General features: G+C 47.7%; 1 protein-coding gene and 2 long non-coding RNA genes across 5 annotated transcripts in view; 1 reads left to right on the top strand and 2 right to left on the bottom strand.

The window, feature by feature from the left end:
- Positions 1-2,708, bottom strand: part of LOC121075210 — a 4,228-nt gene extending 1,520 nt beyond the window's left edge. Inside the window, exon 1 of the long non-coding RNA XR_005822811.1 lies at positions 2,593-2,708. This is a non-coding gene — a long non-coding RNA (uncharacterized LOC121075210). The remainder of the gene's footprint in view (positions 1-2,592) is intronic.
- A 50,188-nt stretch (positions 2,709-52,896) lies between these two features.
- Positions 52,897-140,711, top strand: LRIG1 (leucine rich repeats and immunoglobulin like domains 1). The gene is given in 20 exon segments (XM_040568239.1): positions 52,897-52,971; positions 52,973-53,433; positions 85,890-85,961; positions 90,559-90,633; positions 108,847-108,984; positions 110,059-110,202; positions 112,500-112,643; positions 113,604-113,747; positions 118,638-118,781; positions 121,989-122,069; positions 126,772-126,843; positions 128,095-128,166; positions 129,975-130,138; positions 131,855-132,175; positions 132,790-133,071; positions 133,600-134,019; positions 135,312-135,434; positions 136,039-136,185; positions 137,327-137,635; positions 137,851-140,711. Coding segments are annotated over 20 exon segments (3,621 nt in total). The 3' UTR covers positions 138,084-140,711.
- Positions 94,408-106,432, bottom strand: LOC121075237. 3 transcript variants are annotated; one of them, XR_005822837.1, is made up of 4 exons: positions 104,733-106,432; positions 101,825-102,481; positions 101,327-101,502; positions 99,991-100,768 (listed from the first exon to the last, which is right to left on the bottom strand). It is a non-coding gene; the product is annotated as an uncharacterized LOC121075237 (long non-coding RNA). The 3 variants fall into 3 exon arrangements; XR_005822836.1 differs by having other exon boundaries at positions 102,288-102,481; XR_005822835.1 differs by having other exon boundaries at positions 94,408-102,481.
- Positions 140,712-142,668: the final 1,957 nt, after the last annotated feature.

The raw sequence follows: 142,668 nt of genomic DNA, 5'->3' as shown, positions 1-142,668 counted from the left end.
TCTTTCTTCCTGTCCTCCTACCTTCACATGAGCTGGAGAGTACAATTACCTAATATGAAAAATCTAACAGCAAATTTACAATCTGAAAATAAATGGGAACTGCTTCCTCTACTTGCTTTTCTTATTTTTTTTTTCTTTCTTTTTTTCACTCTTCCCTGAGAGAAGATGAAGGTTCAAGGATCTCACAGCAACGCGCTCTTGTTGCACTGGACATTTCTTATCAGCCTCGGACTGCGGGAGCCGCGATGGGAAATGTGCCATTCATTCAAGGGGCTGCTGCTGGGGATCTTAGGCATATCTTGCGCGTGTTATCACACGCTTTGTATTGTCTACTCTGTCTTGAGAAAGAAACCCTCTTATCAGGGCTGACATTTTCTCCTTCTGGAAATCACCAGTTTGTTTCTCTGCCTTTTGCCTCGCATTGATTAAACACCTTCCTGTTGAAACAGTTAGCTAGACAACCACAACAGCAGAACAAAAACTTGGTATCAGCTTCCCAGATTCCTGCTCCCTTTCATGTGAGAACAGAGTTGGCATGGGCAGGGAACACATGAGGCAGGACTGTGAGATGAAATTTTGCCACTTGATTTATTAACGACCACTTTTTAGCGTTGCCCTGCGTGTCAGTATGAGTGGCCTCGAGTCCTTTGGGTCTGGACAACCCTCCCAGGCACAGCCTCGGGGAGAGGGTCTCCTACGCCGGAGATCTGCTGCCACTGAGCTCAGGGAGCCTTCTTCTGTGAGCAAAGCCGTTCATGTTGGAAGGAATATGGCCAAAAAATTTAAATCTGATTTTAATAAGATTTAATTAAAAAATTTTAATCTGATACCGCTCATGAATTGTAGGGAATTTACAGACCACTCATTGAAATCAAGATGTGCATCTGATTTTTTTTCCAATTGAACCCTTTTTCCATTTTTCTACGAGAGTTTTTCCCTCTCACCAGCCACACTCACCAGTTTGATTTGCTTATTATGATAAACTCCAACTTTCCAAATACTTCTAACTCTGTTTCCCCAGAATGGGATATTTTTTTACTGCATGATAGCTAAAATGCAAAAGGATGTTTTCTAAAGGGGACAGAGAAAATCGTTAAAAATGTACACATGCAACCCACTAAGGCGGCATACATGTAAAAGTAGCATTTATCTAATCATACTGATATCAGCTTTAGTGTGACATTGCGTCCCAGAAAGGGAGAAAAATTACACTAATGTTAATATTGCAATAAGATAAGGAGGTTTTGTAAATGTAATTGTATCCATTCAATTAACTTCTAACACTTGTACTTCTAGGCTGCCCTACTTTATAATTGTCCTCTCCTTAAAGGCATTTTTTTTTGACTTTTTACCTTGTTAAAATCCAGTGGAAGAAAATCAAAGTTGTTTTTATCTAAAAAAAAAAAAAAAGCCTAGATCTCAAGCTGCTTCTGTGAATATCCACAAAGAATGCTATTCTTAGCATCCTATCTCTATGGAAAGTTAAATGTTCTATGGATACCTAAATATTCCCTGTATTATAATGCTTATCAGTAGAAAGAAAAGAAATAATGCAGTCTAGAAGCTATTACAATTTCAGAAAACTCGTAGAAAACCTCTAACTGCACAAGGAGAATGCTTAAACCTCTTTTGCTCATGTATAAATTAATAACCCAGTTGAGCACTTCTCCATCCTGGGAAAATACTTGCACTAAGTTTAAGGAAAAATTTAAGGAAAAATTAAATGGATCCCCTCTTTGATTAGCATTCCTGTTTCTTAAACCCTTATTTTTGCTGGTTTACGGTTTTCACTGTGGCCACAATAACACTCACCCTGGTATTTTTTAAATGACAATTTAGGATGAAGACATTTTTCTTGGGCATCGCCAAATATGAAGTATATTAAAATGTAGAGTCAAAATGGCCCATTACTGCACTCACTGCTTCAGACAGTGCTGGAAAATAACTAATATCAAAGCAAAAATTCATGATTAAAGACTTATTAGCAGAAGGTTTAAATCCTTAGAAAATTCACCTCAAACAATACATTGCCTGAAACTATTTATCAAATTCCACTCAAATTTGCTGGAAATAGTTTACTAAGCTTTGCCTAGCAGGGCGAACAGCTGGATGTCAAGCAGGAAGACACGGCTGGTTGATACATGCATACACACATATGGACATCCAGGGAAGATTTAAGACCCATCCTGTGCTGCAGCTGTTTTCATAACTTAGACCCAATGTTCTTACCCGTTGCACGTAGCCATATCAGCCAGACAGACTTCAAGGCATGAGGAGGACCCAAAGATTGGTTCAAACCTAAGCCCTCTTCATCCATCTTATTCATTTTACAGGCTTATAGCAAGAGGTTGTCCTTAGAAGCATACATATGAGCATTTCCTCGGTCTAACCAGAGCTTTAACATATAGCAATTCAGCCACTTGGACAAGACGACGATGTGATGACAGCAAGCCTCTACCATCAGTCTTTCTGAAAGCACCATGAAGATAACTTCTGTGATGTTTGATGAAATTCAAAACTTTTAAAGAGCACATTTGAGTAGCACTAAAAAAGGGGATGAAAGTTTAGGTCGGTAAGAGTGACACAACTCACCAAACTTGTGACCTTATTATCTGCTTAGCACCTACCGTAATCTCCTTGTCTCCAGGCCTCCAGTAGTAAGGTGTTGCATAGGGTATTTTGTCTGTAGAGTGACAGAGAACCTGCTGTCAAAAAACAAACAAGTAATGGCATACTCTGCCTTTGCCTTATGTAGAAATGTTATGTACATGTGTGTAGAAATAGAAATATTGACAGTATTTCTAAAATTCCCACCAAAGCCCGTGGGATATTCAAGAAAGTTCTGTTCAGAGAAAAATATATATATATATTTTAAAAAGGGAAAAACATAGCTATATGTTTTTACAATATCTAAGCTATGACAATATCTAAGCAGATTTTGCACGAACCCTTACATTCTTAACCAAAATAGACACAGGGTTTGTAGTGAATCACGGAATTATCAGGTGTTTCTGAATTTTGCCCCCTTCACAGGTGATGAGTTCTCTTTCAGAGCAGGGGCTGTGGGGTGGGGGAGTAACTGCTATGGCAATGCATAAGTACACCAGTATTAAATATTACGGTAAAATTATCTCTTTGATCCAATGTTCAGGATGAATCCCTAATAACACTGATAAGCTTAAATGTAATTTTGAGAAGTACAAAGCAATAAATACCACAACAAGAGATGGAGAAGAAGAAAGCCTTAAGAATAAAAGTTGAAGTATGAAGCAGGAGAAGCTGGTGTATTAGGCTGGACCCCATTTCTTTCTTAGCTCACATATAACAAAAGGTTGCATTATTGCTGTGTATTCTGATTACTTCTGCTGTTGTTGGAGGCACTATTGGGCCATAAGTCAATGTGCCCAAGATATCCACAGGATATATCGATTCACTGCAGCATCTCCTTCCTTTTGCAGAAGGAAATATTGCTTAAATGCCAAAGTTACACGGCTGGGTTTCCAAAACCACTTCACCATGTGGATAACTTTGCTCCTACTGATATGCTGCTGATCTCTTGGAACACCAACCTGCAGGTCTAGCAGACTGGAGAGGGGTGATTTCTTAAGAAAGACCTTGTTTTTATTGTCCCAAAACTCAGATCCTGGAAAATGCAGGAGAAGGCCCGTGCTTGGACTCTGAAGGCAGCTCCTGCCATCCCCTCTGCTGATCCAGCCCTGCTCCCTTTTTCACTGACTGCAAAGGGAGTGGAGGGGATGAAATCCCTAATTTAACATGCTAGCCCTAGCTGACCGTGTCTTCGGAGGGAGTGTGGCATGCCATGGTCTTGCAAGATGTGTACACCGTGCTGCCAAGAAAAATCCTCATCAAGGACGGTATCACATCCTGCTGTTTGTACAGCTGTCAATTTTTTTCTTCCTAAAATGGAAGCAAACCTTTGCAAATTCATCCCTGGTGTAACTACACTGAAGCCAAGTTCAGTATCAATAAATCAGTGCCTTCATCAGGAAAGCAATTGCATGGTTGTTTTTATCTGCTATTATCTGTAAGTTTAATTGGAGTACAAAAAGTAAGTAAATTTTTAATGACAGCTGCATTCCCCATCCCAGCCTATTGTATGACCTTCAGATATTGAAAACAAATGAATAATTGAAAACAAAGCTTCGATCATGCAACTTTTAGGTGTTTTTGAAGCTCGCATAAGAGACCTCAAAAGGCTCCTCACTCCTACCAGAAAGCAAATAGTTCAATCAATTCTGATTTTAACCATTTCTCCTTTAAAAATAATTAAAATATATTACTGTACTTCTCTGGTATGACAAAAAAAAAAAAAAGGTACAGGAAAAGGTACAGGAGCTAAATTTTGCTGATTTTCATGTGGGTTGTTCAAACTAATTACTGAAGATTTACATTGCACAAAGAATGTGTTGCCTTTGTATATGGGAACTTCAACTTTGATACTGCTAAAGTCAATCCCTATTTCATATAGAAATACTGAATTTTGTTCCAGAAAGAGGAGGATTTTTTTTTTTTTTTTCCATAAAGAACTTAAAAGAGCACTGTCAGACATTCTGAACCACCCTGGGCTGGCTTAGCTGGTACCCCCTGCCTTTCCCCAGTGCCATTCATGCTGCACCTGCAGCACCAGGATGGGACCGACTGTCCTGCGGGGCCACCCGGAGGGAAATCCAGGTGTGGTGGCAGCCAGCAAACCACTAACTGCACATGAAAACCAAACTCACTGACGCCTTGCCTTGGTTCAAGGCTGATGGCATGGCCAGGCTGCTGCCCAAAGCCCTTTTCCCTTGGCTCTGCAGCTCAGCCCGGGGCAGATGGTGGCGGGCACTGACCCCGCACGGCACCCAGCTGCTCCCCAGCTGCTGCCAGCACGGCACGGCGCGGTACATCTGGTGGTGCGAAGCGCTACAGAAGAAGCCCCTGAGATTTCCTTAGTTGGAAGGAAAAACATTCTCTGAATTCCCTTTTGCTTCATCCTAGAGGAAAATAGCAGGGGGGAGGGAGTGAGCCTGTCCATGCTGCTGCGCCCCGGAGGACGTTCTCCTGGCCGTGCAAATATCTACCCATGCACGGAGCAAGGAGCAGCCTTCAGCAAAATCTGTAACTGCTCGTGGTGAGAGATGACAAGCTTCAGAGTGGCCACAGGCAGGCAGCACGTACGGGTGCTTGGCTACAAGTGTGTTGCTTGTGGCAGATAACGCAGAGCTGTTGGCAGAGGTCTGCGTGCTGAGCAGCACCTGCAGGTCTCCCTGCGGCTCCTCTGGGCATCACCGTCCATCTAAGGTGTTACTGCCTTGGGACTGCTCTGGAGTTTAAAACCTCCGAGAATGACTCTAAAACATTGCACCCTGCGGGTAAAGGCTTTTGCTGCTGCACAACTGGAAGGTGGGCAAAGGGCAACTGCAGAGGCACTTCTGGAAACCTAGTGTTTTCACTTTCTATCTTTTAATTGTAGGCTTTAGAAGTATACAGTGCACACAAATAATGCAAAATGTTTAATTTATGTATATTCCATTTTATGTTTGCTATCAGATTTCCATGTTCAAAAGGAAATCATTTTTCTGCATGAAACAATCGATAAGTATTCATTTCCCAGCGTGCCACAAGACAGCTTAACCCAGTATTTGCAGCAGATTGGTGCACTTTCACTTGTGATAATCTTATGTATTTGTTTGCCCTTGCTTTTTGTGAGCAAAAGCAAATTCACTGTTGAGTTCATCATTATCCTTGGCAAAGCAGTATGGGAAAAATATGAAACCTAGTTTTTTTTTCTTTAAAGTTTAACATTTTAAAATGAATATTAAGTGAAGTAAACTACTGACATTCCAGTTATTAGGATGCAATAAATTCTCCTCTTTATCTATCTGCAGCTCTTTATGAAAGAAAATGACCTTTGCACAGTTGGCAACCTCAGGCAGCATTTATTCCCAAAGGAAAATTCCACGTGTGGTATGTGAGTGGTCAACAGCCCCTAAAATGAACGGAACTGCGTACTACATCCCTAAAACATCTTTGAAAAACCTCAGACTAAAACCATATTCAGATGCCTTGACCCCAGCCTGAGCGAAGCATCCAGCACAGATTTCTCCCCTTAACCTGGTTTTCATTTTGAATGTGCAGTCTAGTTTCAAGAAATTAATCTTTTATATAGGAATTGGTTTTCTTAGATGCCTGGCTATCGTAAAAGGCTCCAGACACTGCCAGGAATGAGATTACAATTAATATTGATATTTGTCATGATTTGTCTGCCTCTTGCCGTTTTATTTTATGCTTTAAACTTGAATAATCTGGGCCATGCATAATAAGCACCTGTGGCTCACACACACACGGGCACACCAGGAGAAAAAAGAGCACGCGTTAGTTCAGAAGTGCCCTGTTACACACGTGCACACCTCCCACAGCTATAGGAGCATTTGTTTCCATCTGCTCAGCGGGAAATGACTCGCTCCTTTGTCAGATTTTGAGGAAATTTGGAATTCCTGATTTTGAGCACAGCCAAAGCACATCCTTCCCATTTCCAGATTACAGCCTGGTTTGGATAAAGCATTGCAAAATCACAGGTTGCAAGTACAGCTCGGGCAATGGGCAGCAGTGCAGAAAATGGGGGGCTCCCGCTGCACCCTGGTGGGGCACAGCTCGCACAACCCTTCCTTCTCACCTGCTGTGCCCGCTGCTTTCAATAAAAAAGCAGAACAGGGCAAGTCACAGCAAGCTGGCTTTAGCCTGCGGTAAGGGTTTCTCAGGCCTCCATTACAAAAATAACATTTGTTTTTTTGGAAGGCACGTGTGTAAAACCTTAGCAAATGTGTCTGCTCCCAGCGTGCCTGGTGGACCTCGTGTGAGTTTGGGAGGTCTTGTTTGTACACATTGGTCTGCTACGCATTCGCTGTGATTTCTCTTGATTGAATAAAGCATTAATGAGATAATCAAAACAAATGCCACTCTTTGGTTGTCCCCTAAGCATGTCTGGAGCTATGTAAATGGTTTGATACAACTGCTGGAAAATGGGGATGGTGTAAAACAGCAAACAGGGTGCCATATGGCTTACATGCAGTTTCACGATCAATCAGCATCAAATTAAAAGCAGGAATTACTATTCAAGTTGAAACGAAGTACAGATAACAAATGTGAGTACTTACAACTTCTAGGTCACGCTTGAGCAAGCAAATGATGCTCAGAGCTATAATTGGTTCTCTTTCAAAGGATTCTTTAATAAGAGCTCAAAATATTTTTAGAAGGAAATAATCCTAGAGCTTACCCCCAAAGAGTAACAGAAGGCACAGAGCTCAGAATGTGGACACTGAGGTCTGTCCTTCCCCAACAAGACATTTTTTTTCTGGTGCTGCCTCAGTTCCTAAAACCTATGAAATGGGCTAGCACTCCCAGCAGCACTGATCAAAGCAAGGACTCAGCAGAAAGTAAAACATGACTATCTTTTGAGAACTAAAGCAGTCCTACAGCACCCTGAGCCTAACCCTGGCCCCACACCTCCTTTCAGACCAGCTGGGCCTGGTGGGGCCGAGGCAGGACAGCACAGCTGCCCCCACCCTAATTATCTTCGGGAAGGGCGTTGTTGTTCCCAGCCACCCCCGCCTTGCATTGTATTGGTGCCTTGATTGCATTAGAGATTTTCTGGGAAAGCTCCTTTCCAGCTGATTAGCAGGTCCCTGTCCCACCCTACCCCAGCGAGGAGGAGTTTTGGAGTGGGAGGGCTGCAGGATGAGGGCTGGTGCTAATTTCATCTCCCTCAATACAACGAGGGCTGTGGCATCCCAGTACTCCCACTATCACTTATTTGATTAAAATTTGACATTTTCTTCTTCTCAAATTAAAATATCTACCAATGTCTTGGGGCAACCACCTTGGAAAACCAGGCCTCTTCTGAAATGGAAGTGAAGCAGAGATGTCAAAGATGGGGGGCTCAGTGTGGATGGTTTGCAAACACTGAGAGCTTGGGTTTTTTTTTCAGGTATTTAAGTTGGGCTAAATGAATCAGGACAAAATGAGGATCAATAATGAGTGGGGGAAAAAAAAAAAAGACCTTTTTCATACAACACTTTTAAAGGGAGAGTTTTGCCCACAGTGTGCTCAAGTGCTTTTGTCACCACAAATCACAGGGAAAAAAGAACAAACGAGGCTGCAGAACTAATGATGGTTGGGAAGACCTGGACTTCCTGCTGCTCTCAACAGGCTATTTGTTTGATTATGAAAATATTATCATTAATAAATGAACTGCTACCTTAGATGTCCTTGTATCCCCATCCTCGTGTCACACGGACACATTCTCAAACCTGTCAGAGGCTCCCCTGCAGCCCCCCAACCTTTTCTCATCCCCAGCAGAGTTGTTCCTTTCAGGATTACAAACCTTCTCATTTTCTGCCTGTTTGCGTTCATTTGTTCTGGTGCCAAAACTTGTACAGGATTTTTTTTTTTACACTATTATTTTCTAAAGAAACACGAAGTTAACTCCAAGCGCCACGTCCCTTTGCTTGAGCCATGCTTTGACAGGAACGCCGCAGACCCCTCGCATTTCAAGAAAATGCTTGTCTGACTTTTAAAGACCTTTTTCAACAAGACCATCAATTGCTCCATCAAACGGGGAAAAAAAATAAATAAATAAGTAAAGCAAACAACGTGCACTTTTGCCCCGTCTTTAAAAGAAAAACACACCCCATGTGCCCGGCACCACTCTTGGCAAAAGGCCACCTTGGGGACGTGGGTGAATTAGCACCTTCCAAGCAGAGCTGACAGAACTGTCCCTCCTGGCTTCGTATGGGATGCTGGCCTCAGGCAGGCTCCCCTGGGATTTCAGGTGCGAATGTGGTTTGAACTTGAAGGCAGGAAAAACACTCCTGCGTGCACAGGTTCCCAGGCTGATGGAACCTGTTGTTTCCTTTCGTTTGCACAAGGATGGCAAATAGCTCCGGGGTGAGAGCTGCATCCCTGCATGGGGATGTAGTGCCCCATCAGCATTCAGAGGTGGCTTGGGGACAGGAGGGAGGATGGTTTATAAGTAATAAATGAATAAATAAGGAGTAAAACTAACATTGCCAAGGGCTATAAGGTAAAGACAAAAAAATAGCAATGCCGGAGCGTTATGAAATCCAGGCAGAATATGGGAGCGCTTCCTTCGCTGTGTTTGCATTACAAACAGCACCCAAAAAAAGTTCACACCTGTGCTGGGAACCCTGCCTAGAAAAAGCCCAGCCAAGTATTTGAAACAAACACATTTTCAGACTTTTCTAACCCCCAGGCATTTTCACAGGGACTGCCAAGGCTCTGAGTCGAAGCAGGGAGAGGAGAACAAACAAGGCAGCCCTCGGCCAAGCCTCCTGCCTGCTGTACCCAGCCGGCGGGCAGCCCGTGGCCCGGCACCATGTCCCCAAAGGCCAGGAGGAGCCCGGCCAGCTCAGCACCCCCAGGAGGAAGGGGAGAGCACATCAACTTCAACCCTCTCTGTCACAAAATAGGACTAGATACCAATGCTGCACGGCGGTGTCACAAAATATAACAACGTGCTCGAAGCAGAGAGCCACGAGTTAAGGGAGCAAGCTGCTCCTGGGGAGAGGATCTGCTCCCTTTCTCGGCGGGCTTTGACAGCAGCTTAGTAACTCAGTGTCACCAAAATATTGATAGGGTTTCCAACCTCGCCGAGCCCGCGCACTGCGTGGAGACCGTTTGTATCAACAAACAAAGCAACCCCTCCGTGCTGCTCGCTGTTTAGTTAAGCACATCTTCCTGAAAGACACCGAAAGGTAATTCCTTGGCTATTTATAGAGTGACTTAAGGCATGAGTCGCTGCACACAGCCTGCCCAGGCCGTGGCCTGCGGGTGCTCGGGCTGAGTTTTGGCAGCCCACCTTGCACGGCACAGGGCTCAGCATGTGCGGGTGGCTGCTGCCAAGCGGGAGCCAGCCGCCCCAGCAGACGCAGACAATTAGCAGCCTCCCTGGTCGGCCGGCTGGACTTTCTGTGTGGTCCCGCTCTTCTAAGCATGCAGGCTCAACCCCGGGCCCACGCGGTGCATAGGAAGGCCTCCGAGGGGGCTTGCTGAGGAGACAAACCTCCATGGAGATGGGCTGCACTGAAAGCTGCCCCGTGTGCTTTCTGCCTCGCTTGGGGACGGCACGGAGAAGGCGAGCTGGCCTCCCCGCCTGCCACATGTGGGGTCTGGCCTCCAAGTCGAGCCCTTCCCACTACAAAGGTTCGCGGGGAGGACCAGGGAGGGCCCTGTTCTGTGCAAGCTGGAGGGCCCAGCAGACAAATCCGAGGTTGAGAGCTGTCCCCAATGCCGAGTTACAAGGGATGGCTGGGCCATGAGGGATGGGTGGCTGCCCCATGGCTGGCTTTAGGTTGGGATTTGTCCTGCTGAGAGGTGGGGAGGTACCAAGAGGATCGTGCTCCTCTCAGGAGGCCTCACCAGGAGGTCCTCCCAGGAGGCCTCACCACATCGGTGCTGCCAACCAGTGTTCCCAGTAGGGATAAACTGGGGACAGCCAAATCAGCCCCATTCCCCCTGTGGGCAATGCTAAGGTGAGAAGGAATTACTGTCATCCCCTAAATCGGGCTGCATTTTAGCACAACACCGGGCTCCCTGGATTAAATTCAAGCTTAAGTTGCAACCTTTAGATTTAAGATCATAGAACTGGAAAAGACCTCTGAATCCAGTCTCCAACCACCACAAAAGAGCTAATAAAATCTCTTTCAAAAGCTCCTTTTCAAAAAAGTAAGGTTTTTAGCTGTTTTTTTTTTTTCACCCCTGGCTTGTAGTAGAGGAAGGTTTCTGAAGACAGGGCTCAGCCCACTAGCATCCCTCTTCCCTTTTCCCCCACAGCTCTGCTGACGGCAGGAAAATAAGGATGCAGATGGGGTCCTCTCAAACCCTATTGCTGGGAAAACTCTTTGGGGAAATCTGGGAGCTTCGCTGCAAAGTTTTAGGGATAATTACACATAAGGAAAAAAAAAAAAAAAAAGCAAATATTCCGAAAGCTCCAAAAGCAGGTGGGAAAGGCAGATCCTGAGCTGGGGTAAGATGACCAACAGCTCTTGCTCAGAGGACAGATTGTGTCAGACAAAAGCTGTGTCAGGAGCCGAGGGTGAATAGTGTGAAGTAAATGCCCTCCTCCCCAGGTATGTCAGGGAAGAGGCACTGATAAACCTCTTCACCTCCAGTTTCTAGTTACTCTGGCAGAGGATTCAAAGCCTTGCTTAAATTGGCCAAATTTGTCAGTATTCAGATCCCATCTTCTCCTTTGAACATCTGAAACCTGCATGCCTGAAAGGAAAGGCACTCGGCGCAGGGATTAAAGCACTGTGGCAGTGGCTGTTGTGTTTCCTGGTGGCACTTTCCACCTTGGCTCCCTTGCAGGGCAGGCTTGCTCACACACTAGCCTTGTGTTTTTCCAGGAGGGATGACTGCACTTTGTTGCTGAGCTTCATCCCTCTGGCCTGGCCTTTCCAGGTTGATGTTGTGGGTTGATGTCCTTGTCTTCTGCTGGTGGCATCTAAAGCAACCTGAGTTGTGGGCCACATGGTGCCAATATGGGTCCTTCTCACATCTGTACGAAAAACACCATCCCCAGCCCAAAGCAGCTTCCCTGCACCCAGCATCTGCTCTTTTTCTCTGTCTGCAAATGAAATGTGATTGCATGACTGTGACTGCTGCACCCTTGCTGGAATCTCAACAACTCTGCTAGTGTCTGGGCTCCCAAGGGAATAAACAGAGAGGGGAGAAAGAGCCAAAACACCGGGGGAAATAAGAGAGGAGACAGGGAGCTGCCAAGAAAGCCTCCCTCCTGCTTGTTCAGACAAAGGTTGTCTCCCAGCCAGAAGTGGCAGAAAAATGCTGCCCTATAAAAGCAGGCAGGGAGCAAGCAAAGCAAGAGATGCCACTCGCTGCTGGCTGGACATTGGTTTTGCGTGCCAGAGGAGCGGGCTGGCTCTGCCAGATGAGGCTCCCTTCAGCCGCTGTGCCAGGCACCAGGTATTTCTGAGTGTGCACCACTGGGAGGATGCCTCGAGGTGAATGCTAGAAGGAAGGAGCAGTGAGATACACATCCCTGCCTTCTGAAAATGCTCCTGCTAGCATTAAAGCTGAGAGGGAGCTTTAATAAACAGCTCTTTTTTAAAAGTGTCTCTGTCCATCTTTTCTGGATTAAACTGCACTCCCTGTCCCCAAACTAAATGTTGAGTCGAATCAGGCACAACGTGTCCGCAGAAGCCCCGAATGCAGCTTGAGGTTTGAAAACCCTCTGTTTGAAAATCCCATAAGGCTTGAAGCTCCTAAAGCAAAGCCCACCGGAGTTGCTGACATCCCTCTCCTTCCTGGAGGCTTTTGGCTCGCAGCTGAGCTGGGACACAGCCGAACGCCTGCCGATAGCCCAGGTCTGGGAGAAGACAGGGTGGCTGAGCTGAGGAGACACAGCTGCAAGTCAGGAGACCCAGACGGAGCTACCAGCTCCACAGCTCTGGATGTGTTGTGTCCTTTCTCCATTTATTGCTGACAGCACGATAAAGTCTTGTGCAACATCAATCATCTTAAAACAATAAAACCCATAAAACAGACCAAACATCTTGCTTCCAAACACATCAACATGAGTGACTTAGATCTGTATCGGCTATAAGTGCAGCTTTGCTGTGATAAAGTAGGCTCTGTCGGTCTGATACACTTAGCAACAGCGACTTTAATGGGCTGGAGGTTATTTTCCTGGACTGCCACACACAGCCACTGCTGAAGAAAATGGAGAGGACCTGGTGGGACACAGAAAGTACACAGATAATCCTCTGCAACTTTAAAACTGATTTAGTGCTAGCACATATGTAAGGCTCTTGGATGGTTTTAATTCAGAGAAGTTGCCCAGACGGTTGTGCTTAGGATGTCCAGAAGAAAGTTTTATGTGGGCAATTAAAACACAGAGACAACCCACCCCAACCAGTACAGCATCTCTGCTCTGGAAAGACTCAGTTAAATATTACTTCATCTTGGTGGCTATCAGCACCCCAACACCCGAACCCTTAACAAGGTCAACTCCAAGAGCCCAGTTTTCCTGCCAGATGTTATTTGACAAAGCCCTGAATATTTCCCATACCTTTTTTCTCTCTCTCTCTCTTTTTTTTTTTTTCTGCTCTTTTTTTTTTTATATAATTTTGCTTGGGAACATAAAGTTCAGCTTCTGCAAATACTCCTGCCAATGACAAAATGGCAATGACAATGGCCTCAAAGCTTGTGTGTTCCTGCCAGTGAAGCCTGATGTACTGAGTATCGGTGAAAAGTGGATACAAAGGGTGTGATCGTAGCCCAGGCAAACTCATGAAGAAATCTCAGTCAATACCTATGACACTTTTATGGCATTCAGCCATCACCAGCCTCTTGGACCTCTCCCACTGGTGTCACAGCCAGTTAGTTGTTGTGGGGACGGGGAGGATCTTCACTCTTCACACTGGAGTTATCAACACTTCACTGCTAAATTAGGATAACACAACTTTGCTCCAAGTGCTTTGCAGCTCCTAGCATAGCCTATAAACAGCCTAAAAGCGACCCTAAGCCCAAGATGCATTCTACAGTTGTCCTTGACTTGCTTTACCCCTGAAATATCAAAATACAGAGCAAACGCCAAACCCTCCCAATCATCAGATCCACAGACTCTTCTCTTACAGACCAAATGGCAAGTGGGGCATGTGCTGCTCCATCCAGAGGTGACAGAAGACTTTTTGGAAAGACTTTGCATTAGTGCTTAAGAAATTTAAGAAATGCGGAAATATTTTCGCAGCTCAGGCACTGAGCCACTACCTGCCTTTCTCACAGACTCTACCTTTCCAAAATCATCTTGGGTTTGGGGAGTGCCTGGCACAGGGCAAAGAACCTGAGCTCAGCCAGTTCCTCTGGGTGCTGCTAAAATACATGCCACTACTGACATTTGCTATCATCAGCACCAGTTTTAACTAAATCTTTGGATATTTCTACTTCATTGGTGGGAGCTTTGTTGACTCCGAAAGAGAAAACCTGTTGTGGGTGAAGAACAGCCACGTTTTCCTCTGCCAGCTTCAATCACCTGAAATACCATCTCCAAAGAAACTTCTCCATCAGGATAGATGGCATTTACTTTCTCTAGTGAATGGGACGATAAAGCCAGTCTAAGCACACCGTAAAAATGAAATGGTCCATCAGGTACATCATGGCTAGCACACTGCCAGGGCACTTGGTTTGTTGAATCCACAAAGCTTTAGCAGGAAAGGTTCTTAAAACCCAGTCATCTTGTGATACTGCAAGACATGAGGTTAAATCCCTAAAATGCGCTCCTCTGCCCTAGAATTTTAAACAGCCCTGACAGGGCACATGGCAGCAGTACCCAACGAAGGATGCTGGTAGGAGCATGGTCCTGAGCCCAAGCACCTGAAGGCAGCTGGGAGGCACTGCCACTTTTTGGCATCATAACCTGAGCATTTTCCATGTCATCCATTGCTGACATTTCTCTTAATCCCTCCCACCTCACCGAGTGCTCTTGCTGACCTTCGATTCAGTCCCAAACCCACCAGAGCCTTTCTGCAGTCTCCTCTGCAGGACGTGATTAACTTGTGCTAGCAAAACCAAACACAAATGGCTTCAGTCTGACCTGATGTAGCTCTTCAGGGATCAGTCTGACTTGGCCAAAGAAAAGACAAATATTCGCTCCGCACACAAAACAAGACAAAGCTGCAAAAAGTTGTTCGACAGCTTTTTGTCATACAGAGGCACTTTCAGAGTTGTCAGGACATGAAAGAAAGCACTATTAAATAATATTTGACTTGAGTATTATGTCACATGAAGTAAACATCATCTGTTGCCCTGATGGCTTGCTTCGGGTTGGAAAACAACCGTCTCTGCCAAGGCACCCAGGCAACTTTCTAAAACAGGCTCTTGCCCAAGCGGAGTTTTTGCAGCTCCGCGCTGCAGCCGAGCCGGTCGCAGAGCTCAGCACCAACCCCATGCCTGGGGGCATGTGAGCAGCCCCGTGTCCCTCCAGCCAGATGAGCAGAGCCGCATCCTGCTCTGGCCCCGTTTCCTGGCTTGCACCCTCCCTAGGAAGAGCTGCGGTCATCCTTCCTCCACCTTCCCTTTCCAGCCTAAGCCAGGCAAAACCTCCCACTGTCTGCACCGAGGGCTCATCACCAACATGGGCAAGGGGTCTTCTGTATTTCTTCATGGGTGAGGGGATGTGAGCCTGGTTTCCAGCAATGGGACAAGCCCAGATGGAGACCGCAGGCCTACGGCTGTGGGAAACCCAGCACCGAGTGGGCAGAGCCACAAGGAGAGATAGAGGGAGGTGTGCAGAGATTTTGGCTGGGGCAAGGGTTGGGTTTATTCAATGTTAGTGGATCCAAAAATCCATTCTGGAAACAACATCGCTTAACGAATAAAAAAGATGTAGGGGGAAGGGTCAAAACCAGCAGGTAGCATTTTGCTTGGGGGAGAAATTTAAACTGATGCATCAGGGAGGAATCAATGCCAGCCTGGAAAATAACCCCCAGGACAAATTGCTGCTGTAAAGAGCAGGCTGGGGCATGCAAGCACCAGAAGAGGTTTTTTTCTCCCCTGAGGACAGCTCCATCCAGGAGGCACCGGGAGGTGCAGAAGGTGGCCACCAGCCCCTGGGGGGCTCTTTCCCCTCTGCAGTGCTGGGAGGAGATGTGTCAGGATGCAGCGATGGTCCGCGTGGCTACATGGGCAAGCCCTGGAGCAGATCAGCTCCTAGCCGGTACGGTGAGCACCACAGGCACCCCAGGGAAAGACAAAACTTTGCAAATAATGACATCTCCTTCAGTTTAGGACGTATGAAGAATGACTGGAAAAATCAGTTTTCTTGGGAAAACTCCAGCCAAGTGCTGCTGAAGTGACTCCACCACGCAGAGGTTTTGCACGCAGACTCACCCCTGTGTGGAGAAGGGGCGGTGTTGGGACAAGCACAGCTCCCCCCTGGGATGATCCCCGCACCCCAGGAAATTCCCTCTGGCCAGGGAAGCTGTCAAAGAGTCTGAGCCGAGCCCAAGACAATGGGGTTGGCTGGGGAATTGCTGTGATTTTTACAGCGCTAAATTTGATAAATTACCAAGATTTATTCTGTTTGTTTTTTTAAGGAAAACACTTTATGAAACCCCAAAATATTTTGCTGACAAATATAAAAAAGCCACCTACGGAAGGCTTTGTTAGTCACCACACAGACAAATGTTACAAAGCACAGTGTTTAAACAGGGATTGGAGCCACGGCCATTAAACACCAAGAGGCAGCAAAACCTCCAGCATGGGAAGTCCGAGTGCCACTGATTGCCAGCAGTCAAAAAGCTGCCGAGGGTGGTATCAATGCCTTGTCCTTAGACATTTTCTCTTGGCATCTGTTCCATGGTCCCAAACATGAGGCAAGGCTAAACTTTGGTCTGACCCAGGGGAACGGCCCTAATGTACATGTAAGCACCTGCAAGGTGCAAACATCTCCTGGAGATACAGGGGCTTTTGCCTTTGGATGAAGTACAAGGGCCCGGTTGTGGTTTACAAATAAATGCTTAAAAGATAAATGCTTGAAGTTTTCATAGGGAAAGATATTCTTGCAGGAAGTGAAGGAAAAGCAAATGTGAGCTTATCAGGACCAAGGCAGAATAAACCGGAATTCACAGCCAAAAAAAACCTAAATTCATTGCCATAAAAGATAAAAACTGGATGAGTAATGAGAGCAGAGCTCTGCCACAGCAGGAGGAAAGCTGGATGAGGTCTTTTCACCCAGCAAATCTCTTCTACAGGAGGAAAAAGGAGAAAACATAAGAAATACAATTATCCTTCAACTGCTTAGCCAATTTTCTCTTGGTGTCCCGAGTAATAAGTGCAATTTAACACTTTGGGAATACAAAGGGAGAATTGTGTAGGGGACCTGACAAACACGTGACGGACACCAGTAATGGAAATCCAAGGCTTCCCGTCGAGGCAGACGTGCTGAGGGAAGGGGCCATGCTGCTAGGGATGGGGGGAGAGGGAAAACAGAAGGACAAGCAGAGGAAGTCATCAGTAAAGCGAGGGAATAAGAGCAAGAAAAAAGCATCCCTTAAATGGGGCCTTGCTGCTCTCCTTGGGGCGTTTGGGCTTCTCGCTGTCCTGCTGTGGGGGCAGCAGGGCAGCAGCCGAGGGTTTTTAGGAAATGCTGGTTCTAGGGGAGGTGAGGAGAAGCGAGTGGCTTCACCCCATTCATCTGTTTGCACAGCCCCCTCTGCAAGCTGAACGATTTCCCCGGGTTTATTTTACATAGCAGTTCTCAGTGGTCGCAGTTGTCAGCCACTTTCCATCACAGGACACTGGTTTTTCAGTTGCTGTTGCCAAAATTCAGCCAGCGGGGCTGAAATTTTCCAAGCGAGCATCTGCCTCTGTCTACATTTTGGGGGGAAATCATTTGAAATACATCGGGTGTTTCACAGGATGAGCTCATGGAAAACAGGGTTGTTTTGTCTACGCTAAAGAGAAAAAAGAAATGAATCCTTGCTGTTCTGCACAGAAACACCAGCATTTCCATACAATAGGCTGCAAGACGAAACTTTGCCAAAGGAAAGGGGTGTCTGCAAGTTCAGAGCCACGAGAAGAAAGGCATCACTGTTGGGGAAGCCAAGTGGGGGCCGGGAGGTTTCACACACGGCTGCAAACAGAGCTCTGCCACCGGCCAGACCCGCGCTGGGACAAGCCCAGCGCCCACCCGCCGTCACCAAAATCTTGCTGGATGGAGCAATCGCACGTGGCTGCCAGTGTGCCCACCACATGCACGGCTCCAGGGCTCTCCCTTCGATGCCTGGCCCGAGCACAGGCTTTTATTTTTCAGGGCAAGCACGACGTGGTCATGGCTGGAGAGCGCTGCAGAGGTATTCTGCGGCCGGCCCACTCGAGGCGCAGCTGTGATTACCTCACTCATTAATTGGTGGCACAGACGAGTATCCCATAACTCAAGACCGAGAGAGATTTCTAGTGCTTTGACACTAAAGATTAAACAGAAATAAACACACGAGTATCAGTAAAAGGGACTGCAAAGTACCAGAAGGGATAAGTGGTTAGGAGCAGATAAAAATCAGTTATGTTAGCTTATAACAAGGATTTAACTGGAAGGAGGAGGAGGGGATATAGAGAACATGACAAATTGACAACTTCTGCGCTGTTTATGAATAAAGGATGTGTCTGAATGAACAAAGAACACCTTTAGAAAGGGGAGGTGTGGGTAGGAGCCTACTCGTGTGTAGTCCATTAGACTGAGCGTGCTGCGTTTGAGACCTGCCTGTCCTGAGAAATGATTCAGAGGTGCCTCATAGCAGCACGCGGCGTTAAGCCCAGTTAGTTAATACCTCATTGCCCAAAGCACTCTGCAAGAGACGACGACGTCTCCGCTAGACGCAGTAGCTGCCTCTGAGGCACACATGTATCAGTAATGAAATCCTACTGCTTTCAAAATGTTTAAAAGTTAGAAGTACACAGAAAAGGCCCATAAACAAGGACAGTAGCATTAGATACATTCTTCTGAATCTTTATAGCCTGTCTGGGAATAGTTTTATACAGTCTGCCATGTGCTCCAAAAGGGATGAAATATTATGAAGAGCAATGCCAAAACCTAATTTTTTTCATTGGGACCCCAAAAGCCAAGGCACAGGGGACAAATCTCAGTCCCTGGGACCATTACAATGCTGCCCTGGTGCCTGTGGCCAGCAGGGTTTGCTAACCCTAGGTACCCCGCCAGCTCTGCCTTTTCATGATCAGGACTTTCAGATGTAAATTGAAGATGCCACACCATTGTTTCAGTAACAGAGCCAAGAAAATCATAGTATTTAAGTCAATGAGTAACTGAATAAAATAACTTAAACATACCTATTCACCTTGAAGCAAAAGGAAAGTTTCAGAAAAACACCCGCCTCTCCTCCCTCCCCTTTGAAAAACTTCATTTTAAGTCTTCAGCCCATAATGTGATTTTTCTTGATTTGAAACAAAATAGCCTACTTCACATTTGGGTTACTAAGACTTCTTTTTAAAAAACTTTCCTCTTTGGGGGATTCCCTTTTATTGCTGTCCCAAAATCACTCAAATTTGAAAGATGACAAAATGAAGCATGATGATTTTTAGAAATCTTTAGTAGAAAAATTAAAGATTTAACAATTCCAGTCTCATTTGACAGGAGCTCCAGAACTTATTTTGAAAATAAATGTGTCTTTTCCTTTAACAATTCACCTACCCCTTTGCAGTGCATTATATGTAATGTGACGATAGTTGAACTCAGAAAAGTGCTGAGGCATCAGTGTGGGCAGACTCCAGGTCTATCTCGTGTCTGCAGGACAACATCTCCCTGCTGAAGGACATTGCTGGCATGGGAGAAACCACAATGGTGCCTTGGATGACCACCAGCTTTGGCGTCCTGCAGCCTCTTGCCCTAGTCAAGAGAGAGGTTACTTATAAGAAGCACATGCTTACAAAACTCTCCAAGGTTATACAATAAAAGGTAAACATTCATAAACTTGAGGAATTTCACTGTACAAATCAGGAACATTCACATAGCTGAACTTCTGAAAATGAAAAAAACAAATGCCAAGAAGTATCTGTTTAATAGGAAAGAGCTCCATTACTTGCATTACCAATGGCTCCAAATCCTAAAGAGCTCAGAAAGGGGCTGGAGAGAGGACGGATGAAACCCTGAGCTATTTTTAAAGGCTATTTTAAAAATAAGGCCAGCCCATGGAAAAAAATTGGGAACAGCTTTCATAAAAAAGGTTTTGTTCTATCTGTTCAAGTGAAGATATTTATGGTGTCTGCTGTGTCATTCCAGATTTGTCACGGGCCATTGAATATCCACCTGGATATTGCATCATTTAACTACTGGAATGCGTAAGCATTTCTGCCGCTAGTGAAAGAGCAACTATTAGCTGTATGGGGCGTAAGTGCTCTGCTATACTTTAACAAATAAATCAGAAAGGGAAGCAGATAATACAACTGTGTTCAGTTGTGGTAGACTGACAGTTCTGTGTATTTATTTTTTTTAACCAATCATGACAAGAATGTGAGTAAGGGCTGTATATATTATTTCTGGCCTTCCCTTGAGTTTGTTAATCTTCGCCGGGTGTCAGCAGCATTTTGGAGAGCCATCTGAGGGGTCCCTTCTCGAGCCAGATGCTGTGCAAATAGCGTTAGAAGGCAGTCTCTGCCCTGGCAGCCTCACATGTGGGCAGATGCATGGTATGGACTAGAAAATATATATATATAATTTGCTTTGAAAACGTGCTCCAAGCTCTACGTGTCTGGAGGTGGAAAGTCATTGCTTTGCCAAGACAGCTCCGACCTGTTGAGATCTGGAACAGGATTCTGAAACTGGGTCTCAAGTTCTGCTTTTGTGCATGAAGAATCCACACAAAACCCAACCTTTCTGACAACCGCAGTGCCTCGGGGATGCAGAACACCTTCTGTGGTGCTTTTCAGACTCACCTCTTGCACTGGCAGATGAAAATCAAACTTTTGGTGACACAAAGCTGTGAAACATACATATCACCAAGAGAAGGCACTCAAAGTATCTCATGACTTTGGTCCCAACGATGGTCCTGGCTTATCCAAGATAAAAAATATTTCATTTCCTCATAGTGAACCAATGGGTTCAAGGTGATGCTGCAGCTGTAAAGCAGTTGGGTGTTGGCACGTGGTTTACAAATTAAATAGAAAGGGACAGTGCTGGAGGGGAGCATTTTCTGAATTGAGGGGTGTTAAAATAGTTATATTTCATTCCAGTCCTCAGTGAGGATGGTGGGAAGAAACCTAAATCCTCTCCAAAATTGAACTGCAGCTTTAGAGTATCATCAGGAAAATTAAGGGGTTCTGGGAGTGTGGGGATCGGCCAGGCTGGGGGGAGCCAGGCATGGGGCCCCAGCAGCACCACGGCCTTTGGCCACGAGCACGTCATCCCGCAGCATCCCCGGGGGCTGCAGATATTGGGAGTGTGTCAGAAAGGTCAGGAAATCTGGCAGGTCTCTGCACAAATGACATCAGCTTTGGAAGGGCTTCGTAGCAATCGCGATCCTGCTGGGGGGGAAGCAAACGTCTGCAGATCAGCAGTGGCGGGGGAAGGAGAAACTCTTTCTGCAGGAGGGCTTCTGGCTGCTCGACAAGTCACCCAGCTCTGCTGGCCACCCACGTAATCCCCCTGGTTGGGATGTAAGTTGCCAAGGTGCAAGGTGGTGCCAGGTAGGAGTTTTGTCCTTCCCGAGGCCTTTCTGTAAACCACACAAGTGTGAAAAACCTCTTACTGTACTGAACCACATGAATAGAAAGCCTCCATCCTGGGCAAATATATTTCAAATAAGCCCATCCTCAAGACGTGCTCCAGGTTTAGAAGAAAGCAGGACCTGTGAGGTCAGCTCTGCAGTGCTCATTTTTGGACAGAGGGAAATTCTTTTCCTTGGCATTTCCCACCCCGTTTTGCCTCAGCTACAGACACGAGGGAAGCAAAACACACAGGGCAGTGGTAGGGAGAGGGGAGGAGAGGAAAGGACAGGACAGGAGAGGCAGGGTTTGTTGGGGTTGGTGTTAGGATGCCACGATGCTCTGGAGAACCTCTCCAGTGGCACCAGTGCAAAACCTGCAGCTCCATTGGAGAAAGGAGCACCAATGTCCTCCAACAGGTATTGCAGCGCACAGGCAGGGAAAGCCTCAGTAAAATGAGTGATCAGTCTGACAACGCAAGGCAAAGAGCAGGCAAACAAATAATGTCACAGAAAAGAGAAAAGTGATGTTTCCAAAAATCCCATCTAAGCAACACTATCGTTTTGCTACCGCTTTGCCCTCATACAGTATTACCTCACCTTGTCCAGCTACCATTAAAGCCCAGGGGGTACTTAAAATTGGTTATTCTTTTAGTCTGAATACAACAAGACTCTGCAGAGCTAATCATTACAGAGGAAGAGGGAGGTGGAAGTGGGGACGTTGGCAATGGGACCCTTTGTCAAACAACCTGTCTCGATAGCTAAACTTCAGCACACAGCAACAGGTAAAAGCCAGGCTGATATTTGCATTCCTTCTTTCCCAGAGCAAGATCTGACTAGTAACAGCTGCCTACTTTACGGCTGTCTCTTTTTATTACTTTATCCCCCACCCACTCACCCCCCAAAATAGGGGAGAAAAAAGAATGGCTAAAATTTACGGCTAGAAGAAACCGATTACTGTTGGCAAGTCAACTGAAGGGATCAATTGTTCCATACGGCAAAAGCCAAAGAACTCAGGGCTCTATTCACAAGAAAAGACTGATGTGCTAAAGGGCATGGAAATGCCACTTTTATTGTGTGGCGGAGAATTTTCACATTTGAATCCAAATTCCATCAGAAAGCGTGGTATGCAAGAGACCCAGCTCTGAGGGCTGGCCAGACGGCATGTGCAAGCAGAGTGCACGGGGAAAGCATAATACCCTCAGCACAAAGGTTCTGTGTTCGTGTCCTCCCGGCACAATGTTGGGCTTTCACAGGCAGGGAATTATGTGCGAAATGTCTGGAAGTCAGCACCAAACGTGCTCTGAAACAGGCAAAGCCAGAACAATGTTCTCCCCTTCCCTGCCTGAGCACGGGGCACTGGTCCCATCGCTGGTGGTGGTGCGGGAAGGCTTGGTGAAACCATGAGGATCCTTGCTTTAAGGGTGGGAAAATGAAAACCTCGTGTTTCTGGAGGAACAATGAGGGGCAGGCAGAGCGTGCAGATGAGATAGGGGATGTGGGGCAGAGCGAGCGCCGTTATGGCAAGTCGGGAGAAGTCACCAGAGGTAGGACTCAAGGAAATATGAGACCCTTGGCTCGAGGACAGACGTGCAAAATGTTTATGTGTTTGTACAGTGGGGCATGTTGATAGAGCAGTTAAGCACAGCGGATCCGAAGAAGCCAATTCAAGCCTTATTTTTGGACATGCATCAAAGGCGTCTCCCGATGGGGAAGCGGAGGGCTGGAGGCAGCAGCACCAGCGCACCTCCGCCATCCCAACCCTAAAAATAGGGGTGCTGCTCTGAAATCTGGGAAAGATGACTCCTGCTCAACACTGGGGACAGCTGCTGATCACTGGAAGGTTCAGTGCTTTCAGATGGACAGCTGGGCTGCAGCACAGAGCCAGACAGGAATTTTGCTTCGCAGTTTTTCAAGCAGAATATGGGAATTGGGCCCAAATTTAATAAACTTCCAGTGACAGCTAGGTACCTCACTCCCCAAAAGGCCTTGGAAATCACAGCCCTTGCTCAGTTAAGCTTAAAAAAAAAAAAAAAATCAGAACAGCCAAGTACAAATTCTTCTAAAGCTGACTCCAGCGTTGAGGTTCCCTGGGTTTTGTTTTGGGATGCTCTATCTGCGGGCATCTGAAGCTCAGGACACACGAATATTTATGCACTTAGAGGCTTGTGGCAAAATCCAGGCAAAGCTTTACAAACCGAAGTGGTGCAAAAAATGGATTTGGGAGTGAGTTGGACCTGCACTAGTGCCGAACCAAGGGCAGAGCAGCTCCCATCTGGGCGTCGCGCTGCGGCAGGCGCGGGATTGACGCCACTGGCCGGCTGACAGCACAGATGTCCCACAGCTTAGCGTGTGACTAATTTTAACAAGCTGCTCGCACGGTTACAAAAGGCAGATCTGCTGGCATTTTTACTTTCAACCACCTGGCCTCGGCAAACATTCCCTGCAAATAGCACATATGTCATCAGGCTGGGCCGGGGAGGCATGCGAGGCGGGGAGGAGCTGAGGCAGGAGGACGGAGGCAGGGGCTGGAGGAGGTCATGGCCAGCCTGTCCCCCACCAAAGAGCACAGCAGCAGCAAATGGCCTGCAAGAAGTTGATGGCCATGGGAAGAGGTGAAACTTTTATAAGATAACTGATGCAGCCTTACAAGGGCTCCTCTCCCCATTGGGTCCCCTCTAGTTCATCCCTATTAAATGCCAAAACAAGACAGAGCTCAATAGAGAGAAACCCCACAAGGAGAGACAGGTTTGACCCTTTGAAAGAGAATACGTTGAACAGTTTTCATTAAAGGTTTTCATTCAAAATAGCTGCTTCTGTGTTAAAGCCAGCAGGGGAGTACACACCTAGCAAGGAGTGGGGTAATCCTAGACCCACTCTGACACTCAGTCTGGATACCAACAAAGTGCAGCTCAGTGCCCTAATTTCTCTTTTTCTATGAGATCCAGAGCTCAAGCGCTCTGAGGGACCTAAACCTGCAGCGATGACTTCCACAGCCCCCCTTTCCTCACCCCACAGTAACATCCACCCCCAGAATTTAGGGCGGAAGGACCTGCGTGAATTAGCGTTAGAAGTGAAGATAAGCCAATTCAAGCATCGTGATTAACTGCGAAGATAAGCAGGAGCTGAAGGAGCTGCTAACAGTCTCTGTCCCTTGACATCTTCACTTGTAGGCCATTTTGGAGCAAGAGTTACCGGGCTCATTGCCAGGGAGGCTGGGTAAATCCCATGATTCATGAAATGCAAAGTTCCAGTTGTTGATCTTGTGATACCCTCTGCCCTTTAGAGTAATCCAGTCATTCACACAAGTTTCTTCTGATTTCCTGGAGCCCGGCACAATGAAGGGAGCTCAAGTGCAAGAGGATACAAGAGAATAATGTCAGACCAGTGGGGCCATGCCAGGACTTGACTAATTCACAGCTCTCTTTTTGCAAACAGGGATGGTGAAGGACTGCTGAAAAGCTGGTCTTTGATCATGAATGGGAGGACACCAAATGGTGCAGAAACTATCACAATGAAATCATGTTTTCTGGCCTTTAGGGATGAAAATGGTTCTTCTCTCTGCATTTAGAAGGAACTTACTTCATGTTGGGCAAGGAGGGGTGGAGAAGTGGGACAGCCCTGGACGTCTGTAGACCCTTTTTCCTGCTAAAACCTACCCTGGCTCGCAAATTTGCATGTTTTCAGGAAATGCTAGAACAATTTTCAAACTTCATAATAAACCAAAAAGTAAAACAAATAAATAACAATCCAAGAGCTTATGTGTCAGATCAGCTGAAATGCTGGATAAATGCTGGATCTCTCCTCCCCAGAAAGTGGTTCATATTTTTACTGCGACATTACCAGAACGGGCCCCCACTGACCTGTTACATAAAGCTCATAGTCAAAACCAGACCGCTGCAAAATCCTGCACGCAGCCTCAGTCCCTAAAAGGGTCAATCAGGACTTCCAATAGTTTGTAAAATGCACACTTTCAGCTGCCTACACAACACACAAGCTCTTCACAGCTTGCTTTAAATTAGTCGTGGGACAGCAGAGAGGAATGAGAAGGATTTTAAAAGACGGAGGTTTAGGAACAAACGATAATTTATGTCTTCCAGAAAATGCAAGTCAAACCTTGCCTATTCTGGCCCTTCAGCACTGCTGATGGGAACAGGATATGTGTTTAGCATATCTCCAAGGTATTCTCATATGAACATGACAACCGGGTGCCTACTGCGAGGACAGCTATAACAAATCACCCGCATTCTTTTCAAGCCAACGCTGCAATTGTTCTTCTCGCTGGATCATCTGGCTTCAGTGTGGGCTCCCTTCAATTTCTAACACGGAAACTATTTCCAATAGTTGACAGATGTCTTTCCTCGCTTTACACTCCTTTCTTACCCACTTCAGTGTTAGCATTACAGGAAATACCGAGTTAATTGGAAAGATTAGGGAAGGTCTCCTACAGCTATCGGGAGAGAAAGTGGGAGCAGACAGAAGGCAGTAAAGGGAGAATAATTCCTTTAACATTTTATTTTACTATTAAACTTGAAATATGAATAGCCAGAGGAAGGAAGGACTCTAAAATTATCTTGGATGTTTGTAATCACTCAGCACAAGGTAAAGTGATCTCTCTCATACAGGGAAATTAATTTTAAACCAATGGTTTAATTCCTTGCCCAATTATAGAAGACATTTTCCAAGAAGCAAACATTTGTAAACAGTTACTAGAAATACGATTCGATCACGCTGTGCAACACTACAATGTACAGCTCATTGGTCCCACACAGCCCCCAGGTTTTTTGCCTATTAATTTATCTTTTATGGAAGATGCAATACTCATTCCTAACAGGGAAAAAAGGTCACAAAAAGCAATACACAAAAACTTTTGGAGTTTGCAGATAAAGAAAACCTCTATAGCAACTGTCTCTAATGTGCTCACTGGATCTGGAAAGAGACATAGTTGACATTAAACTTTCTAAAGAATAAGAGAGCCAGGAGCGGGATCCAGGTTTTCACCTCCATCTCCCCACCCCTCTTACCATTTCATAGGCAAAGTGAATATCTTCACACCAGTTGTAGTATGATCTGGAGTCTGATCTGCTGCAATCAAGTGTGAATTGTCAGTGGTTCCAAAGAGTTTTCTTCCCAAAAGAACACAAAAAACACCCTGTCCTAATTGTTTTCCTAAATGTACTGGGTTCCATCCAAGCTCTTCGAACAGCAGGAGAGTACAACCATAATGGAGATAAGCATCACTAAATTAAATATATTACCACTTTTGTAGTGCTGCTCTTGCGGTAACACAGGCACTGCTCTCCTCAAAAAAAGAGATTTGTAATTGGGGGGAAGAGAGGGAAAAATGGACACCTCTATGCTGCAGAGCCCAGCTGCAAAATCCCTGCATGAAGAAATCATACTAAAGAGAAAAGCTTTCTGTAAGAGATGCAGAACTCAGCTCCTTAGGTCCAGTGTGAGAGGATGATTAGTCTGGAGCATTGATGTATAAGCAGATTATAAATTAAAAGCATTTTTTTTTCTGTTTAAACCTAGATGGGGAAGCAGAGACAGTTAGCAAAGACACGGTAATTCGAGGAACAAGCTGGTGACAGTAACTGCAGGGCTCTACAGTGTCCTGGCAGGAAATTGCTTCATTAAGGTGCAGGTCTCGGAGCTGTTACCACCATTACGGCTGGTGGGGATAATTTGGCATAATTTTCTAGATCAGTATTATTTGTGTCATGCCAGTCAGCATTTATCCTGCAGGTCAAAACTCAGCACTCATTTAAAAGACATTTCAAAGCATTACCTGCTCAGGCATCTGGAAGTGCTTAGGCACGTGAATCTGTTTGCTATTTATGCTGCTTAACTGTTCCCATGTTGGAGTGTGGTGGAAAGTTGGGTGATAGCAAAGAGAAGAGGAAAGTGCAAGATCCAGCACCTTTTCCAAGGCAATAATATGTTAAAAATCCCCTGGCAGCTGTTTGCTCTTTGGTTTCTCCTTAAATCACATCTTGAACATCCTGAGGAGCAAGGGAAGGAAAATGAAGAGTAGCCATGATTTCAGGCAAGGAGGTAACATCAGGATGAAGGCTGGAGACCAGGATCATCCAGAAGGGAACCTGCAAGGAACAAAACCTTAACGAAGGATGCTTCAGGCAAGGACACTGAGTGCATGAGATCCAGAGAGGAAAGATCTTCAGGTAGGAGCTACGAAGTCTGAAGAAGACCCAAGAGAGTTGCCATGGGGGGCTGCAACAACGCATCTTTCATGCTACTGAACTCCTTCAAGGAGGGCAGCACAGGGATGAGCAGGGCTGTGCCACCCTGCTGGGGGACGCTCCATCCCTGGAGGACACAGGACCAGGAGGAGTTCAGAGGCACTGCTCAAATACTGAGGAAAGGAAAGCATTTCCTTCTGAAGGGCTGGTACAGGTTACCTTAAAAGAAGGCAAAAAGGAGGAGACAAAGGAATCCATTCTCTATTATCTAAGAATAAAGCTGATGAGAAGTTTCTCTTTTCCTTCTCCCATGACTCCAGAATGACCAGAGCAAGGCCATTCCTGTGAACAGCAAAAGGCACAGCCTCATGCAACCTTGTCTTCGAGATGTGGAGGCTACCACTGTAAGATGGCACTGAAAATGAAGCCCCCCGCTAGCCTCAGGAGGCAACTGAATGCATGTGAATACCCGGAACTAACTGTAGAGCCTTAGAGATGCTGTGCAGGGTTCTTCTTAAAGCAACGACTTGGTGCCTTTATCTAAGGCAGCTCTCTTTGGGGGAAAGTGCAATGTGCTGGAGAAAAAACATCAGATTTCCTTCCTGGCCCACGACCATCCCAGCAGCAGGCCGGGCAGCACCGTGCTTTATCCCTGCCCCAGTGACACGCAGCAGCCTGAGGACTGGCACCTGCCCGCTCCCACAGCCAGAAAATTCCTGATCCAGCAGCAGGAAAACAAACAAATACAACAACGACTTGCCCTGACAGCAGCTTGGGGCAGGAGTCCCGGCTTGTCTGAAGTATCAATAACTTGTTCTTTGAAAGAGCGTGAGGTTTATCTGCTCCGAGAAACGCCCACGCAAAGATTCAGGGAGCATGTTTCTCCTTGGCTTTGGAGCTTTTAAAGACTTTCCCCCAACACCATCCCTCGGCATGCAGCCCGTGGCAGTGGTCCCTGCCAGCCTGCACTGTCCTGCAGGCCACAGCATCCCCAGGTGCCCACCATCCCACCCCAAAAACATTTTCCAGCCTGCGAATGGATGCAAGGTGCAGCCACAGCTGAGGAAATCCTGCAGCAGCCTGAGCTCCACATCGTGACACCAGGACCCATAAATCTGCAGAGCACAGCCCCATCCCAGACCCTTCTCATCAGCATCACAATACCAGGACTCTCTTCCAAGAGAAGCAGAGCCACTGCAGATCCCACCAAGATGTGTTTTTGTTCTAATGAGTCTAAAAAAAAAAAAAAAAAAGATTTTCATCCATAACCACGCATTAACATAATTCAGATTTCTATTATGAAGGCCTCTTTTCCTGTTTTACTCCCCTCGAGCACTTCACAGGATAGTCACTCACTTCCCCAGACCTCCCTTGTCTTACGGTTGCAAAAATCAGATGTGTAAGAACCACAGACATTGCAGTAGCAAATTTTATCACACCCACCCTGCTACACCAGCAGGGCATGGCACAGCCCCCAGCACCCTGCAGGACGGGCATCACCCACCAGATGGGCCTGCCCCCACAAAACCATCAAATACTTCTGTGCCACTGCCTGGACCAGATCTCCACGATAAGCACCCTCCATCTCCTCCTTGCCCTGTCCTCCCACCCCTTCACACACAAACACCAAAATTTCAGGCTTTGCTTTGCCACTTTTTCACTATTTTTCTTCACCAGCTAAGTTCTTTTGCTGTTGGTCTGCCAAGGCAACATTGAAATCCCATTTTTCCTTTGAATCCCACCTCACAATTATCAGTTATCTAACTCTTCTGCAAGAGAAAAGAGTGCCCTTTGGTCTTTAAATCAGCTCAGGTTTGTGACCTGGCTTTAAATACATTCAGCTGAAAACCATTAGCAGTTATTCAATTGCCTCTGCTGTAAAATGGCTTAAATTACTCAACTTCAGCCCACTATTTGAAGAAAAATATCAATTAAACCTTCAGGTCGAGAGAACTTCCATTTATATGTTCGGGGCACTTAGCTGTATTTTGGTTCTTTGTGCTTGCCACTGGCATCAAGCAGAGGCCTTATTCCAGTCACAGCTTTCCTGGGACAGCCACGTCCTGTGGCCAGCATCGCGTGTAACCCCACACACAAATCTTCAGCTGAGGACCGTGCTGAGGGCCTTTTCTCAGGGCAGGCTTTCTCCTCTCCTCAGGCAGTAGTTGGGTGCCTGAAGGAGCAGGGTCAGGCACCCAAAACGGCCGGGCTGCGTGATGTACCAGCCACATGGCTAGTCCGTGCCAGCCCTTCCCCACCACAGGGATGGAAACGCGCCATCAGTCCTCGTCCTTCAGCCCTTATTTCCTCAGTCACAGCTTTCTGCATGCTTCCATCCTCTCTGCTGCCCTTCGGCAGGCTTGTTTTCCCTCCCTTCTGCTCTGAATTTGTCTCTTCTTCGGGGCCTGGGATGTCAAAATGCTCAGGTCCTGGCCATTAAATCGTCTGGCCGTACAGCACGGCCTTCTGGCACCAGTCGGGTGGCTGCAATCTTCACACAGTCTGATTTCAGGACCTGAGAATCCCTGCGCTGCGTTCCGCCTCTATATTCCATAGGAACAGATATCAAAATTTGCCAAAAGAGGGAGCATTCCCTAAGCACGTGGAGGCAGGCAGCACCGCTCCTGCCTGCTCCAGCCCAAAGCCTGTTCATTTCTGCCACGGGGGAGCTGACAAAAGCCCACGGCCAGACCCACCCTGGTGGCATTGCAGGCTGTTAATGCTGCAAGGCACCACGGCACAGCCCTGCTCACAAGCGAAAAAAAAAGGAGCTGTCTGCCAGCCCAGGGCATCCCAGGGCCCGCAGGACGGTGCTGGAGATGCCCAGGTGCGAGCTCACCTGCGGGGCCAGCTGGGGCTGGGCACCAAGGCTTGGGGCAGCCAGGAGGCAGCAGCGGCTGGGGATGGGGCAGGAGACAGCTCCTTACATGTGTTTTTTGGCCACAAGCACCTTCTTTCGAAAAGTTGCTCTGAAAGTGCACTGCTTTGAGAGTAACTTTCCTCTGGATCCTTCCTCAGTGCAGTCTGAAGGCAGAAACGGTCGGTACCCTGACACAGCCCTGCTGCTAAAGCTCCTCTGAAGCGGCACCAGCGCGATGCCAGCTGCTGATGCCACGGGTGATGCCACCGCAGAGGAACGCTTGGCTCACAGCTCCGAGCCAGCTTCAGATGTGGCTTCCAGGCGGCTCTGATGGAAAGACGTGAGACGTTCGGAAAGGGGGAATGGAAGCCTGCAAGGCGCGAGCCTCCCCCACCGCCTGCCAACTCCTTCCACACTATTTTCTTAACAGCGCTTTCTGGGCCTGAAAGTCCCTGCTGCAGAGGAGGCCAGCATGAGATCCCGGCACCACAGTGGTGGTTTGGCAGCTTTATGACGTTTTACATCACTTTTGCAAAGAACACCATAGCTATAAAATTTGTAGTTTTCCTAAACCCCCAGAATCCATTTAATCAAAACAGGCAGGCGGCCGCACCAGGGCATTATGCAAGTGCATGGCTGCTTCTCCTTTGGCTGCTGGAGGAGGAATTTGCTGACAAGTCAAGATTAAATTTTCAGTTCCTTCTGCTCTCCCCAGTCATTATGTGCTGTTAAGAAGAAATTTCAAGTTAATTAATTCAATCTCAGGAGATGAAAATGCATGCAGGACTTCTCTAACAGGGTACAGCTACAGAGGGAGATGCTGAATGTTTACTGCTAGGCAGAAAACAGTTCGTGCTCTTCAAAACTCCCCGCTCATCTTCCACTGTAAGACACGGGGTATTATATGGGATAGACTCGTTGGAAATCATTGCAGTTGAAATTAATTTTTCAGCCCCGAAAAGGAATTGCACCACCAAAACTCTTGATTTGTGTGCTACTTTTTGTAGTGCTTTTTGTTTTCTTCCTAGGAACTGCTAATGCTCACGGCCCATAGCTTGGCACCAGCACAAGGAGATGTGCCTCGCCTCCTTCCGAGACAGAGACTGGTAGGTAGGTGATGCAGCCCTATAAAACACAATTAACCTTTTCCTTAAACAACATCCCCCAAAGCAAAAACCAGGCTGCGTTTAAAGGAATGGGACTGCTTTATGTTAACCGCCCGTTTCAAACCTTAAAATAAAATATTTGTGCTTGCATAAATAGTTGGAAAGGTAAAAGTGTCATAACACTGGGTGTTTGTTATTAGAGCCGGAGCTTGCCTCCTGCCTGCAGCAGAATGTCATAACAAAGCCCGCACTGGGCTCGCTGCGTTTACTCCTTGCTGCAGTGTTTAAAAGTCACAGATGAGCCTGGGCCACAAACAGATTGCACGATAGCTTGCAAAGGCTCCTGTCAAAGCAGAGCTTATTTTAGCACATCGCGGACCCAGCATCATCTCAGGTGCTGTGAAGCTTGTGATTTTCCCCAAATCCTGCCCCAAAACACCACCATGGACAGAAAGCTGCCCTTGAGTCCTCCGCAGAGCAGCACGCTCCCAAATCCGCTTTTTGCAGAGAGCATCTTCTACAGCGCGAGCTGAGCCAGGCTTTCTAACCCGCCTGAGCCCAGGGGAGGCTGGAGGGAGGCTTTTATCACACTTGGCGGAGGCGAGCAGCTTCCCAGCTGCTCGCGGCGCTGGAGGAGCCAGGGCTGAGAGCGGGGCCCACCTGCTGCAGCGGGGCGGCTTGGCGGCGGTTCAGCGCCGAGCCGATCGATCCCGCTGCTGGGAGAGCTCTCGGCACTAACACAGCTCAGGTGCACGGCGGAGACGGGCGGGGGGGTCTTTGCAGAAGGTCAGATCATCCCTCAGGGACCTTGGAGCAAGGTACAGGAGGTCAGAAGGGTCCCTGGAGGACCTCGGAGCAAGGACCATACATCTCCAGCAGGTCTTTGACTCACCGTTAGCACACAACCCCCCGGCTCGCGGGCACTGTGCCGTGTGCTCGGTGGTGGTTCCTACAACTTGACCCACACCGGACATTCATAGCAAGGAGAGATGTAGCCCTGTCTCACTGAGACAGGAAAACGTGGCATGAGTTGTGGCACGGTGCAAGGGCAGGTAAAGGAAAAGACATCTGTACCTGAGAAGTGGGTTGGCATTCTTTTTCTTCAAAAATGCCTCAGGCAAACTACATCTGAAGACCTGCTTTGCTAGCACAGAGAGGTACTGGTCTCTGCATCCTGTAAGCTGAGAGCAAGCAGCCCTGGAAAGCCACTGCCCTTTTCAGTGAACCCCAAAGGCAAGGAAAGCCCATGTGGCCGTGCCTCATCATGCTGCAGAATCTGCTTTTAGGGCTGCGCCTGACCGATCCGCTTCTGCAGCTGTGAGCAGCCGAGGATTAACATTTAACATAAACCAGCATGATTCCCCCAGAACAGCTGTAGAAATACTTAGCCCAAATTAAATAAGCATTACCATAGCAGCTAGGTGCTTATTTACAAATGGAGACCCGGAGGCTGCAGCCGGAGCTGCTCGCTCCAGTCCCCGCAGACCCCCCAAAGCCAGGTCCAGAGAGCTTGCAGGTTTTGCACGGGCACAGGACTGGATGACGGATTGGAGGATCAGGGTCAGAGGCTGTGTGCCCTCACTGTAGCTCTCTGGGGTCCTTCCAGGGATGGGCGATGATCTCCAGGTCACCAAAGGTCAGGGATTCTGCCCTGAAGAGCTGAGCCCGTGGCAGATGCCGCCCTGATGTCTGATGGCCTGGTGCTGTGAACAGGGCTCATGTCCCCCTGCGAGCAGCCCCATGGAGAGGCTGATCTTCCCTCGGCTGAAGAATCTCTACAACCCACCAGAGACCCTCGCTCCTGGGTAAGGAGGTCCCCTTTTCCCTGCAGCTGTGACCGTTCCCTCTCCAGCTCCCCCTGACCCGGGGACCTAGCTCTGCCCTGGCACCTCCACATCTGCTCAACCAAGGTCACCAAGGACCGGAGGGACGCCCAGAGGCAGGGCAGAGCTGCTGGGTGCAGGATGCCCCCCTTCCCCACCTGGTGCCTGCAGGTTTGGCTGGTGCCAGGCTTCTGGCACGGCCCCGTGTGGGTGTCGGGGGGCCCCAGGGTGGGTGCAGGTGGGACTGGGGGTGCCAGCAGCGGCGGCTCTGGAGTGCGCCCGGTGGGCAGGGAGCCATCACCGCTCCAAGCATCAAGCTCCACGAAGCGCCGTGGTTCCAGATAGAAAAATGTGCTTGGCTGCCCTCCAGCCATCTCTGCTCCAGAGAGACACCGATAGCCGTGCCCCTGGCAGACCCCTCGGGATCGTCCTTGTTGCTCCCGGCTGGGGAAGGATGCCCCGGATCCTGTCCCCTCCCATCCCGGCCTGCCAGTGCCTCCCGTTTCTCCAAAGAAATTCCTACGCAGTCGGAAGATTTTACCACTTTGTTCTCAGAATATCATAATATTTTCTTTTTTAATTAAATCACATTCCCCATCTGCCTTGCATGCATGTTTCGGGTAGTTTACTTTTGCCAAACATAAGGTCAGCAGCCATGCTACAAACTTTCTATAAAAGCGCACCAGTGCTAGAACGCTGTTTTATCTAAAACCGATGTCTGCTCACAATTCTGACCACACCCAGACGAAGGCTATGTGACTTCACTGTCCCAGACACCCATCAGGAGCCTTTTAACATGAGGATGCTCATTTAGCAGCATACATTGTCCTGCTTTCTTCGTTAGCAGGCCAGGACCTCACAAGGATGATTTATAATATTCCCATAACAATGATGAACTTGCAGAAAGGGGTTGCTGAGCTCGATTTGGGCTGCAGGCACACGAGCAGTGTTTAAGTTCCAAAAGTGACTGAAATCAGGGGAATTCAAAGGCAAAAAGCTGAAGGGTGGGCATCAACAAGGCAAGCTGAATGGAAACAGCCAGGAAAAGCAAATCCCAACCTGCAGCATGCAGACCAAAAAAAAAAAAAAAAAGTCTGTACAGTTGGTCTGAAAGACAAATTTAAATATATAAAGACAAACTAGTTGGTCTGAAAGACAAACTGAATATAGATATAGCAGGCCTTCTGTGATAGATGTACCAAAATGAAAAAGCCTCACAGTACTTCTATAGGCTTCTTGTTCAGAGTTCCCAGCCTTTTCCAAGAGAGGCCCATCCTCCTACTCTCATTTTATAGAACTGAAGCACAAAGATGAATAATTCATAGTAGCTTCCATCTATATCCTGCAGTATGGAAAGGGCCCGAATCCATGCACTGGCCAGCGCATTACACAAGTCCAGAAGCTCTATTTGGTTCTCAGGGGAAGGATTTTGGACAAGAGCTCACCCATTCGCATGCCGTTGGGAGGCACAGTGCTTCCCCTCCCCATCCTGAAGCTGAAGAAAAGACTGTGCTCAGCAATAAATCTGGACTTAGATCTGCAAGGCCAAATCAAGATAAGCACAAAGCAGAATGTCTGCAAGTATAAACTCATCTTCTTCAAAGCCTTTCAGGCCCCAGCTGCAAATTGGTTTATTCCGAGAACAAATTGTTGCTCAACTACTTGGAAGCAGTCTTCGCAAAACTTCAGGCTAAGCATCTTTGACTGAAAAGAACAGAATATCAGCGATAAATAATATCATGTGAGAACACAGGAGGAGGTCTCAGCCTCCTCCAAAAGTGAGATAATTAGCCGTGAGGCATGTTCTATCACTTGCTGCTCCACACCAGCCACTAAGTTGCCCGAATTTTCCCCATAGTATCGTGCAGAGCGTCCTTCTTCCGCTGTGCAATTCAGAACAACCTTCCTCCACCGAGATAAACTCATGCTACAGAAGGACAAGTAATCGCTGTTAGCAGTGGGCTGGCTGGCTCAGGAATTTGGGGTGAGTTTCAAGGATGCCTCCCCAAAAATAGATTTTTGGTACTTTTCTCATTAATAGAAAAGTAGAAATGTTAAATACATGAAAGCCACATAAAGAGAGCACAGGGAAAATACATCCTGTCAGTAACAACTCTTATTGGGTTTTTGGTGCCCTGGCACAAAACTGCTTTTGTTAAGGCATGTAGGATGTGATGGACAGAACAGGTAGAGCTTCTCCATGGGAGTTAGCATGAAAAGACATGAATTTCTTCACAGAGGGCTCTCTAAAAAGCCACAAGCTCTTGCTCCAACACCCGGATGGAGAGTTTCTGATTTGCTTTAGATGAATGCTGTGGCAGGCACATCCAACAGCACGGCCTTTTGCCTACCTCGCATAGGTATCCAAGTGGGGCAGAGCTCCTGCGTGGGAATGGTCCAAAATGTGTGCGCTGAGACACCCAATAAATACACACGAGGGCATATCCTTAGGTCCCAGGCCATGGGAGCTCCATAGAGCAGCGAAGCGCCATCTCCCTGAAAACAGCTGGGTGCTTAGCAGGGAGACGGGAGGCGAGGGGCTGTGTGGTGCCTGGCCGTGCTCCCCTCGGTGTCCATGCGAGGCTGGGGGCCACATCTGGGGAGGAGCCCCCGCCTGCACCGGATTACTCCTTTGTGCATCGACCTCAATTTGGCTCTCCTGCTCTGCTTTTGAAGTTCCTTCACAGAGTCGAATTTAGCAAGGTCCATACCTGGGCTGAGAAATATACGTCCCGGGGGCACTTCCTCAGCAGTCCTGGCTTTCATTAACCAGCCTTCTCCACTGTCCTTTTTTCACACCCATTAAACAGCACCAAAGGGAGCTGGCAATACATTTTCCTTTGCCCTTCTCTTTTGTGCTCCCCCTTGATGAATGGCTAAAGCAGATGCACAGTTGTCTTTGAAGGCTCTGGCGGATGAGCATGTTGAATCAATGATGGATTGGACCGAATGAATCACAGTGTGGGAGAAAGCGCGAGGCAATGATTTCTAAGTGGCCTTCACATCTTTACACTTCAGAACTCGCTTTAAAAGCCTGTTTTCTTCTTTTTATCTGTTTCCAGTTTCTGCAGTGCCTTTGCATATGTTGAGGGAGGTAGGGGGGAAGGAGGGGAACCTTTACATATAAACAGAAGATTCCACTTCTCCATCAGACAATAATGAAGCATTGTCATTTAGGGAGTTCAAATAGCTGGGAAACCACTTCAAGGCCATGCAAAACAACTGGGTAGCATCAGAAAGAACAGCAGTTGGCAACCCGAGCAGCGGAGTCCCACACTCCAGTGTAGCAAACTAACAAAAAACCGCAGCTGGTTCAGCGGCCTACCTCCCCGCATGGCGACACGAGAGCTGTGTCAGAAAGCGGCTTTAGGGAAACAACATTTTAGGATGGGGTGAATTGCCAGAGATTACCGGGTGTACAGCTGCTGCTGCTCTGACCTGGGTGAAACCCGGCGTGCAGCCAAGCCCCGCGTGCCCGTCCGCAGTAGCGGGATGTCTCTGGTGCCAACCCGAGCATCAGCCGCTTCCAGCTCAGCTGCTCCGGGGCCCTCTGCGACTGATGACATGATTGTCCTCATCAAAGGGATGGGTTTTGCCCGCAGATATACCAGGGTGAGTAGAGGAAACCAAAGCCACTGACTTTTGCTCCAGAGGTGGCAGGTTTGGATGCAGAACGTCCTCCTTCTGGCTGCCCATCCAGCCCCTGCCCAGAGCCCTGCTCCCTGCAAACACCAACCGCCAGCCCCACGGGCAGGTACACATCTGGCTGCAGCTTTCTGCTAAATATCCCAAACCTTTGTGGCCTGGCAAACACGGACACAAAGGCATCTATTGCTCTCTACCCAGGCAGCAATATTTATGAACTGCTGTGAGGCTGAGAAGTATTGCTTTATTCGTGGACAATGAAAGTAGGGATGCGTTGAAACATGATTTGCTCAGACTTTTTTTCCAGCATTACGCCAGGTTTGCAATCAAAATAGGTTAAAAGGTGGCATGAGCCTGGCTGTGGACAGAAACTGGTACTGCAGACCACGATGCAGAGAGAATGTGAGAAATGGAGGTGCTTGGGACAAAGAGAAGTCTGTTGCAGTAAGAAAAGACTGAATAAACAAATTTGTTTCCACTTTCAACTTCATCCAGCCAGAGCTTAAAGATAAAGAACAAGGCACTGCTGATTTCCCAGTGGTGGAAAGACAGCTGGTGGCTTCGGGGAAGCGCTCATTCTCCACTGCACTGATCCTGCAGGGACTCAGTCCCCACGAAGCTCATGCAGCAAGTGCTCGAGGGGATGAATTCCTCCTTGTTTTGTGGACCCCTCCAACAGGGGAAGAGAAAGGAAAGGAAGAGAAGAGAAGAGAAGAGAAAGGACAGGAAGACAAGAGAAAGGAAATCTTCCCCAGCTGGCTGCTAGAGCCACATGCGAGGATACTTCCCCTGGTAGCCCTGCAGACACTGAGCCCATACAGTGTGCGTGGGGATGCTGCAAGGAGCAGCCCCGTAAAACCCAATATCCCCTTCTGAGGGAGCATTTACAGCTCTCCCATCGCATTTGTCACCGGGTGCCAGTGCCCCAACGCACACACTGTAACCCAGCCTCCACTCCGCAACACCCCGCGTGTCTGCTGGGCACTGCATGCTTTGAAGTTTCGTCCCTCCAGCAAGAGCTCCCGTCGGTATGGGAGCTCCCACCCATGCTAGGAGGTGACGGCGATTAATTACCCCCCACACACCGAGGGGGGGCTCCGCAGCACGGTCTCGCTGACAGTGATGGCTCAGGACCATATGGCACTTCACACTCATCAGCGCCGCGCCTGCTGCACCCCGGCCGCCCCGCGCCCAGTTTCATCTTTCACTGGGTTGGGGAACGTGAAATACCAAAGCTCTGGGAAAGCCTCAAGGTCAGGAAGCTCGGGAAAATATGTTCATTGAACACCAAACTTCTTTTCCACCACGAATGGCAGCAGCATCACACAGCAGTGGTATCAGGATCCACGCCACTGGCTGTGCACGCCGACAGCTCCCATCTCCAAAAAGACCTCGTGGGTGTGCGGTGCCGAGATGCCTTAATGGAGCCTCAGCTCTCCCCAGATTTAGGAACACCACGCCACTTCACCCACCTCTTTTTAGGGTCCAAACATTAAGGGGCACCCTGCTATCTGTCAAACAGGGAGGCCACAAACCAGGAGGTTCAGAGTTAAGAGCACAACTGGTGCCGAGGCTTTCAGGCTCTTTTTTTAGTATCTGTTAGCGGGCAGTGGGGCAGCACCTGTGGCTTGCAGGGATGGGCCCGCGGGATATTTTTGCTCCTCCTGGGACTGGCGGCAATTGGAAGCAACATGCCCCAACCCCACAGGCCCTGCAAGCCTCACGAGCAGGTGCAGGATGGTGAGGCACTGCCAAGGTGCCCGGTGCTGCAGGCTGCATTCACAGCTCGATCTGGATTGAAACAGCCTCGAGTTTTTCAGGTTGTTGCCTTGTTTGTTTTTGTTTTTTTTTTTTTAATCCATGCAATTCATCATTTCGGGTCTCCAAGCCCATCTGAGGGTGGTGCTGCGCTCAGACCTGCTCGGAGCAGTGCATCTGTCTGCTGCAGGGGATATTACCGAGAGCAAATTCCCAGCGAAAGCAATTCTCCCTCCCGCTGCTCCTTGCCCGCCAGCATTGCTGAGCATGCCGCGGGGGCTGCTCCTGGCTGCTCTGCAGCAGAGCAGGGCACCTGTGGCACCCGCAGGGCACGAAGATGGATGCTTGGTGGCCTGGGACGGTGCATGACAAAAGCCCAGCTCCCTGGGGAACTGGGCTGTGCTCCAGCAAGCACTGCAGCCCGGAGTGAGAAAACGCACATGGGCTTGCTGCTCCGTGCTGCGCGGCCCCCTTGGCAGGCAGCGTGGAAAATGCCAGTGCTCACAGATATGGTCTCCAAGGAGGACAGTTTCCAAAACTGAGCGGAGCAGGGGGGGCTGCCCCGAGGCCAGGGCCAGCATCCAGCACCCGCAGGGCACCAGGAGCCCCTCAGCTGGTGGCAGGGGGCTGTGGCTCCAGGGCCCGCACCCGGCAGGTGCTCACCCCACAAGAGTTTTACTCTCTTATCCCATCGCTGGTTGCTGTTTTATGGGGGAAAGGGTCCAGCCAGCTCAAAAGTAAATAAGCGCAAAGCCAAGCAGAGGGCAGCTTCCAAATGACATGGTTTCCCTCGGTTATGCAGTTCTCATCAGGGAAAGCAGTGTGTTTTTTTTTCCAGGGAGGGAGCAGTTGGTGACTTCTGACCCATCCCCAGTGCCCGTGCCCTGGAGCTGGGCACCGCAGTGGCCACCAGCAGCCACCAGCTCTGGGACCCAAAGTGGCTCAGAGCATCCCTGTGACCCCAGCGCAGTATGAGGGCACTGGGGACCAGGATCTGTCACACCAGCACCACCCCAGGGCCCAGGACTTGTTCCTGGGGCTCACCAGGAGAGCCCGTGGGTTCCTGCTGTGGTGGACGAGGAGATCGAGCCCTACTGCCCAGCACCCAGCCGTGGGCAGAGGCCCCTTGACCATGATGCTCCCAGTCCCTCCATGGGGGAACCCTCCCTCGGAGGCGTTCAGAGCCACGGCAGGGGGTCAGGAGAGAAGGAAGGTGCTGGCAGAGCAGATCCCTGGCGAGGTGCAGCCCACCCCCAGTACCTGCACGGCACGCACCTTCCCCAGCCCCGCACCCATGCCAGCAGCCCTCGCCGCTGCCTATCTAATGTATTCCATATGGAGTGCACACCTCCGAAACATTACTTAAAATGGGAATAAATCCTTCATGGGACCTCCACATGACAGATACCACTTGACTGAATTGCCAAGCGGGGAACTTTTATTTTAAGGAAAAATCTACAATTAACCTATTGTCACCCCGCGGCGGGGGGAAGCAATAAACTGTATATGTCTGCTCCCCAGCCAAGTCCACGAGGCTTATCCACGAGCCCTTCTTAGCAAGTCTCCTCCGCGAGTTCTTTTGATACCTTATGGATTTGTTAAACATTTATAACATGAAAGAGAATATTATATACACTGCCCCAGCATAAATCACGGGTCTGATCCTCTGTGTACACTGGCGGTGGAAAGGGGAGCGGGGAGGAGAAGCGGGGTTCTAGGCGGCAAGGTGAGCGACTGCAGAGGCTTCCCCATCCCTCCGTCCAGCACTACATGCACACAAAGGGATTGTGAGAAGCTGGTTCCCCCCCAGCCCCTCCAGTTTTTCAAGTTTTACACCTGGGGAAAGAAGAATGAACAATTACTGCTCGACATCAGCGAGGTGAGCGCACAGGACATTTAAGAAGTGGAAAAACATCTGTTTAGCCCAGATAGAAACCAGATGGAGGCGGAGGGGGGTGGAGGATAGAGAAACAAGCAAGAGGAAAAACAGAAACGCGGTCAGGAAGATGGCTGCAGGAGAGGAGGGCTGCTTCCAGGAGGCAAACCGTCACCCACGGGGACCTGCGCTTCCTTCCCAGGGCAAACATCAGGACAGGGCTCTTCCCGGTGGGACGAGGGGCTGGCGGTCACTCAAAGCGGATGTCTTTGGAAATTTGGGGGCTGCCTGGCCACCTGGGACACCACTTGGCCACCAACAGCAAACGTCTGGCTGGTGGGGATGACAACAGACATGGGGCTCATTCCCTGCCCCAGTGGTGCCAGGACCAAAGACACTTCTGGCAACAGACACACAAGATACTTTCTGCATCAAGTGTAGGATTTTAAACAGTAGTTTTGGCATTCTTCCCTAATCCTCTTTATCCTCACGTCCACAACAGCAATCAAGTGCTCCTCTTCTGCTATAATGCAACTTATTGTAGGGCTTTCAGAGACACCAACATGGAGCTTTTATGGGTGTAGTAGGGGCACTAAATGAAAACGATGCCTATCAGAAAGGGTGCAGCAAGCAAAACCTAAAAGGGAATGGCACAAGGCCATGGCAGGGGCATATAGTCATCCTGGGAGATGGTGGTAGCGCCTTCGGGCACAGAACAGCAAGTAACATCAACAAGAGGGCTGGAAATCCCCCAGAGCTGAACCTTCAGGATGCTGGGGAGAAACACCATTGCAACATCAGGGGTGCTGGGGAGAAACATTATGCAACACCAGGAACACGCTCTCTGTGGATGTATTTGCAAAGCAGACAGCCAGGTTTGAAAGATCACCAAAACACGATCACTAAAACACCCCCAATCTAATAAACACTGATTCCCACTTGTTTTGTGTCTGACTTCACTCTCAGGGTCCATTTCAGCAGGCAGAGTGAATGAAAATAATAATAATAAAAAAGCAATATGTTTTTTTAAGCTCAGAAAGACATCTCCAATATCATCAAATACTAGAGCTGATGAGCAATTTCCTCACTATACAGTATTTCCTACAGAAAAAAAAAAATGCCAAAGCAAACTTTTTGCAGGAAACATTTAGTTTTCAGGCTATTTTGATCCATTTTTTAAATCCAGGTGAGGTGTCCCATTTCAATTTTCTCAAAATTGAAGATCCTTTCTTCTGTTGCCATTCAAAATGCATCTGCTTCCAAAGCTGCAAGTAGAAAAAGGATCAAAATAACCCCCCTCGTGCCCAAATAAAATTGAGTGTTTGAACTTGGGTTTTGTGTTCCGCGACCCCCATGGCAAGGGATTGGAGCTAGATAATCTTTATGGTCCCTTCCAACCTGAATCATTCTATGATTCTAACTTGGCCACTGTGCTATCTAAGAATTACATTGTTCAAAGGTCTCTAAAATATTCACATTTTGAGAAAATTATTTCCCACTCTGTTTTAAAGAAATGCATTACAAATGGCCCAGAGCTACCTCTTCGCTTGACGAACTGCTTTGCAGAAGATGAGCAGACCGTGCTCACACAAAGCCTAACTCCAGTCCTCTGCTGTTGATCACTACACCCTGGTACAGCACTCACGGCCTCTTCTCTGTCCTGCCAGTTGCACGAAGCCTATGGAAATCTATCTGCCATGGAGACATCTAGGCCAATGTTGAATTTGGTTCAGTTTGGCTCCCCTGCAAAAGCTTGATTTCTACTGAAAGTGCAGTTAAGCTGAGCAGGGAGAGAATTTCTATCAGAATCAGAACGTGGGGTGACCAGGAGCAATGCCTTCACGGTGCCCACCTCTTCTCCCCAAAAGAGACACCACAAATAAGGGAGCGAGAAGCCCACAGGCCACAGTAGCCATGAGGCAAGCGAGCACTTCTCATGTTCGTGCAGGTCCCGGGGGAGCCTGGTGCACGCTCGGAGCTGCTCTCCCGCCAGCTTCCTCTCCGGCCGGCTCCCAATTTGTCTGCAAACCACAAGTTTAATTGGAGCTGGCAGGCGCTTCGACTTCCAAACGTATGTAACACCTGGAAGACAAGGCTCAGGTTTAAGGGGGGAGGAAACGGGATGATATCCAAAGCTATTGTCACGCTCTCTGCTGCCTGCGTGGAGCTGCCCGAGGAAGGAGGAATCAGTAGCCAGAGGGTCCAGCGCAGGCGGGCGATACACAGGCACGCACATGGCTCTCCTTCCTCCTCCTTCTCCCTGAAATAGGTTTTGAGGTCACTTTAAAAGGAGTTAAAAATCTCTTTTTCGAAAAAAGAAGAAGAAAAATAGACGCATGCTTTAATGTTGGTAGCGAATTATTTCCAAGAACCAGGAAGAGATGGTGATGAGCCACCCCCGGCCAAAACCAGAGCCCAGGAAGCAGACAGATGGCCCAGCAGCTAAGGGAGAGAAGAAACAGAGCCAGCACCCCTCGAGCTGTGTACCTGTGAGTGCACAGAGCTGGACACTCAGAGGTACCCGTTCCTCTCCCACAGCTCTGGGGTGACGAATATAAAGCCTTAGAAGCTATCCTAAAACAGGATAACAGTGCTGCGGCGCAGGAACATTCTGCAGCAACACTGTGTTTTACCACATTACACACACCTGAGAAGAACACAACTGCCTTTTTTCAGCTTCCCACACCAAGGTTCACCTTTTCTTTTCAGATATTGTGTTGTTGAAAGCCCCACTCGTTTCTTCAGAAAGTTGGTTTATCCTTATTTAATGAACACCTAGATGCAGAGCACAGAAAATTTGGAAGTCTGATACCACAGAGGTGAGTTGGCCATTTCTGCAAGTCTTTCATTCAAAACATTTAGCGAGCCTTTAATAATAGACAATAACATATGAGAAATGTTAATAGAGGACGAACGTTAAAAAATGAATGGCCTGCAAGGTGCTCCACCAACAGCCCAGTGATCAATGCGTATAACAGATTTCCTTCCCTTTGAGGGAACCAAGACCTTCTGCCTGCTTGCTTCAAATAGACACAGAGGGCTATCGATGTTTTTCTAGTGCAAAAGCAACACGCTGCAACTAGAAATCAAGTAGCTGTTTTATTTTTACCCCACTCCTACTCACATTGCATCCTTTTTTTTTTTTTTTTTCCCCTGCTGTGTACATACATGTTTTTAGCCGTTTAGTGTTACATTGAGTGACTTTTTTAAACCTGGGCAAATTCTTCTGAGCCAGGTTTTGGAAAAAATCCCATCTGGAAAGTTTGAGTGATACGTAAGATTGTGACACTGGCAGGATTGCCACGTGAAGGGGTAGACAGTTTAGTTCATTAAAAAAAAAAATCTCAAGAACTTATGCAAGCAAGAGCAAGTATAACAAAAGCATGCACTGAGCTGTCTCCTATTAACAGTTCAGATCAAATGAGCCAATGCAACTGCTTCTGCTTTGCCTAAATAAATGCCTGGATCAGTCATCAAAGTAGGATTGTTTTCCACAATACACTTCCTTGAGCAACCCAGATAGCCTTTGTGTTGGCCCCAGTAATGATGTAATGGGAAAAAGTTACAGGCATTCTGTCAAAGCCATGCAGATTGCTCAAAATACTATTTCCCAAGGCTCCAGCTTCGCAGGTGCGGACTCAGCAGCCATCAAGGCTTGCTATGATTAATGACTTTTTCCAACGTGTTGCCTTACATTAATATAGCAAGCTAACTTTTATTAAATTATGGATGATATATTAGTGGATTCTGGTCACCTGCAGGCTCACATATGTGAGGAAGCTGTCGAAACTGATGCAATCTGGGTATCTCAGAGACAAAGCAGTCTAAGCTTTGTATTACCTTTATGCACAGCAGTACATACAGACCTCCTCGTTATGTTGCCTTCTGCCCAGCTGCCAAAGGAAGATCTTTAGAAGAACCCCAACTCCAGTCTCGAAGCCATCAGCCAAACAGACACATAATCTGTTTGGTGGCTCAGCCAGGAAGCCACAGCAAACCAGCACCCCATAACCCCCATAAGTGCTGGGGAGAGGAGACCTTTCCCCTACTGTATGCAGGCAGCCCTGGTTCAAAGGGACGGGCTGCAGAGTGAAGGTGCTGTGTATCATCAGTTGGTGCTGATGGAGAGGAGAGGGTACTGCCCCAGGAGGAGGCGGTGTTGCAGGTTGCCCCAGCTGGGTGAGGAGGCAGAGACGGCTGGCTCTCTCTGATGTGCCTGGTTAGGGTGCTTCCAAGATGCAGCAGATGAGGCTGTTGCCCAAAGAAACCAGAACAAAGAGAGCCTGGCCACAGGGGACAGAAGGAGAGTGACAGAGATGTCTCAGAACAGTGTGGAAGCAAAAGAGCAAAAAGAAATCACGGCTGAGTTTAGGTCTTCCCTGGAGCAGCACAGCTGTGAGACTAAACTCTATGTATTTTTTTTAATCCAAGAGACAAATTATATCATGCCGAGGTGCTGGGTTTCGTTTTAAGTTTGGCAAGGTGGGGGAAATGAGCTGGAAGCACAAGGTGTCTTGTGCCTCCTCAAACAGCGCGGCCTCTGGAGCACCAGTTGGTAGCTGAGTTAACCTCATTACTTCTGCGTGAGCTCTTGCATTACAGCGTGCCTTGCTGCTAGGCTGATGGAAACCTCCTTTCACAGGCAGAAGAAATATAATCCTCCTGGGATATAACAGACACAGGCGTCGTGCATCCCTGCAACTTCCCATGGCTGCTCACATCTTGTGGGAGACGAAGGCATGTGAGAAGCGGGTGTCACCGAGACACAATGTGCTTACACCGGTCCCAAACACCCACCCCTGCGTCCAAGGACAAAGCTGTCCCACTACAGCAGTGCTGGCACGAGGGTGCTAAACTCACTCATGAGCCATGGCAAACTCTGAAAGAGGTTTGAGACAGTTCCCATCTACTTGTTCTCCCTGTTTCTAATTAGTTATGGCATTGGCATAAAATGGGATCCGTGTCTATTAAGTCTTCATCTGCTCCTCCTTATTCCCACATGAAGTCATAATCCTTCATGTCATCCCAACTGCGCACTATGGAAGTGATTTAGGATGTCTCCAAACAGAGGATAATGACCTCAGGTATTGAATAAATCGAAGGGCTGTGGAGGAAAACAGCCCTGGTGTCACACGCTGCTGGTAACAAGCACATGCGTTAGCAGAGGGAGAGACGGGGAGAGAAGCTGAGGCAAAGCTGATGTATCCATAGAAGAATCCGAAGAACAATCATGAGATTTTACACATGGCAGATGTCTAAGATATTTTGAGAGATTCTTCTTGGAGGCTCTAAGCCACAGCAGGGCCCTGCCACATTTTGTTCTTCATATAATGATGCTGTGCTGTTGGTATTGCAGTATTGATGCGCTCCTGGGTGGTACCAGCATGACAAGAAGTGTGGTTAGTAGTTGGCTTCAAGGGCCAAGCAGAAATATCAGCCTGCAGTTCAGTGCCTAGCCAAGAATGAGGCACTCAAGAGCAAGGAAACAGACTTCTTTTCTAAACAAGGGATCAAAGTGTGATGAAGCAGCAGACAAATACTAATGTCTTCCAGCCAGATGAAGCAACAAGAGGCATTTGGTAGCAATATCCCATGGTAATCACAGAGGCAGTAACTGAGTACCAATAAAAGTTGTCACAAGGTATCTTGCCACATTTCCAGTATGGATAAAGATCAAGTACAACAGTCGTGGGGAAAAAAAAAAAAAAAAATCTAGCTCTGACCTGCAAGACAGCGCTCATCTGCCAGATCCTTCCAAAGCCTGGCTGCTATGGTCATTCTGCAATCATCTTCCTTTAATTGTTCTATGGGAGCTGGACCTTCGAGACCAGGCGTAACTTGTGCAACTTCCAGCTAAACTTGCCTTGAAAATACTGCCAGGCATGGACCACCCTTGCTGATGGTGCCCTTCATCTGGAGCATTCAGTTTTGACAGTGAGCTACTACATAAATGCTCAGCTTGACAGCTTCTGAGGGGGCAGCCTGCACTTATTCTACCTGCCTTTTTTTTCCTCAATAAATATCAACCTTCTGAGCCTACAGAGATGTGCCAGGGTTTTTTGTTTGTTTGTTTTGCTTTGTTTTGTTTTGGAGTGGGGGGAAGTGTTGAGGTAGCTTTGTTTCCTGTGAAAGTCACTGGAAGTCGATGGCCATCAGTAAGGAAATACAAGCTTGCTCTGGAAGTGCTTAGGAGACTATTACTTTTATTAAGCAAGAGTGTGGCTAATTTTCCCACTTATGTTGAGGCAAGAGTTTGCAGTAAAAGGAAGCTATTTATTATTTTTCAGATGTACCTGGATTCTCTTGCAATTTTCTAGGGGAGGCTTGTCCAGAGTGAAAAAATAGTCTTGATTTAAAGCATCCCTTTCTGAAACAGGAATTAAACTCATCCTCTCTGATACTGCTCAATCTTTTTCTGTTATTCTCTGAGCGGGGGCAGGTGCCTCCTGCTGTAGCTGGATCCCGTCTTCTTTGCTCCACTTTGATGATTTCATCTAACACATTCCTCTGGGGCTGCAAGAACTTCACACTTCAATCTCAGCCTAGAGGTGAAAGCAATGAGAAGTTACACCATATAATTATAGTTATTATGCCAGTTAATAGAGCTCTTCATAGCACAAACACTATTAGCACTAGTCACTGTCGGGAATAGCTGCGTCTCCATCCCTGCTCTTGCCGTCAGAGGCTCGGCATGGATCTGAGTCCAAGCCCAGATTTGAAGAGCAAGCCCTGATACCTCGTGCACAGGGCCAGATCTTTCTGGGCTTGGGGAAACTTCTGGATGTGGATCCTGAGCATGATTTGGGGATAGTAATGTCATACTGAAACGTGAGATCCATGCAGCCAGCCAGCATTCAGGCTTCAGTCCTACCAGCTTTCTTCCTGCTCTTGGCATTAGTCCATGGCCTCATCTACAAAAACATGCTTTTAACTAATCCAGTGTAAGCTCCAGCTTTGAGTACCATGGATTTACCTCCAAAGTCTCTGTCTTGTGCAATTTGCCCATCCAAACGGCAGGCACTATTCTAGAGCTAACAGTCTGCTTTCCCTCTCCTCCTGTCTCAGCAGTAAATTGCTGCTGTGGTTTTTGAGTCTATAATTAAACAGACGAGGCACTTACATTTATGCAAAAGTTTTAAAACAAGACCTTCAGGAGAGGGAAAAAAGGATCAGAGGTGGCAATGTTGTGACAGAACATGGATTCAGTTAATTGGATCTAGCTATTTACACCATCTTTCGCTAACTGCCCGTGCCAGTCCCAGGCTGGGAAAGCAATTTAACTCATTGCCTGTGAAAAATGAAACGACAGCAGCTACTTGAGTGAACTTTCACATTAACGAAGCGTGATCTGGTCTTGATCAAAGACTTCATGTTCCTGGAGGACCGGAGTTCAAGCCCAAGTCTCCACTTTTAAGGGAAGAAAAGGTTTACGTGTCACCGCAAGGCAAGCTCTTAGGAGATTGAGCCAAAGGTAAACTTTCGTGTCAGCACTGCCACTGCCCCATACTGAAGCTTGACTTGATCATCTCGTCCTTTAATTCTCGCTGTCGTATACTGCCTCCTCCTGCTAAGCCAAGCTGGCTTCGCCCATTACAGCAGTGAGAAGTGATGTTATTGTTAGTCCTTGCTGGTAGGCACTCTTGGATCACGTCATGCACCTCGCACGTTGCTCCGACCGAACAAGCTCTGAGGAGCAGGACTGGGATCCAAGGCAGACAGAGACCAGCTCTGGGTGGCAAGCAGCCATAACATTGTCCTCGCAGATCTGGTGTAACCAGACCAACTAACACACCTCTGGAATGCTGCTGCCTTGGCTGAGCTAGTCATACCAGGGAAGGCATCTCTCACAGCCTGGCTGCCAGCAGTCAAACCGAGCAGCTTGCCATGAGCAGCTGATAGCGAAGACCACTGTCAGCTGTGTATAAATGGCATTGTTGAATGATCGCCGTGATCCTGTATGCTCTCCCCACAACACACCTCCTGCGACCTTTTCAAGCACTTGTCACCATGATAACATTGATGGACATATCAACGTAATGCAGGAACAACACAAGGGATTGCAGCCAGGGTGCTCAGATACTTTACAAATCTCAGCACCATCGGTGTTGGGTAGAGAGCTGTCACAAACATTGGCAGAAGATTCACATTGTTGCAGACAGATTTGAGACCATGCAGGTAAAAGCACTAAGCAAGAATTAGGGAAAACTGCCAAATGCAAGGATGGTCAACATGAGCTAAGGTTTGCTCTTTGCTATTTTCACTGCCTCTGAACTTCAGTCTGGCTCCAGGAGAAGCCAAGCTCGTCACTCAGGAAGCCTGACACCAGTGTGACAGTTGTCCCTCCACAGTGCCACATCCACGGGGGTGCTCTGCAGAGACCCTGGGCAGGGAGCTCCTGCTCAGCGCTTGCTCTGAAAGCCAAGACGTTCATAAAACGCGACTGCAGGGACTAGACTGTTAGAAATTATTTAGGAGGTATGGTTTTCAAATCCACCTAGACAGATGCATGTTTGCCAGGAAGCAGGAGAGAGAAAATAAGTTCACACTGAAGACGCAGGGTGCCCTGTGCGGGACTTGCGTGAGCTCCTGGCTGCACCCCAGCAGCACAGGGTCGCCCGAGGTGAGTCCTCCGTGGCTCCGTTCCCCCATCTGTAAAGCAGGGATGATGCTTCTGTTCTCACCTCAGTTTGTCTTCTCTGTTTAGATTTCAAGCTCCTCAGGGCTGTGTCTTGCTACGTGTATGTACAGTTCCTAGCTTAATAGAGTCATGATCCAAACTGAAGCCTCCAGGCACTCCTGTATATTATATCATTACTAATTTCATAAGAGGTTGCAATCATATTCCTTTATCGGGCAAAAAATATCCTAGAAAAGAATAAAGAAAGCTATTAAAAACTGAGGAACATTTTTGCTGAAGTGGAAATAATGGTACTTTGTCCCAAAATGTATAAAATATGTATTGCAATTAAAGTCTCTATTGGCAAATTGCTCTACAATTAAAAAACACAGCAGCTTGAGTGAGGCAATTAGAATAATAGTAGAGTGTTAATTATAGCTTGATGGATTCTGCATGCTGTCAGCAATTACCTTCCAAGTGTGCACTTTCTGAACCGAGTCCAAATCCGCAAAAAGACACCGACAGAATTAGAAATATCTTCCTTGTTGGCATGCCTTTGCCATTTTAAAATTTGTTTTCATAAATACTTTTGTAAGCTATTTAATTAGATTTAATGAGGCTCGAGGAAGAAGCATCCTCCATGCTGTACACAACTCCTCTCTAGCACAGGCAGTGATGAAGAGGCGAGGGAGCTGGTGCTGGGGACTGTCTTCCAGCGCATGGCGATGCTATGCGAAGGTGAGGGGATGCAGCACGGGTTTGGGGAGAGCTGCAGTGGCACAGTGTGATGCCAGAGCTCTGGATTGAGCACGTGAGATGAAATCAGTGGGGGCTCTGCTCAGGGTTGCAAGAATAATTAAAAATCCCGGGTATCAGGTTCGAAACCACTGTGAAAGACGGAAGTGTTTCTCATTTTCATAAGGCCTTCCCCACTGGGCAAGAGAAAGCCGCTCCATAAAAATGCCTTAAACCCTGGGTTCCCACACTGAAGAGCTAAAGGTTTATTTTCTAATTGCATGTATATTTTTATAAGACTGCACTACTTTCTGTGATACATCTACGCTTCCTGCTCCAGGTTCCCTCCCCTGGGACAGGAGCTGCTTGCTCGTAGTTTGCAAACAGCTTTCAAATAAATTAAAGGACTAAACCTAAGCCATTCTCCTATTTTCTCTAGTTCTCGAATGCTGAAATAAGACTCCGAGTCACTGTGAATCTTTTCTCTCTTTTTTTTTTTCCTCGCTCAGCATAACAAAAGCCTAACCCCCAGGTTCTACCTAGTGAAAGCCTCTGTCTATAAATAATGCCTACTGATTCTGCCCGGGAAGATTTAGGGCTGGCCCACACAATATACGCAGTGCCTGCTGAAAGGTGAGCTTGCCACAGGGGCCCTCCTGGCCCTGCTGTCAGCTGTGAGGGCACCGACACCGCTGAGCATCCCCTTGGGAAGGTGAGGCTCTGTGGGACGGGACGCCTGAAGGTCCTGGTCACCCCAGCGCTGGGTGGGGTGAAGCCTTTGCAGAAGTTCAGCTTTCGGTTTGTTGGTGATCTTTGCCATCTGACAGGTCCAACGTTGTCCCAAAGGTAAAACGGTTGTTGTGCAAGCAGACTGTTAAGAGTAAAAAGGAAAGAAAAGGGAAATGTTAGGCCGTAATAGCTAATGTTTCTTCTTGTTCTTTATGGTCAAGGTGGGGACCGGCTGCCTGACCTGGCTGTGCGCCATGCCAGCATGTACATGTTCCTTAGCTAACAACAATGAACCAAACCACCTGAATGTAACACCTGATGACAGTAAACTTGCTGTTTGTGTGAATTTGATACGTTCAGTGTATCAAGGTATGCCCATCAGGGATGTCTCTGACATGAGTTAGAAAGAAGAGAATCACTTTTAGTGCAGTAAAGGCTTCGTGTGTTGCCTGACTGCATGCTCTTACCCATCATTGCTGTAACTACCAACCTGTCCCCAGCAAGCAAGAAGATCCCTGGTGCATTGCGTCTGATGAAATTAATTACTGCATTGACGAATCTGTAAGAATTCTAGGAGAAGAGAATAGGCAGGAGATTAAAAGGTTCTCCATCAGGGCCACAGCTTCCAGAAACAAGCTGAGCTCCTCTCACACTTTCCCTCCCATCATCAAAGCAGGATTTGATCGCTGTGATCACTGACTCGCAAGGTCCTTGCCAAGTTTTGGGACTACAGGCAGGAATATTGAAGTCCAGCCTTGGGAAGTCCCAACTCTTCACTGCTCTGAACTGCTGCCCTGTGATCCCCACCCCTCTTCGGTCAGTAGATGACAATGTTTCCCATCTTGCATTCCTTGCCTGCAAGTCATTTGCAGAATTAATTAAGCGGGAATTCCAAAAAGAAAAAAAAAAAAAAAGGAATTAAGTAGGAACCAAGCTATTTTAGGGGCAAAGATGACAAAAACTTGCAGGAAAGGGCCAAGACGTTCAACCCAGTGGGGTCACACACGACCGGGAGCTTTGTGAGGTGCTGGCAGTGTGGGCTGCAGTGTGTGGGGCAGCCCCAAGCACCTCTGCGAGGCCTGGAGCACGGAGCTGGGTCGGGGTGAAGTGCAGGATGGCACGACATGGCATGGCACACACGACATGGCATGGCACGGCAAAGCATGGCACGGTGGGAGCCACGGTGGGGGGTTTCCTCTCGAGCCCCCGCGCTCGGCTCCCTTCGGGCACGTCTCTTCCCCACGCGCTGGGCTCGGGCAGGCTTCCAGGCACGGGTACGGAGCAGACATGACTTCATGCTCCACGCTAGGCTCGGGGCGCTGCCAAAACCCCGTCCCGCGCCGAGCACAGCCGCTTCCAGGCCTCGGCGCGGGGGCTCCGCGCTGTGAGCGGCAGCGGCTGGTGGGGAGCTCGCCAGCCAAACCCCCTCGGCTCTGAAGCCTTTGGCCGGGCTCATTGGCAAATTCAGCATCGTGCCTCTGTCCTGGTGTAGCTGTTCCATTTCTTCGGCCTTGAAGCCTTTGGCCTGCTGCCTCCCATGGGGCACAGCCCGGCGACCACAGGCACACATGGGTGAAGGCGCTGTGGGGCATGGGGCACGCCTGGGGCTTCCTCCCCTAAATGCTGCACGGGCCGCATCCACGCTTGGCCGAGGGCACTTGGGTGCTCTCTGCTAGGCTTGGGAGCAGCCTCTACGTGTGTGTTGATGCCTTAGTGTGGGTTTTGCCCAATGTGATCTTGCTGTGGCTACCTAACGAGCCATAACGTGGCTGGTTTGGGGCTGGGTGCTCTCACGGGAACCCACAGCCCCCTTGCACCCCTCTGTGCCCCATCCCCACCCCAGGCATTGCCTGCCCACGGGGCCAGGGTGGCTTCACAGATGTGGGCAGCACAACAGGATGGCAAAACACGGGGTCTTTCTAAAATAGAGGGGAATCTGGGGAGCTGCTTAGGTTTGGGGTGAAACATTGGCAAATAGGACAATTGGTGCAGGACACGTGTGTATGGTGAGCGCAGCCGTGCCACACACGTTCGAGTGACTCGGGGAAAGTGACAGCAGGGCTGGGGACAGCCTTTGGGTGAAAGAGCCCACGGAGGGACACCCAAAATCGCTGTTTTTTTGGGGGGGGGCGTGCAGAGGGCGCGGCCCCTTTAAGAGCGGCACGGAGGGGAGGGGGGCTCACACCTGGAGTGGCAAAGGGGGGCGGGCCTTAGCGGCTTTGATTGACAGAGACTGACCGGCGCGGGGGGGCGACCCGGCACCAATGGCGGAGCGCGCGGGTCCGGGCGGCATCCAATGGGCGGGCAGGCGGGGGGCGGCGCGGCTACATGTTGCGGTGCGGCCAACGTGGGGCCGCGGCGAGCGCAGGAGGGAGCGGCGGGGCCGGGAGGGCGCGGGTTCGAGTCCCGGCGGCGGCGCTTCGGAGTCCCGGCGGAATCGCACCGGCCGCGGGGGGAGCTCCAGCGGCGGCGCGGAGCGGGCGGCAGCGGGCCGAGGAAGCGTTTGCGGCGGGGCCGCGGATGCCGGTGCCGTGAGACTTTGGCGATGCTGCAGGCGGCGAGGCGGCGCTGAGCAGCTCCGCTCGCTCCGCTCCCGGGCTGCCCCCGCTCCGCTGCCGCTCCGGACGCTCGGCGGTGCCGGATACAAAATGGCGGGGCCGTTACCGGGCGGCGGAGGGTCGGCGGCGCTGGTGCTGCTGGTGGCGGTGCTGGGCTCGGCCGACCCCGCCGCCGAGTGCCCCGGGGGCTGCTCCTGCGGCGCGGAGCTGCTGGGCTGCGGCGGGCTGGCGCTGCCCGAGGTGCCCCGGGACCTGCCCCGCTGGCCGCGGCACGTGTGAGTACCTGGGGGGGGGGGGGCTGCGGATGTTGGGGGGGGAAAAAAAAACACTAAGAACTTGGGTTTTAGAAGCCGAGCCCTTTCTGCGTGCTCCGGCTGGGGCCGCTCCGCTGCCGCCCCCCGGTGGGTCCCGGGCCGGGTCCGGGCCGAGCGGCGGCTCCGAGGCCTTATTTGGGCATCGCCGCCCGGCCCCGCCGCCGCTTTCGGCCTTTTCTGCCCCAAAACCGGCCCCTGCGGGGCGCACGGTGCTGGGCAGGGGGCACACGGGGGGCTCCGAGCTGCGTGGGGCTGGCTGCCGCCCTGCCCGCCGCCCCTCGCTTCCCGTTCGTTTATCGGAGTCCTGGGGGGCTGCTCAGCGTGTGGTTAGGCTTCTGGTGGTTAGGCGTGTGCCACGACTCCTTTTTCCCCCTAAAACAGTGATTTGGAGAGTGTAGCCCCAAGCACAGGACAGCAGGACTCCTGTCCCTAAAAGCCATGGCTGTGCTGCCGCACCATCCTGCGGGCAGCCGAGGTGCCAAGGGTGACAAATTGGGCTCGGATAGCTCAGTCTGCCTGACAGCTGCCGTATATCTGAGCAGAGAGCCTGTGTGCGCTCCTAGATTTAGAAAAATAAGTGCCCCCGACCATTAGCCTAGCCTCTGGAAACGAGGATCCAAAAAGGAGGAGGAACAAGCGCCTCGGCTCTTGGGCTTGCTGCGCCTTTCGGCCGTTTGAGCAGATTTATAGATTATTGAATCTATAAAGCTCGCAGCTGTAATAGATACCCCGTAACTCTGCCAGGAGAAGGCGGTCACCGAAGTATTGCTGGAGATCATCCAACTTCTTATTAAGAAGAGTTATTAGGGGGCTGTCAGGTTCTCCTGGCGTTGCTCGCTGCTGGTCGCAGAAATGCCTTGTTTTACATGAAATTACCTGCTGTTGCACCAAGAGGAGCCTGTGGCTCATCCTATTAAAAGCCTGCCTCGCCACGTTCACCTGTTGCTGCGTGCTCCTGCACAGTACGGCTCCTTTGCTCAGCCTTCCTGCAAAGTCTTAATCTTTTCAGCATAATTCCAGAATCCCCCTGTTCCTTTTAAAATAGGACAGTACGTCTTTGTTCCTGCAGAGAAACGCATTAATAGCCCAGTTTGAACAAATTTATTATTGTGTTTTTCAGGAGTGCTAATGCCCAGGAGTGTCTTATTCATGTGGAACGGGTTTTTGAATGTTCAGAGTTCAGTTTAAATTTTATTGGTGAAATAATTGCACAAATAAATCCACAGCCTGTGGGCTGTTGGTCTTTTAGCCACTTAGACAAAATACGGTTTGTCATTTTGTAAATTCTAAACTAACCAAAGAATTAGCTAAAGAGGAAACTTGTGATGGCTTTCGTATCTGACAATTCAGAACTTGGAGCATTTTTCCTTTTCCCAAGCTGACATAAAAAGCAGCCATTTAAGCTATTATACATACTTCTGGTTTTTAGAGTAGTATTGTTTCTATTGCTTTTTGTGATTGCTAGGCTCATAACTGCTAACTTCTAATGCAGGGGGTCACTGATGCATTTAGCAGAGCAGTGGCAGGGGCTGATTGTTGGGGTCTGGGGTCCCCCAGCCCAGTCACCTGTTCCCCAGATGGGATCGCTCGTAGGAGGATGAGAAATCCCGTGTGCAGTGGCTTGTGCTGGCTGTGCTTTGGCTTCATTAGAGTGCTTTTGAAAATCCCTCCTTAGTAGTTATTTTTTTCCTAATTGGTGCCGCAGTGCTCGGGTCGGATCTCAGTGTGTTTGAGGTAAAGCTTTTGTTTGGGCTGCTGGAAATGTGGCTCTGCGTGCTGGGGAGCGTTCTGAACTGACTTAATCGCTGTGTATTTTGTCAACAGGGCTATCAGTGCTGAAGAAAAGCAGTGGGATCTTTTGAAACTATTGTTATTTCTTTGTTGGCAGCAGGGCTGGGAGTTGTAATTTTTCTCTTTCGGCTTTCAGAGGGCATAAGTGATGTGCAGCAAGGGTAGCGCGCTGCGGTCGCTCACGGTTAGCGCAGCGTGGCAGAGATGGGGGTTCTTAAAAGAAAAAGCAGGCGGTGGGTGACATGCCGTGCACTTCTGAGCACAGCCAGCTCTAGCAGTGTGCAGGACGTGTCACTATGCAGGACCCGCGCAGCACTCCTAAGAGCCGCAGCACAGAGCAAAAAAGCCCCTGGCTGCGGAGGAAGCTGCTGGTTGGACTGCACCCGGCAGCTGCTGCGTTTTCCTCCTGGAGTCTCGCTCTGGAGGTGCTTTGTGTCAAACTCGGCCTGAAGGCTTGATTTACAGTAGAGCGTTATCTGTGGTGCAAGTTTTAGGGCCGAGCTTAAGTACAAAACGCTTCATGCTCTGAAAAGCCTGCTGCAGGGCTCCAGCGCTGTTGGTGCCGTGGCACATCACCAGCATCCGCTGTTCCTGTCTTCCTGTGCTATCTTAATTTTTCAGGAGTGGTGAGAGGAGAGACTGTACTTACTGATAGAGCACTTGCTTTTTGGGTACGAATTCTAAGGGTGAGAAAGCTTGTGGCTGTGGAAGTGCAGCGTGATAGCGAACTTGTTGCTGGTGTGGTCTGAAGGAATGAAAGCTTGTTTATCTTCTAAGCAAGTTTGTGGTGGTGTGACCCAGACAACTAGATGAAGTGCTCGGGATACTGGAGACGTGTGTCCAGAGGATGTATGGGTTTCCCCCTGTTGTGCTAGATGCTGTGCCAGAGTTGGTGTTTCTCAGACACCTCCGGTTCTGCTCTTGGCCCCCTCTAGAGCAGCTCTCATGCATGTGAGCGCAGCTACTCTTGATTTAAAGTTACACAAGGGAAGAATTTATCCATGCTTTGAGCTAGAGCACAGCAGCCCAGAAGGACTATGAATGTTAGGTTTGCAAAACAATAGAAAGGATCAAGTCCTCTAGCATCTCCCAGTTGGTGGTGGAGATGGGGGGGAGCTCTGCATGGAGCTTCCTGCCCTTGGGTGGGTGCAGGTGCGGGGCATTGAGCACAGCAGGGTCTCTCCAGGTTCCCTGGGGGATTTGGGTGATGTGCTGCTCTGTTTTCCCAGGGAGATGGGTTTGGATATATGGATACGTTGCCCTGAGGCACTTGCTGCAAGGGTGTTTTCTGTTTTGCCTGGTGCTGCTGCTCTCTGGAGAGCTGGGTGCTCCTGGAAGTCCTGTGGATGCCTGGCCACAGACCCTGAAAGTGCATTTGATCTGGGAGCCTGGGACGGAGCCCTGCTGTACTCAAGTACATGCATGGAGAGATTTTTACAGGCAATAAGACCAGGATGTTTGTGCTCAAAATCACCTATGAACTTACATTTCTTGCTGAATGAGGGCTTTCGCGTGCCAGATGTTGTTGCTGCGCTCTCCTACGTTTTAGGTAGCTTCTTTGGATGTGGTGGCAATCTGTAGGAAACTCGCTCTGCTGCTGCCTGTGTGCATGGTGCTCTCTAGAGATTGCCACGGGTCACTTGTAGCCCCCTGAGTAACCCCTGCCCCCTGCAGGCGCAAGGAGAGCTAGCAGAGGAGGCTCTGGGGGGATAGATCCTGCGAGTGGCATGGTTCAGTCACTTCCCTGCATGTCCCGCTTCCAACCCTGCAGAAATAATGGAACAAAGATTAAGTAATCTTTCTTGCTGTGCCTGGCCCCATGCTGTTGGGGGCTGCTCTGGGGAGGTGGCTGGGGCTGGGGCGGCCGCTTGGCTGGGGTGATGGAGGAGCCTCTCCTTGCAGAGCAATGCCTCTGCAGGCACGAATAAATGCACACGCTTGCAAATAAATCCACCCTGCCTGTGAACATGTGTCTGTGGATTCACTGACCACCCTCGGCATGCCGTGATATTTATTGGCTCTTGCTGGAGAACAGCAGTCAGCAGCAGGCCCTTCGCGACCGCTGTCTGATCTTCTCATCTTAATCCCTGGCTGAGCCACGGCTAGGGCAGGAGTGATCCCGACCAGACTAGGATTAGATGCGCATGTGAGATTCATAAGATGCAAAATATCACCGCTGAGAAGCCTTTCTGGCTGTTACAGGAGTCCCTGGCCTCACGTGAAGGGCTCTAGGACCCCTGCAGCCTCCCCTGCCTAGTCCTCGTTTCTTTTAAGAAACTTCATGACATTTAATCACTTTGAGGCTTTTCCTCTCCACAGCGACTGCAATTTGAAACACAAGAGTCCCATACAAAAGGAGCAAGTGCTCAATGGGCTGTGTTAATATTCAGTGCTATTTACAATGGGTGCAGCCTGAAAATGAGAATGGATGGTCTGGGAGCTGGGGGAGGAGGAGCTGCGGAGGGAGAATTCCCAGGGCAGGGAAAGGAGCATCTCAGTAGGCATCTGAAAAAACAAACACACCAGCAATTGTTCTTTAGGAAAAACAACCATTATAATGTTATAGCTGCAGCTCAATATTTTGTCTTCGCCTGTGCAAACTGCCCAGTAGATGAGGGGCTTGGGGGTGTCTGGGCCTTGGAGGAGTTCCTGCCTGGAGGGTGAGGGATGAAGCAGGGAGCTGTGAGGCTGGCTGCTTCCCCCAGTGATTTTTGGCTTTCCCTTTGTGTTTCGGGCCTGTTGGCATGGCCTTCCTGTGGGTGGCAGCCGCTGTGGGTGCTCTGAGCCTCCTGTGGCGAAGTGCAGCTCCTGGTGGTCCTGCAGTGCCACCAGGCCCAGGCCGTGCCCACGTTTGGCTTCTGGCTGCCCCCATCCCTTGAGGAGGAGTCGGGGTTTTGCCTTGAAGGCCGAGTGGTGGCAGAGCTGCCTGGTGGCTCTCGTTTCTGTCACCAGCCGTGTTAAAACCCGGTGTTTGTCCCTGACTCTGTGTGTCAACCGCACCCAGAAACTCTCAGTTAGGCCCGCGGGGCTTTGCATTGATCTCGCTGGCTGCCTTGTGAGACACCTTGGATTGAGTTAGCTCGGCTCATCAGCCTTTAACGCAATCACTTTGTGCTGCTAACCTAATCACCGCGGCTCCGTTCATCCTGCCGATGTCGGGGCAGAGATAACCTCGCCTGGCGCTGCCGGGAAGGTACAGCCCGCGTGAGATCCGGGCTGTGGGCCCAGCAGCCAGCATGAACTTAGCACCTCGCTCAGAGCGTGGGTGACTTCGTATAAGGCTTCATATAAAGGCGGCTCAGAGCACACCAAGACCGGTGAGGAGCACCGGAGAGTGCTTCTGCAAGCTCAGTGTGGCACGTGAAGGAACCAAAGGAAGATGGGAAGGGCTGAGAAGCCCTTTTTCGCACTTCCTGGTGTGTTCAGCTATTAAATGATGTGCTACCGAGTGTTTTTTCTTCCTTACTGTGCACGGGGGCCCGAGGCAAGGGCCAGGGTGCTGTTGTGCTAGCGCAGAACGCGAAATGTGTTTTATTGTTGTAGCTGAGTCATCCATTAATGGTTAACCAAACGCTGCGCTGCAGTTCAAGTCCTTCAACCCCAGCCTCTTCCAGCTTCAGCACGGGACCACGACATGTGTAACGTGTTGCACTCCCTCATTAGCTCTTCAGCACACTGTCTACCCAGATGCAACTGTCTAATTTTGGGGGAGTCTAGAAGCAGGCCCCCCTTTTTTGGGGGGCACCTCTCAAGAGCCAATACTGCATCGTGCCAAAGTCCAGGAGTCTGCTCCGGTTCTGTTGGTTGCATTTTCAGTTTGAGGAGGACAGGAGGCCACCTGCCAGGTTTTTGTTCATGGCACCTGCCTTGGACACGCAGGCAGGGTGCGTGTCGCTTGCACTGGTGCTGTGGAAGCTTTGTACCTTGTTGTAGTGCTGCGTGAACTTCAGTGGGAGAGGTATTTCGGAGGTCCTTTACATATTGAACAGCTTTACACAGAGCTGTGGACTTAAAATACATATGCAAGACACTGGAATATGTGTCTATAAGTTGCATTTAAAAATGCATTAGCTGGCTAAAGCTCAGTTCTGGAGCGAAAGTTTTGTGTGTGAGAGGATGTGTCATGGTAGCTGCGATATTGATGTTTATAATGAGATCATGGTTTGTTTGCAGAGTTCATCATTGTCTTTTTTGGGGCCGTATTGGGCAATTGCATTAAATTTGGAAATCTGCAGAGGTATGGTCTGAAATGCATTTTTCTTAAACCCTACCCCCTCAGGCAGGCAGTGCACAGAGTGTTTCACTTTCAGTGAAGGTGCCTATTTTTAGATGAATCCTTTCAGATTAGGGAACGCATACCTTGAGTTCAGTGGAAATTTGGCTGTGAAACCTTGAAATACGATGCGGCTCCCTAGACCACCACCTCCAGCTGGCAGCTCCTTGCTCACTGCGGAGAGGCAGAACAAGCCCTCAGGTGCACGAAGGAAATGAGACATAAAACATGAAGTTAGGGCTGTGTTGCTTCTCCTGGCATACGGATACAGATCCAGCCATGCTCGCTGCCCTGGAGCTGGCCATCAATGCCATCTGCTAACCAGCCTCTCGCAAAATGCCACCCTGCAAGCTGGGGACGTGCTTTGTGCAGGCTGGGAGTTCTGTAACTGCACTTGGTCTGTTTTAGCCTGCCATGTGCCAATGTAAACACAGGTTTTCTACATTATATCTAGTGTAGAATACAGTCCTAAAAAGTGATGGCTGGCCAGTGGGCTGGTACTTGTGTAGTGGGTGGGAACACTCAGCTAATGCTGCTTGCTCCCCAGCATGGGCAAGCATCTGCGGCAGCACAGGGCTGAAGGAGTGTTGGGTTGAATGGGATGTGCCCAGGGCTAGGAGGAAGGTGTTCAGATGGAGAAAGCATTTAAAGCTGCTTCCTGGAGGTGCTGTGGGTGCCCCATCAGCAGAACTTGCTGCAGCAGCGATGGGTGATGTCCCCAGTGGTGTTGGGGCAGCTGACCCTGTGGATGAGAGAGCTGCTGGTCTGTGAAGTGTGTTGCGGGTAATAAAATGGCTATCAGAGGAAACTGCCTGGCTGGAGGCCCTGTGAAAAATCACCCCCTAAATATGTTCCAGTTGTCCAAACATTGCTGCCTCTCCTTCCTCCTCTTTGTGTGTGTGAGATGGGGGAAGATGGGGAAAGCTGGCTGTGCCTCCGCCAGTGCCTCAAGCAGCCCTGAGCAGCTCTGCTTTGTCTTCCACAGCTTATTTTAAGTGATGCTTGGCCAGGCTGTGGGTTCAAGAGCTGTGAAAGAGCACCAGCCGCCTTCCTTTAGCACAGGTTGTAAAGAATTAAAATCCTCTGGAGCGGTGACCCCTCATTTGCGCCTTACTCAGCACAAGGTGGCTGCTTTGGGCTTGGTCAGGAAGATGTGTGGGTGCTGGTGGGGACGCACATGCCCACGGCAGCACCGAGCACCCCATTGCTTGCAGAAGGAGATTTGGCCTCTCCTGAGGGTGTGGGTGGCACCTGGTGGCTCCCTGCTTACCTCCAAGCTCCTGCTTGGTGATGGTGTGGGCAGGGGCAGTGTGGGGACACGGTGCTGCTGGCTCAGGGGATCCGGCCTCCGCTCGCCTCCCTCTTGCCTCTGGTCTGGCCTTGCTGGAGAGCCAGGGCAGCATCGGTGTGCTCTGCTTATCTGTGCAACTCACAATAAACCTTTGTCTCCTCTCGAGCCAGGGGGCAGAGTCAGAGCAACACTTGTGCTTCGTTTTGGCAAAACGGGGAGACCTGTCCTATTTTAGGAGATTTAAACAAACCATATGATGTTTCACTTTGAAATGTGTCATAGTACTTTCCAGTCTTTCTTTGCTAAGCATGTTTTTGTGCTGTTCCTATCTATGTTGGTCTATAAACAACTCTGTTCCTCTTTTTCCTTCTTAAACCAAACAAGTCTATGTGAGAATTCTTGGCTTTCGAATGTCTTTGGATTATTTCTGGAGTATGGCACATAAGTGCTGCATTAAGCCAGTAAATAACGTGCATGTTTAGACCTCTCTGATTTGGTTTGTGAGTTCCGCGCTGTTTTTGTTTCACATGGTTATAAACCCTTTCTGTGTCCTGCTTCCCACTTTCCAGCCTTTGTGATCGAGCAGATTGCCACCCAAAAGCTGATCAGTGAACTTGGTATTTGGATGACTGTTCGCAAGAGCAGGTGAATGACCTCTTTATATTCCTTGTTATAGACAGCTAGAAAATAGCCTAATCAAGATAACAAAGCTGTGCCTAGGCGGATTCAACTCTCTGCATGAATGGGAGAGATGCCGGTCCTGTTTTGGGAGGAGAACTGCGGAGCTGAGGCTTCACCCTGGTTTTAGTGCTCTCATCTCAAGTGGTGTCGCTTGGTTTGTTGCCTCTCGAGCAAGAAGCTGCCTGGCTTTATCTCAGCTCTGCAGGGACATGTGCTTGCCCTGCTTCAGCTCTGGGACTCCTGGTGAATGTGTCTGTGTGAATTTATCTCCGTGGGGCTCAGTCCAGCTCCCCAGGGAAGTGGCTTGGCTTTGGATTTCTTGGTGAATTGATCCCCTTCCAGGAGCTCTGATTTCATTTTTTTCCGAACTTACTGGTGGAGACGTGTGCTGGTCGTTGAGTTAATCTCCTTGGACAGAAAGCTGTATGCATTTGACAGAACGCATTTGGCTTGTACTGTGTGCTTCAAACAACAGCTGGCTTTACTTCTCCCTGGTCTTCTGCTGGCTTTGAGGCAGGTACCGGTGGTGGCATCTCCTGCATCCTGGCCTCACCAGCGACCAGCGTGGCCACTTCTCCGCACACAGCAGCGCTGGGGGCCATGGTAGGAAGCGTTTCAGCCAAAGCAGCAAGCCCTTGTGGCGGCCACAGCTGGGAAGGGTTTTTGGCGACTCGCTGCTCCCATCTCGGAGCAGAGCTTCCAGGAAGGAGAGGCTTTTGTGCCTCCCGGCCCGATGGGTGTTGAGCAATCGGCTGCAGACGGAGGGGATGGCCCCGGGTGCCTGCGCGTCCACCTCGCCTGGCAGCATCGCTGCAGGCAGGGGTGGGTGCTGGGGGCTGTGTCCTGCTCTGGGGGCTCCCCATCATTTGTATGGAGAGGGCAGAGTCATGCGGCTGTGCAGCATCCCCAGGCGATGCCGGATAGCAGCCAGAGCTGTTTACTATAGTGTTGCTTGCTCCCAGTCTCCAGCACTTGTGTCTCAAGTGCTAGCACTTTGTGGTCTGCTCCACAAGAGCCTGACGAGCCGTCCTTTCAGCTGGCAGGGACGGCAGGATCCTGTGTTCATCTGCGTGTCCCCAGGGCTTGCTCTGGCTGCCAGGATATCTTTTCGTGTGGACTGTGCAGGCTTTTTCCCCAACGCCTCCCTTGCGTGTCCTGCTGCCGTCCCCAGGTGACGGTCCCCTTCTGCAGCCCCAGTGCTCCCAGTTAGCTGCTGCTCTGCTCCCAGCCTGGCTCCCTTGCTGCTCTTTGCTGCCCTTGCCTTGTCCTCCAGCTGCGAGCTCTCCGGCCAGCTCCCAGGCGAGGGTTTGGAGCTCCCCATCTGCAAGTCCGAACGCCAGCGTGAGGCTTGCTCATGAACAGGCTGTGCATGACAAAGCCATTCAGGCTTGTTACGACTTTTTTGAAAGTCAAAACAACAAAAATCCACCTTTCTGGGCAGGGAGGAAACAAGAGTTGAACACTTCTGGGGCTGCGTGCTGATTAAACCACAAAGCTCTAGCTTTGTTTGTGAGAGGCACGGCTAAAATAAGAGGAATTCATCACAGGCTACAGGCCTGCACATTTGGAGACAAAATGTGGAAGTTTCCCTGTCCAACAATTTCCAATTACTTCCTCTCTGGTTTCCTGAGTAATCCTGACCCCTGGCTATAAAACCGTCTGCCTCGCAGGGGCAGGATGCGTCCCTCCTAACATCTCCCTCCTGCCCATCGCGTCCCCAGCCTGCCCAGCACTCGGACTTGCTGCTGCAGGGTGACCTTGCTGCTTGTGGCCAGCAGGAGAAAAAAATTCTTAACCCCTGGAAGCTGTTTTCCTGATGCTGATCTGTGATGGACAATAAACAGCCCTTGTGGGACTGAGACTGGGTTGAAAATGTCTTTTTGTGAAGGTTTGAGTTTGTCACAGCTGAAATTCCTTCTGACAGCTTTCCTGCGCAGGGCACCTTTTGGCTTTGAAATGCAGAGTTCCTTCCCCTCCTGTTTGAAGGGCCATCGAGTGACCAGGCTGTGCTGGCCGTGGAGGTGTGAAGCTGTTCCTTTTTGTGGCCCTGCTTGGGTTGGAGGGGAGATCTGCAGGATTCCTGCACAGGTCTGGGAGCATGGACACAGCCTGAAAATGGCCCAAAATTAAAAAAAAAAAGAAAAACTAAAGAATTGAAAGATTTATCTCTCCTAGTATAAGCCCATAAATATTGGCCTTCAGGTGTAAGGCAGAGGTCCGGTTTTCTTGCTTTTTGTGGGATGCAATGGATATTTCTGGAGGACGTCTCAGCGAGGGAGGCAGCTGAATGACCTACTTGCAGTTGGTGTGACTTTGGGACGAGAATGGGAGCAATCAGATACTGCTGTTACCCTCACAACTACGTGTAAGTCCCCTCCTTGGTTATCGACCCGGGAGTGTTGTCTGTGCGAGCAGAAGACCAAGTGCACGCCTGCCCTTTGGTGTCTGTAGACGGCGAGGCGTTGGGAAGTGGGTGGATCCTGTCTGGGGAGAAGAAGCTCTGCCAAGAGCTTTTCACAGCGCAATCATCTGCTCTGTGAAGGCCAAGAAAACTTGATCTGGAAGTCTGTTTTATTTATTCATTTCTAGCTCCAGCCCTGCTTTGAGGGGAGCACATGGAGGCCACCAGCCTTGCTAGGCGCACAAGCTGCCCTGGCATGGCCACGCTCCCTTGGTGGAAGATCATGTTCTGGGCGATATTTGAAATGCAGCTGCCTTTGAGCAGAAAACCCACACTTCCTTCAAAGTTTTGACTCTTGCATTTTTCATCTTGGGCAGACTTTAAAGTTTTCTTCAGCGTTGAAGGGAACGGTTTGGTTTCCCTTTGCCCACATGTCAGCATTCCTGAACAAAACAGCCTCAAGATTTGTGGAGCAGATTCTTGAAATTCTGGGAATGTTTTGAGCCAGAAGATGCTTCCAGAAACTGCCTGACCTAACAAAAAGACTTGGTAGGACTTGGACGCGGCTTGGGGAAAATGAATAAGGCATTTTTATCCCTTTTCTTAAATGAACATCATTCCAATCAAAACCACCATCCTCGGGAGCTGTTCCGCTCTGCCACCTTTTTGCTGTTCAAACACACTGTGCTCATTTAAACTGAACAGATAAAGAAGATATGCATTTTAAAAGTGAGGTTTGCCCTGCCTTTGCACTGATTTCCCGTGTGGTCTTGCCGATGTCATTTAAGGTGAACTCTGAAAAGGGGTTTAGATCTCTTAAAGATGGACTTAGGTGAAAGGGAAGTAGCTATGTACCTGCACTCTGTGAGCCCTGCTTGGATCCCGTGGGGATGTTCTCCCAAGCACATTGAGAAGAGATTTGGGTTTGTGGCCACAAGCACCACGTAGCCTAAACCCTGCAACACCAGTGTTGCCGTTGTGTGGTCCAGGCCATCATGCATGCTCCAAACATACCTTCATGGTGAGCTGCTGCAGAAGAGCTCAGTAGGAAAAAGCTTTATTTTTGCCTAGAAATGCAAATGATGGAGCAGGGAGGGTTGCTCTTTTGCTTTTAAATGCTGTTCAAGGAGCATTTGAACATCTCTTGGCTCCTGACAAGGCTTTTGCATTTCTGTGATGAAGCAAAGTAAATCGCACCAAGCCATACTTTGTGTATTACTGTGGAAAACATTGTTTTCAGTAAAAGGCATTTTTAAAAATAGCAATTGGAATTTAATTGGAATTTGAATGGGAAACACAACGCTGTTTTGCTCTCTGCCTTCCTCTTTTGCTTATGTAACAGCTTTTGACAGTGCTGGGGTTTAAATATTAGATGTCTCTTCAGATGTCTCTTCCCATGAGTGTGTCATTACAGGTGTGAGGATGATGGTGAGATGGGTTTGGCACTGCGGGCAGCGCAGGTGTTGGGAGACAGGAGGCTGTGGTGTCCGGCACTGCTGCCCCACCTACTTCACAGCCTATTTCTGAAGGTTAAAGCAGCAACCCTGGTGCAGATCTATTGCTTTTTTTTTTGCCTGAATGTGTGGCTTTTGTTTTGTTTTGCTAGCTGGTATGCTCAGGGATTGTGGAATTAAGGCTTTCTCCTCAGCAAGGAGGCTTGACTGGAGCCGAAATTGCTGATTGATTCCCTTTTTGCCCTCCCCCATGTTCCTGTTGAAGCTGAGAACCACTTCAAAGGCTCAGATGTGTTGGTGCCAGACGCCACAAAGTTATTGTTAGAAGAATCTGAAATATAATTGAAAACAAGCCTTTGTTCGGCCAAGCGTATCTGGCCGTAGCCTTCATCTCAAGAGGGAGATGGGTACTGAGACTCTTCTGGGTTTGGTGTCTGCACACTTGTCATGGAGCGAGCAGTCCATGAATTCTCTTGCATGTGGTAAATGTTTGCAAAATCTGGAAAGTATATATCTTAGAGTTTTTCTTCCTACCTAGAAACACACACTTAAAAGTTACCTTGCTTAAAAGTTACCAGGGTATTTGTGGAATTCCTTGCAGTATTTATAAAATGCATCAAATTGGCCTTGGCAGGCTAATTTCAGTAGAGATGCCCCAGGTCCAGGTTCCTGTGCTTGGCAAGCAAAGAGTTGTCCCGCTTGCTTTAAGAACTTGTCTTTTTTGTGGGATGTGGGATATGGGATATTGTTTGACATTATCTAAAACATTTCTATAAGCATGGACAAGATAGATGTCTGCATCCGTTTCAGGTTTATTTGGTGTGAAGGCAGAAGTTGGGGCAGGAAGCTTGCTTAGCACTCTTGGCAAAGCCCATGAGGCTGGAGGCTTCCAAGGGGCCCAGCAGGTTCAGGTGCTTTGCTTGCAGCAGCTTCCACATGCATGCGGCCTTCTTGTGCTTGAGCTGCTTGCTAACAGTCACGTGGGCTCTGTGGCTGCCAGACACAACGTGTTTTGGGTTCCTGTTGCTTATAGTCCTCTCATTTATAATTGAGGAGAGTACACTAGGTCTGGCTTGGACCAGAACTTGAACTTCTTTTGTGCAGGTTAGCCCATGGTATAGCTTTGGGGGCCACCGTATGCTTTGTGTGACCACATGGACTTGTGTCCCTCTGTGCTGCAGGTACCTGGTTGTGACTCAGGTACCTGGTTGTGACTCTCCGTAGCACAGAGGAGACAGTCTGCTGAAGCCTGAGAGATGCTAAAACTGAGAGTAGGGAAGCAAGGCAGGGTTCAGCATGCGTCCTTGAGTGGGTGACTCCTGTAGTCTAACTTGGAGGAACAGGACCACAAACTTCTGCCAGTCCGTCTGAAATCCAACATTCAGCTGCGTGATGCTTGCTGAATTTCTTACTCTTCTTTGCTTCCCCTACCACAAGCAACAGCCTCCTTGCATATGGCTGCCCGTCTGTTGCTTATTATCTCTGTTACGCTGTGGTTAGTGCTCACACATGATATTTCTTTGGTTTCCGTACAGACCGAGCGGGTTGTCCGCCACTGGATCCAAAAATGTAAACTATTTATAAATGAAAAATACTCTCAGGTTTTAAAGAGACGTGTTGTCCTTTTTCTCTGTAGCATGTGCACATTTGGCTGATCTCGTGTAATCCCACTGATGAAAATCCAGATCCTCAACAATTTAAGGAACCAGGGGATATGGGTAGAGATTTTGATATGACCTTGTGCTGGTGGGGGGAGAGCATGAGGTGATAGCAATAAACAGGGATGGAAAAATGTTGTTTGGCTGTGCTGCATTCAGCGCAGATGCAGGCCCAGACTCAGATAAAACTTGCTTCAGAGTTCAAGGATTTTTGATATTTTTTTTGGTTTTCTAGTTGGGCTCATCTCCATCATAAGCAAATCTTTAAAAATAAATAAATAAAAGGACAAACTTACTAATGTGGCATGAAAGGGCCTGAAACAACTAGAGTGTTTTTGATACTCTTTACAGTTAAAGTGTTTGTAGTCTGTCTTTCAAGCATGTAGTTAGAATTTTATATTGAAGTAATGCCCTGTGTTTAGCCTCCCAGGGAATGCACAAGACAGGATTTGATGGCCAACTTGTTTTGGTGACTGTAGCAACCCCAGCCAGCAGGCGTTTGACCAAAAATGATGGCAGCTTTCTCATTCTTGGTGCACTTAGACAGCCTTTGCTGTGTAGCTGTGACTTGTGATGCTGTTAGATTGTGCAAAAATCATGGATTCACAGCATGGCTGAGGTTGGAAGGGGTCTCTGGAGGCCATCTGGCCAACCCTAGCTCCAGCAGGGTGCCAGGCCCATGTCCAAGTGGCTGTTGAAGGTCTCCAGGGAGGGGACTCCACAGCCTCTGGGCAACCTGTGCCAGCTCCATCACTCGCCCAGCACACAAGTGCTTCCTGGTGTTCAGACGGAGCCTCCTGTGTTCAGTTTGTGCCCTCTGCCTCTTATCCTGGCACTGGGCACCGCTGACGAGAGCCTGGCTCTGTCCTCTTTGTACCTTCCCCTCAGGTGTTCACAGAGAACGAGCTCCCCTGAGCCTCCTCCGGGCTGAGCAGTCCCAGCCTTTCCTCTCCTCACAGGAAAGATAAAAATATCGAGTATATTTGCATTGATAGTGATAATCCCTTACTCTGTAAAACCCACTGGTAGAAATATAAGACTTGTTTTCTTTTGATTTTAAGTATTCTGTAGGAGCACCTAAACACACTGGTGCTCCTGCAGGTACCTTTGCCTGTCCCCCCCGCAGGACAGCGCTTGCTGGAAGATGACTTGCAGCCAGCGAGGGCTGTGGAACAAGGCCTCTAACGTCCTGATCGTGTATTAATCAACAGGCAGGCGGGCCAGAGCCAAAAAGCAGCAAGTGAGAAAGCCAACAATATCAGCGCGAACTTTGCACTCTGGAAAGTGTGAAGTGATGTTGGTGAAAGGAGTTTATTGCACAAGTGGAACGCTGCGGCCGTCTTTGATGCCTCAATTTCTGCGCTGGCAAACCAATGACGGATGCAAACCAAGGATGAATAACCGGACATCAGTGGCCATCTGTTCCCCATAACGTGTTCTGCACCTCCTGGAAACGCTGCCCACCTTCACGTGGCTTTTTAGGGTGTTGCTTCCAACGTGTGGCGTGGTGGGAGCTTTTGGAGCACGTGCAGTTGCTTCCCACATCGCCTTCAGTGGGTTTTGTTACAGGCTGTAATGCTCTGTTGGGACCCTGCTCCTCACCCAGCTTTTTCCAGAAGCATCGGGCAAGTGAGATTCCAGCCTGAAATAATATCCCAAATGAGCCAGTGTGTGAATCAAGTAATGAAACAGCTACTGATAGCAGTGTGCCCTTCCTGATATTTAGCTGAAATTGGATTTCTTGACTCCTTGCCCCGTAGTCAGCGAAGATCTTTAATCCCGAGTGTTCTCCTGAGTCCCCCAGCCAAGATTTTCCAAGATCCCCGTGTTTTTGGAAGGGACAGCTGGTCCCTGTGGAGCTTTCCCGGGATGTTCAGGCTGCATTTAGGACACGTCCCGTGTGATGGGTGGCCTGGGCCGGCCGTGGGGCTCGGGGCTGGTGCCTGTCAATGGGCTCGATTATGCCTCTGCTCTGCAGCTCCCCCCAGGAATGCGCAGCATTTGGCGCGGGGGTTTGTATCTGCTCTGCAGCGAGGGATTTCTTTTTTTTTCAATCCAGAACATTTAAAGTATTTAAGATGATCTCGCAAATATATTTTTTTATAATTGGACCTGGGCCAGTTTTTGCTTGTGTCTGATGTATAAAGTGGGTTTGAAAAAATGTTGTTGTTTCTCCCTCTCCTCCCATTTAAACATTTCAGGAATGTCAAGTCTTGTCAGCCTTGGCTTTGCTGAAAAATCTCTTGAGGAGCTTGGGATGTGTTTTTTTTAATGTGATCTCAAAACCCTGAGGGAAGGTGCAGAGGGAGGGAGAGAGCAGGTAGTTAACAAAAGCTTCCTTTATCCCAAACTGTAACTAGGCATTGCCACTAAATAGCAGCAGCCACAAAAAATTCAAACAACCTGGCTCTTGGGTCTCCAGCGTTTGGCCCCTTGGTTCATCTTGTGCTCTGCTTCCCCTTGCAGTGTTTTCCAAGGCAGATAAAACCCAAATTTGTAATGTGAACCTGTTGCAAATAAGAGCAGATTAAGGCAAAGGCTTTTATTCACGAGACTTTGCTGCTGCAGCTGCGTGTAACAGCAAGTAATGTGCGTGGAAGGAGCGGGCGAAGTCTGCTTTCCTGAGGATTTCTGTCTTTAGGGCTGACTGCCTTTTTAATTGACTTCTGCGAAGTTTGCCTGTTATCTCTGCATCGTGTTTTTAGTATTGCCCTCCTTCCCCCCTGGCTGTCCTTGGTGTATTTTGGGAGTGCTCTGGGCTGCCTGTTTGCCGGAGGAATCGACCCAGGCGATCACGAGCTGCTGTGCAAATGGTGCCCAGCCCTATCGAGCCCCATTGCTCTCCTCTTTTTGGGGAGGATTTTTGGGGCTGGGGAGCCCCAGCTGCTGCTCACGCCTTGGCCCTGGGCAGTGCTGGACTTTGGATCCCAGCCTTGGAAAGGGAGCCGGGGGGGGGGGGGGGAACCACCCAAAGAAGGAAAAGGAGGAAATGTTTGTTTAATTCCTTACGTAGCGTAAGGTTCAGAGCGAGCAGATTGTGAAATAGCACGGAGCGGGGAATTGCTTTGCCCGCAGTTTGCAGATAACATGTGCAGAGCAGGCAGCGGCAGCCAGGGGGAGGGAAGTGGGGCTTATTTGTTTGTCTAGTTTGTTTTTAATTGCAATAGCCTCTATAATCCTCCTCCCTCCCAACTGTAAGCGATTCCATCTTTATAATGTCCTCTCCGTATTATTTGGTGTGAAATACAGGCAGTGCTTGCACTCTTACAATAGGGATTATTTTTTTTTAATGGGCAGGGGCTGGGGGGGAACCCTATGTGGTCTTCCTCTGCTGTTGTGGGGTTTGGGCATCACTCTGATGCCGGCGTGGCTCTGCCCCCCGAAATTCCCTGTTGCCACCCCACTGCTTGGGGCGGATCTCTCTGGGCTGAGGGGGATGCACGTTGCTGTGCCGAGCGTGGCTTTGTACAGCAACGGGGGGGGGCAAAAGGGATGGGATCAGGGAGAGGGCAGCGCGTTACCTGTGCCCAGGAGGATGGAGTCAGGAGATGCCGGGGGATGCTGCGCGCACAGCTCAGAAACACACCGGGTCTGACGGCACTTGGGCATCCCAGCTGTTTCAGGCTTTGCACTCCCTTTATTAAAGGGGAGTAAAAAAGGCGATAAAGGAGCCGTTCGCAGACTTCTCATAAATATCACAGGGATTTCACAGCAAAGTGTGGAGACTGTTGAAGCTGGTCGGGCATACCAGAAGCTTTATGAAATAGTTGGATTTGATCAACACTTAATCACTCTCAGGCTGCCTGGCTCAGTCTCGCTCGCCCTCTCCCCCTTCTCTCTGCTGTTCCGCTGCTGTGCCTTTGGGCATCTCTAAATGCCCCTGGTAAAATTCAGCAGGTGTTTAGTGAGCTGTAGCCATCGAAATTAGCCAATGTGGCAGCACCAGGCTGCTGATGGCCCTTAGGTACAGGACAGTAAATAAAAACCCTTTCTACCTTTCTGCAGAGATGCTTGGAGCATCCCTGTACCTTGCAGTGCCACTCAGGCAGCTGATGGAGCTGTCCCTGCAGTGTAGATGCTGTTCCCTGCCCTGCTGTGGCACCCATGGGCTGCAACTACCTCCCCAAATCAGCCCGACAGAGCCCCATGGGTATGTGGAGGCCAGAGATGCGGGTTCACTGGGAACGGTACCTTAGCTTTAATCGCCAATAAGCGTTTTGGATGTGGCTCCGTAAAACCTTCCGCTAATGCTTCCATCCTCACGCAGACGGCTTCTCTGTTCCTGTCTATCTAGGCTCCCAGTGTTCGCTGGAGGCTTTTCTCCCTGGGTTTGGAGGGGCTCTGCCTCTGCAGGCTCACGCACACGCTTTGCTTTAGCCAAGTCCTTCCCAGCCTGGAATTGCACTGCTCTTGCGTTACCTTGTGGGCACGTGTCCAAGTTTGAGTGAGGGGGAAACACACTTCTCTTTTTCTTTGTGCTGAGAAACAGCCTGCTTTTCCACGAGCAGGAAGCTTCAGATATAGGTAGGAGTTTCTAATGAATTTAATGAAGTTATTAGTAAATAGGAATGGAACATTTTTCAGCAGCAACTCTTTTCTTAAGTTTACTCATAAGGAGTTTATTGATCTTGCAAATATATGGATAACAGAAGCCCGGAGGTGTAGGACAGTTAATGTGTAACCATTAAATAGACTTATTTGGACACTTTTTATGTGCTCCCATAGCAATTAAAGCTTATAAGCATGTGGAGAGTGGTTTTATGCGGAGCAAAATGAGAACCTTTATCCCAGAGAAGGTGTTCATGGAAAAGGTACAGTTTATGTAATCGTCTTCACGTGACTCCACGTAAGCGTGGGGCTGCAGAAAAACACCAGCAAGCCCAGGGCTGAGGCCGGTTGTGCTCTTGCTGAGCGTTGGCTTCCCTCCCAGCGGGCAATTTGGTGTATTAAAATCAGCGCCGAGTGTTTTAGTGCGAGTCTCCTGAACCGAGGGTTACGTTGCTGCTGTAGATTATTTTTTGGCTCGTGCCCCTGTGTGTTTTTTCATTTTGGAGCAACTTTGGTGGCTGTGTCAAGCCTGCTGAAGAAAACAAAGTGTTTTCCCACTGGCTAACCTGGGCAGGCAGTGAGCGTGTCCCATGGCTCCCGGGGAGCTCCGTCCTGGTTAAACACTTAGGTTAGCAGTTGCACAGAAACCCAAGCTTTGTGGGAATGTGGAAATGCTTTGGTGTCTTTTCCTTGCCTTTTTCTTCCCCAGACAACATATTTCATGCGGAGTGATGACTGAGTCAGATGCTGGGGATTCAGCAGGCGAAGTGCACGTGTTATGCTGTAGCTCCTCTTTTCTACTAAAAGAAATGAAAAGAAGGCTGAAAAGTAGGCTCATTCCAGGTCTGTGCAGCAATGCGTTCTCCAAACGGAAGAGTGAGGGCAGTGGGGGAGAAAGGATGGAGGGCAGCCTGGCTCAGCTGATGCAATCATGATTGCAGAGCTCCAGGCAAATATTGACACCAGATTTCTTGGCAGATGTGCTGCTCCTGAGATGCCCGGCGAGTGAAAGATCTCCGCAGCACTTACTGCAGCGTGGAGCAGTCCCTCCTGGGACCGTGGGGGTGGGATGGAGAAACGTGGTGCTGGGACGGGGATCTCACCCGGAGGTGCTGCAGTGTCACCTGCTGAGGTCCCTAACAAATGGCTGGGCTGGCCCTGAGGTGCTGGAGGGATGGGGTCCCTCGGTGTGTCTGCACTGCTGGTCAGGCGTGGGCTGAATGCCCAGGTCGCATTCATCTGCCCTGCTCTTTGCAGACAGCCGTTACCTCTTCACATCTTTACAAATATAAAATAAATACCAATAAATGCTGACTGCCAGCCACAGAAGGGGAAAATCGTAAAATTCAGTCTTCCATCACCAGTTGGCTGCCCGGGCGTTGCGCTGGCGGGGGTGTTTTGCTGAGCACGTGTGAGATAACCTGCTTTCTCTGCTGCAGTCCTCCTGCAGAATACACTAGAGGATTGTTAACATCAGCCAGATACCTCCGTGCTATGGCTTTGTAGCGTAGTCTGGACAAAAGGTTAAATCAGGCAGTCATTGCTGCGGTGTTATTTCCTATACGACACTCTGGAGAAAGTTCAGTATCACTTAGTTAACTTTTGCAGAGCCATTTCCTGTAGGTTTTGTTAGAGAAAAGCTAGATTATATGTTTCCAGTTGCAGCAGAGTTATTTTCCCCTATAAAATGCACTACAGTTTATTTTTACACAATTTTCATTGGTTTGCAAAAGGCTTGGGGGGGGGGGGAGCCCGTGTGTTTGGGAGATTCTGTAAGGTTTTTATTTCATACCTCGCTTGCTGTGACAAATTGGGGAAAATGCATTTGTTAATGTGGCGTTGCTGTAGCAGAGCCAGGCTTGGAATTCCGATTATATGTCGGAGCGGGCTCCCACGCTGGTCGGGGGCTGGAGAGCTCCGCATCCTGCTGCGGGCAGTGCGTGGTTTGGGAAGGACTGCAGCAGATAGTCGGGCTGTGAGCTGCCCCCAGGAGAAGCATCTCCCCTTGGCTGCTTTGGTGGGGCCGTTTGTTGCCCTCTTCCTTCTGTGAATCGAATCCAATCCTGGGCGCTGGGAGGAGCTGACAACGATATAAACCTGTACTTTTTGTAATGCTGGTAAGTCTGTGGCTTCACAGCTGTAGTGAGTCGCGTAGGTGTTTCTCATGTGGTTTTCAGCCATGTGAGGTGCTCTTGCCCTTGGGTCTTGTTGGACTTGTCACCTTCATTACCTCTCCTGAGAACCCCTGGTGAGGTGCCTTGGGTCCTCCATCATGGGACATCTCGGGATTTCATCTCCTCTGTGTGCAAAACTCAACCCTTTTCCATCCTATGTGCTCAGAGTGAGGTTTTCCACAACCCCCATGAATTTCCTGACCCTTAGGAAACGGTGTCATTCCTTCTCCTTACCCTTCAGAGGTTAATCTGCCTGCTCTCACAAGGGCAAGGTTTGAGTTCTCCAAGCCGTGAGCACACCTGTGGCCTTCCCCACATGATAGCAAGCCTTGAGAGCACTGTCTGCCTTCATTTTTTTTAAAAAAACAATTGTTTTTTGGAGTGCAAGGTGCCAATGTGGAGCCAGCGTGCCTCATGAGAGGCGCAGTGTGAGCGGTGAATGGTGAGCGCCCTGGCACGGCGCCCGGCTCCCGAGGACCACTCGGAAGAGCAAAAAGGGCATTTCTGTGCTTGGCCTAATTGGAGTGTTAGCTTTTCTATTTGCAACGCAGCCAGGTGGCCACCCACGTGGAGTTCTGTTCTTACTGGGCTTATTTCTTATTCTGAGAGGCCGTCGGGCAGCTTTGAGCTGGCATCGACTTTGGGTTACGCCTGAGTGGGGCAGCCTCGAAGCAAGAGGGAAGGACCTGGTGTTCTTTTACCGCCGTCCTGCAGAAGTTGTCGGATGAAGCCTTCCTTCAGATATTCCTTCAGATGAAGGGGTTCCCTGTGGCGGAGGCCAACTGGAGCCTCCGCTGGCACATAAGCACCTTCTGGTGGGCAGAAGTACAGCAAGACATCTGGTCTTAAATGCCAAGTGGAGCAGCGTGATTCCAGGAATAATAGTTAAAAGAAGATGAAATAAGCTTATCCAAATACCTTCAGAATCCAGCGGTTTCCCAAGAGACTGGGTTCTTAATTGCTTCCTGTAGCAGAAGGCTAAGGAAATGTTCCCCTTCTCATCCCGCTAGCCTTCTACAACATGGAGAAGATAAAAATCTATGGAAGAGAAAGTTTGGTCCTTGGTTCAACCTCAATAACATCTGCCCACCCTGAATTAGCCGTGGTGCCTTCAGCTGCGAAACTGCACAAACCTGAGGGAGCTCAACGAATAATAAATCGGGTGCACCTCCAGGGAGGTGACAGCGTTATCCTTTGGGGTGGATGAGAAAACACCTTCCCCATCTGAAGGCGAAGGGTGCCTTGGTTTTGGTGCCTGGCTGATGCTAGTGTGAGGTTTGAACCCACCTGGGAAGTCACACGCTGCAGCCTGTGGAAATCGAGGTGTCTGTTAATCCTGGGACGTCCTGAGATACCAGGCTTCAGTGGGAAGGACTTTCTAAAATTTTATTGGCTATAATTTTTGCCTTTTTCTCGGTCTTTCTACTATTTGAGTTGCGTTAATGAAGTCTGGCTTCTTAAGTGAAAGGAGTTGAAAAACAGCACTGATAAAAACTGTAAAGCTTTCAAACATTTTTTTTAAATAACGCACTTGTAAAGGATGTGGCATTGTATGCTGGGGCTGAGTGTAATGAAGATGTATTAGTGCTCTTCACAACTGTCATAAGCTGTACAGCTGTCCACAGCTGTCCCAGTCTCTGATGATAAAGCTTTTGTCTGTGTACCTAACCATGGATGTGTGGTCTCTGCATTCCTACGGATGTGTACGTGTCTGTGCAGTGGTACATGCACCTGTAAATGCACGTTCTGGAAGTCACATACATGTGCAAGTTGTTTGGGAAAACAGTGTTTTGTGCTGTTCTGCTCTGAAATCCTCACAGGTACCCCACTGCTGTCCCAGCGGTAAGCACTATTGAAGGAGTTAGGGAAAAGTGTGAATGCTGGTGCTGATAGATGGCCCTGCTCTTAGCATGGGGCAGGCTCTTCTCCCAGCAGGGGATGTGCTGTGGACCCCAGTTTGCAAACTTCCCCATCACGCCATCACCTCTGATGTGCGGCTTCAGCCCTTTGCTGCTGCAGCTGTCTGCCGTCGAGTGCTGCACTTTGTGGTTTGTGGGGTGAAGGAGGCTGTCAGTGCTGCGTTCAGGCCATGTGCAGAGAGAGCAAGTTTATCTAGAAAATAGCTCTGCTTAGGACGTAAAATACGGAGTAAATTAACTTGAAAGTCTCTTCTGGCTTTTCATTGTCAAGCGAAAGGTAGTTGGGTAGATTTATTTGCCTTGTTTTGCAGCAAACGCGTTATATATAGCTTGGCTTTCATTTCTCTTGATCTAGGTGGAAATGGTTCCTTTTAAATGCAGCCTTTCCATCTTGGAGGTCAATTAAAACAGGTTGGAGGTCAGGTAAAATAAAGGGGTAGAACATTTGCTGCTTTGTGCGTCTATTTCTGTAATGTTATCAGTGCATGTGGTTTTATTTCTAGCGTTTTGTTCCAGGGCTTCCTCTAAGGCTGAACAAATTGGAAGCTGTACTGCATCCAACTGACTCAATTTGGGGTTAGAAATCCATTAAATTGCTTGGTGCTTTATTGGCAATATAAAAGTGCTTGGAATGAGAGTGCATTATGATTGGACATCGATTACTCGAGAGAGGAGGGTGGATGCCTGCGTTAACCACACATCTCCAGCCAGGATGGCCAACTCAGGCGTCTTTTTAGCTTAAAATGTGCATATTTTGCCCTTAAAATGCCGCTCACTATTACAAAGCAGCTATTTTTAAACTGAAAATGGGGAGCTGACTTCCATATGTTCTCCGTGCCTCAGGGGGATTAGAGCTGGCCGTGCAACCCACTGTGCTGCTGGCATGGGTAACCAGTCCTGGACGTGGGGCTTTGGGGTTATATGCGTGCCTCTTCGTGTGCAGGATCTCTGGAGTCAGTCAACCTCTGTCTTACAGCCCATGCATTGAAAACTTGAGGGAATGTCCTCGCTGGGTTTGGTTTCAAACTGAAGAACCGCGTGGTGGGCACAGCACGGAGGGCAGCGCTGTGATCCCCATCGCAGGGGGATAGCGGCTGCAGTCGGAGGGGATTTACCCCATGGTAGGAAGCTGCAGAGTCGGCCGAGTGTCTTGAGACCTGGGTCATTGCCACCAGGTGGGGACTGGGGATGGACTGATGGCTTCGATACTGGGAGGTGGTTTGCCAGGCCGGCTGCTTCGGCTGCGGTCAGCTTGTGCACATTGCAGATGTAAGGAGACGGCTGGAAATCCAAGTCGCAGCGCGCACACTTTGGAGCTGGCCGTGCAGCAGATGCACTGGTGGCCACTGAGCACACGAAGGAGGGAGCATCACTAGTGGGACCACGGCATAGCCACGTGTGAGAGCCATCCCCCGTCTTTGGGAGATGGATGCATTGCTGCTCCTGCGCCCTTCTGCTGTTCTAGGGAGGTGATGCACAGCAGTGTTGGAGAGGTTTGGGCTGCGGTAGAAACCCTCCCGCTGTTTTTCTAAGGCTTTTTTCCCCCCCCTACTCTTTGCCTGACTAGTTTTAACCAGCACACAAACATTCCTTTGTGCCGCTTCCAAGCGAATGTGTTTTTTGGGGGGAGATTGGCCCTTCCTGATTAACTATTAATAAGAACGGTGAGGGAACCAAGCGCCGGGTCCATGCTGCGGGGAGGTCACAGCCCTCCCACACCACTGACAATTGACTGGGCTGGGGCACAGGCTCTGTGCCAGCCGTGGTGGCTTTTTGGTGGCAGCTGGTGGCACCGGTGGCTGGGATACCAGGATGAGGGGCTCTGCAGAGGGGCAGTGCTGGCTGCACACCAAAACTTCAGCATGGGTTTGATGCTCGCCCTCCCCAGCAGCTGGGGTGCTGCTCGCTGTTTGCAGCACGAGAGCTGTGCCCAGGGATGTGCTTGCTGAATAACACTTCTGATGGACAAACCGTGGTGGTGGAGCACCAGAAAAACTTCTGAGCTTACCAGAAATGCTTATGGACATGGCTGCGTTCTTCAGGGATTCACGTGGTTTCAGAGCACGTTACAATTCTGTGTTTTGGTAGGAAATGTATCTCAAAAATATGGGTTATTGGATATTATTGAATGATTGTCGGCCTCGGATGTTTTCTTAAACTGTGGAAACTTCTGAACAGTGCTCGGGGAGTTTCTGAATTATCTCTTTTCCATCTGCGCTCGACCTGCAGCCCACAGCTGGATTTTGCGTGGTCATGCAGTGGGAGGCTCGGGCTGTCAGGCGCTGAGCGTGGTGCTGCGGGTCTTTCCAGGCACCCAAAAAAGCCAAAGGTTTAACGAGGTTTATCTGCCGCAAGTACTGGTGAAAAATTGCACAACTTTTAGGTGAAAATATTTGCTTTGCAGGAGTAGCAATACCCGAAGCAGTAAATAGCACTTAGCGCTGATTTATCAATGCAGCTCTTGTGCGTTATTGTCAGTTAATGGAGGCTTAGCAGTTGCTGTAAGGTAGGCATACAGTAAATTATAGAGTTGTTAATCCTCAATAAATTGGTTTAGTATGTTGAATACACTGTGGGGAACCTTAATTGAAAATGCTCATGCAGGAGTCGTGGCCTTTATCGATTTCTTTTCCGTAGGAGACACGGCGGTGGTGGAAGCAGGAGCTGCTGGGTTCACGTGTGTCCGAGCGGGGCCTCCAGCCCCCCGGTACAGAGGAGCGAGGGACTTGCCCCCCAGTTTGGGTTTTGGGACGCGTCTTTCTCACAAGAGTAAGCAGCAGATTAATTAAACAAAACAACGAACCCAGAACAAACCCTGTGGGGATCTGGGCAGATTAAGGGTGGAGCTGATTTGTGGGTTTAAAAACTTCCACATCCTGATTTTCCTTCCGACTGCTTTACCTGCCACAGGTGGCAAACCTGGATTGTTTTATGTTAAATTTAATACGTTTGTTTTTATTTAGATGCTCCCGGCCCCTTTGAATTTTTTTTTTGCCTTGAGGCAATTCTTGCAGCTGATGGCTCAATGTGTTTTGGAGAGAACCTGCCTCCTTCAGTCAGTGCAGCTTAACAGCAGCAAATAAGGTGAAGAATTGCTGCAATTAAACACTGCTCTAAGCCGTGCAGCATCCCCGGTTCCCTGCGCACAATACTGCCTTTGACTGGGCTGTCTGGTTTAGGGCAGAGGAATATGCAGCCATAACGGGAGCTTTTGTAGCCTTAGTCACTGCAGGCAGCGTGGCTGCTGCTATTATTTTTTTCAGAAGCAGAGAAAACCGAATGCTGTCACACCTCCTTTGTGCTTGCCATGCTGTGCCCTCTCTTGTGCTGGTTCGGGACCCCGCTGGCAGCAGGGAGAGGAAGGTGCTGTCCCTGTCCCGGCAGCAGCTGCTCCTTGTCCTCGCTCTGCCATTGATGGCTTGGGATGACTTTCAAATTGCTTTGCTTCTTGAAATCTCACTTTATTTATTTATTTTTTGAATGTGGAGTGGTTGAAATAATGAGAGCTCTCATCAAGTGGACCAGGATCAGGCCCAGGTTAAATGAGTGTCCTCGCTGTTCTCCTGATCTCGCCAGGGCATAGCAAGAGGTCTGCAGACACCTGTTACCAAGGGCTTTGCACATAGATATGCAAGCACAGTGCAATATGTGCAATTACATAGGGAAAGTTGAAGCTGATCTTTTTTTCTTTGGGGAAAAAATTAAAACATTTGGGGTGTTTTTGAGGAGACAGCCTTCCAAGCAAAGCCAATTTTTTTCTTGTTTCGCTAAGGTTATTAAAATAGGAAGAAATAAGATCATAGGTTTTGTCAAAACACATTTGTATAAACTGAACAGGGCCTTAAATAACCTGACGCTGCCCTTTTAAGAGACGGATAAGAACAGGAATCCTCCTGGTAGGAGCCTTAGAAAGCCCAGTTGCAGCTTGGTGCTACCCAGCACTTCGTGCAGGAGCTGGGGCTAAAGATGCTATTTGAAGTTATTCAAAGATGGCTGGAGGAATTAGGGAACTATCTCAACCACAACTTAAATTAAACTGCAGACTGATACAATGGGTCTCAGTGGTGTGGTTTTAATTAGTATTTTTTTGCATTAATGTCTGCATGCATCTGCTGGGATCGGCGTGGTATTGATTCTTTGGTAATCATGCTGCAGGAATTTCCTTCAGACAGCATTGTTAGTCATGGCTGGGAGTGAGTGATTCATGCTGCAGCTTTCTGGGTGTCTGGATGACCTCTCAAAGTTTGTCTTCACTGTCAAATTAGCTCATATTATGGCTTGAGGGTTGCCCTTAAGTTGACTCCCTTCTGCACATAAAGCCCCTTATATGAGTGTGCTATCAACCCAAGCTAATCTGTTGCGGATTTGAGCTCGGGCACAAGCAAAGCCTCAGCTGCTGGCAGGGTCTGTCTGATGGGGAGATCTTTGCCCATGAGGGCTGCTCATCCTTCCCTACTCCTCCAGGGTCCCTCTCTCCTCTCCAAAGCGCCTGCAGCAGCCGGCTGGGATGTTCCCTGCCTTGCACAGGCAGGGCTCCTGCTGCGAAAGAAATCCCCAGGGGCTCAGCTCACCGCAGCAGTGGGTGCCCCAGGCTTGCTGAGCTGAGTTTGGGAGCGGTGGGACAGGGATGAGGGCAGTGAGCCAGCCGGGGGTGTAAGAAGCTGTGGTTTTCCACCAGCTCAGCAGATGGGTTCGAAGGGCACACAGGACTGGCTGTGGTAGCTGGCGATGGCTGCAGTAGCTGTTCAGCTGCTCTTGCCCCGAAGGAGTGGGTTTGGGACTTCTCTTGTGCACGGGAGGGGAAAAAAAACCCTAAAGCCGCTCCTTTCTGTCCTTACAGTCTGTCCAACTGACCGAATCCTTGCAGTCCCTTTGATTGCTTTGTGCCTCAGTGTTAAGCCTTGTATGTCACTGCTTATGAGGACTCCGCTATCTCTCTGGGAGTCAAAAGCTTGTTTAAAAGAGAAATTCAAGCGTGCTTTCTTCCATGCACAGCTGTATACTTGTTGTACAGGCGACGTGTTCCCCTGGCCCCCATCTCCAGGCTTACTCAGCTGCTGCCATGCTTTTCATACCCAATCAAGTGTGCACGGGGCCTCCATGCCGGGGCTGTAAAGTCCTCCACAAACATGTGGGAAGAGGCTGGTGCCTATTCAGTGAGCTGCGGACTAGGCAGCTATCTTTCGACAGATTAGCCAGAGGAATTTCTATTGCAGGGCTCGATTGTTCAGGGCCCTCGGCTCCCTTTTGTGCAGGAGCAGTGAAAAGTTGTGTTATGACAATGGTTGACAAAGTGTGTAATGAAAGCCGCAGTTGGCAGTGGCAGATCTTCGAGCCATCCTCCTTTTTCTCCCCCTGCCTGTCATCAAAAGGTGCAGAAACGCTTTTGACATAATCTTCCACGCTGACAGATGCAGGGATTTGATGTGCGGGTCGGAAGCCTCCACCTCCCCGAGCAGAACTCCGCCATCATCGTGGTGAGCCGCGACCAGGAGCCCCGAGTCTGAGTCCTTTGTCTGGCGAGCCAGCCAGACACCTCTGTTCTCCAGGGAGAGGTGCCTCGCTCCACGCTGGGCAGGTTCCCAACACAGAGCTAAAACTTGTTCATGAACTCCCGGTCTACCCTGTGCCTTGCCTGGGGAGCCAGGATCGGCGTCCCGTGGGTCAGAGAGCTGACTGATCCCCTCCTTGGCAAGCACGGCTCGCTCTGTGACAGCACTATGACTTTTGGGAAGTGGTGTAAAGGCAGGCCATGTACCTGGTTACTTAATATGGCTTTCCTTTGAGTCTCTGCCATGCTCAGTGATCCACAGTGCCACTTTCATAATGCCAAATAAAAACAAACACTGCTTTCTTATTTAATTAGAGACTGGAATGGATAAAACAGATGGCAGAGGGCCCTTCCCATATTGATATAACATGCTCTTGGTTCCTCATCAGGGGCATCTTACTGACAGGAGCGGGAAAACCCTACACTCTTGGATTAGCCTATACAAGGAAAACTTAGTGTATGTAATGGGTAAATAAGGCACTTCTCGTGCCACTAAATCAAAATATGCCTTAATAAAAACCACATTACACTAGCTTCTATTCAAATGGGGGGAGGGAAACAAGCTGCCCATTAGGAACTGCTCAAGCTGGTGGCTCTGCTCTGTCTTTGTTATCTGCAGAAGCTTCTGACCTCTGTAGGATGCTTCCCTGAAGCTGCCTTGGAGAGGTCAAAATACCTTCCCATGAGTAATTGAACAGAACTGTGTCCATGCAGAGAAGCAGGCAGGACAGCAGCAGACTGCTATCTGTACAGGTGTGCTTCTGCATTTAGGCATTGCTAACCCTCTTCAGGTGCAGGTGCTGACCACACACCAAAGCCATTTTCTCCTGTAAAGCTGCTGTAAAATACTGTAGATGATGATGCTTTGCAAACTGCCGCTTCAAAGAGATGCCCATCTGGTTTAGGGAGAGCCCTACCCTGGGATAGAATAGGGTTTGGGCTCTGGGTTTGTAGGGCTCTGCAGAAGACACTAAAACACTGATGGCAGAAGTGTTTGCTCCACGAGAGCCGTTGCACTGCTGCGCAACTGAGGTAGTGGAGCATCTGTCAGATCAGGAGGCTCCACGAGAAGGAGAATTGCACTATGGCAGAACACAAGTGTGACCGTTTCCAGTGATGGGACAGCCATTCCCCAAGCTCGGCATCTCCATCCAGCCTACGCTGCTGGGCTGCTTGGTGTGGAGAAGCTGATCCGGTGGGGATGTTACAGCCCCTGTTACGCTCCGTGTGCTGCCATGCATTTGGGACCTGTGCTTTGCAGTGGGGGAGAGTCGCGTGCACCCATGACCTCAAGTTTTGAGTTCCCTTCTGTATTTGCATTACTGGAACGCAACCAAGACTGAGACCTCATTTCATCAGCATTGGGCAAACCAAGACAATACCTACCTCAATTTTATTTACAGTCTAAATAGACAAGACAGACAAAGGGTGGCTGTGGAAACAAAAGCTCTGGAGAGGTGATGTGACATGACCCGGTCACACAGCAGGAGATTAAGAGAGCCAGGAGCAGACTGAGGTTTCCTGACTACTGGTCCCAATGATCTATCTATCAGAGCACGTTAATTCTTTCTCCAATTTGCATGCTGTGACTGGCATGCCAAATACTGTCTAGTGAGGGGATCTGGGTTCTGGGAAACACATCCTTTGCTTGCTAATGCTGCAGGCGACAAATTGCTGGGCATTTTAATGCAAGGTAAAATACAGCAAGTCTCAGAAATGGAGTAAACTTTATTTTGGTGTATCTATCTATTTTCAAGTCTCCTGTTTATTTTGCACTGACGCTGTATTTCTGTGTTTCATTTTCCCCACCGATTTTTTGAACGGCATGTTATATGTTCGGTGAGGACAGATAGAAATTGGAGTGGGTAGCATGGGGCAAACTGAAGACTCGGGCATACAAGGTAGACTTCATCTGTATTTCTGTAGCAAGCACTGGAGAGTCTGTTGGAGTAGGCAAAATACTGCTGTGCTCTCTGAAAAGCTGGCTGCTTGTGCAATGGCTTTGATGTTCAAACTTCTCAAATAGCAACAACAATAATCAGAAAGTTGCTTTGGAAGATGTTAGACCATGGCCTTGAAAATCCTTTAATCTGCTAAGACTTTTGTTTTATCACTTTTGAGCTTTCGAAGGTCATGTCAGTATCGCTCAATGTTTGAGCATTGCCTAAGCCAGGGATCTGTTCCCTTTGACAAGTGTGCAGCTGATCAGTTTGGTGCCTGTGATCCTCAGTGCTTGGGTAGTGAAATAGCCTCTGAGCTTATTGTGGGGGAGTGTTTTGAGGATATTTTACCTTAAAAAAGGCAAAGATTTGCAGCTATAGAAGGCATAGAAATACATTAAAACAGATGGATTCAGATACAGTCATGACCACGCTAGCACCATGGCTGTATTTTCCCTCTTACAGTACGTCACTAATATTTCTGTGTCTGCTTTATTCCTACTGCGTTGAGCCTATAGGACGTTACCTGTTATATTTTCTTTTTTCGCCTGTATATCAGACAAGACAAGCTCCAACCTGATTTTGCTGTGTGGTTTAAAAAAACAAAATAGTAGTAATGTAATCTGTGGGCAAATTGCACTTTAATTCGTAATTGTGCTATGAATATGGACTTGGCTTTCAAACGCGCTCTGAGTTTAAACTGCAGTTTGACTTTTATTTAGACAAATGCCTTTGAGTTCATAGTGAAATGGATATCTGCTGTAGGCTGGTATTGATTTAAAGGTCTCTTGAGTGTTTTAAAAGACGGTAGGGGCTCATAGGACAGCATATTTTAAAACTAGATGCTTGGTTAGGTTTTACACTCCTATGTTGCTTTAGGCCTAGATTCTGCTAAAGGAATCCTGAGCTGTTGATTACTAGAGCTTTCTTTCACAGCAGATATTGGCCAAAAAAAATGGTACATTTTGGGTAAGATGCAAGGAGCAGTCTTGGGCATTTCTGAAGTGATGGGGAACAGCGCATGCAGACAATTACCATGTGAAGGGAATGCTTCGAGGACTTCCCATAAAACACATTGTAGAAGGGCAGGTGATCAATAACTGCTTTTTAGCTCAAAAGAGGCGTTTATCACTTCCTGCTAAGCGCATAAAGTTGGTGATCTTTCAAGTCTTGGTGCTTGCAAGTGTCGCTGTGGGTCTGAATTCCTCTTTGCGTTGCTGTAGGCCTGAATTTTCCTCTGCGGGGTGCAGTGGAGCATGTCAGGCAGGAGGTCCCTGTGCCATGGCAGCTGCCCTGTTGTCCCTCACCTCCAGGCCCACACGGTGTGGGGAAGCCCACCGGGGCGACCCTGGTGACTTGGGGCCTGTTCAGGCTCCAAGCCCGCTTCGGGTACTGCGGGCACAGCTTTAAAGCAGAGAAAATACACAAACCGGGGAAGATTGGCCAGTTTTCCAGTCAGACTGGCTTGGTGGTTTGAATAAGCAGCTGAATGTTTGAGGGCTTATCTAAAATCAGGCCATGAATCTTTTGGGTTGTGTTCAGAGGTGCAATAAGAGGGTGTAACCTCCCTGCAGAGGAGACAGGAGGGTTGAGTTTTACCCAGGATAATATCCTAGAGCAGGGTGTGGAGCAGGATGAAATTAAAGCAGGTCCCCCTCACGATTTCCTCGCAACTCCTTGTGGTTGCTTTCCTCGCTACCGCCCATCAATTTGCCTACTCCCTCTTTAGATTACACACTCACAGTAACATGCCAACACTGCATACATCACGTTAATTAGGACACTTGTTAATTTCCGCATCATTAGTCACTTGGTCTTTAATTGATCTGTGCTCTCCTGGTAAGTCCCCAAGTGCAGGTTTGACCTGTGTGGGGTATGCTGACAGGGTGCCTCGTGGAGGGGACTTGGCTGTTGCAGCAGAGCACAGCAAAGGTCTTGCTTTTGGCGTTGCTTTCTTGCCACTTTTAGCATTATTTTGTCGGTTTGCTCTCCCCAGCCACCCTTGCAGTGCGTTCCTTCCAGAAGCACGTTAAATAGTTGCTCTTCCAGCAGGTTGTTTCCAGATAATACAACCTGTGCCTCAGCAAGGTGCTATAATGTGATCTAGGTGTGGGCTGTCTGTAGTTAGAAATGGTTGGAGTTGTTGAAGAACAAAACCTGTAGTACAGTGACCAGCTGAAAGCTGTTGTCACCGATGATGATGACATTTAGTGGCATACTAATGACAGCTTCTTAGAAAATGTAAAATATATTTATGTTGACACACAGGAAGTGTACCTACCTATGTGTGTGTTTTGTTTGTATGTGATACACAGTGGTACATAAAAACACCCTGTATAATTATGTCTGTAAACTATTTAGGATAAGCTTTTTTTGATTGTTTCAGTTCAGACTTCAATTTGTCAGGAAATATCCTATTCATCTGTAATTAGTTGTGTGGTTGTGAATAACCAACAGAAGGATGATAATGTAATTGTGTAATATAAAGACAAATTAACACCACACTAATGCAAAAGAGCATAAAGCTTAGGGCAAGCTAAATAACATTCTGATCACAGAACTAAAGTAACTCATATTCAGCAGAAAAGTGCCACCCTACTGTGTTTAAGTACTCTTAAAAAAACCCAAAAACACAACCTACCAATTCTCAGTGCAATCCAGAATAATTATGACGAGTGTGTTTTGCTGAGTACAGCGACTGCATGATGCTCATCCTGTTCTCTCTTACTTTAACAGAAACCTGAGCTACAACAAGTTGACGGAGATTGATCCTTCTGCCTTTGCAGAGCTGTTGAACCTGCAGGAAGTGTAAGTATTTACGTGTAAGGCTTTAGTTTTATTTTGCAAGGGCAGCTTATGGGACAGCAGGAAACCGTATATAGTTTCCCAAGATGATGTCTGCCTTTAGCCAATTGGATTGAGCACATCTGGCTTGGTGTGGAGTTTTTTTATATTGTACCTGTACTGCTTTTTAAAAAGTAATCAATTAACAAACACAACAGCCAATTAAAGCAGCGTAGCTGTTATTGGAAATCACTGGTGTTTGCTTCCCTCTGTCTTGTGCAATGCTCTGAGGGAGCAGTTCAGCTAACACACCTGTACATACACACAAAGCTCCTTGCTGAAAGGATAACCCTGAAGCAAGGCAGAACAGCCTGGATTGTGATATCTGATGCCAACCTAACCCAAATCTCCCAGGAAACAAAGGTGTAGTGTAGTGGATAACAAAGCACTTAACTGTGTCTCCTCCTTTCTTAGACATTTGTATTCCTTTTGGAACCAGGACAAATTCTGTTTGAAGTCTGCTAGGACAGCCTAAAACAGCAGAGCTGTCTTCTGCTGTGGTGGGGGAAGAGAAGGAGCCAGTGAGGGCTGGCTGCAACAGCCAGAAGGCTGGCTGGTGGAAGGAAATCTTGCCTGGGGAATGAATGGCAGGGTGTCCTGCCTCCTGACCTGTGTAAATGCTCAGCAGTTGTGCTCTCAGGGCTGCTGTGCTTGTCAGCTATTTCCAGCAATTTCTGGAGCTCTGATTTTGGGTTCTGAAAAACGAAAGTGACTAAAATTGTAAGCGGTGGGTTGAGGTAATGAGCTCTCATTTGAATGTTGAATTGCTGGCATACTTGAGGTTTGGGCTGTGTTTGAAGAGCTACTGATGCCTCATGGGAAACTGAAAAAACATTTCCTTTCAGAAACAATGCTGTGCTCTGTGTATATCGTTCATTTTCTCTTGTCCTTTGTCTGTTTTCATTAAGTGTTGGCTCTGGGGCTTGCGGAGGGGCCAGATCCTGTGATCCTTAAATAGGCAAAGCAGTCTGCAGCAGTGGGAGCTCTGCCTGACTAACGCCTGCAGGATTGGACTGTGGGGATTAATGCAATGTATCTCCACCTGCCTGATTGCACGTGGCTCCCCTGCTTAAACAAACAGCAGGGACTTACTGGGGATCGTGACAAAACGAGGAATATGCATTGGGAGTGAGCGCAGTGCTCGGAGGTCAGCTTGTTGTGATTGCCTCAGAGAGCAGGAGGGGAGGGAGAAGAAAGTGATGTAGGTGAGCAAATCGTTGCCTATGGGACCTGTCTTCTTTAAACTGCGGAAAGCCTTAAATTGCTCTGTGCTTAGAGAATAGAATCACAGCCCTGATCCCATGAGACTTTAGAGTTATCCTAACATGATTGTGGCTTAGCAATAGCTTTTATTTGTGGAAGTGCCTGCAGGTGTGTGACTGGGAGCACGAAGCTGGGAGATTTGTATGGCTGCTGGTAGGGAAGCCCCCGTGCACAAAGTGCTGCATGCATTGAGGGCAGGGTGGGCTCTGCACTGAACATGAAAAATGTCAGGGTTTGGGGGAGGTAGGCAACGCAGCCTGAAGAGTGATGGTGCAGATAACAGCAGCTTGCTGTTTGAGAGGCAGGGTTAGGGAAAAGGGAGGCAGCGGATAAGTGAATAGGAGGGAAAGGGAGCAGTCAAATGGGAGACAGAAAGGGAGGCAGAGGTCTGGAGCAAAGCCTGGAAGGCAGGCTCTGGAAAGTGTGAGGGAGAAGCTCTGTTAAAAGCCCTATCTACCAATCTTGGTTGCTTTTGAATAACAGCTAAACCACAGACCACTGAAATAAACTGCGTTTCACAAAGAGAACCACATCTGTACTGCCAGAGCATCTCTTTCTGAGTTTTTAAGCACTTTACAAACATTCATGAAATAAGCATCATGCTGTGGCATGTCTTGAGAGCAAGTCAGTGTTTTGCTGTGCGCGCTGTGCTGGGCAAACCAAGTCACCCTCAGGGAATGAGATTGCCCCAAATAATAGATGCATTGATAAGACTTGAAACCTCCCATGATGCTTCAAACATGGAGCCTGTGATTCCTAAGCATTACAGATGGGGCTCAAAGATCTGTGTGTGTGTGAATAATTAGTGCCATATATTTTGGAAACCTTTTGTTTGCAGACATTTTCATAAAATTCAGGGAAAACTGGGGATCTAAACCTCATAGCTTATCTTGGATGCTCTGTTTTGCTTTGCTAAGATTGTAATAAAGCAATAACAGTACATAGGCAACTGGCTTTTTTATTGTTTTTAGAAGCTTTTTTTTCCTTAGAACTCTTACTTTGTGCAAGAGGCAATTCAGTAGCTCAAAGTGATATGAATCGCAAGATCCCATATACTCAGGAATATGTAGCTGTGTGCTGAGGGAAGCTCAGGTAGAAGGGGCTGCAGCGTGATGTTACCTCCCTCATTCAGGACATCTGTACTTTCTCCCGTGTCCCTTCCCTTTTAAAGACACCCTGATCTTGTGCCTTGGCTGCAAGGATAGGAGGGGGATGTTGCTGTGGGGCAGCCCTCTTGTCCTTTGTGGGGTTTCCTCAGGTCATACGGAATCCATGAGAGTGATGGCTACACGGCTCTCAGGTTTTCCAAGCTCATTTTGTAACAAGAGGTAGTAACTGTGCTAAAATTCCTCTACAAACAACTCACCTTTTATTTTCTAAAGTGCCTTTCACTGAAAGCTCTGGAGAGCTGTGCTATTTTTGAGCAGGCTCTGTTTCAGCTTGACACCAGCCTGGCAACTGGGCTAAATATTTTATACAGGTGGCCCCCTCCTGCCTTCCCTTGCCATCCAGGGGCAGCAGGTTTGTGTCCTCAAAGGAGAAAGGAGAATGTTTAATTTTGTTGAGCCTGGTTGTTCTGTTCTTTGTTTTTACTATTTTGTTGCTCTTAACGTGGGGGAAGGGGGAAGAGGAAAGGGAAATCCCAGAGAAATACAGAGCTTGGCTGTCTCCTCTGCATCAGCAACTGGTGACTGTAAGCCAAGAGAAAATGAGGTGGGAGAGCTGCTTTCTGACTGCGCGGTTTAACTGAGATAGGACACTGATAGTTGAAGATCCCACTTACGTCACAGGAGGGTTTGGACACTTGTTAGATACTGGTTGGTGTTAGAGCTGCATAACCAGAGCTGGCCCAGGCTGTGGGAGGGTGGGCCCAATTCTCCTTCCCCTTGTGCAGCTTTCAGAAAGAAGCCGGGCTGGATGTTAATAAAAAATATGCATCTCGATGCTTTTTCCAGCCTGCTTTGCACTGTTGAAAGCTCTAGACCTTTCTGTGATATCAGTAACAATGAGCTTTTAGTTGCAAAGTAGAGCTCCTTGCTGTATTGCAATGCCTCCAGCTCTTTTCCCTTATGTTTTAAGGTAGGGGTGTAATGTCAGAGGCAGAGAAGAGGCTGAGAAAAGCTTTTATCCCAGCAGTACCTGGAACTCCTTGTGAAATCAAATGCAGCGCCTGCTCTCAGAGGAGTCAGGAGGAAGTTCTGCCATAGATGCATCACTGCCCTCTCCCACCTGCCAAAGATATTTTTTAAGTGCCAAAAAAAAAATCTCCAAACAAGACCAGAATTTAGGATTTCCCCACCTCATGCCCAGGGCTTAGCACCCCTCAGCTGCACCACATTCCTCTGCTCTTGCTTTGTGGTTGGATGCATCTGGATGTGATTTTTGAGGATTTCCTGGGAAGGGGTGGCTGGGGAGCATGGCCTGTGAGTATCGGGGTGCTTTTGAGCCTCTCCTGTGCAGGGGAAGGGAATAGTTTTAAGAGGAGCTGAGGGCAGAGACATGGCAAGACCCTGCCGATCAGCTCAGCCGGGGGCCCAGGGAGCTGCCACCCTGCCCAGCTCGGCCTGGCAGGGGCTCGGGTTTAATGGCTTCAGCATGTGGAGGCGGGAGGTGGGGGGGCAGCAGGATGGCTAAGAACTTAGGTAATTTTCAAGCAGCCAGACAAGTGACTGTTACAGTAATTAATTGACTAATTCACCATACAAACAAGGGCTCTTTAAACCAAGGAAGAGCCGGTCACATGGCGAGGATCTGTTTTCAGTCAGAAAAACACTTCAAACATTAGGCCATTGAGGGGGACATTTTTGTAACCGCATTTCCAGGAGCAGGGCCAGTCTGCAATTGCTATTAGTCCTGTGGGGCTGCTGGGGGCTGGCTGGAGCAGGTCACCTGGTTTTGGTGGCATTTTGGTGCCCAGTGCCAGTTTTTGCATGTTTGTAGCCAGCTCTGTGGTGCAGCCCCTGTGGGATTTCCAGAGCCAGGCCTGGCACAGGGAGGAGGCGGTGCGGCCTGAGGGCCGCCATGTCACCCCCGCGGCCTGGCCGGGCATGGAGTTGGTGGTGGGGGGATGCAAAGTCTTGCTTGGATAAAGAAGGTGTTGTGGGAAAAGTTATGGAAGCTCTCATTTAGTTATTAAACAGTTGGAGTGAAGATGTGAAACTCAGATGCAGATAAACCCCTTGAGATGACCTCTGCCAAAAAGCTGGTGTTCCGGGTGGGTCAGTGAAGACAGATGCCCAGCTCATGCACACCTCCTTGTAGGCTCCTTGCCTAAACGATTAATTTCTTCTTGTTGCAGGCGACTGAACAACAACGAGCTGACCACCATTCCCTCCCTGGGACCTGCATCTTCCAGTGTCCGTGCCCTCCACCTGTGAGTTGCTGCGGCCTCATTACTTTTGTCTTTCTGCTGTTGTTTGTGGGGTGGATGTAACTGCTACTCAGTTTCGTGTGTCACACCCGCTTCTGCTAGCTCTTCAGATTTCGCTATCAGGCTTGATACCTTAATTAAGAAACATCTGGAGTTGAGATTTGTGAGATCGTGTGTGATAAATGTGCTGTTCTAATACAGCTTGTACGCGCAGGGCACAAGATAATGCTTGCAGGCTGATTAGAAATCTGCAAACTCTAGTGCAGATCATTTCTCTGATATGTAATTTTATGGAGTGATTCAAAGTAGGCAACCATAATGTCCGTCTGTCAGCACAGCCAAGTCTGTGTAAATGTCTCCAGAGTCTTAAAAGTCACTTCTGTGCCAGTCTGGGTTTCAGCATCTGGTTGGAGTGGAGCTGCCCAGGATTTAGCGAATGTTAACTGATTTGAAATATCACCTTTTGGCCTGCACGTCAGCAGAACCCCAATGAAAAATGATTATGGCTGTGATTAATATGAAGGGTCCATTGGGTGGTGTCCTGTCACAGATAAATAAGGTGGGCAGTGCTTCCATACAGCCTGTGGAAATGTCAGGATGAGCAGCCATGAAAATAGTTACAGAATAAGATGCTCCTAGCAGAAATGCACACTGAAGTCTACCATTGTCACTGTTGCATTCCTGCTGATGGAGGAAGGCAGAAACTCTTTTATGGCATTGTTATTTTTGTGATTGTACTCGTTTGTCTCACTAACACTTCATCCCTTGCCTAACCATTGAAAACTTATGGTCAGTGGTAACTTTTGTCACTGAATTCCACAGGTTAGTCATGTACTGAGTAAAAATATTTTGTTTTTCTTTATTGTCAGCATTTGGATTTCAACCACTGTCTCGTACTGTTAAAGGAGTATATAATTTTACCTTTTCTTTATTGATTTTTCTTTTTTTCTCCTGGCGCTGTTCTGGTTATTTCTTTTCTCTTAAAGCCAGAGACTATTCATGTCTTAATCTTTCAGGGAACTCATTCCAGACCCATTTTTATGGTCTCTTTCAACTTTTTTCTTTGAGAGAGAGAGAGTGATTGGTGATTGCAAGGCTAGGTCTGCAGAAACTTTGAAGTTGCTAACTTCAGTAGTTTAGGTGCCTGCAGAAGTGTTAGACACCTGAGAACCCTTGTACATCTGCCACCAAGGATCTCAGGTTGGGGACATTGCCGAAGGGAATAAAGACGTAATATCAGACTTCTTAGTACCTTAAGAGTGTGGATTTCTAAAATTATTTTTGCATGTGTCTGCTTGTAATGCACACCAAGAAGGAATTTTGCTGAGGTATGCGTGATACCTCCCAAGTTCCTGGGAAGGGGAAGTGCTAATAGCTAATATGGCATCCAGCAAAGAGCCTGAGCAGTTCAAGCGATGTCTTCCATTGTGCATGGCCTTGGAGTGTACAGCTGCAGGCAGGTGTCCTGCCCCTTTGTAGCTGCAACGGTTGGGCACCTCCTCATAGTGGAAAATGCCAGTGTCCCCTCATGACTTGAAAGGCTCTGAATTACTCCAAGATAACCTTGATCAGTTGGCTAAAAGTACATTCCTATTACTTAAATCAAGGACAGAATTGATTGAAATGAATTGGCACCATTCCTGCTTTTCCATTAGGCAGTGTTAAAATATGCAAAGCAGAAGAACTCCTTCATTCCCTTAATTCAGTTTAAGGATCCGAGCTTAAAGTTGGCATCCATATCTCTCTCCTGGCATGAAGCAAGTTTAGCTTTCATTTGAGATATGATGCCTTTGATCTGGTTCTTGGGTATAGTGTGTTCCTACAGAGCTTACAAAGAGCCAAAGTATTCCTGTGCTATCATCAGCACTGAATCTAGTGAGTGTCTTTCAGCTTAATTGGTACGTAACCACTCCACCTCCTGGGTGGAGGGGTGGCTTGTGTCTCAGCAGTTATCAGACCTGTCAAATGTGTCACATGCAGTTGGTGTGAACCCAACTTGTTTGATTTCTGCCTCCTGCCGCAGCCTCTCCGTGCTCGTGTGACCACATGTGAAGTCTGGATTCGTGATCTGGGGGCTGCTGGCTGCAGCGCCGTGCAGTAACTCCCTCCAAGCAGGGTCTCTTGTTGAGGCACTATCCCCTGACATGAGGCCATCTGCTTGCCACTTGAGCTGAGCTCACCAAATTGCTGCATAACCCAGTGTGTAATGGCTCAGCTCATGCACTGGGATTCCAAAACTTCAGAAATCTGATTTATGGATGGAAAGCTTGCATACAATTTGCCATCCAGGATATCGTTTTTAGGCCCTTCAAATCAGCTTTTCTTTCTCACAAAGTCTATAAATGATCTAATTTTCACAAGCCCCTGTTGTTATTTTTGCTATTAATTTAGCCTTTGGCAAAGGACCAAATTGTTAGAGCTTTGCCTTTTTATTTCTGAAACGAAATAAGCAGTTGGAAAGGAGTAATGCTGCCTGGTGGAAGGCAGTAGATTTACGTCTCCTCTGAAATTTCAGAGTGGTACAGAAGGAAGGGTAAGGTACAAAGCCAAATGATAAAAGGACGGTACTCTAAACAGACCTGCTTAGTATCACTTTCCAGAAATCTGTATTGCTTTCCTCAGCTGCTACACATAAATAACTCTGATAGTGGGATTTGTAATGCTGCTGTCATACCTTAGCAAGAAGGATCTCTTTGTTTAGCTTGTTTCAGAGAATGCCACACTTTTTTACCCCTGCATTTCCTTTTATTTTTTATCAGAGGTAAAAATCTGAAAGAGGTTTTAAAATACCTGCTTTAATTGATGTTGCTGACTAACTTGCATTGGAATGATTTGCTGAGGAAGTGAGGCTTTCTCCATCTTTGAGAGTCTTTAAATCAATTGGATGGCTTCCTAAGAGATGGTCCTTTGGTTCAACTCCAGGTTAATGGGCTCGGTACGCAAATTGTTGGGTAAAGTTCTTTGGCCTCGTGTGATGTAAGGAATCAGATTATATGATCATACCGGTTCTTTCTGGCCTTCAGATCCATGAAGTAATAATTGGGGAGGTTGCCAAACCAAACCCAGGGTGAAGACTCATAATGAGGACTGTGTACTGAGCAATTGGTTTATGTTTGAGTATATAGTGTTACAGTGTATTCTTACTGCTAAAGAAAAATAAATACATTTCCTTTTTTTTTCAGTGTTTATAAATGTGTGAAGTGTGTTTACCTCACAAACCTCTGAAGTAGGTTTTGTATATTGCATGTGGTTAAGTATTTCCAAAGGGCTGTGAATGTATTATAAAAGCAACGGTTGTATATTTGTCACTCAAAATGGTCCTCGTGAATGAGTTACTTCTTTTCCAGCTCTTCCTAAGCTGGGGAAGAGACTTTCAGTCCTCATGATGCTGGGAGAAAGAAATCGGCCATGCTGCCAAACTCAAATTTAAGTTTTTTTTCAACGAGCTTGGTCACTTTGCATTACCTATTTTGGGGATCCCTATACCTGTCTTCATCACTCCAGATTTGCTTGACCTCGTGTTGTGGACCGTGGGCTAGTTATGTATGTGCAAGCATGTGGGAATCTGTAGGAGAGAGAATTCTCAAGACTTACTGCAAACCTTTGGATGTTTCAGGCTGCAGATGGATGCAAGGATAACATATGTATCAAACATGCTGTGCCTTAATATACTGCCATGAAGTTTAATTCAGCTTAATTATTCCTTGAAGAGTCAGTTTGCCTTGCATGTTGAAAATACTGCCAAAGTCGTTCATCTCAACGAGAGCAAACATAAGGGACTTGATAAGGCTTTTAATAGAACAGAAGGGAAAAATAATCTATGTACTGGTTACCAAATAAAGACAGACATTAAATGCAAACATCTGTTAGTGCAAACAAAAGCCAGGAAATTCAGCTGGGAGGGGGAGAGACTGTGAATCTGGATTCATTCCGAAATTACATCGGAGTAGCTGAGAGGAGAATCTTGCCTGAAATTCCCACAGCATTTGTAATTTAGCTACAGTTCCTAGACTTGGACGTTTGGGAGTTGATGGCAGGATGTTTTCACTGACATCCACTTGGCTGAGGATTTCCCTTCCAAATGTTCTGCTGCAACTCAAGTGCGTTAACTCTGTAGGCTCTTGAGAAGACTTTTCTCGAGCTGTGACCTGATCTGGTGGGGGAGAGGAGGATGGATGAAATCATTTCTTTAAAGCAGATCTGAATCTAATTATTACATTCAACTTCCCGGCCAGCTTGAGTGAAGAGTCACTAGCCTTGCTAGTGTGGAGGACGAGAGGAGGAGCTGAGTTGCGATCAGGGCTGGAGGGCTTTTGGGGCGGCTGCAAGGGGCGATGGGGGTTCGATCCTCATCCTCTGCCCTGGCTCCGAGGTGGCCAGCCTGATTCAGCCTGCATCCACCGCCGCAGACACGCCGGCACAGGCTGCTGTGCAGCTGTAGAGCTCGGTGGAGAGCCTGCTAACCAGACCTCTGAGCAGGCGTGGTAAACAGAGCGCTCCGTGCCACATCCTTAGCTGGCGAGGAATTAAGGAAGTTAACAGATTAAACACTTAAAAATAACTTTCGTTTCTTTCACTGCAAGTCTTTTAAGCCCCCAGCCATTTAGGAACAAAAGGGATAGTGACCCACGGCAGTTGCTGTGTGTAAGCAACAGCCACAGCTGTCTGAGGTGCATTGGCCCCATGATCTTGCTGTGAATAAACACAGATAACAAGGAAGTCGGAGCAAGGATTTTTTTTGGAGCAAAAGAGTGTGAAATAGGATTAGCTGATTCACAGAGGATGCAGCAACACTCTGCGTATTTACTGGGGAAAGCGAAATCAATAGGACCACTCTGCTGCCAAACTGAGCATAAAAGTCTCTTGAAAAAAATCAATCTTCCTTACAGGCTCATTAATGTAAAGATCAATTCGCATTAAACTGTAATTAAACAGAGAGGGCTAATAGGAGGAGGGTAAATGATCTACTGTGCCACAGGCAAAATAGATCATGTAAAATTGAGAACTAAATACATGGAGAATTGGGATATGGGAGTAGCAGGGAACATGCAGTGCCTGTTGGAAAGGACTGGTGGTGTGTTCGGATGCCCACTGGAGCAGCATGATGGTGAAGGTGGGCGCTGCGTTGTGTTCCTTCTGGATGTCTGGGGTGATACTGGCCAAAGACCAGTAATTCCTGTATCACGAGCGATGTTTCTACTTGTTCCGCACAGTTTCTAAGAGTTTTTTGTCTGAAGTGTTGGCGATTTCACTGTACTTCTTGGTTGAATTAGTTAAACTTTTAACATGACCCTTTTTTGCTTGACTTTAGCTTTAATTTTCATTGCATCTCGTTTGCACTTTGTACCAGATGAGTTGACCAGTCGTGGGGATCCCTAACATGGCAGATTTGGGATCATACAGTTAGTTGATCTTCCTCCTGGAGCAGCTGACTTTTGTTTTCTTAGAGAATACTTGGGGAAGCAACTGTTATGTCAGTGCTGTTATGCTGCTTCTCTGGAGTTGTCTGGGGTTTGCAGAGCCTTTCTGAAGACCCCTGTGGTCCGTTAGACTCTTTGAGCTGCTGTTTCGCTTTCATCCAAGCCAAGCGTGTCCTGCTCCGTTAGCTGAAACGGTGCTCGGTCACTACACTCCACCGATCAGAGCCAAGTGTGATTTTGGTTTTCAAGTTAGATAGCGAAGACTTGGCTGAGTATCAGGAGAACTGCTGCTTCGATTCCTGACTGCTCTGGGTAGCCCTTAGAGAAAAGGGCTTGAAACTGCTGCATCAATACTGTTTCCAGCATACAGCTCAGGTCCAGGCTGGTCCATACATGAGATGTGAGTTCACTTGCATATAAGCATCAGTGTAGGTGGTGTTGAAAATTGGAAGTTTTGGGCTTAAGTGAGGAATTGAGGCCTGAGCAGATGCAGCCGTATAGATGTAGCCTTAGCTCGGCTGTGGCCTGGGATCCTGCTGTGCTAATTGCTGTACAAACAAAACAACTGCCGTGACCCCCAAGAGACTTAGTCTGCAAGTCATCTTTGCTGGAGTAAGAAAAGGATGATCTAATAATTAGAAATAAGGAGAATACTCTGTTAATTCCATCTGGGTCGCAGCAAGTGGTTTTGTACTCATAAGCACAAAATCCAGATGAGTCAGATGCAGCCGTGTGCGGGGTCCAGTTGAAGTCAGCAGGCTCTGCCTGTGTGCAGGACAGGGCTCAGGCAGCCCAGAAAACCCTGCTACCTGCCCTGTTGCACGGTGTCTCGCACACAGAAAGCTTTCCCTGGTAAGTAAGGCAAAGTGGTATATGCAGATTGAGATCCAGCTGTTTGAACAGACAGCTCACGCTGCTGGAGCCCCCAGCCCCTGCTTGCTTCAGTTTTCAGTCGGTGTAATGTCTGCAGGGACCAATTCTCCAGTGTTTATTCAGGCAGTTCTTTTCAGAGGCTGGAGGGAGACTTCTTCCCGAGGTTTTGGTCTGCACTACAGGCTGTGCTACTCAGATTCTATTTTTGAATATTAATATATCGATGTGGAAAGGTGAATAGAAAGAATGCCGACAGTCAAGGATGTTCAGTGTGCAAGCAACATACAGGCATAAGATACTCTTAAACCTACCTCTCGTGTTTGCTTTGCTCAGAGTTCATGGCAAGGCTCTGGTGTGTAAAGTCCGCTGGATTTTGAGGCCAAAGACTGCAAGAGCCTTTCCCAGTGGAGGAAATTCTCATTAATCATGTGCTCCCATGCACCAGAAGAGACACTGTTTTGACTTCTTGTTTGGGCTGTTGGAACTGTTCTAATCATTTGCATCTCCTCTGCAAGCTTTCAGATATAATGTGAGTGCATGGAAACAGCGAAGGATCTGAGGCTATTCCAGGGAAATGAGTAATCATTTCTTCTAGAAAAGCAGCAGAAATGAAACACGTGGTCCTCAGACTCAATAAAAGATCATCAGAACGCGATCCGCGCAGATACAGAGCAATGTAAAAATTAGCCAGAGGAAAAAGATAGTGAAAGATGGTGGCAGTTCTTGGAATAGCAGTTACCCCTTGAGGCTACTTTATTATGTCTTTACTAGTGAGCATAACTCTCACGTGCAGCCGTGGCAGCTTCTCCTGCAGATAGAGAATTGTTTCAGGCTCAGCTTGCTTCTGCTCTCAAGTCTGTGTGCTGCTTAGCTGCCATGCTAGGTGAGGATTTGTTCTGGAGGAAGGGGATGGATGACCCAAATGGTCTTTTGGGACAGAGTACAAGGTGTTAGGAGTTGGAATACGGGAACGGTATCTTGTGCGCATGTTCCATGTATTCATTACACCCTAAGACCAAGTAAGTTTGGGTGGTTCTGCTTCCTCCTAGCCAAAGATTGGGTATTGCCCCAGGGCAGATGTAACTGGTGAACGTAAAGCATCTTCTGGTGCGTTGTCCCAGGGCAGGTGCGTCACGCACAACGTACAAGATGGCTCCCAACTTGTCCCTCTGCAGATCAAGCCTAGATTAGTTGTTAGGGTCATTTGTGACCATGATCTTTTGTTAAGGTCAATATGAAAAACAGCCTCATATTTGAACCTCAGAATAGCCAGCCCAAAGTTACTACTATTAATATCTGTGGTAGATTGACTGTCTCATGGCATATGGCAAATAAAGCACATGTCTGCAGAGGCAGCTCCTTTGTTAGTCTTCTCAGGCTGAGCAGATTTCAAACATAAATAACTTGCTGAGTTAAAAGTTTTTTTTAGCATATTGGACTTTCCTGCCTAAAAATGCTAGTAACTGCAATTTAGTTTGCTCAGGGGCGAGTAAAAGCAAAGTTGCAACTGCAGTAAAAGCAAATTAAAGTATTTATGAATGTATAATCCTCTATCCATTTCTCTTCTCTCCAAAAGCTTGAAACTTTGATACAGTTTTGTGACAAAATTGCACAAAATCAAGAAAATATCAGCGTGTCACTGTTTCCAGACTTTCCACTTTGCCCAGTTAGTCCTCGTTATCAGTCCGTAAGTGTCAGGTAGTTTTCTTGGTCCTTAGCTCAGTGGTGCTTCCTCAGAGCATGGTCTGCCTCGCTCGCCATTGCCTTCCCAGCAGCAGCCACAAATAGATGCACAGTGCGAAGTAAGAGCAGGAACAGGGGTAGAACAGACTTTTTAAAGTATGGTGCCATAAATGCTTCCAAAATCCATTTTGTTTACCTTCAAGCGTCCTGGAAGGCTTGAGAACAGGCAGTGTATTTTAGTTCCTCTGCGTATAACAAGGCTAAAACTGTTTCAGCAGAGGTGTTAAAAAGTGAACGTGGTTCAAAGCCCAGGGAGTAAAACATCAGTTTTGCCATTTACCTTCTGCTCTGTGCAATGCTTAGCACTTCCATCATTGCTTCCACTGGCACCGCGAGGAATGGTGCGTAATTCAGAGTAAAGAACCACTAGTGTAAACAGTGTTCACTAACGTGTGATCCTGCCGTGTCTGGGTTGGAAAAGATTAGCAAAGAATCTCTGGAAGGCTCATTTTTAACCGAATAAAAGCTGACTATATGCTGGATTTTCTGTTATTTTGAACCCGCGTTAGATTCCCCAGGTAATTGCAGAGATGAACAATAGGGATCACGTTGAAAGTTGTGATCTTACTGTTGTAAAAACCGCCTTGCTGGTGGTAGATGGGGTGGAAAATCTGAATGCCGCTTATTAAGGTGGACAGGAAAATGATCAGTCATGCCTTTGGATGAAATAATCACTTAAGAGGCCCTCCTCCCTTCCAAGTGTGTGCATAACTCTTGCTTGTTAACAGGAATTCCTCGTGAATATTGATTGGGAGTAAGTGGTTGGGTGAGTACATGTTCTGCCTGTCAAACCATTTAATGTTCAATTGCACGTCGGGGAAACTAGCAAAGGCAGCTGGAAAATGAAAGAGGAGTGCAGGAGCATGCAAGGGAAAAGAAGTGTTTTAGTGGTCAAGGATCTGAAGAGAAAACGTTGGAGAAGGGAAGAAGAGTAGATGGCAAAAGAAAGAACCTGTAAATGGCAAAAGAACGAACCCATAAATGGCTGATTGATTTTAGGCTTAAAATACCTGCTCCAATCCAGCGTATACTGCAGGTCACACTGCATGGAAGCAATTGCTGTTTCAGGGTGAAGTGGGGCGTGATTAGTATAAACAACCCGGGAAAGGGTCTGGACTTTCTGTAGTTTTTCAGGAGCCCTGGAAAAGGAGCTCCTTTCCTTACGGAAGCTTTTTGCCCCCCTGATTATGTTCCTGGGTCAGACTTCTTTCTTTTCGACCTAAGGAACTGAAGAAGTAACTGGTCCTATTAAAGAGGCTTGAAGAACTTTCTGGCTAAGTGGTGGTGGATGCTTTTGATTTTGACCATACAATTTTACAAGCTTGTACAGCTATTATTTCACGCCAGCCTGGGTTAGCACATTATCAGTTCTGCTTCAGAGATCAATTTTTCTTCCCTGGATCTTCCGAGACCTTGTTCCGCAGTTTCCTGAAGCCGTCCTTCCTACTTGACATGCTTTATTAACAACAAGGTGTTTAAACTTCTAAGAAGAGTTGTTTTCTTCCCTAACTTGGCTATTGCTTTTCCACACAGGAGCTATTCCTTCTTGCAGGCTGAACAGTCTCAGCTGAGTAGAGCTCCCAGTGAAGCCTGCCCAGAGGCTATCCCTGCTCTGGCGACCTTGCTGACAAGACAGATAAGCCCTTTCAACAGGGCACAAGCGTGTGTCATGTTGGAACAGCCCAACCAGCCAGCCTATCTACATCTATAAAGTGTTAACAGGAGTTTGCTTGGCCAGTTAAAAGCGCGCGTTCCTCTAACGGCTGCCTTCTGTAAGGGTCTGTGGCAAGTGCCATTAGACTCTGAGAGGTTCATGGTCTTGTGGAGCAGATACTCAAGACTATTGTCCTTTATTTACCTGCCTCAGCATCAGGGTCACAAAAATCTTGTGTGGTTAAATTCACCTGTTTGTTGTGCTCCTGTCAGAAATGGGAAGAGCCTGTGTCACATCCTGGTGGCATTCAGGCACAAACAGCGCATGCTATCAAGCAGTCTGCATGCAATTACAGTTTGGATTTATGTCCCAGCATCACGGGCAGAGTCATTACATTTGGTTTGCACTTAAATTGCTTTTCCACTTGTGTATTTTCCCCTCCTCGCTCCTGTGGAGAGACAAAAGCAAAACAAAGCCACCCACAAAACATATGCACTCACTAGGCTGTGGTGGATCTTCCTTGCTTTGATCATTTATTACACAAAGAGGAACTAAAATCAGCATCAGGATTTAAGGATAAAAGTGCCTACATGCCTTGTGATCCTGGGCCCTATTGGCTTTCAAATGAACACGCTACCCTTGTTGATTAGATCGAAGCTTGCAAAAACTTGCTTGCAGTGACAACAAAAAGAAGATGCTGTCTGTGCTGGGGATGGGACAGGGTAGCTGTCAGGGTAGCTGAGTTAAATTCACATCTGGCTCATTCCGATTCTCGCGCTCTCTTCCTCCTTGCCACAGACAGGACTCCTCGTGGAGGCCAATGATAAGATACATAAAGTGTATGGCATAAAAACGCTGACCTGACATCTTCCAGCAGCTGAATGACCCCTTTCAGATACTGATTGAGCCCCTTCTAATAGCCTGTGCAGTGCCCCACAGCCTCATTCACACAGGTGGTGCAGAGCCATGTGGTTTCCTACATTCTTGTGTGAAATCTGCCATTTACCTTGTAGGACTCTTTTCCTTCTATTCCTGTAGGACGTTTCGGTTCCTTCTCAGCAGAGTTCAGCCCTCAGCACAGCCTCTTCTCTCCTTTGCAGCCTTCCTCAGTGCTTGTTCCAGACAGAGGTTGGGGAATATGAGGAGATGGAGGGTGACGAGAGCAGTGGATCGGTCTGAGAGCTGGAGAAGAAGGGGGTTAAACGCTAGCACAGCTGTGCGTGTGCACAAGCTGGTTGTTGCAAAACCACCATCGATTATGCCCAGTGGCTCAGAGGCGCTTGCCCCCCCTCGTGCCAGGGATCTGGCCAAACTGCCGCGTAAGCTGAGCAGCGGCTGCCAAAGATCCCTCGCCCCACCACTAAAGGGTGCACCATCCCTGACAGGGATGCACGCAGTGACTCTGAAGGTCAGTGCCAAGATGTTTTGAGGTGGAGCTGCACGCGGGGAGGCAAGGTTGTGCTCTGTGGTATTGAGTTCATAAAAGTTCAGGAAAGCTCCTTACGGCGAGGTTGTGACAAACAATGAAAGATGCTTTACGCAGCGTTTTCGTGGGTCTGTGCCCTTTGTGAACACATCATTTAAAAAGCCCGTGCGGAGTGCTATCTTCCTGAAGCATCAAGCAGAAAGACTGGTACATTTGGAACCACCCTGTTGCTGATGGGGGGGACAGCTGTGCCTGTAACAGGGACGGTCTGGTCTTCAGGAATCTTAATTTGCTTTGATGTCATACCAGGTTGTGTAACATGCTGAGTCGGTAAGGCAGCCTCTGTTTTTAAAGATGACTAACTTCTAATCCTGCCTGTCCCACACATTTTACTCTGCTAATAGATCGAATGCTGAAGGCTTAGGACGTTTATATTGCAAAAAAATAACCAAAATCATATTGTGGCGAGTCCAGGAAGTCTAGTGAGAGTAAATGCAGATCGGAGAGAGGGAGAAAGCTTTTATAAAATTATATCACTCACCTCAGTGGATCTAACGCACAGCATAAGGTTATCTGACAAAACAGAAAGTTTACATGAACACTGTAAATACAGAAATATCTAGAGAGAATATGTATGGTTTTGAGCCCCACGTCTGTCCCAGCCTGCGTCTAGCTGTGGGTAGTTTGCTTTGTGCTTCTCCATCCTAAAGCACCGACACAGGCCAAGAACGTAACCTCGTGAAGAAAAACCCTGTAAGTACGTCGGCAAATGGAGAAATGTCTTTAGACTTCCTGCCATTGTTCAGTATAGCTGGAATACCTCTGTCAGCCTGTTCTTGCTTTACACTTATGTATGATGATTTTAAGTGAAAACAGCTTGAAATGGTCGCAGATTTTGTTTGCAGCACCTTAGAAAGGCCTCGTTCTGCAGGAGAACTAGGGAGAGGGAAGATCCTGACATACAGTCTCAGACAGATCACGTAAACCTTTAAGGGAAAGTCAGGATGCCTGTAAACTCTGTGCAGTTTTCTTTTCCCCCTCTCATTTTGTGTCTGACCCTAAAACGTGGTGGCTGCTTGGCCTGCCGCTGCTCTGCTCTCGCCGCGCATGCGGCCGGCACCTGAACAAACAGAGCTGTATCTGCGGCGGCCCTGGGGCTCCGCCAGGATTCCTCGGGGAAGGAGTGATTCAGAGCATCTGAGAGAAGTGGGGGCTGCTTCCATGTGTCCTTGCTTCCTGCCCAAAGAAAAACGCGTGCAGCGTTACTTTGGAAAGAAAGAAAGCGGGGCTGTTCCCTTAAGCAAGCTCAGCACACGCCGGGTCGGCTAAGAACGTACGTTCCTGTCGGGGTACCAAACCTTGAGCCTCACCGATGATGCTGGTGAGACTGAGATGGCAGTGCAGAGCGGCAGGCAGCTCTCTCAGGGCAGCTGGGAAGCCTGAGGGCTTACGGTTGAGCTTTGGGCAGCTCAGGCTTTCAGGGGAAGGTCTCATGCACAGAAGTAAGAGGACAGATAGCATGCTGCAAGTTTCCAGCTTGTCACCTGCATATTCGCTCCGTTCTCTGTTGCCTTTCCCTTGCAAGGTAGAACTTTTACAAGCCCTGATACAGCAGAGGAAGTTTTTGGTTAAAAGTCTTTGGCACAGCATTTTTAGGAGTAAAATGTTAAGATCATGCAAGAAGTTTTATGCTGATAAACTATAAAAATTGAGTTACAGCAATGTTCTCTATCCTTATTTCCATAAGAGGAATCGCTTGGGACAGATTTTATGTTATGGAGCATGATGATGTGACAAGAACAAACAGAAATGTCTCTATCGCTGCCACTGTGAGCACAGCCACGTTTTGCAGATCATGGGTTCCTCTTCATCCTCGTCAGGGCAATTGCTCAGGCATCTTCCACTGTGAAACTGTGTTTCTGTGTAATGAATGGCGGGGTAAAATCAGATGGCAGATCTAAGGTGGGAGTTTAGGAACCCGTATCTTAAATCTTCTTTAGTGTTTCTAGGAAGATTGATATTAAATCTCTGTCTTCTCCAAATTGAGAAGATGGAGGAGGAGGAGGGCAGGTAATTCCAGGCATCACTTAGTCACGGTGTATGTGAGCCGGCTTGTGTTACGGTGTCTTTGATCTCGCTTCTGGCCGTGCCCTCTCTGCGTGGCCTGTCTGTGACACCGAGCCTTACATGTCCTTCGGTAGCAAACCCCATAACTCTTTCTGGCTCCAGCACTGTTTTTTTTCACTACTTTCCCAGTATGGAAATATTAACTGAACTCTGGACTTCTCAGTCTCTGGTTGTAGCCTTGTGATCTCTCTTATATGCTCCTTTTGAGAATGTGCTCACATTATTAATAGAGCCTTACCCGAGGTGTGGAGCCTCTTTTGAAGCTTGATTTTATTTTTGATGCCTATAACAGGTGTGGGTTTAATAGGTTTGCTGTATTAAGGCTTTCTTTTTTTTCGGCGAGCCCAGCCAGCCCTGTAAGCTGACACGACATGAAGGCCAGGCATGTGACTGCTCCCTGCCTCTAGCCTCACTTCGCACCACGCAGTTGTGCTGCAGGCTCCCAGCAGCCAAGGCAGACTTAATTCAAGCTTTGTCTAAACCAGGAGGGTTTTGTGCTGATTGTATTTAAATCAGTCTGAGCAAAGCCCCTTGTGCATTCCCATCTGAGGGTCTGCTTGCTTTGATTTTCCGCTGTCAGCTTTCTAATGGGCAGCTGCTGAGGGGAAGTAAATGTGGCTCTAACAACAAAGGAGCGTGTTTGCACTGCTCTCTGCATCGATTTCACAGAAGAGGTTTGAAGCCATGGTCTAAATTAAACTGATTAGTGTACTCCAAAGGACAGGCTTGCTGCAAAGAGGAAGGTGAATTCTTCTCCTATTAGGTCTACTGGAAAATGTTTCACAGCCTGTTTATCAAATAAATATTCACAAAGACGCTTCGAACTAGGAAACCCACCGGGATTAAAGTGTAACTTTACCTCTAAAATACAAGCTGAGATTCCTGGAAATGCTGCAAGCTTTTGACTTTGCGCCACCTGTTGTTTTCCTGCCACCCCCTTCGGCTCCCTCCCGACTTAGCAAACCCAAACACGCTTTGCTTCGCTGGAACATTTTGCTTGTTTTTCTGTCTCTGAGCAGCCTGGAGAAGCGCAGAGCATGCGTTTGCTTCCTGACGTTGTCCGCATAGGCTCGGTTCAGCAAAAGGCTGGCTGAGGCTAACCCAAATCTCCTGTAACCCCGAGGGGTCTGCTGGGGAGCAGCGCAAAGTGCAGGGGCTGAGGGGCTGCGGCACCTCAGGGTGTGGATGTGGTGGTGGCTGGAGGGTCGGTTCCCTCTGTGCTTGCTCCAACTGGTGCTGACCCGAGGGCGAAGCAGTGCCTGAGGAACTGCCACGTGCGTGCAGCTCGCGGTGTTAAAGTCACCCGGTGCTGACTTCGAGTTGCCTTGGTGTATGGCGCTAGGTTGCTACGGTTCATCTGCTTTAGCTCCAAATTGGCGTCTCCAGGAATGAAGGTACAGAGCTGGGAAATAAAACCCTTTTAGCTACATCCTCCCTCGTTCACAAGCAAACCCTCGTGGACTCGGGCTCCTCACTCCCTGGGATTTCTTTTTCACCAGAGCGACTTTCACTCCAAACCCGTAGTCCTTGGCGAGGCAGTCGTGCAGCAGCTGAGTCCAGCGGTGCATTCCCACACAGATGGATAACCCAGAGGTAGAGAGGGGTTAAGAAACTTGCCCAAGGCGGACGAGTCAGTGCCAGAGCTGGGAATAGAAAGTAAGAGACTTGGCTCTCACTCCTGGCTCTAATTGCTCAATCTCGCGTTGAGGCCTTGTCATCTTATACTCTTGAGGTAACGCTGGCCGAAGCGAGGTGGGGAAATCTGTTTCCAGGCTGTGATACCTAAGGAGGGGGGAGAGGAAAAGACACCTGGAGGCAAATTGGTTGTGGAAGGACCAGTAATTCGTGCTTTAAAGCCTGGTCCAGCAATTGGTACTAAAATCTGATCTGTCACCTTTGAAGCTGAGGAACTGTAAACTAAGGAGCGAGTCGGTAAAAATCCAGGCCTTGTGCAGTCAAAGGAGAGAGGTAAAGTTATAACTTCATCACTTGTCTTCCGTCTGTAAAACACCTTTGTGATAAGGTTGGGAACAAAGGAAGACAAGCCGAAAGGATCCAAGTACTAACAGGAAGGGTTAAATCACATTTCAGCTCTTACTGTAAGAATGAAAAATTAAATGTAATCAAGCTAGCAAAAGGTTTGGACTATGTTGCGTTCATATCACATGCTGTGTATAGGAAAAGTCAGCAGGGCTGCTTTTGTTTGAAGTGCAGCGCTTTGAGAGGGTGCAGTACTTTGCAGCAAACTGTCTGACATTCCCCAGCTGGGACTGGCCCAGGATGGTGTTTGGAGCCGAGAGCTACATTTGGAGTCAGCCCATGTTTGAAGGAGACAGGGAGAGGGAGAGAAAGAAGCCTGTTGTTTTCCTGTGTGAAATAATGCATCCATCTCATCTGCCAGCTGCAGCGCAAGGAAAGCGAGAGGCAAATGGACAGAAGTCACCTGGAAACTGTGAGCATGGCTCAGACAATATAGTTCTTTCCTGCCCTTTCCTTCCCTTCCCTTCTTAAACTCAGTCCTCTGGGAAGGGCTGGGAGATCTGGCAGGCAGGCAGGCTGGATATATGTTGAGCAACTAAAGCACAGAAATATTAATACTCCAAAAAAATAACATTGGCTTCTGAGGAACAGCTCATGTCCAAACTCACTCCGTGCTCTCACTCCCTTACAGCCTCAGCTGCCCCGCGCAGGAATTGTCAGGTAGTTTATGGATTCTTCGTGTTCATTTGTACAAGCCTTCATTTCCTGTTAACTTACAGCCAGGTTCAGCTCAGCCATCACGGCCCAGATGAGATCAGAGTTGAACTCACAGCCCCTTCTTCAGCAGAGCTCAGAAAGCATGCTGGGGTTTGCTTTCGCTTATGTCTGCGTCGAGGTACTTCCCTGAATCGGGTCACGCGCTCATTTAATGGCCGCTGTTATTTTGAGAAGGAAAAAAAGATGGAAATTTTTGAACTGGCGAGTTTTACCTATTGAGGCCTTGCAAAAGAAACTAGGCCTTACGGAAATGAAATCCTTCTCACCCGTGCGCTCAGTTAACGGAGGACAGAAAAACCTGGGTACAGCAAGTTTTCCTGTATTTCACTCACCCTATTAACAAATCCACTGGAGCTCTGTTCCTCTGCGTGCCATGGACGTGAAAATTCAGTCTTCATTTCCAGCTGTAAACGAATACTGGTTATATCATTGCTTTTTATACTGTTCATGTTTGCAGAGCCTGCGTGCCCGTAACCCATGGAGTAAGCGGTTTGGGGACTTAAGTTATGACTTCCCTTTGATTTTCCTGAGGCCTTTTTGCACCATATTAGCAGAGCATTTCTGTAGTGGTGTAAAATTTGACCTTAATGACTTGTGAGCCTGCATTGAATTAACTAAGTAGCATTTAAACTCCTAGCAGTGTTTCTGGGACTATTTCCCCGGTGTAAGTGAGCATCGGGTGCTGTTCAGAGGGTGAGTCTCCAGAAAACAAATTGTCAAGGGGATGCGGTTTATAGCCTCTTTCTGTTACCAGCACCAGCAAACGTGGTGGTGAAACAATCTGGTTTTAGTAGTGAGGAAGGAGAGGAGATCAGTATGGGGAGCAGAAAACCCTTGCCACGTGCTATAGGTATTTTTGGGGGGCTTGTCTGAACACCTGGGTGAGGCTGGAGGAGACCAGCTCCCAGACACCCGGCGGCTTCAGCGCCTTGAAGGCTCCGGTGGGCTCACGGAGCAGGTTTTTATTTCAGAGGGCTGATGCTGTGTCGGGAGAGCCGGGGCGTCCCAATTTGCATTCGAGAGCGCTTTCACTGGCGGCTGTCTCTTCTTCTGGTTACGCAGCGGGTAGGCAGCCGGATTAAGCCACAGTACTTGTCTGAACCCTCTCTGCTATCTCTTATTATTCAGCAAGTTCTCAAGTGTCTGCTGAGCGTCTCTATTTGGAGTGCCTCACTCCCAGCCTTGCCAGGAATATCAATGACTGGTCTAAATTCACATCAGGCATGTGCTCTACTTCTTGTGACTAATGCACAATGTATTTTTTTTTAATTGGTTACTGTTCTCTCCACTGATTCAGGCCAGAACAGAGTCAGAGGAAAGGACTCGGGGGATTTTTAGTTAGACCTTGCTGAGTACAGATGAGGTCTAAGAGGTAATTAACTGTTTGACAGCTGTGGAAATGTTGAGGAGAGCTTGCAGTACCTCCTCTAAAGAAAAACATCAGATTGAGTCCTTCAGGCTGGTGCCGATAAGGCAGCAAATGCAGACGATTGTTACAGGGTCTGATCCTGTAGGCAGTGCATGGGCAGAGCGCACGGTACCTCAGAGTCGTCCTGATCACGCAGTGGGACAAAGGTGGCAGAAGATGAGGAAATGTTTGCAGGAACAAGCCGTCTTACGGTATTTCTGTGTGTTACAAATCATTGTAAATAGTCCAAAGCTGAGGGTTTTCAGAAGGATCCCTAGGAGTTAGGGAAGCAATGTTTTGTAACCTTTCCTGAGACTGTATATACTTATCTGTTTCTTGCAGACAGCTCTGAAAATCCCATCCTCCATGTAAAAACATCGGCAGTTTGCTTAAACTGTTGTTCAGCACTGTTTGCCTGCAGGATTAAAATCCAACCCTGCAGAGTTTGTATATAACGAATCTGATTTGGAAGTGCAGGCCTGTAGGAGACCAAGCCCAAATGACTGGAAGGAGAACTGATGACTTGAGTCAGTACTTGTGGAGAAGGGAAAGTCTCGTACCGTAACAGGAAAATTGTCCAGAAGCCTGCAAATGTATGAGACCCAATCTCTGTTGTCACAGGAATGACATGGGGGTTAGGGAAGGTGTCCCTGGCGTGGGTTTCTCCTAGGACAGCTGCTAAAGACGTGCTGTAAATCACCACGTGTGAACTCAGTGGCCAGCCCGAGCTCCTGCTGCAGCCTCGGATAGTCTCTTTGTTTTTCCAAGAGAACTAAATTGTCTCCGTTTCTCCTCCTGACCATTTCAGGCATCACAACAGGATCCGTAGCATTGAAGCAAGTCAACTGAAGCCCTACGTTACCCTGGAAACGTTGGACCTGAGTTTCAATGACATCACGGAAATCCGAAACGGCTGCTTTCCACAGGGACTTCACATAAAGGAGCTGTGAGTTTTTCTTGTTGGGAACAGCTTTTGTTGACTTACCACAGCAGAGAAAAGGGCCTCAAACCTTCTTTAAAAGAAGGAAAGGGAACGACACAAAAAGTATGGGGTTATTCATCAGGATTTTAAGTGCAGAGGAGAATCAGATGGCAGCACATTGTTCTCACTGTCAGGTTATTTATTGAGCTTTTTCATTTGGGTTTCTGACGTACCCGTAAAGAATGCAGATTATTATTTGTGTAGCACGGGAACGTTGCAGCAGTGAAAAGCTGTAATGCATCCTCCAGGTGTTGGTGTTTTCACTGGAAGCCTAGAAGCCAGAGCTGTCTCCAGCAGAACAGTATCTCTTCCCCAGTGGGATCTGTAGGTGCTGCTTCCTAGATCAGCCCCTTTGCATCTGGAAGAGGGAAGGGTGAATGATTATTTCATCGTTACAGTTAAAGTGACTATTGAATGAAATCTCAGTGGCTAAGAACAGAAATCTCTCATTGGTAATTTGAAGAAAAAGCGGGATTAAGCAGAGTAATGACCTCTCCATAGAGCTTTTTGCCTATTCAGGGAAACATAAAATAATCTGTGTTTTAGGTAAATTTGAAAAGGTGCAGACAGATGATCTGCTTGCATTAAAGTTTGCACAAAAGTTACTGCCTCTGGTTGTAAGAGGATAGAAGAGTGTGTGTGTTGTACCCGATGATTGTTTGTTAACATATAAGAACAGCCTCTGTGCTAAGACCAGAGTGCGAGTAAGAAAGAGCCCTGGGACAGATGCTGAGGGAAAAGTCTTAAGAAATGGGGAATGGCTGGAGTCATCCTGCACTAGAATATTCTCTGGTTTCTGGCTTCCACTCCAAACTTTGTGAAGCAGGAGGTTATAGGGGAGCTCTTGGGAATTGCACTGCACTTCTCCACATTCGTCACAGGGCTCTGGGAAAGGCACTGTGCTTTTTGTGCAGCCAGAAATCCAACAGAATTGAAGCCACCTCTGTAATTTCACCAGCCTGTCTGGAGACCAACTAAATGCTGATAAAAGGAGATTTCTGACAGAACTGTTCATTTTTCTGCTGTGATTTATTGCAGCTACCTGGGGAGCAACAGAATCAGCACCCTGGAGCCTGGTGCTTTTGATAGTCTGTCACGGTCCCTGCTAACACTTCGTCTGAGTAAAAACAGGATCACTCAGCTTCCTGTCAAGGCGTTCAGGCTACCCAGGCTAATACAACTGTGAGTAGAAATGTGTGTTTTAATTAAACTTAGCCATACTTTATGGAGGCAAAATGCCCCTGAGGATATACGCACCAAATGTCACCCTTCCCTACCTGGTATTTGTAAAACTTAGAATAAGCTATGCACTGGTGCTCTGCCAGCACCTAGTAAAACATACTGGGAGAGTCCTTTTTGTCTTGTAGCTGTTGACTTTTCAGGCCATTCTTTTGATCAGGTGGGGAGGGATGGATGCAGCTACAGGCATCAGCAACTTGTGCATTGACAGTGTAAGACAAATCCATTCTCTTGAAAGCTGCTGGTGTCTGTTGTGCAAGAGAGGTTTGGAAGATGCGTCTATTGGAAGTGACAGAGCTCAGCCACCGTGTTAGGTTTTCAAGACCACACAGGTATCTTTATGTGGCAATAAAATAGCAATGGCGGAAGGTTGTTAAACTGCAGTGATATTTGGGCAGAGAAAATAACACTCTAGATGAGTTAACACACACATCATTATTGTCCTGCCTGCAGTCTGTAGGGCAGGAGCTGCATGGAGACACATAGACATCTGCAACTGTAAAAATGCTTTACGTGTAAATAGTAGCTCTAATAGCTTAACTTTTCCCGTCTGCTTTTTCTGCTGAAGAAACCGTCCCAGCCTATGGCCTGTTGTGGTCTTTCCATCAAATTTGATAGGCAAAAGATCAACTTTTGTCTATCAACAAAAACTCCACAACGGCTGTTGGAACTCACGCCTCTAAACGGCAACCATCTGATTGAGAGGCAGACCCTTAAACCAAGACGTGTCTAAGGAATGGGTGTGCATCTGTGCTTGCATACTTGTAGGATTCATAGCCAATTTGGGATTGAACAGCGTAGGACAATAGCATACGTGTCTTAGGAGTCTGTTGCCTCTCAGCTGGAAATTGCCGCCTACTAGCTGAGAGCTTGTAATACACTGTGTTCATCTGCGTCCTGTGCAAAAGTGTAATAAACCAAGGGTCAACTCAATCTATTTAGGAACAGTTTTCACTGTAAGTTAGAGTGATTGGTATTCTTAGACTCTGAGACAGTCTCGCAGCTGGTTGTTTAACCCTATGGATAAACAGGAATGAATAGCAAGTTATACAGATTTGATGTGTTGTAGAATTTGTTGTGTACAGTTGTTTTTCTGGCAAGGCATAGCTCACAGTCTAGGAAGTGCATTAGGGCAACAACAGGCTTTATGCCTAAAAACTTTCTAATTGCTTACTTGACTATAATTACACTCAACTTCAGTGCAACTTCAACGTTGTTTTTTTAAGCTTACTTTTTAAAAACAGTAAGCTTGGAGTTCGTGCAGCTTCCTCATCTTTTCCAAAACAATTTCTGATGTTGTAATCTTCATCATTTTGTTCAACACAAACACCAAATAGGGAACTACCCTTAGGTTAGTCTTGCATTTGCAAAAAGGACATCCATTTGCAAAGCTCTATCTTCAACTTCAATGCATTTTGTCAGTGAACTCCTCTACTGCCGTTATGGAACTGGGATTTCACCTGGCATGTCTGGATCTAGCAATCCATGATATTGTTTGATATGGGTTGGTGAAGTGTGCTGTGATGATGTTCACATTGCTATTCCAGGAAAAAAAAGGTATTCCCAAGCTTCCAAGCTTTAGGAGTTCCCACTCACGCAGTGGAGAAAAAAAGAGAAAAATTTAATGAACCAAGTTGGAGATCTTTGTATACACAGAATACTGACTGCCTCATTATTGGAACAACTTGTTTCAGTCTTTATTAGTTTCTTATAATAGGAAAAAATGTGAAATTTGTAAAGGGAACTGAAAGCTTTCCTTTCAAACTTAGCCATAAAACTTCCTCTTGGGCTCACAGTTCATATAGCACCCATTTGTTTCAGAGCACATTTTTTTACAAGTCCTGTAAAAACGGTGGGTTGTAAGGAAAACGATGCCGATGTTTAACTGTGTTTGTTCACACGGTGTCTCTGCCTGAGAAAAGATGAAGTGTGAAAATTGATGAAAAGGATAAATGGCTTAAAAGATATTCAGAGAGAAGAGGGTTGAAGAGGAATTGCTGCACTGTCTGTAATTTCTCTGCAGTGAAAGTCTGTCCCAGGGTGAGTTTATTTAAGAGATCACACCCAGCTGACTTCCCTGGCTGGCTCAGGGATTGAAAGTTTCCGGTGCGCTTCTGCTCTCTCCTGGGAACGGTCGATGGAGGCGTTGTTGGCATTGCTGTCCCCATTGTATGCTGCGCAGACGATTTCGTGAGAAAGGACTGGGATTTAATATACTTGTATGGCCTTGGTGATTTTAGGGAGCTGAACCGGAATCGCATCCGCCTGATTGAAGGCCTGACGTTCCAGGGACTGGACAGCTTGGAAGTCCTGAAACTCCAGCGCAACAACATAAGCAAATTGACTGATGGGGCTTTCTGGGGGCTAGCCAAGATGCAAGTTCTGTAAGTTGTGTTCTTTTCTCTTAAACAGCCTAGATAACACCTGTTATCTTGTCCTTTTCTTCTTTTAGCAAGGGCTTTCATCAGAGTGCCACTCCTCATGTTTCTTTCTATGTCCTGCATGCACAGAACTGTGCAGTGCTACAGCAGCCTTTGTCTCGTTGACCCACTGTCAACTCAGTGCTCTACCAGGTGTTCAATAAAAAAAAAATCCATTTTTTCAAGCTGTGGCAGTATTGCTTTGTAAGTTTGATGATTTGAACGCTCCGTAAGTTCCCAACTGGGCTTTAAATGAAAGCTCTTCTGGCTCCTGCAAATTTCTTTTAACTGATACATGGAAAATATGTGTCGCAGACCTGATTATTCTGCATCTTGGGGAAACCTAGAAACCAAGCCAGCCTATCTCAGTGATGCGTTCTTTCCGTACAAGAGAGCACATTGAACAGTCATTGCAGAGAAATGCTTGAAACTTGCAATGTGATTGGCTTTCAAGTGTGTTTGCAGGGTCACAAGTGATCAAGGCAGTGTGTTTCTGGAAGCTGCTGTCACACAGCTGAGACTCTGCAAATACAAACTCCAGTGGGATGCTCTAAGCCCAGTTTACATGCAGTGGAGCATACTTCAACAGTCACACCTCATTCTGGGCATTGAGCCCTCAGAACATACCAGCTTGGTACCTTGTGACTGTGTGACAGTGGCAGTGTTGTGCCTTTGTACTGGGAGGTTGTGTGGGAGTGCGTGGTAGAAAGCCTTTTGCTAAGTGAACCCTAAGTGACCTTTTGCTTGTGTTGCCCTTGAATTTCTATCCTTTCTTGCACATGAAATGCTTACGCATGGGTGCGTCCACATAGGTATATAGAAATATGTGTAGGAATGGCTAAAACCCCAGTCCTTTGTGGAGATTCTTCATTGTTGGGAATTCTTCAGCACTTGACCAGTGTTCCTTCTGATTTTTCTCTACAGCCACCTGGAGTATAACAGCCTGACAGAAGTAAACAGTGGCTCTCTCTATGGCCTTTCGTCTCTCCACCAGCTTCACCTCAGCAACAACTCCATATCCCGCATCAACCCTGATGGCTGGAGCTTCTGTCAGAAGCTGCATGAGCTGTAAGTTGGTTTCCCTTGTGGTTCATTGGGCAGGGTTTGATGCTAATGTAACGCTGGCAGGCAAGCTAAGGACTTTTCCCCCATCGCATGGCCTACAGCTTCCACTGTATCAACATGTAGAAATGCAGGAACTGCAGCCTCCAAGTGATGCCCTTGTTATTCATGATGTTATGACCTTCGGAGCACCTGTTTAAAATACGTTTGCACCATGTAAGTTTTTGTATACTGAAAGTGTACAGAGCCAAAAGACCTGGAGAGCTTGTGATCTGGGGCTTGCCAGCACTTTCTAGCTAGCTAGTTACAAGACATCTGCTGCTTGCTGTGTAATGACTGTACAGCCTGAAGGAAGCTTTGCTTTGTCCTGTGTATTTACAAAGAATATTCTTGGTTTTAACCAGCAGAGATTTGGCCCTTTAAAAGCAGTTGTCCTTCTTTCTCCTATTTACACTTTACCCTTCCTGTAGGGTTCAGTTGTTGAAAAGTAAATACACTGACTTTGCTCTCCTGAGATTTCCTGCTGTGAGTATGGTCTCTTTGATAAATGAAAGAAAGCCGTGCTGCTGCGGATAGCCCCACGAGGGTGTCTTTTGGGTCTGTGGCACTGCTTAATGCCTTTTTGAAGAGACACACATGGATGCTTGCAGTATTTACAGAAGTAGCTGTCATCCCCTCGGTGGGGCTGTGGAAAGATTCACTTTTTTTCTTTGGAGAACTTGACACATGTGGTTAGTGGAACTGTAATTCATTCTGCTTGATGCTCGGAAATCTCTTGTTAAACATTGTTACGGGTTCTCCTGTCCACCAAAAAGCAGTACAGTAAAGCAACTTCCTGCTTTCAGAGGCCTCACTCTGGACTCAGACTGGGTCTGTAACTGCATACCCAGCTGTGAGTCCCTCACCTTTTGGCATGTAGACTCAAAGGTAGCTGGACATGACACGTCATCCCATTGAGTTTAAAAGCTGTAGAATGAACCTGTAGTGCCGTGACCAACTGGGATCTTCTGTTGAACCCAAATTATTCATTCAAATGTGGATTTTTCTTTTGGCACAAGGGAATCTTTGTTTTTAGTTTAATACGTATGTGATTGTTTAATTACTTCATTTTTCAAACTGTTGTGAAACTGCCCATGCCTAAAGGGCTCCTTTGCCTGGCATGGTGCTGTAGACAGCTACAGTTCCTTCACGTGCAGATCTGCCACTGATTATTTTACTACATTAAGGCAGTGTCAATGCAGAAGTCTTCAAAAGAACAGATTAGAAACAACCACAGCCTGCTTAAGTCTGAAGCATCAAAAAGAGGGGAGTCTACCTTGCTAAGGCACTCACAGCTGGACCCCTGGAATAGCCAAATTCAGATCACTGCACTGTGGTAGTAGTACAGCTCTGGGAGCTTTCTGCTCTGGGATCCAGTGTCTGGTGTCTGCATTGAAGCATGAGTTCTGATGGGATGGGTACATCCCATCTGTGCCTTGCACTGCTCACGTTAAAACTCTCTTAGGGAGATCCGTGCTTGTCTCTTCTACCTGACACTGTCTTTGCAAACCCTTAAGATATAGATGAAAGGTTGCAGTGCTGAGTCCTTTATATGTCACATGTGGATTGGGATCTCCTGCCACAAGTAGTGCACGTGGTCAGCTGTTCTGGCCTAGAGGCGCTTGTTTGGAGTCCCTGCAGAAACCCGGTACAGGACTCACTTGCCCTGGTGCAGAATAGAGAAGACTTGGAAAAGGCCTGGTGGTCGGAGCCACTGAGGCATGCGTGGCCTGACAAACAGGATTGTGCTAGAGCGTGAGGCCAGAGACGACAGAGCTGAGATCCGAAAGGTAATTACGCGGGTGTTAGCACACATCTCTGCAAAATATTACAAGCTGTTGCAGATGTTGCCTTTAGGGTAAGGCTGCTACAGAGAGCTATCAGATACTTGTAACTGAAACTCCCACAGCCAGAGAGTGCTTGTAGGAGAGGTCTGCTCTGAAATTGAAGGGTGCGGAAAGGAAGCGCTAGATACATCTAGACTGCCTCTGCGCACTTCTTTGAATGTCTATGTTACATTCTTATTAAAAGATCTTTGCTCACCTCCCCTATTACTAAATCTGCTGGGTTTCAGTTATCAGACAATATTGCCTCTGGTTGTACGGGGAATGAATTTCCAAGTCCTTGATTGACAAAAAGAGAGGTGCCCAGACCTCTGCTGATCTGTGACGAGGGAGGAGGTGAGCATCTGGAGAGTTGCCTCTCCTTCAGTTGTCAGGAGAAAACATGACTCCGAGTCTCAGTCTGATGTAAAATGCAACAAGAAAAGAGATCTTCTTGTCTTCTCATGGGCATGAGAAAGGGCTGATTGTATTCACCAGTCAGGTGCTAAGGCATCAATATCATGGAAAAATCCACAGTGGGAGCATACAATTTCATCAGATGTAAATGATGAATTGGCTTCTGGGTCTTTTTTTTCTTCAGAAAGCCAAAGAACTCTCGCTTCTTACCTATAGTACGGTCAGTGGGAAGAAAAGGAGTTAGATGTACCTGGTCCAGAACTGTCTGGCAGCAGGAGCTGCAGCTGCACAACAGATTTCCAGTTAACTGCTTCATGTATCCCTTCTGGCGGGCTGCTTTTTGTGTCACTCTTCCACTTCCTTCCCAGGCTGAAAGGGCTGTGTAGGCAAGGTATTTCCACATGTTTGTTCCAGTGATTTCTCTCTGGTAGAGAGACGAGAAGGGGCAGTGGCAGAGACCTGCTGGCTTCTCTCAACCCAGATAATCCAAACTGCCGAGGAGAGGAACGCACTCTTGTGCAAATTGGCCTTTCCCACTGGCAGGAAGCAGAGACCGTATGTGTTGAAGGAAGCCGCTGCCAGGTGCTTTAGCCCCTGAAACCTTCCAGCTGGTTACAGCCACTGAGACAGACCGCTAAAGGCTGCTGCTGTCCATCCTCTTGCTGACGTCAGGAGGAACGGATGGGAACATGCTTTCACCAGTTGTAGCAGGAACCCTTCTGTGTAGAATCAAAAGGAACTATTTTTTTTTCCTCAGCCAGGTTTAGAATTACTTTTGAACGCTTTTTTTTGAACGCTTCTTTTTTTTAAGCCAAATTCTTTAATCGCAGGTGAGGACATAATTTTGACCAGATGCCAGTTCTTCATAACTAACACTACAACTTCTTTAGGAATGAAAGTATGTTGTCCCATACCTTCTTCAAACTCATTAATCTTTGCTGATTTTTTTCCAAAGCTTGCCCTCTGCCCACTCACACAGCTAAAAGATAGACAGCTCGTTTGCCAAGTAAATGACAAGTAAATGACACTCGCAGTGCTAAGGAGTATGTGTCTGTTTTGACTTAGGTTTTGGCTTTGCAGTGACTTTCATGCAAACCCTAGACACATTTTTAAGCAGACTTACTAACAGAAGGAACTAGAAAAGGAATTTGGAGGTTTGGAACCCAGATTTTTCTTGTTGCCTGTATAATAAAGGATTTCAATGCTTATACAAAGAAGTGCAACTGCACTTTTTGAAGTTAGCTGTCCAGTGCTTCACAGCTTCTGAAGGGACTTGTGCTCCCAAGTCACCAAGGTATTTTCTAAAATCCTATGTAATTGCCCTCTGTAGGGAGAGAAGCTTGAGAAAATGTGAGAGGCAGGATGTATCTGAATGCTGCTTTTATACCCCTCGTCAGTACGTAGGCAACTTAGAGCTGGTCACACTCATGCCAGTAGCCCTGCAGGGCTCACCCAGTACCCAGCTGCACAGACATCCAGAGAACAGGAGGGCTACACTCACACCAGGAGCTCTGGGTGAGTGCTCCAGGCTGAGGATCACTGACCAGTGGCTTTGCCTGTGGCTTTCCCCCTTGCTTATTGTGTGAGGTGTGTGCAGTAGCAGGGAGCTTCCCATGCCCTACTCTCAGCATCAAATCTCAGAAGCCTCACCTGCGCTCTGGCTGGGAGAGAAAATCAGCTTTCTTCCTACCAGCTTCCAAACTGCAACAAGAGTAGCACTTAAAAGAAAAACCAACAGAATAAAACCAATGGGAAGAGATGGATGAAAAAAGCAACCCTCCAATATATTAGTCGCTTGTAAGTGGCGATGATTTCAAGCAGACTGTAGGCTCCTTGACAAAGGGGAGCGGGAGGGAAGGCGGCTGGTTTACAGTGGATAGATACCTCCTTCCTGTGGATGAAAGAAAGCATTCAATTGCCTTGTGGTGAAATGCTTTTGGCTCTAGACTCGGGTGGAGACACCCACACCCAGGTGCCTGGGGCTGGCGATGCACAAGTGCAGAACGATAAGACACCTCCTGGATGCTCAAGTCTGAACCCTGCCAAGACTGCATGCGAACTTCAAAATCTTTCTGTTTGGCAGCACTCCCCACTTCGCAGGGCAGAGGGAAGACGGGGACTGCTCTTTCCTGTAAGCCTCAGAGGGTGTCCAGGCAGGAGTGAGGACTGAACACGACCAGGACTAATATTCTTTGCTGATATCTGAGTGTTATGGGGTTAAACCTTTCCCATACATCAGGGGACCGAGGAGGGGTGCTGCTGCCAGGCCCTAACGTAGCCATGCAGTCCATGGAGAAAGAGTAGCTTCTCCCCGGCATAACTGAGAGCATCTGTGTTAGGTTGTTGCTCTGATTCACTTCTGGAGGAGCCTCCCTCCTTCCTTCCTTCCCTCCAACTCATGCTCATAAGACTTCCCTGTAAATGGGTGCCAAATGCCTCCTGCCCCATGGTATCGTTGGGGAATATTTCTGCAGTGTTATTTCCTAATCAAGTTGTTATGTGTCCACCCCGTATACATCGCCTCTCGTAAGACTGTTGTGGGAGGCAGGCAGTGGCTGGTGCAGAGGAGTTTGGAAAAGACTGGTTGGACTGACGTGGCTGTTGTTTTTCTCCTCAGAATACTCTCTTACAACAATCTAACCAGGCTGGACGAGGGAAGCTTGGCAGACCTCGGGGGACTGCACGTACTACGATTGAGCCACAACTCCATCAATCATATTGCAGAAGGTGCCTTCAAGGGACTGAAAAACCTGCGTGTCCTGTAAGTTGCTCCCAGCTTGTCAGATAATGCAATACCCACCTTCCCTCTACAGTTTATGTTCCGCCAAACTGTTCTCCTTTGCTCTGGGTGCCTGTTTCTCAGCTGCAAACTCCCCTACACACAGCTTTGTTGTCTTGAGCAGCTATTGTGTTTACCCATTATTCAAATTCAATGAACTTGTATTTTTTAATTAAGAGTAGTAAATTGCAACTGGACTGCTCGCTGTTGTAGGGTGCTTTCAAATTAGGGAGCCCCAAAAGCTCCCGTAGGAGCTCCTGGCTGCTCCCCTCCCCTCTCCAGAGGCTGCCTGCTCAGCGCCTTCACCTGAAACCCCACCAAGTTCCCAGCACCCGTGTTACAGCACTGGCCAAGCCTCCAGGCTGGCTGAGTTCAGCAGGCTGATTTAATTCTTCCTTCAAAAGGAAAAAAACACACTTTGATACCTTTATTCCTCCTCAGAAGCCCATTATGGTCTGGGTAATGAAAAGGAAATGGGAACAGAGAGATCTCCCCTCTTTACAGTACTTCTCGCATCCCACTCTTCCCTTTATTGAAGTTCACAGTGGAGGAAGTGACTGGAAAGTGAGTTTGGGTTTTGTTTGTCCTCCCCCCCACCCCCACCCCCCGCCTTTTTTTTTTAAACTTAAGCCAAAGCCTTTCAGCCACTGGGCATTCAGAAAGGGCCTTCTCGGAGGCAGCTGTCAAGACCGGAACTAAAGGTTTCCAAAGAAAAATGGAGGGGAAGGGGAGCTGGCCGTTCCCTTTGCTCTGCAGTGAATGTGGAGCCTCTTTTATGTTCAGGGCTGAGGGGGGAGGAGGAGAGGGAGTGTGTGAGTGAGCTCTAATTTAATAAAGAGAAAGGCCCATTGGGTCCTGCACCTGGTGAAAAAGACCCGAGCGTGCTTTAATTATGGCCTATTGTTGGGGAGCCTTTGGTGGGTGTGAAACTGCTGAAATGTGGAGCTATTCAAATAGAGGTCAGGCCTAGAGACCTCAGAGCACAATGATTAACAAGGCTGCGAGCATTCAAGCTCAGCCAGCCAGAAAGAATAGGAAATTGGCAACAGGGGCTGGGAGAGGAGTTTGAATACAAAGAGAGCTGGGCCAAAGTACCCCACTCTTCTTTTTTTTCTTCTTTATTTTCACCCATTTGTTGGGAAGGCTTTTTTCCTCCTTTCTAACACTAAACCTTTGAGTTGCCTCTGGATGAACAAGCAATACCGTTTTCTTTTCCTTTTTCAAGAAAACACAATGTGTGGCAGTCAATTAATAAAAGTGCGTGTCAGAGAGTTCCTACGGGCTGTTCCCACTTGTCTGCCTTTGCCATGGGAAAGGCTTTGCCGGTCCAAAGACCAGTAGCCAGTGGTGGAACTGAACAGGACAAATGTCTGAGAAGGGGTTTTTTCTTTAAAAACCAGACAAACAGAACAACTGGCATCGGCTTGGCAACCATAGGGGAAGGGTAGAAACTTAGCTCCGGGAGGATATATTTGCTCTTGCCCCACTTAGATAGCACGGGAACTGTCAGCACATCAAAACAGCTCTCCTGGAATTGTCTCTTCTGCCACCACAGCATTCTTTGTGCCCAGACCCCACTGGGGCGTTGGGTTTTTATCCATCCTCTTGGCATAGCTGTACCCACCGATCACCCTGACATCCCTAATAATGCTGGCTAAGGCGAGTGTTCCCCAGGGCCACGGCAATCAGGTCTCGTGCTGAAGCCAGCTGAGAAAGAGGATTTGTGGCTTTTGGCCATCTCCTTTCACATCTTTAGTTCACACACCAAGGCTGAGAAAGACCGCAGCCAGCTTAGGTACCGAGGGCAAAAATCTCAGCCCCGTCCCCACTGAGGAAAGGCATGTGAATATTCAAACCGCAGGGTTATTTCAGTATTATTATTATTGTTCTCTTCATGTGTATTGTTGTGTATTTGTGCATTATAGCCCAGAAGTAGTACTGTGATACCTGTGCCTGGCATTTTAAGAAATACAGGGGGCTTTGTTTTAGAAATCTTTTTCTTTTTTTTATTTTATTTATTTATTTATTTATTTATTTTTGGTTTTGATATGTTTAAACTGGGATTGTTCTGATAATAATCTTCAAAAGGTGCGAAAGAGTACCTGAGGGTTCGGGGGGTTATCTGGATGATTTTGCTTTGTTGTTGGTTTTTGCTAGGTTTTAAATGTGAATGATGTAACAAAACCAACAAAGCCTATTTATTTTTTCTTTCTTTTTACTTACCATTAGAAATGATAAATTTCTGTCTGTGTTGGTGGGTACTCATTTCTAGCTGGAACTAAAGCGCAGGGAGGAAGGATTTTTAAACAGACTGTTTAAACAGCTTTTGTGGATCTTTTTGTTTGTTCTGTGTGCTTGTTTTTCTTCAGACCCCTTTGACTTTCATAATTGATGGTGGATTTGAAAGCCAAAAGAAGCTAACTCTGAAGAAGGAATTCTTACTCTTTTTTTTTTAAATGGTTATACAGAGTTAGGTTTGTGCAATGGTGATAGTGCTTTCCTTTGTTGAGCTTTCAAGTTCATTGCCAGAAAAAAAATGCAGTTTCATAGAAAATAAACCAAGTCATCTTCCTAAGATATGGCTGTAGACAAATAAATGTAGACAGGAATAGCCAAATTTATCAATTTATGATAGTAGCATTTAGGGACAGCTGTTAAACCTTTGTTGTTCAGGTTTAATATGGCCTCTATCCTGGTGGAATTTGAATTGAGTGAGAAAATGAAGAAATTATTTGCCTTCAGTGGGCACCATCTATGTGCAGTGAAATTTCACCATCAGAGACTTAGATGCTGTTGTAGGTCACTCCTTGCCTCATCTTATCTACCAATTCCCTTCAGTTCTTTCAGTTTACTTCGGGGACTTTGTGTTCTTTTTCCTCCTGTTTGGAAAAACAGAAAAGGTCTAAAACCTACATGTTTTAAACAGCAGCTATCAGCTACTGCAGCCTCAGAAACAGAGGGTTTCAGCTGGAAAAAAAATGCTCTTTTTGGAATACATCAACTCAACATGGGGCAGTGCAGGAAAAGTGGTCCGTATGTTTTTGGTACGGGACTCAGCTTTTTCTGCTAAGTGTCATGAGGAAATGGGAAGCTCGCTCTTTGCCATTCTCAAAGTTTCTTATGTTTGTTTTTAATGATGACCCTAGGATTTAGACACTGATTATGAGCTTTCTCTTGTCCTCTCCCCAGGGAACTGGACCACAACGACATCTCAGGCACAATAGAAGATACCAACGGAGCCTTCACAGGCCTAGAAAACCTAAGCAAGCTGTGAGTATCCCTGGTTTTGAAGTTGTGCAAAACAGTTGTGTGCCTGTGTGGGTCGGGTCTCTCCCCTCTGCAGTCTTCCTTCCCTTGCAACAAGATAGAAAAACAGAAAATCTGAGACGTGGTAGTTTTGCAGGCTCCCTGCAGGAGTACAGATAGGGTTATCAAGCACTCGTGTTTCTAAGCAGATAGGAGGCAATCCTAGGCCTTCTAAAGCAGTCAGCATCGCTTACTGTGTTGGATGCTGCAGTTAGGAAACACCAGAGAGAGTAACTTAAGTTGTTTTCAGATATAAGATTGAGCACAACTGCGCTTTGCTTCCAAAAGCACACAGCAACAAAAGACCCCTTGCAATCGTCAGCGAACCACTGATTGATGCAGCGAGTAACAATAAACAGAAGAGAAAGATCTTACCATTTCCTGTTACAACAGAGGACTGAAGCAGGATTCGTTTCTGTGGGATACTCTGTCTGAGAATGATCTTTTGGGCTTGCTTCCATGTGCAGTGACAATAAAAGGCACCATGGGGCATAGACTCTTAAAGAGATAAAAAGAAACCTAAGGCAAGCATGCGCCTTGCAAATGTTTATTGCTTGCTTGGCCCTCGCAAGTATTTTCACATTGCTCTGTGCTTGTTCGTGTTCCATTTGAAATCAGTTATATAAATCAGCGCTGTCAGGGAAGTCTCTGATGGCTTGTGACAAATCAAGAGCCCTTCTAATCATTACCTCTTGCCTTTGTTTAAGTTCTCAGCACCCCCCCATCACGCTGTCTCTGATGCTGCGATGGCACAGCTAGAGGTGCAGTAAAAGTACCTCGATGGATAGCAGATGGCTAGAATGAATCCTGGCGGGCGGTATATTGTCGTGTTCTCATTAGAGCCTCCTGGGGGAGTGGGAAGAGCCATGGCAGGGCTGGTGGGGATGTAACGCTGAGATGGAGGAGAAAAAATGGAAGTCACGGACATAGATGGCATTCGATCATTGTTGAGGGGAGTCACTGGATCCAAGGAGAGGGGAACCAAGCCGTAGCTACAAGTAAAGTGAGGCAAAAGGTAGGGAAGGACCTAAGGACAGGGGAGGCAGGCAGAGAGGTGAAAGATGTGTGGGAGGGAGAGCAGCCAGTAGAAATCGCTGCGTGTGCGGAGTCAGGAAATATTCCCACGAGCTGCTAGAGAAAAGGCAGAGGCAGCAGATGTGGTGGGTGGGAGATGGCTTGGCTGACGCTGCCGAAGTTTTGGTGCATCTGACGAAACCAGTAAGAATGGCCGGAGGGGCAGTGGGAGCAGAGGCCTTGTCCAGAGGGAATTGCAGGCTGTAGGACTGATTCTGAAAGTTGTGCTGCTTTGACAAGGGAGAGAATACCAGAAGAGTGCTGTCCTGGTGGGACAGCCACCGCAGGGCATCCCTCCAACGCGGCCGCTGGCATGGGAGCACGAGCGGAGGTCCTGCGTCACTGGGCTGTGTCCGAAGTGCTGGGTGCAAATGGCTGCAGAGGGGTGAAAAAGAAAAAGCCAGAGGAGGCGGCACTGGGGGAAAGAGATCAGCGAAAGGATTGACTCAGCAACCAGGAGGAATGAGTGGGGGGGTCAGGCAGAGGCCAGGAGGTGTGGGAGGAGGGAAGGAGCAAAGGCAGCCTGCAGGGCTGTGCGGGGTGGGTGCACGGGGCTCGGGGCAGAGCAGCTATCGCTCCCTGTGAGACGTGTCCTGTCTGACGTTCACCAGCCAGCACAGCAGCGGCTTCGGAAGGTGGCCGGTTTTCTTGCCATAGGTAGGAGAGAGGAGCAGAGAAGTCGCTGGAGTCATTCATTGTCACTGCAGGGCTAGAAACCCCTCAGAATATGAAATTATTTCATTCTGGAGCATTTTGGAGACTTGGGAGTGTTCACTCTTAGAGGGATCTGGGGAGCTCTGCTCTAGCTCATCAGCACTTAAATCCCAAACATGTAATTTCTTCTAAGACTGAAATGAGTGTTATTCTTGCAGGGATTTTTTTTTTTTCTTAAATAAAGCGAAATATCAGCCTCTACAGAGAACGTTTCACTGCCTGATTTAAGGCCTGTGTTTAAACTGTCAATAGGCTTTAAATGCATTAGCATACAAAAAATAAATGGGCACTTCAGAGGAGACCTTCCAATGAATTAATAATCACCTCAGCTCTGTGGAGATTGCCTTAAAAGCCGCTCCCCTTTGATCTGGCACAGATTAGCCTCTGAAAGGATTTAGCGAGGAGAGGGCTGTTCGCTGAAATGAAGGTGTTAAACTGAGAGGTGGGGAGGCCAGTCACTTTAGCCTTCTCTGAATTATATATGAAGCTCTCCAGGCCGGAGAGCACAGGCCTAAATTAAAACGTTTCTTCAAGAAAGGGAGAGTCAAAGAAGCACCGAAGCGTAAAAAGCATCGGTGGAATCGCCGGGGAGCGCCGCGCTCCCTAATTATTCAAGCTGCTAACCGTACCCGGTTTCTTGACGGCTCACTCAGTGACTGAGGTCTTCCTGCAGGTGCAGAACTGGCTGGAGGAGAAAATGCTGCTTCCTAATGAATTGCGTGCCTGGCGCGTAATTACACTTGTGCAGTCACCAGGAGAGCATGCTTGCGCCCAGCTCCGCGGCAGCGGCGGAGCGCGGCTGGGCTGCGGGGGCGCTCGGTGCGGAGCTGCATACCTCCGCGCGCGCCTCCCTTTGAAGGGGGCCGCTGGGTTCAGAGCATTCCCGAGTCAGAGCAGGGACTGTTTGAGGTCTGAAAGGCATCGTGATTTTAATGCATTTGCTGGAGCGCGGCGTCATTACCAGTGTGTTATGTATTTCCCATGAATGCAACCATAAAACTGTATGCACCTTCACAAGCAGCGCATAGGTGGGTGTATTCACACCCCAGAGGTCCTGCTTGCCTCTGCACAGATGGGTAAATTGACAGAACCGGTATCTCAGATTTTCAAAGTTCAAGATCTCCTGTAAACCACACACAGAAATCTCCAGTTATCAAATCCAAGCTCAGCATAACACTCACTTAGGATTATGGTTCCTTACTCATTTAGGATTATGGTTCCTTAAATTAGTTTGTATGGCTGCTGCCATGTGGCCAGTTTGCATACAGTGAATTATTTACTCTATTAACCGTTCGAATGGACTTTTCAAAGCCTGCACGAATACAAGATACCTTTTACCAAATGATGGTACATGTGATTGCATACAACCCTTGGTGCTTGGGGTACTGTATAAAGCTTGTAGCTTGTGTAAAGCTTGCACATGTAGCTTGTATAAAGCTACGCAGTGATGTAGCGTAAAATGCAGTAGGTAGAAGCTCTGATACGCTGGTTTTGGTGCTGTAGTGGGATCCTCAGGAAAGCTCGCTAGGTATTTAGGACAATATTGTTTATAGAGCAGATTGCGGTTCTCTGGAGCCTTGATGAGCCCCGTTTTTCCTTCTGCTCCGTGTGGCATCCGCTGTGTCACCCGCATGGAAACTGTCCTTTCTGGGTGGCGGTGGCGAGCCACCAGATTGTCCTGACACTCAAATGGTGCTTTGTGGAGAGCCCTAAAAACCTCCTGCAAATGGATGAGCTCGTGTAGTGGCCACACGTGTTTCGTCTTGTACCCCAGCCTCCTTTCCACAGCTGGTAGCGAGCAGTGCAGTGGGCACAGTGTTGGAGCCTTATTAGCACGTAGGTGGCACCCTGTATTTGAGGGAAGAATCTTGCAGGAAAACCCAACCAAACAGAGCACCTGATGCGGCAGTCCTTTTACCGGAGCTGTTAGCAATGACTTGTGTTGGAAGCCGTGTGAAGCAAGGGGGGATAAAAGATGCACCTGGAAGATAAAACCTCACACAGAGAGAGCTCGGGGAAGGAAAGAATTTCCTAATTAACAACATCGGTGGATGTTTTTTTAAAACAGTTGAGGGGCTCATCCATTTTGCATGAACCTTGCCCCTGACCAATCACCACCGGTCAATATTTACAGAGCACTGTACCTCTGCCAGCAGCAGCTGGGCTGGGCTGGCTGCAGCTGGCTCGGCCGGTGGGGAGGAAGGCTCCGCGGCCACAGATGGAGGCAGGCGTGCTCCTCAGCTCAGGGCTCCCTGTGCATTATTGCCTTTTCTCTTCTTCCCTTTGGCCCTCGGAATTACCACACCGCTCTTATTTATTGTATAAAATGTCGTGTTTGTAAGAGGCCGAGGAAGGAAGTCAGCACTCACGTGGGCGAGGTGCTGTGAGCACGCAGCCCAGAGGCAGCCCCTGGCCTCGGTGTGGATACCCGACCTGCAGCAAATAGATCGCTGCTCTTTTACTGCCTGGGAAGAAGTCAGAAATGAAAAGTGGTGCAGGGAGAGCCCCAAATCCTGTTAAACTGTCATTGCATTTAATCCTGTCCACAGCCAGCCTTCAAAGACTGGAGGGGACCTTGCGTTACTCCGCGAGCTGGTTTCCAAGCACTGGAGCAAACCTGCCTCTTTATGTGATACGGCACATTCCCTTTTGCGCTGTCATCACTATTAAATTTGAATACAGATAAAAGGGTTTAATTTCAGGAGTGGGAAAGCGAGTGCACTTCAGCCCTCTTAATCTCCACGCAGTTCAGATTTCCTGGGACTTGCAGCGAGCGCGTCCATCAGATAAAGCCACGCTAATTGTGTTCCTTCTTTTTCTGCCTCCCTCTCCCCATTTGCTTTCTGTTTATCTGGCACTGGATGTTTGGAAACTGCAGAACTCTGTTTGGAAACAAGATCAAGTCGGTGGCCAAGAAAGCGTTCTCAGGGTTGGAGGCCCTGGAGCACCTGTGAGTAACCCACCATGCCTCGGAGTTTGGGGAGGGGGGGCTGCCAAAAGTAGCTGCTTGAGAGATCTGCTAGCAATTTAATAGCGTCTTTGTAAACTGAGAAGCCAGTCCATTTGTGGGGGCCACCTGCTTCCTTCTCATTATAAGTCCGCCTCAACTTTGGCCTTTTTTTGTGCCAGGAACAAAGTTATAGAGCATATGGCAAATCTGCATGCTCTTAATTTTTTGATTTGTTCTTGGATAAATACTGCCTTGCACATTGCTTCTTTGCAGGCTGTTTGCAATGAAATTCGGCTATTTCAGATGTAGGGCTCCCTCCTCTTCCCCTGCCCCGACTTCCTCCTAAATCTAGAGGCTGGCAAACGAGTGCCTATGATACAGGCACCAAACATCCCCGTCCAGCTCCACTGCCTAAGAGCGATTTGCAAGAGGTGAATTTTGGCTGCTGCTATGTAATATTTTTTATGTCCCGAGGCTGATGACTCCAGCAGTGATTCACGAATAGCTTCCTTTCTGAACTAAGACAAGTTAGAGTACGTGTGATTCTGCTCTAGATGTCCCATTGGCCATTGATCCTAAGAAACGGTGTGGCCACTGAGAGCATACTGGGGGGTACCATCCCCGATAAAGGGTCCCTTATTAACGCTGTACTGAGATTTCCTCCGCAAGCAGTGCTGGCATTTGTCTGTCCCGCACTTCACCCTAAATCTGACACTATCCCTCCTCAGAGGACAAGGGATATTTTTTAATTAGCGACAGTTGTGAGGGAAGCTTTTAAGAATACCTTCCTGTGGAAACACTGCAGTGTTTTTCAAGCACTCTAATATCCTCTCAAAGTCACTTTCAAACAACTTCTCAGATGCCGTTTAGTGCGAGTATTAGCTTTCTTTACATTTGCTGAAGGTCTGGCCTGGGATTCAACATTCCTGACTATCTTTGGTTATTGAGAGGGCTGAGGAATTTCTGAGCCCTGGGTGATGGAGGTAGCTGAGACTGAGAAAGGGTAGTGAGAAGATGGGCTATGGACTGTCTTAGCGATTTATTCCTGAGTTTTTTGTTCGTTTACTATTGCTCAGCAATACTTGCTCAATACTAAAACGTTTTGTGGAAGGCTGTTTGTGTGAGCTGTGAGTGCGTACTGTCGTAACAAGGAGCTGCCATCTCACCTCCTGCTGCTAGACTTACTGCTTAAATACGGAGAGGTTTTGTCACATCCCTTTTGCTCAAACCACCTCTGTCTGTGTTCTGCAGGAACCTTGGAGATAACGCCATCCGCTCCATTCAAGCAGATGCTTTTGCTAAGATGAAGAGCCTGCGGCAGCTGTAAGTAATTGGGCTGTACACACCATTAAGGAGGCATGGATTTTTCTTGCCCTGGACGTGAGAAGTAGCACGTTGTTTGCAAGGGGGTGTTATTCACATTACCACTCATTTATATCCTCCTCCCGCTGTCCTCCTCTGCAGGGTATTTTTACACACGAGTGGCTGTCATGGGAACATCTTGCATTTAATAGTGAGTGAAATTAGATCATCGAAACAGGTTCTTCCAGCAGGTTCACATCTGTGCAATTATTCATCTCCGCTCAGGAAGTCCAGCCCTGGTCCTGTTAGCCATCTCTCCTTCTCACGCTGTCACAGATTTAATCCCAGTGGCCCATCTGCTCCTCTGCTGTGCCTATGTTTAGGGTCCGCGTACAGTACTGACATTTCAGCGATAAGCACCATTTGAACTGAATCCGCTTGTCATCCAGCCTTCTGGTGTAAAAATACAGATGTGTTATCAGAGCTGCTGCTTGCGCTCCAGCCTGGGCTCCGTGCTGTTATCAGACACTGTTTCCAGTCTTGCCTGGTTTCCTTTTCTCCTCTTCTCTATAAATATTTAATCCACGTCAGTGCATTTGCTGCACTCTGGAGTAGTGCAGAGTCTGCGGAACAAGGAGTCACTTCTTTGGTACTTGGGTAGGTTCAGGATCTTCTTCCTGACTTTGAAAATGGGAATCAGGTGATGCTAGCAAGGACATCGAGTACCTGTGACTGCGGCGTAGGACAAAGGTTGCACGCTCACTGTCTCTTTAACCACCTTATCTGCTGCATCTATCGCATTGTTGAAAAAAAACTGAGGAGAAAATCTGATCTAATTAGAGAGGAGCTTGTGGGATGCCAGATATTGTGAAGGAGCCTTTATGTCTTAGCAAAGGTGGCTTTCAGAGATGACATACAAGTGCAGAATACATTTTATTAAAGTCTTAAATACTAAAGGTCTCTCTGACCTCTCCCAGCTAGCCAGCAGCGTTTATGCCATCACCTGTTTTAGGGGCAGCACATCTGTCTAGGACAGCAAAGCGGACAACTCTGGAAAAGCAAATCCCAGTGTTCCCTCATTCCATCCCTTTCCGGTCCATTTCTTCCTTCTCACTTTTCAGGGCTAGTTTCTTCAGGATTTCCCAAGGTTTTCAAGTATAAAAACGGGAGGAGATTTACACCTTCCTATCACACAGTGCTGCAGTTGGGATTCTGCTGTGCTGTTGATACTCTGCTATTGCAGAACCTGCAGCATTGCGGGGCAGGATTTCTCTGTCAGTCTCTGGGGCACCCGCACGTTTGATGTGAGGGATCACACTGGCTTTTTCTAGGATCTTGGACCAAACCAGACCAGTCTGAATTCCCTGTTGATGTAAACATGCAGCTCTCCACTACCCTCAGAGCTATGCTGAGCCACAATTCAGCCCAGATTAAAAAAAAAAAATGAAGCTCCCCTTCATTTGCATCTTTTTCCCATTTCTTTTCTTAACAGAAGCTGCTGAGTTACTGTTAGGGTGCTGAGAAATGTTTTTGTACCATTTGTGACTGGTCACTGCCTGCTGCTGGGGACCACTCTGAAAGTGGATAATAATTATAAGGCACCAGGGAGCACAGGAGTGGGTTGCTGTATGCAGAGATGAAATGCTGCTTGAATGTGTGATGTGTTTAGCTTCATTAGTGCCTTGAGGACAGCCCTGCACTCCTTTTTTTCTTCCACTCATGCTGAGGGGAGGGGAGGAATGTGACCAACATGAAAGGGCCGGGAGCTTTGCAGCCTTCTCTCCACGCAGGAGTCACAGCAGGCTCGTGTTGGTTTTGTTCCCCTGCAGCCACATAAACAGCGACAGCTTCCTCTGCGACTGCCAGCTGAAATGGTTGCCCCCGTGGTTAGTTGAGAAAGAGCTGCAATCCTTCGTGGTGGCCACCTGCGCCCATCCTGAGTCACTGAAGAGCAAGAGCATTTTTGCTGTCCTGCCAGAAAGTTTTGTGTGTGGTAAGTCTTGCCTGTGTGTTTTGAGGTTGTATGAAGGGCAGAACTCACTTGGGAAACATTTTCTTTGACTACTAGCATGTTATTACGAGAGGGTTTCTGTTTTGTTTTGTTATTCAATGGGATCAAAGGAAGCCCAAGCCTGCATTTTAAAAATTTGTCATTGGCTACAATTTATTTCCCACCAAAACCACACAGCGCATTGCTTGCATGTAGTGTATTCCTTACGGAGCTCCCTGAGTATTAAATCAAAAGGGACTAATGCTTGTTCCAGTTCTAAACGGGGCAGCACAGCTGCACGGTCCTTTTGGTTTGATATTACCAAGACTGCAGCTATCATTTTTTTCCTACTGCAGCGCTTTGAGCTTGTTGTGTAGCCTTGTGTTCCTCACTCATCTTTTCTCCCTCTTGGAAACAAGAACAAAGGGTTAAAGAGCAGAGCAGAATCTCTCCATTGCAGCTCCTTTTATTGGTCCAGTAAGGTGTCACACATAACCGACCGACCGCTAACAATTGCATTATAATCTTCTTTTTTCTTCTGCTGCTGTTTTTTATCTAAACGGTGTTCACCTACTGGTGTTCTCCCACTGCAGCTGACTCTGCCTGTGAGCTGTGGTTATCTTTGCTAAACACCCAGCATGTAAAAAGCATCTACTGCCGCTCTAGGAAAGAAAAGAAATGTAAATGATCAAAGGAGGCCACGGCAATGCTACTGATGCATCCAGGTTTTGGGCAAAATAAACACCTGGTTTTGGGAGCCAGTCCCCGCTCTGTGGTGCCAAGCATCGTGGATCCCAGGTGGAGCTGCACGTGGCTGCTGGATGTAGGAGAACTGAGCTTCTGAAAACACCATTTAACTCAGCTCAGCACGACTTGCATTAAAAACTGAGCGAAAGCTTTGTTCCAGCTGCTGTCCCACGTCCCTCAGGTCTGAGTGCTAGGGCTGATACATGGCCTCTGTCAGAGCGAGACCGGGAGGCTTGCTGCATTCAGGGGGAAGACACGATCACGAAGGCTCCATCTCCACAGCAACATCACAAAGTGAAGACAGTTTTGCCTCTCCAAGGCCTCCAGGCACACTAGTACTCCTGGTTCCAGAGGCCTGGCTTCTTAATTAAACCTTAGTCAAATATTAAATTACACCATTTGTAGAAATCTAATAAATGAATCTGCTTGGAACCCTGCTAAAACCAACAGTCTTCAGGGCAGAGCCAGAGTGTACAGAGCTTTCCACCCTGGAAGGGTGACAGGCGAATACAGCTGCTTCTGTTTTGAGTGCACGCTGCACTCATCCTAAATGAGGCTCCTGAGCCTTACCCGCAGAGGTGGCATTTGCAGCCCTATGCTTTAGCTGCCCCCCTGCTCTCTCCTGCTGCTTCGTGCTAGCACAGACCTTTTTGAGGTTCGACCGCACTGGTGAGGAGAGCTGGGCACCTTTGGGGTGCTTCAGGTCTCTGAGTGACTGTCTCACTCTGCTGATCTCAGAAGAAACCAGAGAACAGAGTCCTAGCTTGGACCAGCCAGTCAGTGGAGTTGTGCACGGCACATCTGCACTGTCCCGAAGGTGGAGTGCTGTGCAAGAGTGAGCAGCTTCTCTGGTGTAGAGAGCGGTGGATGTAAAGGCAGATGTGCAGTAATGTCTCATTTTCTGTTGCATCTCTGCCTGTCCCAGTCTGTCCTCACAGCCCAGAACTGACTCTGCTTTCTGTTGTCTCTCAGATGATTTCCCCAAGCCTCAGATTATCATCCAGCCCGAGACAACGGTGGCAGTCCTCGGGAAGGACATCCGCTTCACTTGCTCGGCTGCCAGCAGCAGCAGCTCCCCCATGATGTTTGCGTGGAAGAAGGACAACGAGATGCTGCACAACGCCGATATTGAGAACTTTGCCCACGTGCGGGCGAAGGACGGAGAGGTGATGGAGTACACCACCATCCTGCACCTCAGGCACGTCACCTTCGCCCACGAAGGCCGCTACCAGTGCATCATCACCAACCACTTTGGCTCCACCTACTCCAGCAAGGCCCGGCTCACTGTTAACGGTGAGTAGAAAGCTGCTTTCTGGTTCCTTCCCTCGTCCTGAGGTGGTTCAGTTCTCTGGGGCCTGCTTTTGGCCCTTGGTTACTCCTGAGGGCCCATTCCTGATGGTGAGAAGCTCCCAGCCAGTTCACACCAGCTGCCTGCATCTCTGGGTGCTGAGAAATGCCGAGAGGAGCAGTGCCAGGCTTGTGACGGCTGCCATGCAGCCAAGCACTTCTGCACACTCTCAGTGGCGTTAGTCACCTGTCTGTGGCTGTTCCATCAGAGTCTTTGCCATAGGAATGTAAAAGGATAGAAAGAAGAGCGACAATAGTGATTGAAAGCTCTCTGTAGGAGGGACAATGGGTTTTGATTTCAGGTTGATCATAGAAAAATATTAGTTCTGATCCCAGCTCTAATGATGCTGCGTGTGGGGGCACCTTGGACAGGTACGTGCTGTAGAAATGCAGGGTTGGCCCTCAGCAGCTGAGATATTTAAAAGCCGCTTGCAGTCCTGTTGCCTGTGAGCAAACACCATGTCCGCGTCCTGCCTAGGAAGGAAAGCAGTTCGAACTGCCTGGAAGATGGCGCGTTCCCCAGGGAATTGCTCATCTCTTTTCTTGTTTTTCTCCAACAGTGCTGCCCTCCTTTATCAAAACTCCCCACGACATCACCAGCCGGACAGGGACGACGGCGCGCCTGGAGTGTGCGGCTGAAGGAGACCCCACCCCCCAGATTGCCTGGCAGAAAGATGGGGGCACCGACTTCCCCGCGGCCCGGGAGCGCCGCATGCACGTCATGCCTGACGATGACGTCTTCTTCATCACGGATGTGAAGATCGAAGACATGGGTGTCTACAGCTGCACAGCTCAGAACCCTGCGGGGTCTGTGCTTGCAAATGCCACCCTGACTGTGCTGGGTAAGATGCCTTAGTGCCCCTGAGAGACCAAGTGGGAACTGGAAGGGACTGCAATCCAGGCTCTTTGGCAGTTGCAGACACAGAAATGGGACGAAGAGGTGATACTTATTCTGTGTTAATCTTCATCCTTTTACACTGTAGTTAACTAATGAAAAATACCCCACTAATTTAAAAAGGAGCTTTGAGTTGCATTTCCTCTTGTGCCAGGGAAGCCCTTCTAACCATGCTATTTCCTGCCTGGGAAAATTACTTCAAGAGGAAATTGCACTCCTTCTCTCTGGCCCTACCAGATTATTCGTTTGTCAGCCATTGCCCCTTATCCTAGGGCATTTCTTTGTTGGGAAGACCAACACCAGCTGCTTAAGAGAAGTCTTTGGTTGTGATCTGTCATGGTGTGCTCCTGGGACATGGCCACGCAGCGCATTGCTGTATATTTGTCTGCAGAAACACCGATTATGTTCACTACTGTTAAAAGAAATGGTTGTCACACTATCCTGAATAACTCATTTTGGCATTTATTCCCTGCAGAGACACCGTCTTTGATCCATCCACTGGAGGACCACGTAGTGTCTGTAGGTGAGACCGTGGCTCTCCAGTGCAAAGCCACGGGGAGCCCACCCCCGCGCATTACCTGGCTGAAAGGCGACCAGCCCCTGGTGGTGACGGAAAGGCATCACTTCACCTCTGGCAACCAGCTGCTCATCGTTAGGAACGTTGTCTTGGAAGATGCTGGGAAATACACCTGTGAAATGTCCAACACCCTGGGGACGGAGCGGGCGCACAGCCACGTCAGCATCTTACAGTCCCTTGGCTGTCGGAAGGACCGTACCACGGTGGGCATCATCACCATCGCTGTGGTGTGCAGCATCGTGCTGACCTCCCTGGTCTGGGTCTGCATCATCTACCAAACCAGGAAGAAGAGCGAAGAATACAGTGTCACCAACACAGGTACCTCTCGTCTCCTGCTGAGGCTGTCCCTAACCTTTTGTCTTGTCAGACTTCCCACTGAGGCCAGACTGGCGTATCAGGTAGCCACAATCACACTGGAAAAGCAATTGGCTTATCTCTGTGGTTCTCGTGGCTACAAAAGCTGGAACCAGCAGTCGCTTGCTGCTGAAACGTGCTTAGAGCTGTGTTTCTCTCCTTGGCTGGCTCTCCAGATTGGTCTTTTCCACTTGGAAGTGTTTTTTTTCCCTTGCTTTGCTACTTTGATGTTCCATGACCATAAATGCTAACTCTTGAGACAGCCTGCATTATGTCCACAATGCTGGGAATCTGTCTTGGGAATTTGTATTTTCAAAGGCTTTGTATTCAAAATATTGCAAAAATAGACTTAGAAGCTGGAAAACCCTTTCGTAAGGGCTGTTGTAACCCTACTGATAAGAGGCATCCCTCACTTTTCGAGCAAAGAAGCGGTGTTTACTGCTTCCTGCTGAGCTTCAAAAGGGATAATTTGGTGCAGTAAAAGTAAATGGTGCAGTGAAGAAAAACTCTCCTGCCCTCAGCTTTCTACAGCTTCTGTACAGAAGTACAGCAGTGAGCTTAAGGTTTCCATACCCTTCTTGGATTTGCAGCCTTGCTGTGTTACTGCTAGCTTTAGATGTAGTATGACATGGTATTCTGAAGACATGAGCTAGGTAGGAAGTATCGGGTACCATATGGCCATCGCAATGTGTAAGTGGGATTTTCTCTTCCCTTTTGTTCAATCCTGGTGTAATTGAATTTCGTTTGGTGTTTGTATGACGGAGGTGTATGACATTTTGGTGTTTGTATGACTGAAATTGCCTGACTAGGGAAAGCCCAGGGTAGCTAAGGGGCTTAGACGTGCCTGCTTAAGCGAATCAAAATCCCTGCTCTCCAGAAGTCTGTTGCTTATGACTTTGGGAGACTGAGGACTTGAATCAAATGAAGTATTCTGAATTTCTGGGGATAAGGATGTGTGTGCTCTGAAGAGACAGTTCCCCTGCAACCTACCTCGTACTGACCATGCCAAATGCAAACATCCAGAATGGCTTAGTGGCACTAAACCTCACAGCTTCGGGCTTTGAGAAGTCAGGAGCGGGGCCTCTGAGGGGCACGGGGTATTTAGGCAGCTCAATTCCAATCCGTTGCACTTAGGGAAAATACCATGTACAGATCTGGTCCCAAATCCCTCTTGAATATGTGATTTTAGATGCAGTGAAAGCAGAAGCCTTTACGTCCTACTAGGAATTCATATTTCTCTATTCCCATTGCTCTAGATGAGACTATTGTGCCTCCAGACGTGCCGAGCTACTTGTCTTCACAAGGGACTCTTTCTGACAGGCAGGAAGCGGTCGTCAGAGTAGATAACCAACAGCCTAACGGGCACATAGACAGCAATGGTGAGAACCAGTTTAATTATTTCTTCTGTAATGCTGTATCTGAATTTGATATGAGGAGGGGAAAATCACAGTACAAAGTACTTTGTGCTTGTTAAGAGTTATCTGAAAGATCTTCACCATGTAATTCTCCAGCTACTGCATTTATGCAAAACAAGGATCTGTCTTTTGCTTTACAAAGCCACCCTCTCCCAGTAATAACTGCACTTATACACGGAGACTGCTTCAGAAACTGCTCAGTCAGGCCCTAAGGAGTACTTTTTTGCTAATTTTGGATTAGTTCTTTGGCACCAGAGCTACCCCTGGTTAAGCTCTACTAGAGAATACATTAGCATTGCCTGTCCCTGCCTTCAGGCTTAGAAATTAATGCTGGGATTTTACAGTATTTAAACACAGTACATTAGGAAGGAAAAGGTAAGTGTTCTGAACTGAGATTCTCGTACGATTATACAGCATTTATTCTGTTAAACGTTAACTTAAAATCATCTATTATCTCCACTGCTATTTTTCTCCCTTTCGGAGTTTTTACATTAGAAATAAGGCTAACAAGCCATTCAGCTGAGGGCAGATGGTTGTAATCCTAAGCCAGATGGTTCGTTTGTTGCAGGTATGTGTCAGACTGATGCTGGAAGGTGTCCAGATGTTGAAGCTCCCACTGTAGGTTGCAGGCAGCCAAAGCTATGTATCGGCTATAATAAAGACACTTGGAAAACTGAAGACATGGCTGATGGAATGCTTGTTCCAGATAAGACAGGTACAAAACCCATTAATCTGGAAAGGTATTTCATGTTTGTACAGATCAGAAAGCCCTCTAAGTCAGACAGCATTAAGACAAGAAATTGTTACCTTCAGAAGAAAAAAAAAAGCCCAGAATGATTCTCAGGTGCGAGTACACTAAATTTACTTTCTCCTGCTTGCTTTGATCCTCTGTCAAACTTGGATAGTTTGAATTCGAGGAACCATCAGGAAGAGGCAGACTAAAGCTCATGATAGCCATGGCTTGCAGCTGGCTGATCGGTATTTTGATTTGAGCTATTCCTGAAACGTGAAAGCACTTTCAAACTGAAGGTGTTAAAATTTTTCATGACCTTTAAAGGGGCCGTCAGCTTCAAAGCTCAGCTCTTTTTTCTTAATTATCAAAATTTAAATGGCAGTTTGGGCACTCCACCTGATAATCTTCTCTTTGGCAGTTTCTTGGGTGATACACTCACACTTCTCTATTTTTAGGATGAGTTTTGTGTTCTTGTGCTATACTGCAGTATCCACAGAAAAAACAGGCAGTGAAACAAATTTTCTCTCCAGGAGAAACTATAAAGTTGAATAATGGAAAGCTGTCAAGTGCACTAAGGAACTTAACTTTCAAACCTTAGAAGCTCCTTTCATCTTGCTGCTTTGAATTCTGCTCATCTGTTATTCCCACTAACAGTAATAAAGCATCTTGAGATAACAATATGATTTGACAGTGATCCCTGTAAAGCAGCAGCACAAAAATAAGAAAGGTAACTTGGTATTATAAAACAGTTATAGAAAAGTTTCACTTTCTAATTCTGCCTTGACTAGAAAGTTTAGAAAAGAAACAAACACACAATTATTTTTAAGAAGTCATCACCTCTTTGCAGTTAAACCAAACAAACAAAAACTGCCAAATAAACACATTAATTGGAACTACCTTTTGCGACAGGACAGCTACTGAGTTCTGAAAACCACAAGTATTTACTAGCCCTGTATAAAAACCGAAATATGTCCATATTATTTATCGAGAGATTCCCACACTGCTGAGGGACAGATGAGCTAAACAGAGTTGCTTTTTCCTTCCGCAATTTGTGTGCTCCGGTGCTGACAAATTCCAGCTGGTTAATCCCCGTTTGTTGCTGTTCTCCCTTCCTCCCGCACAGGCTACGGCCTGCCAGTCGTGTGCGCGGACTGCAGCGGCAGCACGGACAGCATGAACGTCCACATTTACCCCAGGGAGCCGGAGTACTACTCCGAAGGCCTTAAGACTATGGATAATACCTACCACAACGCACTGAGCAACAAGGAACGGAGCAGGAAGAGGGCTGCAGGCACCGGCCTTCTCCACCCGCAGCAGTGCAATGGGATTGCCAGCGGCAGGAGGACGGAAACGGACGGGACCCTCTACCCCAGCAACCACGACAGGATAAGGCCCGGGAGCACAACCAGCCCGCTGCTAGCAGACAAACACGGTACGTCGTCCCCCCTGGATGTCTTTTTCTCCCCAGCTGTTACACAGCACTGCTGGGGTTATATCAGAGCCCCGTTTTTAGCTTTTATCAGCTTTTTTAACTTGGCTCAAGAGCATGAATGACAGTGGCAGGGTTGGTTTTATGAGGCGCACTGTCAGGCTGAGCCAGCTGGCTCTGACCACCAACTAACCACACTGGTTGTTTCCTTTCTGCAGGCTCTTCGCAATCAGTAGCAAAGCCTTCAGAGCTTAACAACCTTAATTTGGTGAGAGCTTCACCGGCAGGAGGGTCACTAAAGCAACTGAATGTGCTTCCTGAAGCTTCCCCAGCACTACTGGATTTGCAGAGCGAAGCAGAAGTGAAACAGGCTCTCCTGTCCAACGGCTACGCACCCACGGCGTGCGACTCCATTCCTGAGTTTAAGCCACCAAACAGATCGATAGACTGAGAGGACAGACTGCCATGTGCAAATTAACAAACACGCTATTATTATTATTATTATTTTTTGCACAGAGTATATAGGCTACTTACTTCTACCTCAAATCCTGAACTGATGACCTGTCAAAGGCAACACAGCTGAGGTATGAGAAACAAGCTTGTATGGGGAACAAACTCCTGTTCGAGCGTCATCTGTTTGTATATAGTTTAAAACTTCCCTGAGAAGTATGAAGCGTTCAAAAGTTGACTTGCATATGAAGCACATAAATGCAAGGGATTATTGTGTAAAGAGAAAAGTATTTGATACAATTGTACATAAGAGTTTTCATATATAAATATATATATATAAATATATATATATATATATATCTTTTACAGAGGCTATTTTAATCTTTAGTGCATGGAAAACTGAGTGAAATTTTACAATTTTGGCAATATTGTTTTCAGTATCAGGTTGCTGTTAAACTTTGTGAGAGAAATAATTCTGGTGCCTTAAATGCATAAGCAGAACTTCAAAAAGCCAGACTGTTCCAAAGGGATTGTCCTCTTTTCAATGGAAGTTCCTTGAAATCAAGTATCAATTGGGTTACTTAGCACAAATTTCCTTCCCCTTTGAAATTTATTGCACTTAACACATTTAAACAGAGATCTGCAACTGTTTCAAATGAAGTTTATACGAAAAAAAAAACAAGCAGTGAGAAATTACATAGCAACCTGATTTTTTCCTGTTTGTGGAAGAACTTAAATTCCCTTATTTTTCAAAATTGCCTAAAAATTAATATTTGAACTGTGACTGTGATACATTAGAGTGGACCACACAAGAAGCACTAAATAATGCAGCAACAGGGCAGAGCCCCAGAACAACCCGGCTATCATGACTGGTGAACAGTCACTACCAAAATAAATAATTCATGCAGTAAACTGTGGGGTGGTCCCAGCCATTGCACCCTTCAAAAGCTTCCTAGCAGAAGGCATTATCTGCCCCTATGTGCTCTTACAGCCCTGAGCACCTACAGAGCTCAATGCAGACATTTCCCCCCGAATGGATGCAGCTTCACTTGTAAAAGGTGCGCCTCGTGAGATGGCCTGGCCCTGTGAAGCAGAAGGAATAACCTTGGCCAGTACAATGCATTTTCTACCCAAGAAAAACACATCTATTCTTGAGGGAGTTTGAACCCATGCAGCTGTTCTGACAACAAAACTGAAATCACAGCCTGACAGCTGTACCATGAATTCATGCGATACTTTTTTTCCTACGACACAATATTAGGCTTTTTTTGTTTGACACCATTACCCTGATTTGCAGCCAGACTCTTTATGTGAACATACCCGCCTCAAACGAATTACGGTGCTCTGCGCAGCAATGCTAAGCGATTCAGAAATACGCTCACTTAGAAGGGAAACTCTGTATTTAGGGTTGAAAGTACTCTTTTAAATGGAAATGTCCCAAATATTTTTGTGGTCTTTTAAGTTCATCCATGAATGGGGGAAAAAAATACCTACGTTGGTGAAACAGCTCTTTGTCACTTCTAACTTCACTACAAAGCTTTTTATTCCTAGAAAGGCTGCTTTCTGTTGGTACCTGTGGATGGAGGACTCCCTTCCAGCTATTTGTAATTTGAGTTCTGCTCATACAAGGTTGCTAACTCTGGTGATGACTACTTTGGGGAAAGGTTTATTGGGGAGTTGTTACTTTTTTCCTTAGGAGCAACACAAATGCCAGTCCCACTGAAGCGGAGTCTAGTGGAAATCCACCTTTGTTAGGGCTGTGGCTCAAAACAAGTGTTAGAAATAGGGGCAGAAATGCTGCATTTGGGGTTCAGATTCGTTACTTCTGGATCTGCCCGAGCCCTACCACACAAAGAAGCTGCACGCTGCCCTGCACCTGCACAGTGCCCATTCATTATAAGCTGTTCACGTCCAACCTTAGCTCAAGAAGCCACCACCTCCCTTAAGGGAAGGACCTCTGCCTTTTGCCTAGCAGCTGAGGAGAGTCTGGCTGCAAGCTAGCCACCCGAACCCCCCGCTTAACGAAGCAAGGCGTAATTGAGCCACGTACCTGTCTGTATCAGTCCTGACCATTGACACATTTGCACTTTGAGACAGGTGGCTAACGATGTTGAGTGCCAAGCCTATTCCAAGCAAAGGAAGAGGATGTTAGACAATTATAAACCAAGCCCATTTTTCCCTTTAGTCAAGGGATAAAAGAACCAACTGATGAGGTGAAAACAGTGGGACCGGGAACAGGGGGAAGGACTGACCCACCTGACTCCTTGGGCTGGCGAAATGTCATCACCACTGCAGAGACAAAGCATATTTGCCACGTTAACGTTTGAAAATGATGTTTCTGAATAAAGTTAACTGCCTAACGTTATGACTTCCACTAAATATGTGAATTTGCTGCTTCTAAGAGGCAATGTGAAAGAGGAAGTATTACTTTTGTGTACAAAGTTATTTATTTATTAGAAAATTTGGTACAATGTTGTACATTGAAAAACATGTAAGATATTGAAGTGTCTAACAAATGGCATTGAAGTGTCTTTAATAAAGGTTCATTTATAATATTACAGCTTTTTTGTTGAGTGAGCTTTTGGGAGTTTCAGTTGAAAATTAAATAAAATTCTAATCCATTGCTACATACACTCTTTTCTGTCTTTCTCTGATGAAAATGCAGAGTAACTGCCAGAATATCCACTTGTGAAATTAGATCCACAAATTTAACATCAGATACTGTGGATCAGCGTGAGACTCTGGCAGTCTGACTTGTGGACGGGGTGGAATTTGGGGGCTGCACTGAAAGATACAATAAAGAATTCACACGAAATACGCTTCTAATATACCAACTGTGTAAGTATCTGGCAAGTACCCTTATCCTGGCACTGAGAGCAGAACAGATGGGGGGGTGGGTTAGTGGGTAAAAAAACAGGGCCAGGACAGCACCAGAGTCAGCTGCATTTTGAACACCTCTGGCTTGCTCAAATCCAAACCCCACCCTCTACAGAAATTCCAGAGGCAGCTTTGGAGATAAGCATGAATTCTTGCGTTAGCTTAAATCGCAATACAATGTCTGTATGTTATTAAAAATATATATTTCCTTCTCCAAATTCTAACCTTGAATATAACACAGCTTTTCTGAGACTACTCTGATAAATCCTTTAACACATTAAAGTACTTCAAAATGGAAAAGAAAGAGCCTTTAAGAAGCTGGTGCCGTGAGATTCAAGTATTCTTATCCACATTATCCCAATAACAACATAAAATGAATTTTTCAATTTTCAGTAAACTTGAAAAAACTGCCAAAATGTAGCTAAAACGCAAGGCAAATAGGCAGTATGGAAAAAGAAAACAAACACTGAGGAGCATTTTTCAAGTTCCCCCCACAGTCCCATCACCAAAAGTGTCATTTTCAGCAGGATCAGCCAGCTGTGTGCACACCAGCCTCTTGCCACCACTTGCCTGGTGCCGTGCCGGGGCCGGGTCCCTCCCGCAGCGTGCCGGGGTGCAGAGCTGGTCCGTCAGCGCAAAGGACGAGGAAAACCTTGGGGGCTGCTGAACGGCAAACAGGTCAGCGAGGCCAGCCCCATTATTTCACCTGGTTTTGGCAGCACAGCTGGAAGGGGGGGGGGGGTGGGGGGGGGTGCTCAGGTGCCAGCACCACTTCATGTGGGAAGAGCTGTGCATCCAGATGGTATTTTAGCCTTGCCTTACCTGCTGAGTGTTCAACCTTGGCAAACTAAAGCAGGAACATACGCTGTTTTGCACAGCAATTATTAAATAAGTATGGGCAAAAAAACCTTAATACAACAGAATTGCAACAGTCTCCCCCCCACACCCCATGCACTGTTGTTTGCCAAAAATTTGGCTTTTTTTTTTAAGTGGTGATGACAAAACTGGTTATGTAAATATTAGTAACAACAACAACAATCCAGTATTTGGACCCAAGGACTATGAGGCATGATTACTTTCAGCTCAAGTAATTAAATAGCCCAACTGCAGTTCTAGCCCTCTCATCTGTTTAAAGAGCTTTAACAGAAAATATGAGTTCGCTTTTAAGACTAGGTAATAAAGCTCTCTACCACCCACCCATGCCCCTAAGATCGGGCCTGCTATATATAAAGCGTCATAAAAGACAACCGTGGACGTGCTGTACTGTGCCAGGGCAACTGGGAGACGTACCCAGCCAAGATGGGCCTGGGTTGAAATCCCCCATTTTAATTGGTGATTTTTTTTTTTTTTCAGAATTACGGTCTTTGTTCCGCACATTTTACTCATTTGCCAATTTTCTAAGTTCTGGACTCAAAAAAGCCTGATTGCTATGTCATGGGATGACAGGGCAATAAAACAGCCCTCGTCAGTTGGCCAGGCCCACGGTCGTGTCTCGGGGCGGCACTGCCCATTTCTCTGGGCTGACGCTTTGCATATGCCCCCTGCCCCCAAGTTTGCACTGGCCTGGCCCACGTTCCCAGTCGCCCCAGCCTCCCTACACCTGTGCGACCTCCCAGTGCGGAGAACACCCTACCGTGAAGTTACAGCACCCCGCGGAAGCACCTAATCACAGCTCAGACTCCAGTTAACTCAAAGACTCAGCAGACCAG

The sequence above is a fragment of the Cygnus olor genome, chromosome 10, assembly GCF_009769625.2.
Source record: "Cygnus olor isolate bCygOlo1 chromosome 10, bCygOlo1.pri.v2, whole genome shotgun sequence".
NCBI lineage: Eukaryota > Metazoa > Chordata > Aves > Anseriformes > Anatidae > Cygnus > Cygnus olor.
Note: the sequence above shows the minus strand (reverse complement) of the source record. Positions and strands in the feature narration are given on the sequence as shown.